Source organism: Sinohyriopsis cumingii, chromosome 19 (genome assembly GCF_028554795.1).
Source record: "Sinohyriopsis cumingii isolate HCF-2022 chromosome 19, ASM2855479v2, whole genome shotgun sequence".
Taxonomy (NCBI): Eukaryota; Metazoa; Mollusca; class Bivalvia; order Unionida; family Unionidae; genus Sinohyriopsis; species Sinohyriopsis cumingii.
The window spans coordinates 34,590,965-34,724,306 of record NC_142979.1 but is presented as its reverse complement, the minus strand read 5'-3'; the positions used below and the strand labels follow the sequence as shown (position 1 = coordinate 34,724,306).

The window sequence follows — 133,342 nt, the reverse complement described above, 5'->3', positions numbered from 1 at the left end:
GTTGCAAACTCAAATTGGCGATGGCTGCCCCGATGACACAATACACCACGAAGATTTGGCAGAAAAAGACGATTTGCGTTTTAGGCACACGTTCTCCACACCACACCCACAAGGGTTGATTATGTAAATCTTGCACAGAAGAACTAGGTGAAGGAGGAGTGGTCGACGTAGCTGCGTCTGCTGTGTGAAAGGGCATAATGGTCACTTCTTTTTATAGTCGATGACTTGCGAAGCGTCGATCCAAGAATCAAAACTGGGTGGATATCCTTTCCAACGTACTTTGACTTCTTTGACACGTCGTTTGCCCACTTTACGGGTTCTGCGTTCGAGAATGCTTTCGATGTCGTACACGTCGTCTTCTTTTTTGGTGACACGTTGTAACTCGGGTAAATAAAACGTTCCTTTGAGCACTTCTCCGTTCATGTCTTCCAATTTATAGACGGCAGGATGACGGCCATGCACTCGTCCAGTGACGCGAAACAATTCGGTCGTCCAGTTAGGTAAGTAACCTTTGTCGAAAGTGCGTTTGGTTTTGCCAATGCGCACCCAATCTCCTACGGCCAACTCTCCACTTTTCTTGGGGACAGCCCTCGTCGGGGACGTACCAAACAGACGCTCAAACACCAGCACTTCGTTGTCGGGAGTCACGTCTTGCGGGGCACGTCCGATGCTTCGATGGTAAGATTGGTTGTACGCTAGCACCAGGTGAGGTAAGATGTCGATGTACTTCAGAGTGTGGTGATGCGTAAAATATTTCCACATGCGTTCTTTCAAAGTGCGTTGAAAACATTCCACGATGCTGGCTTTGGTTTCGGGATTCTCGGTGGTAAAAAAATGAATGTCACGTTTCTTTAATTCTTTTTGGAAAGCTTGGTTCAGAAATTCGGTGCCTTTGTCCGTTTGCCATCGAAGAGGGTGACGACCGCTTTGTTTCAACACCCGTTGCAGGGCTCGCACTAACTCGCTGCTCGATTTGGAAGTCAAGGGCACGACCCAGGCAAATTTGGAAAAGACGTCGATGACACAAAACAAATATTTGTAGCCACGATTGTAGCTGGGCAAATGAGAGACATCGGCTAAATCGGCTTGCCATTGATGATCGATGCCTTCCACTCGGGTGCGACTTCTGGCAAACTTGCGTCGAATGGGTTTGTGTAAAGTGTAGGTAGCTTGTTCTTGTAACCATCGTTGCACTTGAGGTAAACGGAGACTTTTCAGTCGCGTTTTGGCAGCACGATACAATTTTTGAACTCCTGCGTAACCTGCAGGATGGGAGGGATCGTAGTAAATGCTGGCTAAGACTTTTTCCATTTTTTTGTGTGTTAATAAGTCACCCACTCTTCGGTGATGCTACTTTGTGTGGGTCGAAAGGGTGGTTTGGAAACGGATTTACGTGTCCGATGGGCTACGGGAGTAGAAGTCGAATGTAGTGGTGGTGGAGGTGGAGGTGGCAATGGAATGGCTTTGGTTTTCTTTTCTTTTTTCGCTTCTGGTTTCCCTTCTTTCTTTTTCACTTCTGTCGAAGGAGGCGTGGACATCATCTTTCTAACCCAAGCTTTCATTTCTTCTCCTTGGGGTGTGGGGGACGGGGTCAACAAGGATGCTGCAACCTTACTCGAAATGGGAGCTGCTGACGGTGTTTGAAACACTTCTCGCATCTCTTCTTCCTCAGGTCTTTGTGGGGTAGCATCTCTGGTGACCCTTGGGGATGGTAGTCGTGGTGGTGGTGGTAATGATGATGATGGTGCTGGACTTTTCATCAAGGTCTTAAAATCTTTCAGAGTGGGTAGAGCTGTTTCGTCTAAAGCTTTCTGGTGAAAGAGTTGCAGTCGTTGCAAGAGTTGACCGTACTTTTGCGATTTAACTGTTTCGGACAAATCTTGGCGATCCATCAAGGATTGCAATTCGTGTTGTAACTGGGACATCTCGCTCAAATTGGGATTGGGAGGTAAATGCGGGGTGCGTTGTTCTTGCCACCGATGGTATTCCATCCATCGTTTGTAAGGCACTAAAGCTAGTTTTCGTCCTTCCATGGGGTTGTCAGGGGTCGATTCTGAGATCTTGGGACTTCCGAGGGTCTTTTTATCTTGCTCCCACCAGTCCTCCCAACATGGTTCCCAAGACTCCTTTCAGTATGGGGCCTAGCAAGAGAGGTAAAATGCCTCCACGTTGGACCAGCATCTTCTTTTTTTGACGAATGGGAATTTTCTTTCGAACCATTTGGCGAAGAACGTGACGATGTTTGCTTAAGCATTGTTTCTGGTGTTTGGACAAAGGAATCGTGCCTTTCAAAACGTTCAAACAACATTCGCACACGGTATCGATGACCTCTTTGGAGGCCGTTTGAATGAGTTTTTTTCGTAGGGGTGGAGAAGCTTTGGACAGGACAGATAACATGTCCCCATGTTTGGCTAAACGTGGTGGCAGTCCTTTCCTTTTCTTTCCTTGGGGTTTTCTGGAGGGTGACATCTTTGAGTCTTCAGGAGCACCAAAAAAACACTGATACCCTACTCGGTCACAGGTCTTTTTTATACTGAAAAGCGTCGCCACTGATTGTCTTTACGTTTTATCAGTTTGAGGACAGGCATGACACGTCGTGCAGGGGTACGCAACGGACTAAATCGAGCCAGTTCTTGCTTGGACAAATCCAGTAAACTTTGTAACATGCCCGATCTTTCATGGACTTTGATTTTGGGAGAAGGTACTTTGTGAGCAGCAGCCACTGCCACTAAATTGGAAGGTCCTGCCACTGGGGAAGTTCTTTTGGGGGTCATCAACGGAGAAGTTCTTGGTGTGATCAACGTCTCCAAGTACTCTTCAGTTCCTGGTGACATCAACGGAGAAGTGGACAAACGTGAGGCTGCCGGAGACGCAGTCACTGCCGTGGCAGGTCGTGGTTTGCGAGTGTAAGGTTGCGTCCTGGCCGAGGTGCCTCTCTTGCAACTAGTTTTCTTCTGTGGACTTTTCTTTTTCTGGGGACTTTTTCTCTGTTTCTTTTTCTGGGGGCTTCTTTTCTTTTTCCGGGGTGGTGTCTGGTAAGAGGAGGGTCCCGCCACTGGAGAAGTTATTCTTCTTGGGGACCTGGTCTTTTTCTTTTTCTTCTTGGGGCTTCGTTGGACTTTTGTCTTGGGGATAACTTTGGGGGCATTAGGATCCCATCTTAAGAGAGAGCGAATGATGACCCCTCCTAGAGTACCGCTCCCTCCAGGTTTCAAAATGATTTGTTTTTTGGTTTGAGTGACAATGCGGGGATCGGCCAGTTGGGTTAAAGCGACTTTGTTTCGATCGAAAAAGCGTTTGGTTTGATGGGGAATCTGAATGATTCCTTGTAGTAATTGACGTGCCGTCACCGTGAACCATCGTAAGACTTCTTTGAGACTAGCTTCTAAGACACGAGCTCGTGTTTGTGGATCTTTTTCTCGACTGATGCCATACAAGGCACGAATCAATTTGACGAGAAGATGCGACTGAAGGGACGTCATGTTCACACTGTGTGAGACAGACGAAAAAGGGTCTGAGGTTTTTATAGATTTTTTCATGGGGAGTGAAATGAAGTCCAGGACGGAGACGTGTACAGGACAGGCCCTCCGTCTTGGCACCAGTGGTGAAACAAGTGGGTACGAAATCGCAAATCCTCGGGAGTCGTTGGTTTCAAATCGACGAGTAAATAGGCGTGTGGCATTTGAGTGGCATCGTCGTACGCCTGAGTCAGCCAAGGCGTTCCTAACTGTTTGGCTAAGACTTGCACTTGCGATTTATCTCGAGGGCTTTTAAACAAGACCACGTAATGCGCATTGAGACTGATGGTGCGATGGGCTTTACTTTGTTGAAACAAATTTTGGGTGATGTAAATGACACTGGCATTACGGTGATGCCCTTTGCGCGTGAACCACAGTTTAATTTCTTCTTCGTCTTCTCCTAACATGTCGTCGAAAATGACCAAATGGGTTTGACGGGAGTCAGAGACGATGCCGTCGTCTTCTTTAGGAATGCCTTCCACAAACACGATGGAATCGCCTTGACTTTCTCGCAAGAGGCTGTACGCCGATTGCCACTCTTTGTAACACCACACGATCCGTTGAGGTGGCCGATCGATCAAATGATGTTTATGTTCGATCAAACGTTTGACGAATTCGGTTTTGCCTGAACCGCTAGGTCCAGCAATGAGCATGTTAAAGGGATGGCGAAGATACAAAGCCTCCCAACTGGCACGATCTAAGTGTTCGTCGATGACTTTGACAGTAGAGGAAGAGGGAGCAGAGACAGGAGAGGTAGCCATGGTGTGAGAAATGTCACTTGTGACACGAAAAACAAACAAGACAAGAGTTTATATACTTTATCAGAACACGTTTATTGAATGTTTTTTATCAAACATGAATACGAAAGACAAAAATACATAAAAGCCAAAGGCTTAAGTACAAGGATAAAAGGCACATGATAACCATGAACGTGGAATAAACACAAGTGTCTGTACAACATGTTTTGGGTAATGTTCTAACCAGTTCTATAGTAGGGGGTAAGGTCACACAAGTGTCCTCCCGAAAGGGTCTTTCAGGTCTGTCCACGACAGTCCTGTCCTGGGTGACGGGTTCTTCTGGCACCGTCACTAACACGGGTTGAAAAGTAACTTTTTTCCTTGAATAACTCTCGTGCATACTGGGCCACTTCTTGGGTCCAAACCTCAAAATCCCATTCTTTCCAGGCACGGACATCTGTCCAATGGGGATGTAAGTCACAAGCTACACAAACATCGTCATACACGTCTTGGGTAGCTAAAAGTTGACGAATCTTTTTTTCCTGTTGAGGTCGAGAAGTATCCAGATGAAATCGCAAGGCTTTGAGCAAAAGGAGTTTTTCGTGACCATTTAAGGCCATTGAGGTGGTAAGTACTGATCGTAAAGAGTCCACAAAGAATCGGCTGGTAAACGAAATCCCAGAAAACAAGTCACTAAGACACACACCACTTGTCGTCCCAAATTGAATGGATACAGTTCTTGTAATAATCGATGGTAATGATCCACGGTTTGAATATGGTCATTGAGTGCCTTCCACGGAATCTGTTGGATGACATGTGACATAAACCGTGGCATGGCAGCCTGTTTTTATATTCTCTTTTTTTCGGATGCACTACACGTACTTTCTAGCCAGAGATCTTCGTTCTCCAGTAGGGAATCTAAATCTTGCATACTGTAACCGAAACGTCAGAGTTCGTTTAGGTGTTTCCTCTTCCGTTAAGTAGATTCCACGTAAAATATGTTGGTAATCCTTTAACTTGTCTCCCTCAATGCGTTGCACTAGGTGAATCTCGAAGTAACCATAATTATGAACATGTCGATCATTAGCGACCTCAAAGTTTTGAACAATGTCTGACCATTGAAAGAATTTCTGACGAATCAGTTCTCTTATACCATTCAGGTACCAGTGGTTAAAGATCTGGTGACGTATCGGATGCAATTGTTCTTTACGTTTGACTTGTATTTTGACCAGCTCTCGGTAAATCCTTTCTCTCAACTCCACAGGCAAAGCACGAATGTTCTCTTGTAAAGTATCATGAATAGGTCAGTCCGTACAATTCACAAAAGTAATCCACATAGTGAGTAATTTCTGACCACTGCCATTCAGGGTAACGTCCAAGAATGTCACTGAACTCTTTTGATGTAAACGGTCTAAAGCGATACAATAGGAGGAATGCACCCTTGACCCAAAGAAATCTAACACACTGGTTGACTTTTTTCACTTTCCTCTTATGAATTTCTCGACACAAAAGTTCTACAGTGACCCATTGAGATTTCACTCTGGCAAACCCCTGCCAAACTTCCTTGTAAATCTTCTCTTGCAGTTCTTTAGGTAATGATTCAATATCGTTTTTGAAATGAAGTTTAAATACTGGTCTCGGTGATGTCCAACATTTGACTCCTAGCCAATCTGGTTTCTTCTTCGTCAACGACATGGTAAGTTACTTCAATGTCTCGGTCCCACTAAGGGTAAGTAATGACAATTCGGTGACCATCGAGCATGTTCTACGTAGGCCGAATCTTGCGGTTCCCAGTGGTGAAGTGACACACCGCAACTGAAGCACTTGACTTTATCTCCTTCGCCCAAGTAGAAAAATCCGGCTCTGGCTAATTCTTCGGGGGTCGGTCCTCCCAGATACTTAGGCCATTTTCCTTTGAACGATTGAAGGCGATTTTCAAAGTCGCAGTATTCCAACAAACGCACATGAAACGAATATTCGTCTTTCACAGGTTCGTTTCGATGAGGGTTGAGTGACATGGGTAGGAGTTTGCTCAGGGCTGGATGACATCCGTAGGGGGGTAGACGTGAAGGTGAACATTCCCCTTTAAAACGAAACCCAGTAAAATGTCCAAGAGGACGAGCGGCATCGCTTTCGCATCCCACAGGTTTGACACGCACAGCATCCCTTTCCATGATAGGGGTAGGGACACTAAAGTTCCCATGATGCTTTACGGCATCGCTCAGGTCACAAGGTACAGCATCGTACCCATCGCAAGGCTCACAATCGCACTCGTCTGCAAACTCCGTTACGCAATTACAATGGTAACCACATGGACAATCGCAGTTTCCTTCCGGACATTTTCCGTCGCAATGCCTGGGTCTTATCCATCCAGTATTAGTCACACTAGAGGAAGATACAACTTTTTTACAATCCCCAAACTGGAACGATGTCTCTTTCAAAGTATTCATCTTGTTCGCTCGGTCTTGGTAGTCCCAATGAACTATCGATCTTGCCTAGGGTTCCTTTTTTATATACAGACCAATACCGACGTGACCGTACGGTAAGGTGAAATGATTGGGAAGTCGCACTCGCTTTTGGTACACGATTTGATAGACTTTTTCCAAGGGTCGACTGACGATGTGGTGAGTGGGTAAACGTACAATTTTGTTCGGCTGGTAGGTGGTCACTTTAAAGTTTCCATCCTCTCCAGATTGCAAGGCTTCTTTCAATACCCCAAAGTTGACCACACGACTGGTACGATAATTCAGAGTCAATCCTTTCACTTTGCACGTCGTGTGCACTTCTCCTTGTGGGTCCCGGTATTCGTAGCCGTAATTTTTGGGACCACCACTGACAAAACTTAGAATCTTGTCGTCGGGATGCTCGTCTGTCCAGGCTCCTAAACGGTCTCCTTCGATGTCAGGGTGATGTTGAATCGGGTGATGGATGTAAATGCAACTGTCCGTGTCAAAGTACAGGACGCGTTCCCTTAACAGTTCTAAAGCTTCGTACAATTTTAAGCGAGCATGGGCTGTCACGTAAGCCGCAATGATGACATTTCCAAAAGGGTCGTCTTGTACAAAGTCTAGATCTTCTTCGTAATTGACCAAGATTAAATTCTCTCGAACGACGTCCACGTGTTTCATGTATTTGGTTTTGTCGTGAATCATCTGGAAGTAGCGGGAAGGTTCTGTCAAATATTCCGTCTTGGGTAAACACGGTTGTTGTGCCATTTTACCCCACAAGCAATTTAACATCACTTTGGCAAACGATCGCCTGCCTTCGTTTTTCTCGATGTGGTCTAAAGTGATGCCTTCTTGTTCGTAGTATTTCTCTTTGAATTGTATTTGGTCTTCGGGAGTGTGACACCAGGAAGGATAGCCGCTGGCTTCTTGCTTCAGTTTCAAAAAGGCATCCACGTAGTCTGCGAAAATGCCTTTCTGCATGGGGTCACCCTTGTGGTATTGTTGTGTCTTGGGAAAGTGGCAAATTTCGTACACTTCTAACAGTTGGTATCCCATGTCCAGAGCTTTGAACAATTCTACGCTGACCCAGGTTCCCGTCAAGGCCCGTTCTTCCTGGCTGTGATGGCAAGGTTGGTTTTGGTTGCACGTTTCGGCACAAGTACGGCACAAGGGAAACATCAGTTTGCCTTGACAATGGTGAGGTAAGACGGGATGGTATAGGTTCGTGGGAGGCAAAACTTTACACTTGATCAAGCCTTCGTATTGTCGAATGTTTTTCAGGTCGATGTGTTCCGTCAGCAATTGCGGGTGCCCTACAGGAAAGCGACAATATTTGCACACGTAGGGATACAGCGAACACACGTCCAAGTATTTGATTTCTTCTCCTTTCTCTTCGTCGGCTTGGTACAGCAAACAGGTGGCATTGGTCCTTCCTCCGTACAAACTATCCCTCGGGTTCAGCGAGTCCATGAACTGGTAACTTTCCACGAGGCGTTTAAACTCGGGATCGGTTTTCATACGGTGATCGTACTCGTGTTCCCACATTTCCACCACTTGGTATCCTTGCTGTTCTAACTTTAGGCGCCGCTGACAAGTGGCCTGGTACAAGTCTTCCATGGTTCGTTGTAGAAACTGATTTTTAGTTTTACGGTCAGGGTAACAGACGGGACATCCGTGAAATAAGCAGCCGTTAAACTCGTACACGATCTTGGGGTTTTCTAAGTCCCAGCCATCTACCGAATGCGTTCCAATGGTCTTTTCGCCCCCTCCGTTGCGGGCATGCTGAATCCACTTGTCTTCCTTGTCGCACAAGTAATGTAACCAGCGTAGGGCTTTGACCGAATATTGACGTTTGACATAGTGGGTGGTTTGAGGGCTGATGACAGCCACGGTGTTTTCAGGCATGAATCGTTGTCGATACACTAAGGAACACGCTTTGGCAATGGTGCAAGCTTCATTCAAAGGATCGACCCCTCCGTGTTCCATGAACAGTTCTCGAAATTTTCCACAGCAACGCCGTAAAATGTCCACGTTGGAACGACAATACTTTAGCATTTCTTCCTGAAAGTCGAAAGGGTCCGAGGCGTGAGCCTGGTACCAAGCGTAGAAAGCTTCTCGTTGTTCGGTACGCATGTTGTCGGGGTCGTAATAGTGAGCCTCAGGTAAATGGGGTAGAACGGCGTGTTGATTGGCTTCCGTATTGAAAAAGTGTGGAAAGTACCCTTTAGCCATTTCTGTCATTCCAAACGTTTTAGGCATTCGACTCAAAGGCATGGCCAAATAGCTCATCGATTCTTTAAACTGTACTTGTCCCACTTGCATGAAAATGATTTTGGCTCCGTTCAAAGTCACTTTAGGACGTTCGGTGCCTTGTTCCGTATAGTATCTGAGAAGAAACTGTCCATCGTATCCGGAGAAATTGTGAGCCATCACCGTGGCATGACGATGACAATCTCCGTAACGTTCGATGTCCTCTTGGCTCCACGTCTTGTCAACGGGGTCTAAGACCCATTGGGCAAAATCGGCTAGCGTGTTCGGTCCCCGAAAGATTTTTTCACGCCCTCCGGGAATCTTGCTGCAGTGAGGGCAATGACTGAAGATAGGTTCTTGAATGCACTTCTCGCACGCTCGATGAGCCACGCAGAAATTAGGAATGTGAATGCCAGTCTCTTGCATGCATTCGAAATCGAAAAAGATGAAATTGCCTTTCTTCTTGTGACCGTCCTCTTTCTCTGGTGGGGGTTGGTATTTTTGCACGTAACATTGGTGTTCCAAGTCCACGATGTGGTGACAAATGTGACATTTTTTTCTTTCCTGAACATACGTGTGCCTTGGTATTATTGGTACGTATGACTTGTTCACACGTAGAGCACAATCTCAGCAGTTGACAAGTGCATTTCTTCTGTGAACCTTGCGTCTTCAAATGTTGTTGGTAACAGGTAGGGCTGACAAACGTGCGCAGACAAGTTGAACAAGGCACTGGTTCTTCGCTCAGACAGGGTGAAGAGGCCAAACATCCTGTGCATTTCGATCCACAATGCTTGTGTTGCTCTCGATTGTTATAACCATGGTCACATTTCTCACAGTAATAACCGTATCCCAGGAATCCGGTGATACTGGTAATGGTATCGAAATGGTCATCGTGATGATAAACATGAATGTATTTTCCGTCCTTAAAATCTTGCCCTCGAAACAACAGAGGCCCGCGCACTTCTTGAGGGTGCACTTTCAAGGTGTATCGTGGAGCTAGGGCATCTTGCAATTTTTGCATCTCAGGAATGCCACAGGGTGTGTCTTTGGACAGGCCAGCTTGTTGCAACAGGAGTTCTGCTTCGTTTCGTTGTTTGGCTCTGTCCGATTGTCGAATAGTTTTCCAGGTTCTTTTCCATTCTGCCGTGTCGTTCTTGTTGGCATAGGTTCGTCCCACCACGATGGCACGGGCTAAACACATCTGGTCATGAGGATTGTGAATTTGGACAAGGCTACGCTTAATGCTGCGAAGGTCGTTCACCAATAACATCTTTTTGCGTCCGGTCCCTTGAGGAGGAGAGACGTGGGTCATGTCCAGTGTAGCTTTACCATCGGTGATGTCAAACTGGTCATTAGATTGTTGCACGTGTTGAATCTTGTCCATGACTTTGGAAGCGGTCAATTCTGCAGGGGTGCTAAACTCGATCCAAACAGGGGATTTCAAACCGTCGTGTTGTATGGAAAGTCTTAAGCGATCGTCTTCTTTGGGTTGACATTGTCGCTTGAGTGCAGTGAGCAAAGAATCCCACACCCCAGTGATGAACACTTCTGCTTTCTCTAACGGCACTTCAGCCTTGAAATCTTTAAACTTCACCGTGTATTTGTAAGCCGTAGTTCTAAATTTTCTAGAGGAGCGCTTTTCCGTCTCTCGAATGGAATAGTACTTTTCAGGGTTGACTAAGGGTGGTGAACTTGGTTTAGAGGGTTCTGATTCTGGTTCACTCATGTCCTCTTCAAAATCACTGGCATGAATTTGTGCCAAGATTTCAGCCCTGGTACGAGGCGATAGATCACGTTTCTGCCTCTTACTTTCTTCTTCTTCTTTCTTCTCGAATGAATTAGATCGTTTCATCTTGAAAGCAAAAAGTCAAATGACTCAAGTTCAAACACCATGAGCTACTTTATAGTCATAGCAGACCAGCGTATATAAAAGGGTGTGTGTCTTGTCCTTTCACTATTCATTTCACTCTCAAGCCGAGCACAACGATGGAAGAGACTAACCAGATGGAACGTTTCGTCAGAGCTTTGCGAGGGGTCATTAGAAAATTCTCTTCAGACCAGCCTACGGACTACTCTCCTTCCTTTAGAGATAAAAGTCAAGATACTTGCTATATCTGTCAGAAGAAAGGGCATTGGTCTTCAGAGTGTCCAGACCGTCAAAAAAGAACAAAAACAGGGACTAAAAAAGACAAAAGTCAAGATACCTGTTATTATTGTAAAGAAAAAGGACATTGGTCTCCACATTGCCCAAAAAAGAAACAAGAGGAGTCAGAAGAAAAGAGGGATTCTTCAGAAGAAGAGAGGGATTCTTCGGAAGAAGAGAGGGATTCTTCAGAGGAAGAAGAGGAAGAAAGAAGACAATTCTATTTACAAGAGGCAAAGAAACAGGAGAAGAAGAAAAGAAGAAGGGAAGAAAATGAGGAAAAGACGGTGAAGAAATTTAAAAAACAGAGAGACTAAACAAGGAGAAAGAAGAAGTCAATGAACTTTTTATTAAAGTGTTGTGTTGTGAATTGTGAATTGGATTGTAAAAAATGAATAAAAGAATAAATTAATGATATAAGGTAAGTGTCTTTGAGTTATGATTTTAAAATAAGAACGTACACTCACGCACTCATACACAGACACGTACTATAAGGGTAAAATGGGTGGGTTTTTTTTGAGTTATTGGCAAATTGAAATTGTATTTCTTTTCGAGAAATGTGGGTGGCCCTGAAAAGGGCCTTTTTCTTCATGGTGAAGGGGTGAGTTTAAGCAATCAACTTTAACTGCCTTAAGCCTTCGCCACGGCCAAGGCCTACTTCTGGACTGCGTAATGTTGATGATGATGATGATAATGATTGGGTTGAAATCACTAAGGGTGGTAGGGTAGGCTTAGTCACAGGGTTGACGTGTTTAGCTCGGGAAGGTCGTATTCTCTTCGGTCGTAATAAAGAAGTCTGATACATTTGTTTCAGACTTCTTAACTCCGCTAAAATGTCCAACAGTACCGTGACCGTTTGATTTTCACCCTCTTGTTTCTTTGCTGCTACTTCTTCTTGCTGTTGCTGCTGTTGTTTTTTTCTTACCTCTTCTTCTTGCTGTAGGAGAAAAGCTTGTTCCGCTTCCTTTTGTCGTTGTATAAATTTCTCCAATTCTTCTTTCTGTCTCTGTCTAAAATTCTCCACTTGCGGTAATGAAGAAGGTAACGCAGGTTCCGGAACAAATTCTTGCGAGGAGAGAAAATCCACAAAATCCCAATTCACCTCTTCTGAAAGTAAGTCCGGGTTCCCTTGGGCAGTCTCCCCTGTTGGTGCAGCCCAATGGATCGTTTTCTGAGTTTCCGTCATGTTGAATCACTGTCGCATAGATTGACTGCACACAAGCGCTAGCGAATCTATATAGACCAACAGACGTCACAGACTGCTCTCTTCGGATTGGATGCGGGCTGACTGAATTTTGTAACGCGTGTTCGGATTGGTGAATGAACTCAATCCGTTTCAATCTTACCTGTACCTATAAATAAGCGCAGTTCACTGCATTGATTCACCTGTTCTCGTCGCTTCAAGATGTGGACCACAGTTGAGTCATCCACCCTTGTGTCTTCCATGATGTTTCGGACAGACTTGCTCATGTATGTCCGATCCAAGTGGACCGTTGTCCACAGGACAAACACCAGCCTGTGGATACGTAGGATCTACGTTGAAAGACAAGGATGCCTGAAAAGAGTGCTGATTTACGGACCAACAGTGAGACGTAGCCTAAGGACAAGAAGAAGACCAATACGGTGCCCTTTATGTTAATGAATACATTAACACAAACCCAAAGGCCCTTTTCAGGGCCAGCCATATTTCTCGAAAAGAGATAGCCTTTCCATTGCCTACCCCTTTTTTAAAAAAAATTAAAAAAAAAAATCCCATGTTCAATTTCCCTTGACGCTATACAGTCCCACCCTGTTTAAATTCCTTTGACGCTATACAGTTCCCAATTCCCATGTTCAATTCCTCTTGAGGCTATATCGTCCCACGATTTTTCTCTATGTTAAATTCCCATTGAGGCTATATGTTCCCACGAGTTTTCTCCATGTTAAATTTCCATTGAGGCTATATGTTCCCAGGGGTGTTTTTAATGCTAATTCCCATTGAGGCTATACTATCCCCCTTCACTACTCCCCGGGCAGCCGAGTGATATAAAGCGATTGCCTTTACCGAACACTGCCTTCTCACTTCTGCCCGTGTGGGTATAGCCAGTATTGCGCTGAAAAATGACGTTCAACTCCCCCCAAAAACAACATACCAAACGTGTCAGGAAGCCTATCTGTTAATGTCATGATCCTAGTTTTAATATCCGGAGTCACGTTTGTCAGTCTTATTCAGAATATTCGATAATGTCACAACTTTTGAAGTACACTGGGGTTTAATGCAAAGGAGATTTAGTAATGTTATTTCGATAACTTATCTTTGGGTTTTAGGTCAAGACGTTTACGTATGGCCCTTAAATTAGGTCAGTATTACTACATTCCGGTCTACGCAGTATTGGTCTAAAAGGTATACACAGATTGTCAATCAAGCAGGTATGGAGAAGATATGTCAATGTGACTAATTTATATATTCGTGTAATCATATAGTAAGAGAGCAGTGACACTTGACTATGGTTTGTAAAGGAATAAATGTTATCAACTGTTATTGGTATCGGTCTGGTAAAACGTCATGGCAGTGAGAGATCCGAATCACACCAGAGATTAGCGTCAATCGAAATGTGTTAGAGGTAGCTAATACATGTAAGCTATATGGCGTTCCGAATGATGTTCTAGAAAATTACAAACGGACAGATTGAACATAGTCCACCAGCTAGCAATATACCTTTCGGAACGATGGATTGGGAAGAAAGGAATGTGAAATCAGTGAGTAGAGTCTCTCTCTCTCTCTCTCTCTCTCTCTCTCTCTCATTTATAGAAGTTTGACACATGGCTATTAGGATAAGCTTATTTGGCGTCAAATACCAAATTGTGCCAACAAATACTAGATGATATTGTTGGTTAATCTGGTGCTCTAGGATGGAAATGCAGTTGGATAATTGGGTGGAGGAACTCGCTGAAATGTGGCTACTAATCTGGTGCCGTCCATCGAACTAGACTCTACACAAGCACAAAACTAGCACTTCTGTTACTAATAGTGAAGTCACTATAACATGGTCCATTCTCTCTTTCTCTCTCTTACTCACACACACACACACACTTACTTCCAGTGTGATTTAATCTGAGACGGTGTGAATATGAACATTTTCGTATTACAGGTGATTCGGGGAAATCCCCCTTCTTAATATGTTGTTATTTTCCTTGTTCTTAATATGTTTTTCTCACATGACACTTTACACTTTGATTTTCTCACATTGGCATTAGAAACATATAATACTTTACACTTCATACACGTATAACAAAACTTCTAACAGAAACACATAATTTGTGAAATGAAAACAGATAGGATCAAAAGAAGAAAATCAATTAATGAAAATAACTGATGTTGAAACTGAGCTAACAAATATGATTCTGTTTCAGTTTAAACATATTTTTAATGCCAAGAAACTCAGAAGTATGTACACATGGCAACATGACTGCAACACGAACATTAAAACTTAAAAGTTCCTCTCTATTATAAACATAAATTAAGTAATTAACGAGCAAATGAAAAAGAGTTCTGGAGAAAAGAAAGGTCAAAGCAGGTGATGTACACACGTATAATCAGAGTGACGACAGAAAGTTAGGAGTGGAGCGGTGGTGTGGTCCAGTACTTAAAATTGTAACTACAGTCATAATGGAGAAAAACAGTAACCATACACTTGTGAATTCTATTGTGTTAATAATAAATTCCTGTATTTCTTTTTCTTGGCAAAGTGCTTACTATTTTTTTGTTGATGCCAAATAGATGTATATCCTAATCAATGTTAATATTGATAATCTGGGATAAAGTTCAGTTACGTTATCAATAATTTGCATTACAAAGAAAAAGATCGTCATTTTCTATTGGAAATTAAAAAGAACAGGAAGGAGTGTCGATAAGATTATATCTAAATAAATCACAACTCGGTGAACCGTATTTCTGCATTAACCGGCTTAATAACACATAAGATTGCCTAAAACATGAATTAGACGGTCATTAAAATACATTAAATTTAATAGATTTTACAATCGAAAACATTTTTCTTGTTTATTTAGAAGACAAGTCAACCTAATATGTACTATTATATGTTGTTATGGAACTAGAAGTCAGTCCCGGGATGTTTTCAGCTGTTTGTGTCATGAGAAACTATTCGACAACTAGGATTCTGAGCTGATGTGGGTAATTTCTAAATAGTTCGTGATAATTTCATAATTTAGCAATTTAGCTTCTTTAAAATGTTTGTATCAAACCGATTCATATCCCCCTCTCTTGCTCTTGACTAAATGGGACCGCTCCGGTGGCCTAGTGGTTACAGCGTCCGCCTTGGATGCGGGAGGTCGTGGGTTAGATCCTCGGCCGAGTCATACCAAAGACTTAAAAATTGGTGCTAACAGCTGCCTCGCTAGGCGCTCAGCGTTAAGAGGCTAGTGTTAGGACTGGTCGGCCTGGTGTCAGGATGCTATGACTGGGTGGGACATCGTGCTACATGTCTGCGACATGATGCCCCAGTGCTAGGCATCACTATAAATTGCCACACTGCAGACATCGTAGCGATATGACTGATTTTTTTTTAAAGCTACGTTAAAAATCCGAATCACACACACACTTGATTAAATGGAAATTTAGAATGAAATAGGCTGTCACACCAGAGTTGGCAAGAGTTCTTTTTCAGTATGCGGTAACAATAACGAAAGAGAGTTCGCATTTATATAAGATCATGTACAATGTAATGCATGTATGTTAGATTCCAATACAGTCAATAAAGAATCGGTAGAAATAGTAACGGAAAATCCGTCAGTTTGCAATTATTACATTTTAAAAGAAATATTGAAAGAAAAATGGGCATTAAAGGAGACATTCGAAAGGAATGGTAAGCTTAGGAATGTAATTTCCATTATTAAAAGAATACGCATTTATGTAGTATTCGTCCTTATTATATGCTCATTTTTCTCCGTTCAATTTACAGTATCAGAATTGTGCAGTATTTTTCCATACTACACGGCTTCATACTGCACTACAGGCTTGTCTAAAAATAGTATCGTGAGTTAGGAAATAAAATATACATCATGTAGCAGGTGCCGTAGCGTTTTGACTTATTAAATTTACTTGTGGATGAACTAAACAAGCTGTTTGGTCCATTTGAAAGTAGAGATGATACAGCTGACGACGTGGATGAGTTCATTTAGTCACAAATGAAACTTACTGCCAAGCAAATGAATGAATATGGTATTCGCAATATCCATTGCAAATGTGATACAAGCAGTGTTGAAAATACCTTTTTGATAACTTAAGCAGTTATTTAGGAGAAATATGTATGACTATTCGCACATCGAATAGTTCAGACTATGACCCGTTCTCAAGGTTCTATAAAAACAGCATAGAAAACCATACTAATGCCAATGGCTATCATATCTGCCTCAGAGAGGTCCCATTTTACAAGTCAGTCACAATACTAAATTCGATATAAAAGAAAATGCAAGTAAAGAAGGCGCGTTTTGGTAGAAAACTAAGAACCCCAGAGCCAATAAGCCAAGACGAAGAAGAGGTCTTATTTCTGCTCGCGAAATGAACTGTTACACCGCAGCTACTTCGTATTTTCCCCGTTTAACATTTTGGGTACATTGTTTAGATTTAGAGTAGCCATTGAAGTCGTTCATGTCATGTAATTAGCTGGGGTTCTTCCAACAAAGAGATACCGCTCCGGTGGCCTAGTGGTGAGAGCGTCCGACTCGGATGGGGGAGGGTCGTGGGTTCGATCCCCGGCCGAGTCATACCAGACTTACAAAAATGGTACTAACAGCTGCCTCGCTTGGTGCTCAGCATTGAGGTTAGTGTTAGGACTGGTAGGCTTGGTATCAGGATAATGTGACTGGTTGGGGCATCATGCTACATGTCTGCGGCATGATGCCCCAATGATAGACATCACTATAAACTGCCACACTGCAGACATCGTAGCGATATGACTGAAAAATTGTTAAAGCTATGTTAAAAAAGTCCAAATAACAAGCCAAATCCAACAAAGAGCATGGAAGTGACAGGACATAAACATATGTCGTCAGTGGCTGGTAATAAACATACTTTATCTTGAATTGCCTCACAATGTTCTTTCTTAGTTGGTTTACAAAAATCGATCCACACCACAAGATTGTTCTGTAATTTCGACTACATTTCCAACAGAAATCATACTTTCCTTACTGCACTCGAAACTAAATGAATGTGTTATTCTATAGCAAACAATATTTAATTGTGCGTCTTTGTGAGAATTTCAGTTAAGAGAATCACATTTTTTCACACTGATTCCAAGCAATCAATGACAGAACAGAAACACAGGTTGAGTTGCATCAAAGACAATCCCTCCACTGCTCCAATCACATGTACATCGTACGGAAGTGACCCAGCTAAGAAAGCCAGTCCATCACAAATATAAAAGCAGAATTTAGTTCGATCGACAGATAAACAGAATTCATCCATCGAAACCAACCTGAAATGTTGTTTGCATGCGAATTCATTCAAAATATGACGCTAAAATTTTTTAACGAATGAATGAGCGTTTGACCAAGTTCAAAGGTCGCTGGGCGATGCTATGTGCACATTGATAGTGTTATTATGTATTTATAAATCTACGGTTGTGTAATTGCTTTGGAATCCATGATAAATTGAATTACTTTGTTTCTTGTAGTGTTGTCTGTTTATTATTCAGCCTTAAACAAAAAGGTAAAATGTGTATGTAATACAAAGGTTATTCCATTTGTTTTGAAAAACATGAACTCGCTGTTTTCTGAGTAATACTGTATTCATAAAGTCCTGTACTGTTGCTCAGAAATAGTTGCTCATGTTTTTTCCCAAAGATGTGCAGTAATTGTATCAACCAATATGATGGGCGATCCATATGTCAGATAGGGGTAATAAAAAACCCTGATTTGCAGAATCCGTCCCAGTTTGACAGTAGCATTTCACTATCAAGGGTGAGGATGTCGATTGAAGGGTGGGTTAAAGGATTAGTTACACAAGATAAGCTAGGGGGATACCATGAGTATCGTAGGGTGGGGTATTAAAAGGGTTTTGGGGATCTATCACACTGATAGGTTAGTTTGACCAAGCAAAATCATATTGTGTTCATTTCCTTCAAAGAAATCATATTTAATCATTGAACTTCCCTTCATAACTAGTCGTTTTCCTGTTAGCGATGTATAGTCAAACCTGTCTGTAGAGACCATTTAGAAAATCTAGAAAAGGTCTTTAAAAGTAGGTAGTTTTTAAATACATGTATTGATTTACGTATAAACGGGAGCTATGGACATCTGCCCTTGTTGACAGTTGGTCCTTATATACAGTACTCATAGAATGGTTACTATACTGATTCTCTGTTCTATTTTCTTAAATTATATTTACGTTATAACTTATGCAAATTACTGCATCACAAAAAGCGAAATGTCGCATTTCTTTACGGTTAATTACATGCAAGACTATGCTAAGATTAAATTTTACGTTAGACTTTAATTTTCATGCAGCTTGTAATTGTATATTTTGATCAGAACATTGTTAGTGCATGATAAAAGGTCGAAGTTAAATAAAACTCTTTTGCAAAATGTTACATGAGCCCTACTTCTTATGTTTACATGAGCAAAACATATTACATAACGTAGCCGAACAGGGTTCATCACATTAAACACACATTATTGTCTAAACCGTTCACTAGTACAGTTTTCAGTGCCATCGGTCTGCGTGGGCTCTAGTCTCGTGCATTGTGGATATGTGAGAAATCTGCCAGTAGCTTCCCATGGGTCGGTGGTTCTTGCCCGGGTTTTGCCCGGGTTCTTTCTCCATGAGCTGTACTGGCCGCCAGGTATAGCGTATCCTGCATTGACGAATGGCATTAAATACAAAAACAAAAACAACCATACTTGGTAAATATGTCGTCTCAAGTTACAGCCCGCGTAGCAGTTTATGCCTAAACTATTTATGTCGACCTTGAATATGTCCGTAAGAGTTCTGAGACATTTATGAAAGATTCCTGAACACATTTTGAACAAAATTTGCAATATTTAAGTATGAACCTTTGATGTCCAGAAACGTAGCTTCATCCTTATTTTTTAAAATGGTGTTTTATATTGTAAATATGTTTGAGGAGTTTTTTGTACACATTATTTTAAATTCTGGTTAAGTATTTGGGAAATAAAATCACTTGGTTGAGAACTAAAGTGCCATTTGATCATTAGCTTAATAGTTTAAAGCTCTAAAACAGAAATCATGTTTTCAACACGTCTTACAATCAAAAATAATTTGTCAAAGGATACATCTCAGTATCCAAAAATATTCCAAGAATAATCCACGACTAACATTTTATATGTCCTAATAATGAAATGTTCATAATGAATTCAGGTTCGAGTCCAGGCTAAGAATCCATGATGGTAGGCGATGACGTGTGCTGTATCCTGTACAGTACTGTTGTCTACAGTTCCTTGTAGAAACACAAGAAATAACATTCCGGCGTTAGAAATCCGAATAAAAATTTTAAGAAATGTTTTTGTTCAAGAATTATGTATGAGCACTCAAATATTTCCAGAGAAACGAATTAATCTTTTAGAATCCAAATAATCAGAAAAAAAATTAACATATAACTCGAAAACTGGCTGCAGCAGAAGAAAACGACTTGACATCAAGTGGTTTAAGCCCAGACTGACTAAATTCTCTGTAGACATCGGTATAAAACCTGAATAGTGCGCAAAACAGATGCCCGGATGAGGGTCACGTGATCACATTCTAGAAAGCCTTGGAAGGAATCTACCAGTCTAATGGCACGTAATTCATTACAGCCTCGGTTCCACGATTATCATTCACACATTAATAATTAAAAATAAGAAGTTGCTTACTTGACACCCAATCAATGCCAGGTTCTACGTAAAAAATATAAACAGTGTTTCTAATATTAGGTATTGATAACAATATTCAGATCAAACTGAATTTTACTGGAAAAATATATAATTTCTAGCAAACAAAATTACATTACATTGACATGTAATGAATTAAACAAAATAAAAAGGTTTTAAAACTTACAAACAATTACATTAAATCAAATATACATAACACTATAAATAAATCAAGCTAGTCATAACAAAGAATAACAAAATACAGAATAGAAATCCATAAATGCATGTTACTAAATTGTTTTATGTCAAATAAAGCCATTAGCGATAAATTGTAACAGATCGACAGGTTTTGTTTAGTTTTTTTTTTTTAGCGTATTAAACCCGAAGAATGTGAAATAAAGGCAGTAAATTGAAGGAAGGCATTTAAACTATAAATGGACGCTTACGAGTTGGAATTGTATATAATTTAACACTTACCGATATGGCTTTAGTTGGAAGTAAGAGTGTTGACAATCCCTGCCAAGATCCAAGCTCACTGTGCCGCATAGACCAATAAGCTTCCCATAAACACAGGGGGAAAAAATGCACACTACCAGGGTAAAGTACCCGTGCACACAGTGCTATATGACTGTCTCGCCGCGAGCGACCTGCTACGAGAAGTATGTATTGATGATTCACACAAAAATACAAATAAATGAACCACCCTTGGTAACGCTGTATGGGTATACAGAGTCAATTAACCAAAGTGTTCTTACGGCATACCAAATAGCAGCAGGGAAGTTTAACAGACCTTCCGTTCCAGACAAAATAAAGCTTCCTACGCGAACTTTCTTCGTAGAAGCCTCAGAAAGCAGAAATACCGCCTTCTACGGGAGCTAATTTTCATGCATTTCAGACCGAGTGCATTGGTTGGTCGCGCCGGTGTGTTAGTAAATATAGCATCCGAGACAGGAAAAATAAATTACGGGGAAAGATTTTTGTGTTAATTTTTTTGTTGCAACGTGGGGCTGCTTTGGCCAATTTTACGTCGCATTAAAATAATATACTTGAAAATAATATGAGTTCGAAAACTAGTACAGTTGGAGAGCCTCATTCTGCCAGATTAGCGCGAGAACAATTAGCGGCAGTAAAGAAACTTATCCCGGCAAAAGAATTATATAAGAAAAAGGTCCGAGCACACGAAGACACCGAATTTGGAATTACCGAGATATCGTCAAAATGGTTAAAGCCAGTTACTGAAACAACCGAGCGAGTCGTATATGGTGAGAAAAAAGATAAGGATATCATGAAAAGTGGAATTTATCCCATGTTGAAAGGTATCGAGGAACAATCACGAGTATTACCGGAACGATTAGCAATACTAGCACAACAACGCGGGCAACAACCAGGAGGAGAAAAACCTGCAATTGGTTTTAAAATAAGTAAAGGAAAACCTGGAGAAGGAAAACCTGGAGTAAGAAAACCTGGAGTAGGAAAAAAAGCGTTTCATCTCGAGGATTTAAGAGGAAATTTCACCGAGGCGGGATGGGAAATAATATCACAGCCGCTCTCGACGTTGTATAGTAATATAGATCAATTTGGTCAAATTGCGGAAGATTATTTTGATGGTCGAAGAGAATATCTGACTGATGAAGGGAAAAAAAGATACGCAAACCGTAAAAATTGGTATAATATGTTATATAAAGTTTACACGGGAAAATCACAGGCGAGAGAAACGGATCCATATTACAGAAGATTTTTAACAGCCGCAAAGGAAACGCATGATTATAATGTGCAACAAGCGAAAGAAGAAAAGCAACAAACGAAAGAAGAAAAGCAACAAGCGAAAGAAAAAAGACGACAAGAGAAAGAAGAAAAGGCTAAAACTTCACGAATAAGGGAAAAACCAAAAATAGAAAAAGATATTCAACTACAGAAGGAAGATATTCAACCACAAAAAGAAGATATTAAACCACAGGAATTGGAAGAAGAATTAACTGAGGAAGAAATTGAATCTCGTTTAAGAGAGAAGATTGATTATAGTAAACCTGCTAATATTTATTTGAGAGAAGACAATATCGATAAGCTCAAAGATAGCGGTGAAAGATTAGATACCGCTGCGAATTATATTCCAGCGAATATAAGAACATATGTGAAAAAAGAGCACATTGGATCAATCACATCAGGAGATTGGCCGGCAGTAATTTATTTTGGTAGTTTAGGTAGGCCAATAAATATATACGATCATGAATACTTAAAATTTTTAGAGGAGGTTAGTGACTTCAAAAAATTAACAGAGTTAAGAAGATCGTTTCCACAACATCCTAGCGGGATGACACGGGGAGAACCTTATCCCAGACCAGGCACGCCACCACCACAAAATACAAAAATAGGAAGCGGATATACCGTTTGCCCTGACAGTGTCGTCAACGATGTATCTCGCCTCGAAATATTAATCGGAGGAAAACGAGCCGGAAATAATTCTCGTGAAATAATCAACGAGGCCTCAGATATTTGTCAGCGATTATTCCGCGGCGGTGTCATCGACTCTTACATTTACAAGGAACTCGTCGATGAACTCATCGATTAAAACAACACAATTGAAATAACATGATTGTTCACAAACATCAGCGCAGACCTAGACAGGTCCGTATAGTTAACTCTCGATTGCCTGTATACAAATATATCCACGGCAATGGATTAGGCGACATCGTTAAAAGTTTCGTCACGCGAGTAGTCCCTAAAATAGGACCCGCAGCTAAGCAAATCGCATCAAAGGCAATAGGAAAGATAGGCGAGACTGTCATCTCTGGTATTGGTAATTTGGCCACTAAAGGCTTCGATTTTGTCAGAGGTAAAGTATCAAATTTAACGCGTAAAAAACAGCCCGTCAAATTACCTAGCACCAGCGAAATGCCCCCCGAGGTCAGTAAAGCCATAAACGACGCGGCAAATAAAAAAATAAATGAGTTAGCACAGGAAGTTGCTAACACAAATCTAGCACAGGAAGTCGCGAATACAAGTTTCATATCAGGCAGCGGTCTTCGTTTTAGATGAAATTCTTATTAATAAATGTTCGCACAAGTGTCAAACGAAGTGTTCGACATGGACGAGCCTGTAGGTAGAGAAACATCCGTGCGAGATTTCCAGTATTTCTCGTATGACGCAGTGACACCAAATACTGGAAATCGCTTGGAAATTCAAGTTCACGATACAACAAGATATTTTCTTCCATCTGAGGCATATATCGAAGTTACCGGGGAAGTTATTAAAGCAGATAATACCGCCTATGGAGCAGATTTTAAGGTTGGATTTGTCAACAACGGCATCATGGCGTTATTCAAGAGCGCCACTTACATGATCGACGGAAGAGAAATTGAGTCAATTACCAATGATGTTGACTTAGCAACGACTATAATAGGCCTAGCTAGATACTCGGATGATTTTACCAGATCAGCTGGTCCCGGTATGATGTTTACCAAAGATAATTCCGATCATCCCGAAAGTGATCCGTTTACCACCAGGAGACCGAAAAATCACACTGGTAATGCTGACGCTGATATCGAAGATATGATTATTAATAGTAATACTAATTACAACCTTGGATTTGCCACGCGAAAATCTATGTTAATAACAGATCGCAGAAGATTCTCTTGTGCTATTCCGCTATCCCATATATTTGGATTTTGTAGGCATTTCAGGAAAATTATCTACGGAGCAAAACATACCGTTACGTTTGTTAGAAAGGGGAATAGCGACGATGCTATCTGGCGAGGATTTGCTATCGATCCCACTACTAATTTGCGACATGCCAATGATGCCGCGAATAATAACGGTCAGGTGAAGTTACTCAAATTTACCCTGTGGATGCCAGCGATAACCCCATCAATGATCGAAGAAGAAAAATTATTGTCGTTTATGAACCAAGGCGGTAAATCTGTAATGTCATGGCTGACAACAACAACAGATTCCATAAATACCGATATTGATGGTGATTTTACATGGCGTATTGCATCGCAGCAAGGTACCTCTGCACCTAGGCATATCTTTATCGCTTTTTTGAACATGCGAAGATATGATCAAATACGCAGCCACATGATATTTGATAATATCAACGCAACAAATGTGTCTCTAAGAGTAAATGGCCAACAAGAACCATCAGAGGAAATATCGATTGATTTTGTCAACTATTCTACGGCCCGCGCGTATCATCGCTTGCTAAGTTTCATGGGTCGCGATCAAAATATCGATACCGGATTGCAAATATCACAGCTAGATTTTAATAAACTTTATCCTATATATTACTTTTCCCTGGAACATCTCGATTTGGTAAAGCAATCTGTCGTTGATATCCATTTCAAAGCCAGAATTCTCACGGGAACTAATTTATATAAAGCAGTTGCGGTGATTCTCAGCGATAGAACAATGATCCTGGAAGGAATCAGCGGTAGAATGAGAATCATCGACGCTCCTGTTGAGAAAATGTAACAAAAACCTAGATTTTCTAAATTTAGATTAAGCGATTATTAATATGCCATACGAACACGTCAGCGTAACTCTGACCCCCGGTCAGATGAAAAAGCTCCAAACGGCAACAGTAAAGCGATGCGGTTTGAAATTAACCCTGAAAAATGATCAAATTCATGGTGGTCCTAACAAACTATCGTTAACTAGGGGTCAACACGGACATTTCACCAAAGCCAAATCAGCGAATTCCGGTGTTCATGTGAATCTTAGCATAGGCGCCATCAGAGACATGGTCAAAACGGGTGGAATTTTTCCTCTACTAGCCGCTATTCCCGCGTTAATAGCAGGTGCAAAAGCGTTAGGGTTAGGTGCGGTTGGAGCCGTAGGCGCCAAATTAGCGCATAAAGCAATGGGAGGGCGATATGGTAAAAAAAGGGAGGGTTTCTGCCCCTCCCCGGTACAGCCATAAACGCGATTATGCGGAAATATATACAACAACAAAAGGCAGGAAGTGGCCTCTATCTAAGACGACCCCCGTACGGATCGGGTCTGAAATTAGCCTACCAGCCTCAAATTTAGATTTACTCAGTGAAGCAAAGAATAAAAAAATAAAATTTTTCAGAGGCGTATTTATGCGGGATCAACTACCAGAAAAACCAAACCCTACCGAGACGGGAATAAAAAATCTCGATTCAAGTACCGGCCCTGGCACACACTGGGTCGCCTACGCGATTAATCCTCGCGAAGTTGTTTATTTTGACTCGTATGGATTAGCGCCACCAAACGAATTCGTCAGTTACGTTTCAAAGTTAAATATTCCGATTTGGTACTCGACACTCCCCACACAAACATTAACGGATCCACCGATATGTGGCCCAGAGTCAATTAACGTCCTCGACGCAATTTCAAAATCATCCGGTCCGTATCGAAAGATCGTATTTAAATACGCCGTAGATAAATATCATGGTTGATATTTACTGTAGATCTCTCTATAGAAAGGAAAAAACAGAAGTAGGCGACATCGATCTATCAAAATTTGCAACCAAGAGTGATATTAATAATCTTCTATCGTTGTCAGAGGTAGATCCTGATGAAGTTGCTATTTTTCAGAGCCGCGAAGGAAGATTACAAACCAGTAACGTGAAAATAACCGATATAATCAAGCGAGACGAATATAACGATCATATCAGTCAATTTACTCGCCAATCAGAATTGGTATTAAAATCTATCTCTGATATTACCGATCTTTTGGCAACATTGCCCCTAAAGGCCAATATCACGGATGTGGAAAAAAAGACAACGAGCTATCAGCAATGTTGCTCCTAAAGGTTGATAAGACATTACACGATGATCTTCAAGAAAAAGTGACAAAAAGATTTAACAATCTAAATCGCGATCTTAAAAAACTCGACGAAACATCAAATAAACTTAGTAAAAAAATCGAGGAAGATATAAAAAAATTCATCGATACTTCCTCCGCTACACACGACGATCTTAGCGAAAAGTTAGGAAAAATCAGCAGAGATGTTACTGGCATTCTCGCCGATATTACCAAAATAAATACCGCTATGGGTCAGAAAAGCGATAAAACATCACACGATGATCTCAGCGAGAAAACAAAAAAAATCAACGAGGATATTATCAAAATAAACGATGAAATTTCCGCGGTACGCCAAATCACGGGCGAAAAGGTCGATAAGACATTACACGATGATATCAACAAAAAAATAGAAGAAATCAACGAGAAAATTTATAAAATCTATCATGAAAAGCTCGATTCGTTGTTTTTCACCAGAGAAAATTTCGAAGTGAAGGATAAAATTAAGGATATTGACATAAAAATAAACGATATTAACACAAAAATATCACCAGTGAATCTTCCAAAATTGGCGCGTTTTTACGTGCCAGATCAGGTGGTAACAAAAAATCTTCCCTGGAATTTAACATTTGTGTTAAGGTCACAGAATCTTACCTGGACACCCGAGAATAACACATTTGGCTTTACCGCGCCAATGCAGGGCGTATATCGAGTATATCTTATACCGGCGATAAATTTCAACGTGACAACAGGAGGTACCCATAAAATTCACGAATATTATCCCGGATTTTTTATTATTTCCATGGATGAAAATGCCGTGGAAACATTCACGCTATCACCACCGGATAGAACCACCACAGGACCGGTGTATTATTTTGTAATTTTCGAATATTTATCGATATGGTCTGCAGTTGGTCAACAACCCGAACCATTTGCAAATGGTAAATCCGAATCGATTGCAATTGTTAATATAGGTATACATAATAAATGACCGCATCGGACTACCGATACAATCAGGCGCGTTCATGGCAGGATTCGTTAAAAAAACTACTCGACGATTATCAGATAAAAATAAAGAAATACCAGCGCAGATTAGTTACCATCGATGTTGCCGTATACGCGGTAAGTGCAATAGTCGCTGGTGCAGGTATAATCTTATCCGCGGTAACAACAATCGCGCCGATCGTTGCAACGATAATAATCTCATCGACAACAACAATCGCTGGTGTTCTCAATATCATCGCGAAAAAAATATCCTCGTGCACAAACGAGAAATTGTCCCTATACAAGAGTAAATTATCCCAGATCAACGAGGCGTATTCGAAATTATCATCACTGCTTTCTGAGAGTCTCAACGACGGCGTTATATCCGATCTCGAATTTTCCATGATGATAAATATTTACTCCGAGATTGAACACATGAATATAAATAATGTCCGAACTAGCTCAAATCGTGACAAACACGACACCGCTGACAACAACGCTAATATCGGTAAGCTCAACCAAGCCAGAATTTAGTATCGACTTCGCGACGCCAATTAGCGTCAAAGAAATTGCATTATCGCAGTTACGTGTATATAACAGCTGGCCCAATGTTAGATCGAAATCGTTCGGCAAATTATTATCAAACAACTCGCTTATTATCGCCAACAAAAAAAAAACCGATGGAACTCCCGATTGGATTTCTATTGGTATACCAACAGGCAGTTACGAAATTGAGCAAATCGATAAGGAATTTACCAGTAGAATATCGAATATAACCGGCGATGCTACTCCAGGAATAAAAATATCAGCACACGATCCAACAATGTCGTCAATGATCGAAATAAAATCGCCGTATATCGTTGATATTTATCATTCGTCGATTAGGACCGTACTAGGTTGGCCCGAAATTCCACCCCCCGAAAAACCAGCACCTCCAGAACCCAAAAAATCTGATTTTATCAGCGACAAAAAAGATTGTCATAATATCGTTCCGGGTTACAAGAATCGTTTATCCGAGATTGAAAAAGATCCAATTTCTAAATATTTAATATCTGGACCTGAATTAGGTTTTATTATGCTATCGGGACTGATGTTTCAAGAGAAAACACAAATTTTCTTTGTGGGTGAAATTAACAAGTGGTTTAAGGAAATTAATGACGAATACGAAAAACAACTAAAATTATTAAGACAATTTTTTCAGGAATGCATCTTTGATGTGTCGGGTTCATGTAACGAAATTATCGTATGCGTGGAACGATTAAATCAATTAGCATTTGATATGGAAAAAATCAACGAACTAGCGATTAAAATATTAACTTCCGTTAGATTTGGTGATATTTTGGATATTAGTACTAAATTTGTATTTATGGAAAAAAACAAATTAACCAATGAAACGCTACCAAATTATAAATTTCCAGGTTATAAAGTTGATGAGATGAGAAAATCCGTCATTGATACCATCGATGAGTTATTTCCAAAATTACACGAAGCGTGGACTAAGAAAAAATTACAATCGGAATTAATTCTCAGACATAATAATGATCCAGCCGGGCAGGGACGACATATCTCGCCAGGTATCGTCAATATAACGGAGGTTATCGCGATTTATCTTCACGCGGATGTTGTTGAAAACAGCTACAACGTTGATTCGTCTATATCAGAGCAGGCGCAACAGGGGTTTATCTTGTACTCGTTTTCACCTAGCGCATCTCCGGGTTTTTTGATAATAAAAGAGCCAGTAAATCCGTTTTACCTGCGATGTCATAATCGATTATTGTCGAGGATAAATTTCAAACTGACGGATCAAAATGGACATTTGCTTGATATACGCGGAGAAACGCTGGGTATCAATTTGCTGGTAAGATCGTGAAAATCGAAGATTCTTAAGATTCTTAAGATTTAAAATCTTCGAGTTTTAAAATCTGCCCGCCAGAAAAAAAGGGGCCAAAAAAATAAATAAAAACCAGGAAATTTTTCAAAATTAAATAAAATTTTTAATTTTGATGAGGTAAATACCCGTCAAATTGTGCATTTTATATAATTTCGTAAATTTGATGGGGTAAATACCCGTCAAATTGTGCAATTTATATAATTTCGTAAATTTGACGGGGTAAATGGTAGTCAAAATTAAGAAAATTGCACAATTTCAGTAAAATAATAAAAAAAAATAATAATAAAAATTAAAATCGAAGATTCTTAAATTTTTGTTTTTTTTTTGTGGTAGAAATTTTCAAGGATTTTCGATTTTACTTTCATCGACAAGCTTTTTTAGTTGTCTGACGCGCGAGCTGGTAATTTTTCTCGACTCATATTCGTCGGATAAACTCGACCTAACTTTTTCTACCAGCGTCGATAATTTAACGAAATCCTCGATTTGATTATCGCTGACAGTCGCAAGCGATTGGTACATCGCAATCTGGATTTTCTTTATGAATTTATATTCAGATGGCAGCGTGTACCTGTATTCGAGCTTTCCTTGGACGATTGTCTCAAATTCGGACCGGATTTTACCTGTGTCCAAATCTGAGGATAAATTTATATTTTTATTTTTCAGATCCTCGATGGCTTCGATGATGTTGTTTACGTTTTCTTCGTTCATTATATAAATTTTGTAATATTCAATTAATTTTCAAAAATCTTCGATTTCACTTTCTGAATCTGAAATTATCGGAATATAGTAAAATTTGATCCACTCGCCGAATTTATATGAAAATGTCGCGTTTATTATTTTTTCTGCCGCACGTCGTACCGATTGTGAATTAATACTAAAATATTTTGCGGCGGCATTCATCGATGCAAATATAAGTTCATCGTTTGTTTCTCGACTTATCGATTTGACCCCCCTAGCTGATCGTCCGCCGCCGGTATTACCAAATTTAGAATTTTGACCTCTCGGAGATTGGATATCTTGTTGTTAAGTTTATTTCCATCGATGTGGTCGATAACCAGTCCGATTTTTATTGGTCCATGAAAACACTCGTATATGAACCTGTGACTGGGATAACTCGTGCATCTACGTTTTTTGTTTTTCCCAACGGTAAACCTAAGATATCCAAATATATCAACTTTACCAACACGATTCTTTGTTTTGATATGCCTAACGACACCATCGGACGACGCTTCGTATCCCTCGATAGTTGGATGAGATTTGAACTCGTGTGTCATTGTTGTTTCAGGAATAGCTGATTTCAAGTTCATTATATAATAATTATATGTCTAAATCGTTATTTGCTTTGAATCGATTAATATAATCTTCTTCGCAGGTTATCACCGACGAGGATCTTTTTTCATAATACCGACGCAATTCCCGATAATTCTTTCCTCCACAAGCCAAACACAACCGAGTTTTCCCTCGCGTGCCAACTTGACAAACTAAACATCGCTGTGGTCCTTTACTGCCACGCCGAATCGCGTGTGTGTGAGCGCCGCAATAATCGCCTCTACAGGATTTGTCACAGAATTTTGTTGAACCGATTAATATCCACTTGCATTGATTCATTATAATTTAAACATTTGTCTAAAATATAATCAATGGATGCATTTGATCTTGATGAGGCAGAATATATTATACCTGAAGTTGACCGAGCAAAGAGAGAATTTTTCGACGATGGAGCTGTTCACACTTGGTCGACTTGGAAAACAAATTCTATTGATGCTACGATGAATCTGGAGCGAGCTAAGAAAATAATCGAACACATAAAAACCGAACACTCCGAAGAGCGATTTATCTTTGGAATAAAATTTATCGCACAAATGCCTGACGATACTTGGATTATTCGCGATAAACGAGATCCAGTGCGCGGCGGTAAGAAAAACGTTGTTCTCGATAAAATCTCTAAGCCTGGATTGTTACTGGGGATCGATGGTCCCTATTACGCCAGGGCATATCCATCTAGCGCTGTTGTTTATGGAATTTATCGGCTGAATAACAATCCGGATGTGAAAAATCTACCCGCGATGAAAGAATCACCGATGATAAACTGCGTGGCTGAGCGTGTCATCGAACATATGAAAAACGCCCGACGTGGATCTGGTTTGACCCAGTTGAGGTTGGATAAAATTAACGCGTGGGCGAAGACCGTCGCTGATGGTGCATCGGTGGACGATGTAGCTACGTTGAGCAAAAAACTTAAATTTCCTATTACCGTGAAAACGTTATCGGGAGAAATATTATACTCGTCGCCGTATAGATCTCGAGGAGCGCCAATCGAGATTGTCGATCACAATTCCCACGCGTGGTCGCAATCGGTAATGATATTTCCGCGGGATCGTATTATCAAATTTTATCCCGTTGACACCACGAAGGACAATTCCGATGCCATGTTCAGATTTATCAAAAAATTAAGCGCATCTGATCCAATATCGATATGGTTATTCTCGAGCGAGGAAAGATACGATCAGTTTATTCTGCCATGCGGTGATATTTACCGGGATGAGATATTACACGAGTCGATGAGAAAACTTGCGGTAAAATATTCGTCGAATCCCGATCAGATACTAACGAATTGCTTTACAGTTCCGTCTGTGGCCGCTCACGCCGCTAGAGAGAAAAACTCGTGGAAGCCTACAAGGAACGAATATCTCGCTGATGTTCAACTTAGTTGTATCGAATACGGCCATGGCGGATTGTGGAATACCAAGTACTATTTCGAAGATATGATCTCCGTTGACATGAGCGCGTGTTATCCTGGAAGTTTCCTTGGATATGGCGATTGTGCAGATTATTTTGCTAAATTTGGCCATCCTACCAGCGAGATGACAAGAGTAGCGATTAACGGACCGTTGCCTAATTTTGCCATGACCGGATTCGCTTATGTAACGTCGTTCGAGTTTGCTAAAAATTCACATAAAATTTGCTACATTTGGTTTGGCAGACATTTCTCTCAGCGTCGTTGGGTTCCTACGGTGTTGTTGAGATACATGCTAGATTCGTCGATGTTAGTATCGTTGACGGTGAGCGAGGCGATTATATCGTATAGGAAACAAACTAATGTGTGGTTGCCGACGGACTGTGACAACGCGAAAGATATCGGAAGAAAAATAATTGGTAAATTTACCCAGGGTGGATCCGTTGATCATAAACATCGACACGCTAGGTTGTTTATCAACGACGCCGAGATGGATTTTATAATCGCCGATACGGTATCACGAGGAATATTTTGCAACAGAGAGAATATTACCATTGACGGAGCGAAGTTAGGTACCGTGATTAGCTACCTTGACGGAGAATCAGCACAATATACGCATTTACGATCGTCGATGCTCGCTTATGTAAGTATAAATTTACTCTCGATGATAAACAAATTTTCTGATATCGCGGTAAGAGTCGCAACGGATTCATTTTATATCGATAAAAAATACCAGTGTAGGCTGGAAAATTTAATCACCGATGGTAGTTCATGGGGAACCTGGAGGATAAAAAACGAAGATATCCTAGATTATTGTGAAGACGCCGATGTCGAAGATTGCGATGAATTTCATCGAGGTAAATTTGAGGAAATATCGACAGCCGCATCTGCATTTGACCCAATTTCACACAGTAAATTTGTTTACCTAAATGGGCCTGGTGGCAGCGGTAAAACAACGCGAGCAATACATTTATTTGTAAATTCTGACATGATTGTATTGACTCCGACTCACAGATTAGCGCGAGAAATAAAGCAGCGCGGCGTTAATTCTTGCACGTATCACAGTTATTTCAAGTACAGCGGTGGATCATGGAACTCGGCTCGTATGGGAAACAAATACATCAACAAGATTATAATATTTGATGAAATTTGTACAGTGAATTTGGATATCTTAAAATCGATCTTGACTTGGTTGGAAGGGAAAAATACCGCTGTGATAATGTGCGGAGATCACGGCCAACCTGATCCTATCGATGGCGAATCTCCTCATGAATGGCTCAGAAACTTCGTTGACTATTATGAAGAAATCGACGCCGATTATAGATCGACTGATATTGTACTGACCGAATTCAAAAAATTGATTCGATTACAGCCGAATAAGATTCAGTGTGACGTAATGAGAAAAATAATCGACGAGACTCCGATGGGCGATTTTTTAAATTTGTGGCGTCCCGATCATCTGATCGTTGCTAGTAGAAAAATTATTCGTGATATTATTCAGGAAATGTTATTCAAGCTGCATTGCGAGAAATTTCCAACGCTGCAGGTACCGCTATGCTATAGGCCCGCCAATACTAGGAAACAAAATATTAATATTATTTTGCCATGCGGAGAGGAAAAGATTTTGGTCTTAAATGATATTATCTTCGTTGATATTAATCTCGTTAATGACGCGATAAATGCAGAAAAATCACCGTGGAAACTAGGATACGCAACAACGATACACTCGTCGCAGGGATTGACCGTAGATGGCCAGGTTTGGATCGTCGATGATAGAATTTCTTGGTCAAATTTGGTATATTTAGCCGTGTCGAGAGTAAGAAAATTATCTCAACTAGGACGAATTCGAGTAAACTACATAAATGACGCTGGCGGTAGTTGAGTATCTTCTGGTACTATTTGTAATTCTTCTTTGGTAAATCCGCGTTGAGGCGCTAACGAATCTAGGATATAAATCGCTGGTCTTCCTGACGATCTTGTTACGGCGGATATTTTGTGAGTTGTGACGCTCCAGGTTGGGTCGGTTGCTCTTTTTCTTCCTCCTTCAGCCTCGCCTTCCTTATATAAATATCTGACTGTGACACTACCTAGTACAGGCTGAATTGTGGAATCTCGCTTTAGGGGTATATTCGATTTTGTAATTGCAATTGCGGGTTTCATTGCTATTGTTCGAGTTGTCTCGTTATTTAACGCGTTAATTACCTGAGGCAATCTTGATACCCAATCGTGAGATCGATTATTCTGAATAAATTCACGCGCGTATTGGTATCCGAATAATCGTTCTGCAAGCGTTTTATTGAATCTTTCGACGATAGCTTGATTGCGATGAACACCTACAATACCGCGTCGGATTTTCACATTATTTTTTTTCATCAATGAAGTAACCGCGCCAAGAAATTCTCGACCTGGATCAACCTGGAGAAGATTCGGCCATGTCAACGGGGATCGTGAATAAATTTCGTCAAATGCCTTAGCAATTTCTGTTGCTGTTTTATTCGATAACGGCTCCGCTTCTTTATACCTGCTGCGATATCAACGACTGTTAAAACGTATTTGTATGTGACGCCGTCAACGGTATCGTGAGGAAGAAACATAAGATCCGCTTGATGAACCTCATTAGGGACACTGACAGTGAAACTCGCATACGGTATTTTTTTAGGTGGAGGAAGATATATTTGCCAGATTGCCTGTTTCGATAGCCACGTTTCAGCGACGGATTGTTTTACTTTGGCGGCTTTGGCGAGTTTGGCGATTGCTGATTTTCCTCGCCAAAATCCTCGCGGAGAATAATATATCTGCTCCATTATTATTTACCAGCACCGAATACTAATTTACCTTTCATCGCGCCTTTTATCAACCAAGTTGCCAATTTTTCTTTGAAACTTTTGTCAGGAATCGCGTTTAGTGCGTGAATTAGCCTGATATCAGCGAGATGCCTTTGTTGTAGATCTCCGCTGCGATATGCGAGATCGTGGTAGTAACAAGCGCTATCGATGTTGTTTACCGGATCTTCACCCTGAAATGGTTGGTTATTATCATCGAGTCTAATATCGAGTCTCGTTCCAGGTCCACAGTAATTGTACCCTGGTAGATGCTTCTCTCCGGGATATTTCGCCCAGGGCAGCCCAGGTAGATTTTTCATGGAGGCGGCAATGTCTCCTCCGGTTCTAGCTTTTTTTTACAAATCTAAACTTGCGTGTCTTGCAAACTTCGCATTCTCCTGCAATTGCGTTTCTGTTATTGCGTGTAACGATTTCGGTTGGATTTAACGTAGCTGTGTGAGTGCGACACTTAACACAATATAAATCCATGTATTCTAGTAACATGAATGTAATTGATTTTTCAGCCACGAAGCGACGCGAGCAGGTGAAACATAATGCGGTATTACCGAATTCGATAAGAATGATAACCATCGGCCCGTCAGGATCTGGTAAGACGCAGTTGTTATTGAATTTGATCATGCGATGGCTAAAATGGGACAAATTGTATTTGGTTGCACCATCCGTTGACGATCAACGATGTTATCAAGTGCTAAAGGAATTTAGCGACAATACCGATGAGGGCACAATCGAATTTATCACAGATATCAATGAAGCTCCATCCGTGGAAAATTTGGACGGCGATGTTAATAATCTTGTTGTATTCGACGATGTTATGCTGGACAAGCAGACCAACCCGGCCAGGATATTCTCGCGTGGCAGACACAAGAACACCGATGCTATTTACGTGACACAGAGATATACGCAGATTCCAAAGGTGATTAGGGACAATTGTAATATTTTATCGGTGTTCAATGGCGTAGACACACACACGTTGAGAAATATCCACCAGACCTGGTGTAACGGCGACATGGATATAAATAAATTTAAAAATTTGTTTAGCCGCGCTCAGGCGACACCGCATGGTTTTATTACGATAAATCTTCACGATCCACGAAGTCGGTATCGAATTGGTCTTGATCAAATTTATTCATGAAAAAGCAGCCCCACGTTGCAACAAAAAAATTAACACAAAAATCTTTCCCCGTAATTTATTTTTCCTGTCTCGGATGCTATATTTACTAACACACCGGCGCGACCAACCAATGCACTCGGTCTGAAATGCATGAAAATTAGCTCCCGTAGAAGGCGGTATTTCTGCTTTCTGAGGCTTCTACGAAGAAAGTTCGCGTAGGAAGCTTTATTTTGTCTGGAACGGAAGGTCTGTTAAACTTCCCTGCTGCTCCAAATTATTGCCTTGCCTTATTCCGTGACACCGACAAACCTATTAACTAAATGACGGCCCAACAAAAACTGAACATAATGGTTTGCGTGTGTTTGTGGAGGGGGATACAAAATAAACTATATCCATCACAAACATTATGTAACTAGTTCGACTATAATTAGACTAAAACATGACCTTACTGAATTGAAAGCTATCACTCTTTTTTCTGTCCCAAACTACAATTACACATGACTGTGCCTGCTTAACTGATCCAAATCATCTTACTACCTAATACAACTGTCGTGACCAATTTACTGGCTTTGATATTTTCTGACCGGAGTAATGTGTCGCTTTCACTCATTTCTGCTGTTTCTGCGTGTGAGACTGCTATTTACAAATTAATCTAAATGAAGCAAACATGACTTATGCTTTTCCCTCGAGTTATCATTTAGAAAATTTACTAAGAAAATGTAATGAATGTTGTAAAGGTGACTATAAATTCTATCTTTGTCCACTGTGCAGTGCCTGATTAATCTCTGTGGCGGCCCTTAGGCAGTCGAAATCTTGGGGCACCCCTCGCAGATTATCTCCTAATATGTTTTATCAATATTATTTTTACCCGTTCTTGCGGGGCCCATAAAAGGCGTGGGGCCCATAGGTAGGTGCTTACTCTGCCTATTTGGTAATCCAGCACTGCCACTGTGCCCAGCTCATAAAGCCAGCCACATAGGTTAAAGTTAGGATGCATTATATGGTAAGTGTTACATCTTTGTACTTTGAAAAGAGAGAGGATATTTGCTTGAAATGAGTGAATAACGGATATATGTTATCGAGAAGTGGGAAATTACTTAAGTTTTCACCGACGAGATGAAACGTATCAGTTATTCACTCGCAGCAAGCAAAGTTTCGTTTTATTTTATGCTCAAGTGTTTTAGTTCGCAAATATATTAGATATAATATATTGAAGTAGTAAATTTTCTACTGTATCCCACGCGATGCCAGCAACTCACCTTTTAAGTCTTGCTGTATTTTTATGAATATTTGCACAGAAGATCTAAACAATAACATAATCATTCTTTCCAATTCAAAGTAAAATAGCACCTTAAGAAAATAAAATACTTCTTCAATTTGAACTCTCTTCGTCCTCGACTGGAAGCCACGGTATATACTGCTTGACTACGAAAGCATATAAGAGTAACTTCACGGTCTCGCATAAAATAAGTATCGCTTTTCTGGAAGAAAGCAATAAAAAGAAACCAAACAACCCCCCCCCCCCAAATTGTTCAATGTATTAGGAGGAATATAGGAAAAGTTCTTTATATTTGATGTTGTTAAGTAGCTTTCCTCGTGCAAAGGGAGATAAACCTAATCAGCTTTGAAAATAGCATTTCTGTCTATGATGGCCCACGGCCATCATCATCATCATCATCCATAATAATGCCTACATCTAAGGTGGCAGGGTACAGTTTTGTAAATTGGCCCCCGGCAAAGTTCTTAAGGATATGGTGTGACTTTTTCATCTATTATTGTTTACTGATTAAATATATGGATATATTTGTGAACTAGGTGTTTCGGGCTTGTGTTGTTCTTGAAATTGATGTCAGGCATGTACACCTTCCATAGATACTCTCCGGTATGTTGATAGTGAAATACCAATAGTCGTCTAGAAGAAGAGCTAGCCTCCCATAGCAGTAGACACATGGGTTTTGGGGAAGTAGAATATCTCAAAAACGGCTTGGATGACAACTATTTTCAATTGCATCAGCCTGTTTAGTACATACTGTTTTGCAGAATTGTCATCTTGGAAAAGGGCTTGTGTTTGCACTGTGAGCATCACATGCTGTCAAAAATGACCTTCGGACATGAAAATTGTAGTTTTAGTTGTACATATTGCCTCGGCATGCTTTTTCAGTAAATAAAAAAACCACATTTGAAAGAAAAATGTGTTACTTCTAAATTGTATAGCGAGCAATTATAACTTTTGTTTTTAAATGAGCGCAACAAAAAACTATTTTCAGCTTTGTCCTTTAGAACGGATAATTGATTCCAAATCGATGCATCCGGATGGAACAATCATTGCCGAAACTATACATACAAGAACATACTTTCTGTTTTTCATTGCTGTGTATACAAAATTATAACTTCTGTACGAAAGGACAATTATTTCGTCTCAGATAATTGCTTGATTAGTGATACTCTTCCTTTAGTCACTATGATTTTTTGTAGACATGCGCAGTTTCATCAGAGGTTTAATCTGTAATTTCAGGTACATCTCAGTTTAATATATATTTTGCTAACGCCCTAATACATTATATAACACCGCATATCTGTTGACTTGTCGACCCACATTGCTCAAAAACGACGAAGGGGTAACACTGGACAACAAATTTTTACAAAAGTCATGTTACTGAAATAAAATTAGTCAATTCTTATCAATTTTTATGTGCTGAACACGAATATGACAGTCAAATTGCAAAATTGGCTCTAGTTTTTTTGTAATCTGCAAGAAATTAATGTTTACATAACGAAATGCATTCCAATAGTAAAAGGTCAACTGTAATAGCCTACCTATAAAAAATCAAGTCATTGACTACATCTTAGATTTCTTCGCCTGTCTCTTGTACAGCTGTTCGGGAGCATCTCTGAGGAGTGTCCAGCAGTAGTCAGCCAGCATTGTAGTGGACCATTTTCCCTGGTATCTTTGTTCCATTGTTGCGATATCTTGATGAAAACGTTCGCCGTGTTCATCACTAACAATACCACAGTTGCTAGGAAAGAAATCCAAATGGGAATGAAGGAAGTGAATCTTTAGAGACATATTGCAGCCAAGTTTCTTATACTTCATCAACATGTCTTCTACTAGTTCCTGATAGTTTTCTGCCCTAACATTTCCGAGGAAGTTTGTAGAAACTAGGCGAAAAGCATTCCATGCTTGTTTCGCGTCACCTTCCAGCAAGTTGTTGAACCGGTCATCTTTGAAAAGCTCTCGAATCTGAGGACCCACAAAAACTCCCTCTTTAATCTTTGCTTCGCTGAGTCGAGGGAATTTTTCATGCAGGTATCGGAATGCTGGCAAAGTCCGGTCAATGGCTTTCACGAAGTTCTTCATCAAACCTAGTTTGATGTGAAGGGGTGGTAGCAAGATTTTCTGAGCCTCAACCAGAGCTGGGTGTTGGATATTCTTCTCTCCAATGGCTACATTCTGCCTGTGAGTCCATTCCTTCCTCATGTAGTGCATTTCCCTTGCTCGGCTATCCCACTCGCATAAGAAACACATGTATTTTGTATATCCTTGCTGCAGTACCATTAAAAGGGCAACTACCTTCAAATCACCACAGAGGTGCCAGCTGTACTTGTTATACTCAATGGAATTCAGTAGCTGCCTTAAGTTATCGTATGTCTCTTTCATGTGGACAGCATACGCTACTGGAATAGATGGAAGAATGTTTCCATTGTGCAAAAGCACAGCCTTGAGACTCAGTTTCGAAGAGTCCACAAATAGTCTCCATTCTTGTGGGTCATGAGTGATTTTTAAAGCATTCACGAGGCCCTCAATATCGGAACAGAATATCAGATTACTTTCCTTTCTGAAGAAAGGCTCCAATTGCGGTGGCGCTTTCGATATGCAGTAATTATGACATCTTCTTCTAGAAGATTCCATTGTTGGAGTCTTGATCCTAGCAATTCTGCCTTGTTCTTTGATAAGTCCAAATCACGAATCAGGTCATTTAGTTCTTCCTGTGTTATTCTGTGTGGGGTTGATGATGCACCACAGTGAAAATCTGGATCACTGCATGCTGATGGACCAGGAGAAGAACAGGTTGACTCACCTTTGTCTTCGTCAGATGAATCAAGAGAATATTCTGCTGGAGGTTCTGGAATAGGAAGTCCCTCACCATGTGGAACTGGTCTCAATGCAGACGGAATGTTTGGGTAGACTATTCTCGACTTCTTTCGCTTCGTTATTCCGCCGGAAAGAGGAGGAACCAAGCAGAAGTAACAGTCATTTAGGTGGTTGCTTGGCTCTCTCCACACCATTGGGACTGCAAACGGCATTGATGACCTTTTGCAATTCAACCACTGTGAAAGCTGTGTTGTACATGTAGCACAGCATATATGCGGAGCCCAAGGCTTGTCTTGGTCACCAACCTTGCATCCGAAGTAAAGATGATATGCCTTCTTCACTTGAGAATTGATACTTTTCTTCTGGTTGGCAAATGTCACTTCCCCACAAATATAGCAAAAATTGTCCGCGGTATTAACACACTTTCGAGGCATTACTGTTCTTTATTGTACGTAAATGGATAAAATAATAAGTTTTATGTAACAGTAGCTTGAACTGTCTCGCACAACGTCTAAAATATTTTAAATGCTGAACCTATCTGATTGGGCTTTATATAGTACACTGCTTACGTCAGCTTCAGCAGCCGCCTGGCATTAGTATAATAGGCCTACACATGTATAGTACACTGCTGACGTCAACTTACTTCAGCAGCCGCATGGCATTAGTATTGCATTGCATCAGAAAATGATGCAATCAACTGTGGATGATGTGAGCATGATGGTATTATGCAATGTTACATCATTATTCCGGATGTTGCTGCAGTCCTACTGGAGAAATTTACACAGTGAAACATAGAAAATGAGGTATATGAATATCTTCAAAACGAGAACCAATACAAATTTTTCACGGTTATATTCGTGTTCGGCACACCAGAATACTACAGATTAGGGCCTTTTCAAGTCAGTAATGATTTCACTGTTGACCAGTGTAATGCTATCAAAAGGGGGCTTTGGCTGGAAAGATTGTTTATACAAGAGTTTATTCCTGTCAAGTTACTATACTAATTCTCGTAATACAATGTAATAAATAAGTACAAAAACATACACGTGAATAATAGGCTTCGAAGTACCTACAACATTTGCAGTAGTTTAAATAATGTTTGGAAAGATTATGGAAATAAGAATTGATCCCTGTTGAATTACTCTCTCATATATATATATATATATATATATATATATATATATATATATATATATATATATATGAGAGAGAGAGAGAGATTTAATTGTTTTTATGAAAAGGAAAGGGAGCTTGCCGAGTTTCCTTTTAATGAAAAATGTATAATGTATAAATTTTAATATGAAAATGAATGTGAGTATATCAGTATATTATGCATAATCTTCACATTTGAAACGTTGAGGAACAATAGCAGCTTGTACATATTAAGGCCGTTACTCGACTTATTTTATTTACTTGAAAATTTGTTAGATATTTGTGAATTATAGTGTAAAGAAATACATAAAGGGTCTTCATTTAAATACATAAAAATTATAAGTCAGTACACGTCAAATAGATCTTGATGTTTGATTCTGATTGTAAATAGTTGAAAAGGCATTTTATTTCAGTAGGAGAAAAAATATACATGGATTTAAATTAGACTTTTCTTCAATTGAACCCCAACGGAAGATATACCAAGACAATACTACTACTGCTACTACTGATGGTAATGATTGTGGTTTTGATAGTGTGATAATAATATGATCACAAGGAAAGAATTATTTGTGACAATAATTTAGAATAATCCTGTCTTTAAAGTTGTCTTGAAAATTTCAAATTTGTTATTTTTGCAGGTTTTATGTATATTTAATTTATTTTTGTTTAACGTTTATCGATGGATGTAAGTTGTAAATATAATACTTAAATATCTAACTTTTTTATATTATTGTAGGTAATTGACAACATGTTTACTTAGCATTTGATTTGAAATAAAGTCTTGTTTACTACTAGACTATGTTTCTTCATTGTTGTGCTTCATATTCTTTAAGTTGAAGTGAAAATTTGTAGAAATTAGGATTTGATAATCAAATAAATCATGTGTTCATAGATTTCAAAAAGGCCTTTGACAGAGTGTGGCATGAGGCATTGTGTGGCATGAGGCATTGTGGGCAGCAATGAAGAAGTATAACATGGGTCAAAAGTTAACCAATACCACCAAGCAGCTGTACGCCAAGGCTACCAGTGCAGTAATTGCCCAAGGTGCTGTGGGGGACTGGTTCCAGACAACAGTGGGAGTGCGTCAAGGCTGTCTCCTGTCACCCACGCTTTTCAACATCTACTAAGAGCGCATCATGAGCGAAGCCCTGGAAAACCACTGTGGGACAGTCAACATTGGAGGGCGTAACATCACCAACCTCCGCTTTGCAGACGACATTGATGGGCTGGCAGGCAGTGAAGACGAGCTAGCCACCTTAGTGAAGAACCCGGATGAAACATCTTCCAGATTTGACATGGAGATAAGCGCTGAGAAGACAAAACTGATGACAAATAGTGGCAAACAAATCTCAGCCAAGATTAAAGTCAGAGGACATGAGCTGGAAACAGTGAGCCAGTTCAAATATCTTGGTTCCATAATCACTGAAGACGGATCAAGAGCAGAAATTTTGTCAAGAGCAGCACAAACAATGGCAGCTATGTCAAAGCTAAGACCCATCTGGAGAGACAAGAATATCTATCTTGAAACTAAAATCAGACTATTACGAGCTCTAGTCATCTCAGTCTTTTTGTACTCATGTGAGGCATGGACCCTGACAGCAGAATTACAACGAAGAATCCAGTCACTTGAAATGAGATGCTACAGAACCATCCTTGGCATCTCTTACATGGACCACATCACAAATGAAGAAGTGCGTAACACCATCAGGCGCGAAGTAGGCCAATATGAGGGCCTCCTCACCACCGTCAAAAAGAGAAAGCTGAAATGGTATGGCCATGTCACTAGAGCCAACAGTCTATCCACAACAGTCCTGCAGGGCAGCGTCCACGGTGACAGAAGGAGAGGTAGACAGAGAAAAAAGTGGACTGACAACAGGAAAAGTTTGTGGAGACACAGGCATTGGCACATGATAGAGACAAGTGGAGGGAACTGGTCAGATGTTCAGCAGCACAGTGCCTCAACGGCCACACTAGCTCATGAGACTGATTATGATGATGATGATGATGATGATGATGATGATAATGATGTTATGCACCATTCTGGGGGAATCCAGGATCAGAGTTTGCAGCTGTGTTTGTAGACATCATATATACTTCGAGAGTAATTATTTTAAAAAACTATTCATCGGAATACCAAAGTGCTCATTGACTTTTGGACTAATGTATTACTTTGGATTTTTGTAAACTCACACAAAGACATATTGGATTGCATCATTCTGTTATATCAGGACATTTAAGACTGTGGGAATTCATTCGCAACATTGTATACTTTTGGACTTGTGATAGGATATTTGGGATTATTGGAGTTTAATTCACAATATTTTAAGTATCTATTGAATTCTCATTTGTATTGTAGGAAAAGAAGTTCCTTGTTGATTTTACTTAAGTTTTTGGTTCACTTTCTTTCTGTTACTTTTTTACGATTTAGAGTCGTAGCACGGAGAATTAAAGCAAATTATTGTATATATCATGTGCAACTCAAACGTCAATAAAGTGATAGAATACAAAAATTTGTCATTTCAACGTGTAATAATACAGATTTATATTATTGTTGATTTTTTTTAAAAAAGTAATAAAGTAGTCTACGAATGCAAAAAAAGCACCTTTATAAAAAAAACCAACTCATATTCATCAATTGTAAGAAGAAAACTGCTTTTAAATCTCATTTCTTTGTTCTCTTATTTTACCGGGAATTGTTGGTTCTAGGCACGGATGTTATAATGGAACATGCAGTAAAGAATAGACTTTGGTCGATTGTTACACTATATACCCTCGTGGTACGATTTGTGTCTAAAATAAGGAATAGTTCATTAATTTACTGGTGGTTAGTATCAGATGGTTATTATAAAAAATAGTTATACTGATTTTTAATTAGGCATCAACTTGTGCTGTGACAGGTAGTGGTTAGTACATCGTGGTTATGAGCGCAAATATGCATCGCTTCAAAGAAACGAGTGTAGGTACCTTGCATAGGAAAACTTCTTGTGGTCAATAATTTAAGAATAAAGCTGCTAAATTATAATATCTAAAGACAATGAGATGTTAAATGATATACATGAAGGTAATGTGACGTGTACAGATGTGTAAGGAACGAAATATATATGACTCAGACTTTTACAAAGAGAAATATAAATATTAGTTCTGAGCACCGATGCAAAAAATTGATACGGTACTTTATAGGTCAGATGCATGATTCTTTGATGTAAGTGAAAGAACATGAAAAGCAGGAACATTGTGATGTGAAGTTTGTTGATTTATACAGGACACAGAGTTTCAAAAATGCTATTAAATATGTTACCTAGAGCATGTTATTTCATATATAAAGTTGTTTTGGTTCCCAGCGGGGATGTTATTATTGATGAAGTAATTGTCCTTATTCTATATGTTATCGGCACAAGATTGGGTAAAGGACGTGAAGTTATATGCGGCAGTAAAGATCTTTTCATTTTGTCATTTGTTCTGAAAGATGTATGAGTATCGGAACTCTACTTTTTTGTAATTTTCTTTTACCAGGAAATCTTGGTTATAGGCACGGATGTTATAAGTGAACTTGCAGTAATGATCAGACTTTGGTCGATTGTTATACTATATATCCTCGTGATACGGTTTTTGTCGGGGCCCCGAGTGGCCGAGTGGTCTAAAGCGCTCTTCGTTACGGATCACTGCCATCTCACCTCTGTCTGCGGCGGTTCGAGTCTAAGATTCAGCCAATGTGGGTATGTGAGAAAGCTTGCCAGTAGCTTCCCGAGGGTCGGTGGTTCTTTTCGGGGTTTTCCCGGGTTCTTCCTCCACCATTAATACTGGCTGCCATGTATAGCCTATCGTGTGCTGAAAAATGGCGTTAAACCCCACAACAACAACGGTGTTTGTCTTTAAATAAAATGGAATAGTCCATTAATTTACTGGTGGTTAGTATCAGATGGTGATTGTTAAAAAAAAGTAATACTGACTTTTATTTTGGCATCAACTTGTGCTGTGAAAGGCAGTGGTAAGAAGGTCGTGGTTTTGAGCGCAGATGCATCGCTTGAAAGAAACTATTTTAGATACCTTGGATACGAAATTGGTCTTGTGACCAACGATTTAAGAATATAGCTGCTAAATTGCAATACCTAATGATGAAGAAATGCGAAATGATATACATGGATATTATGTGACGTGTATAGATGTGTAAGAAACTAAATATATATGACTCAGGCTTTTACAAAGAGAAATATATAAACTGGTTCTGAACACGGATGCACAAATTGATATGTCACTTCTTAGCTCAGGTGCATGAATCTTTGATGTAAGTGAAACAACATGAAAAGCACGAACAATTTGAAATTTGTTGATTTATACAGCACACAGAATTTCAAAAATCCTAACTACTGTATGATAAAACATACGTTAAACTGTTTTGGTTCCCAGCAGGGATTTTATAATTCATGATGAGAATGTCCTTATTCTACATGGAGATAAATTGACGTCTACAAAGGAGAAGGAAACCCATTATATATATATATTAGTCAGGCATTTACAAAGAGAAATATACAAGTTGGTTCTGAGCAAGTATGCTAAAATTGAAATGGTAGATTGATGTGAAGGAACCCCAATACATTTTACTTAGGCACATACAAACAAAGATGTATAAGTTGGTTGTTCATACGGGTGCTAGAATTCATACGGTACTTCATAGCACATGTCCATATATCTTCTAATGAACACGAAACAATAGAATTCCATCATATTCGTTGATTTCTGTACATTTACAGACTAGACTATATTTATCAATGTGCAGTAGAGAAACACGAATTTAGAGGCTGGTTTACAGTATGGATGCAAATATTCGAGTGGTATTACATACCCCATTTTAGTAGGCGCTACATGACAGAGTAAAAGCGCTTCGTGAAGTTCCTAGATTGATCATGAACACAGAATTTGAAATAACGTAGAAATGATTTTGACTATTGTTAGAAAATGCCTTTAATTGTTTTGGTTCCTGGTGAGAATGTTATGATCGATGATGTAAATGCTCGTAAGTAGTAAAGGGGGCCACTATAGCCTGAATGGAAATTAGCATTACAAGACCCCCCCCCCCCGGGCCACTATAGCCTCAATGGAAATTTAACATGGAGAAAAACCCTGGGCCACTATAGCCTCAAGGGAAATTAAAAATGGAGAAAAGTCTTGGGCCACTCTAGCCTCAAGGGGATTGAACATGGGGAAAAAAGCATGGGCAACTCTAGCGACAAGGGAAATTGAACATGGGGAATTGTAACAGGGTCCAGACCTGATGGGTCTATGGAAAGGGAACAGGGGGAGAGGGACATAACACACACACACACACACACACACACACACACACACATAAAATAATAATTCGGGGGTAGGCAATTGAAAGTCATTTTTTTTTCTAGAAATAGGAGTGGCCCTGAAAAGGGCCTTTGTGTTTCTTCTTCTTCTTCTATTTCCTCCACTTCTTCCACCAAGATCTCACTTTTTCCATTATTCCTTTCTTCTTCTTCTTCTTCTTCTTCTTCTTCTTCTTCTTCTTCTTCTTCTCTGTTATCCAGTCAGGATGACCCATGGCTCTGAACTTTTCCTGGACTTTGATCCAATTGTTGTTTAGCCGCTCAAACTCTGCCTCTTTCTTTTTGTTTTCCTGATCGTTTCTTACTTTATTCCATCTCTCTTTAATCTTCTTGACCTCTACCTCCATCACTTTTCTCATCAACTCCTCTCCTTTCTTCAGTCTGTCCAGACCTCTCTCCACAAAAGAGCACTCTGTCCCATGTGACATATTTTCAAGAAAGCACCTGACTTTGCTTGCATTGTCAAGTGCTTCCTTAAGGCTTCCCACTCTGACATAGGTGGGATTTATCATACCTCTCAATCTCTTTTCCTCCTCTTCTATCATTCCTGCTATCACTTCTTTTGCTACGTTTAGGCATTTAGCGTAGTACAGGTACTCTGCTATCTTCCATTCTTTTTCTAGTCTCTCCACTACATAGATACCATCCATTATCCAATAGTATATATGTACCAAGTTGTTAAACAACTCACTTGCAACCACCATCTTCGTTTTTATTATTCCGTAGAATGGTTCGAACATCAAACTCTGTGGGTTCTTATACTGAAAGCGCGGACGTGATGGAAAACATTCCCCTAAGACTTAAAATTGATATTACCTAGATCATCACTTAAAACGCGCGGCCGTGAAGGAAAACATCCCCCACTTTTCTCATTTCATATAATATACTATCCACATAAGTTAAATCAGCAATAAACTAACCCCAAATCTACTATCTACACACACACGCAAAGCAATAAAATTAAACCCAAATTTACTATCCCCACAAACGTACTTGAGCTCTTACAAACAAACACACACACACACACACACACACACAAAGAGTCAGTGTTTATATACACACTACTCTACCTACACACATTGGCAAATCGATGGTTATTTCTTTTCTAGAGTATTGTGTAGCCCTGAAAAGGGCTGTTTGTTTTAGAACTTCAGATGCACCTATCTAATGCTGGCACCTTCGTGGTCTGGCACCACACACACATCTTCGACTCCAGTCTCTTTTTACTTGTTGTCTTGAGAGTGCAGAGGCGGGATGATTCGCTTCAGAACCCCAATCCTCTGTCTCTGGTATCTTGTAAGTCATCCTCTCTCCTATTTTCTTTGCCTCCTCTTCCCTCTCTCTTCTCTCCCCCTCTTCCTTCTTTATTCTTGCTTCTTCTACGATAGCCTCCGCGGACAGTTCATTTACTATGCGCCTGGCATATTCCATGTGCATCTGGAGTTCTAGCAGTTTCACAATCCTTGTATTCATTGTCTTGCTGTTAACAGGTCGACGATGGGTAGCCCAACTGACGATTAGTTTTTAAGTTATACTAAAAGCGCGGACGTGAAGGAAAACATCCCCCAAGACACAATATTGATATTACCTAGATCATAACCCAACAACGCGCGGACCTAAAAGAAACACTCACTCACTTTTTTATACTACCCACCACTATTCTAAAAATGTTCATTAAAGGAGACCAGAAACCAATGGAAATATTGGATAATAATAAAGGTACTATAGCAGTAAACCTTATTCTGAAGTATCATCTGCGACCGAAATGCCAATATTAAAATATTGGCCTCTCTTCTAGGAGCTGAATTTCCGTGACCTCGTATGCAAAATTTCCGCGCCTATTCGGTTACTTTCGGGATGTGACGTCATAGTAGCGACTCCAGCAGCCCAAGTGGGAGTTGCCAGAGTAAAAGACAATACCGTTTTGCGTTGCTTACGGGTGTAATAAAACATTAAGAAAAGCCAGTGGACAACATTTTTTTTTCTTTTCCGAAAGATAAAGGCATACTGAAAGAATGGATACATTATTACAGACGAGTCGATTTCAAAGCAACACCATACAGCCCTATGTGCTCGTTACATTTCTCAAAGAACTGTTACGACAGGGATTCTGAAAAAATGGCAGCTCAAGGATACGCAAACGCTAGGCTTAGACAAAAAGTTGGCTCTGTTCCAGACATAACGTTGAATATTTTAAATCCTGGGAAAAGTGTTGAACGTGCGAGTTACGAAAATAGGCAGAAGGCCGAGTAAGTGACCACAAAATGCAACAATCAGTTCACAGATCTTTTATATACACCAGCAGTGCTAAAAATAAATCGGATAGCCCGACACCCTGGGTCCCTCTGGTTTTAGTTCCGGCCCATCCTGTATTCAAAATGAGGTGCCCGTCAGGCTTGTCGAAACAAAAATTGTTTGCCTGAGGAAACTTTGATCGCGCTGGTGAAATTAGTAAATGTATTTTCAAGATGTTGACATGCATGCCTTAACATGGCACAATCTAAATCAAATCAATACTGTCCAAGGTGAAATTTAGATTTGATTTTAATCAAATGGAGGCTTTGCCAAAAATAATATTCTAAACCTGTCGTGTTTCGAGAAAACACAATTTTCAGTAATCTTATAAAAATTACAAATTTTTTAAAAAAATCATTGTATACATGTAGTATGCATAAACGGTAATCTGTAATGATTGGAACTGATATAAAATTATTCCTTGGGCAGTTTAAATAACAGCGATTAAAAGAAAAGAGGTCAAAGTTTCACATTAAATGGCTGACAATAGAAACTGGGGGGGGGGGACTATTGACCCAACCCCTTGCCCCAATGTGCGAGCGCCCATGGGACGTACCTTTTCTCCATGTGATACGCCTTATTATTCACCCAGGACAAGCCCATTTTGCATATTCTGGTCAGCTCTGGCTAAATTGCAAAATAGCTAAAGTTTTGATTTAAGTACGCAAACAATAAAGCCGATGTGACCGTTCCGGTGGCCTAATGGTTAGAGCGTCCGCCTCGGATGCGGGAGGTCGTGGGTTCGATCCCCGGCCGAGTCATACGAAAGACTTTTAAAATGGTACTAACAGCTGCCTCGCTTGGCGTTCAGCATTAAGAGGTTAGTGTTAGGACTGGTCGGCCTGGTGTCAGGATAATGTGACTGGGTGGGACATCATGCTACATGTCTGCGGCATGATGCCCCAGTGCTAGACATCACTATAAACTACCACATTGCAGACATCGTAGCGATATGACTGAAAAATTGTTAAAGCTACGTTAAAAATCAAAATCACATCACATCACAATAAAGCCGATGTGACTGATGAACATATTCCATCCTTGCATTGATCTTGTGAAAAGGACTGCCCTTCGGACATACTTCAAAGAAACCCTGTTCGACAGTGTGTGTGTGTGTAAGCACCAGCAATTGATTGCCAAAATAAACGATGCCTATTTTGTTGTTACTTACGATGCCATGGACTTCAGGTTTAAGTCTTAATGCATGTAACACTGTTTGCTGAACAAAATATTTATTCAGAATTAGTTCTTTAGGGCCACATATACTGCATGGTATATTTTGTTTTATTCCTTTTAATTTAATTATGGTAATTAAACTTTACATATACGGTCGAGGAATGTCATGTGTTAACTGGCCGAGTTTCTTTGGCGGAAATGGAGATGCGATTTTTGTTTGCAGAGAAAATTTCACAGTGATCATTCATTTTAGCTAATTGGTGACAATTGTATTCTTTTAATTTTGTTATACTATAGTACTGTTGTAGTTGTTTAAAAACATCTGAAATTTACTTGAATAATGTTTAATTTTCACGTTCTATTTACTGAAGAAGAAAAAAAAAGAAAAAAAATGTTGTGTGATATTAATTATTTCGTCCAGTGCCGGATTTAGACGTGTGTGCGTGTGATTTGAATTTTTAACGTAGCTTTAACAATTTTTCAGTCATATCACAACGATGTCTGCAGTGTGGCAGCTTAGACTGTGGATTGCATACGTTATATCTATTTATAAACGGTTTGGGGTTGGTTTTTTCTTCTTCTGACAAATGAAAATTGACAGACATAATGTAATTATCGGGACTTCGCTGCGAAAAATTTAGAGATATTACGAGATCGAGATGTAGATGAGGAAATACCCCCAAAATCAGGAGGTTTTTCTCCCGGCTTGAGAGTTGACAGGTATGAACTGTCCGGGCTTGTGGAATTTCAGTCAGGGCTTGAGTTTATTTAAGTCACCTGCCCGGGGCCTGTGCCTAAACAAATTCTTTTAACACTGACCAGTACAGTACATAAACTATTATATCAGACTGCAGATTCAAGTTTTGAATGTGCAACCCAAATGTGGTCTCCTTCCGTCTGCCTCGCTCGCCAATGTTTATGTTTGTATTCGAGGACTGGCTAGTATTGCGTCACGGTACCACGTGATCTGTAGTCTCATTAAAACTCGGAAAAACTCGGCAATTTACGGAATCGTGGTATCTTCCATGCAATAAAATCACTACCCGCTTAATATATTTAATTTATAAACATGTCAGTCGAATTAAAATCTGTAGAGAATTACATACGTAGAAGGAAAATTTTGATTTCTAGTCTCCTTTAATCACTTCAATATACTATCCACATACTCAAAGAAATCTAACCCTAAATCTACTCTCCCCACACGTCAAGCAGCAAAAAAAAAAACAAAAAAAAAAAAAACTTGATCTTAATATACTATCCACACCAACGTACTTGAGCACTTACAAGCACACAATCATATACACAAACACAAACACTCACACTATAAAAGAGTCAGTGTTTATATACACACTACTCTACCTACACATATTGGCAATTGGATTGTTATTTCTTTTCTAGAGTATTGGGTAGCCCTGAAAAGGGCTGTTTTTTTGTTTGCTATGGCAATCTTTTAGTTTCTAAGAATGCTACGTCCTCTCAGGATGGACTTTCTGGCGATAGGTCTGCTTCTTCGGAAAGAGAAGAAGAACTCTTTGGTGTCGATACGACAATCGACAAAGCCTTTGTCAGGTTCAAGTTGCTGCTGCTGCTGTTGCTGCTGTCTCTGAAGTCTGTACTTCTCTGTCCATTCTTCTTTCTCCCTGTTCACTTCTTCTCTGAAGAGCTCTTCGATCAGGTCTTCAGTGACTTTTAGCATTCTCACGTTCTCTATTTCTTCTGGCTTCGGTATCAGACTGTGTCTGACCCTATGCAAATTCACGTAGGCTTCGTTTAGCTTAGCTAGTTTGGAGCACATCTTCGTAGGAGGATGAGTCAACAATGGATGGTTAGACTGGAGTCTATCCCGGTTCTTAAAGTCAAAGCGCGGACGTGAAGGAAAACATCCCTCCACGGTTTTCGATCCGCAACGTTTAATGAGTGTCATGAGAAAGATAGAGAGAAGTCAAAGTGCATGAATCGACATTCCTATAGTCAAACAAAAGACAAAGGCATTTTTTTTTCAAAGCACAACATTTTTTATTCAAAATCACTTAACACTAACCAACAACTCTAACATTTTTTTAACAATAATCCAACAATATAACATCAAACATTTTTTTCAAATGACAAACATTTCTTTCAATTTACACTCTACTTTAAACAGGGTTGGCAACGTTGTGAATGAAATTGTGATTTCCACTGTTGCAAGTCATTGAGTCATGGATGGACACTACGTTTCCTAGCTGAAGACAACAAAATAAGCATACTAGTCACAAAATCAACGATTTACTTTCTCATCGTTTCTAGAAAAACCATGATCAAAATAAGTCACTAAATGTTCTTTTGCTGATAATAAGTGATCAATTTCGATCTCAACTTTCTCTTTGAATTTGTCAAAGAGGGCTTTGATGTAATGGATTTCTTGAGTCGTTAATGGAGGACAGAAATGTTCACGCAAGTCTTTATACCACCAACGTAACACGTCTTTTTTAAACAGACTCCAAGCTTCGTCCAGATATTCTTTGAATTTTTCTTCTTGACTGATGTTTTGACATTCATAGTAATCATGCTTCATCCATATCGTAACTGTGTCTGCCAGGTATGTAGCACAGTAGGAGACCAATTGCTGTTCTTGTTCTGGACATCTGGACTTGATCATGATGTCCTTTTCGTCTTTGTCTTGGGATTCTCCTTCCACGGTCTCCTCACATTTCATGTCTAAAGTTTCTCCACTAGGCAAAGAGGGATAACAGTCTTCCATGGCTTCTAATAGTCTAGAATGACTTCTCTCAAACTGTTGATTTCTATGGTATTGTCGAATTCTGCATACAGGAGGACGTTCACTGTGTGATCTGGAGGTGGATTTGCAAACTGAAGTTCCACACGAATCTGGCCCGATTTTATAGGGTAGAAATGTTCCTCGTCGCTGCCTTGGTCTGGAGTGAAATCAAAACCCCACAAAGCATAGCCTCCTGCATGATCGTCGTACGAAATACCGTGACTGGTGTTGGTTCCTAACTGTCCCGCGGCTTTGTACAGGGACAAGTACGATCTCAAATAATTCATTGCGACACCAAAGTTGGGCTCAAAGGGTCGGGTACACAAGGTCTTGCCGTCGCGACTGACTTCGATCTTGGACACATTGTAATGTTGAAACTCAAAAGGATTTTGATCGTGGGTTCCGTTGAAGGCTGAATTCCTGACGATACCAACAATCAAACGCTTGGGTAACTGTCCTTGGAACAGATGATCTTCGATCATAGATCGCTGTCCAGCGGGAATGGTGAACGTTTTCACTTCTACGCGTCGTATACTTGGCGGTCGTTCTGCTCAACGTCTGACTGACGTCGTTTCCCAAATTAGGTAACACTTCCACACGACGCACGTAAAGTCGGGCTTCTTGAATGATAGTTTTGTATTCGTTGGCATGGGCCATCAAATGGAAAGCGGCACTGCTACGATTCAGTCTCAGACGGATATCCACCCCGTTCAGCAAACACTTTTCTTGTAACCACATGTCCAAATGCAAACGATCCATCAGTTCTAAACTTCGCCCTTGCAGAATTTTCTTACGACGGTCGTTAAACCCCACATTGTGAGGATTGTCATCTTCTGTCAGGACTGTGTCGCTAAACGTGCCTACACCTGCCGTGTCAGGTTTCCATACCACGCAAGCATCCAGATGAGTATTCTTGGCTTCTTTTCCGTATGTCAAGAGATTTTCCAAGTAGGCACGATATGGGTAAGTATCCATGCTGCTGCTGACCAGTTTGTTATTCAAGTACAAGTCCACTTCGCTGAACAAGGAATGCATGAAATTGTTGACAGGAGCTACTCTAGCATCGCCTCCTGGATTGGTGTTGTCCGTTTTGATCACTTTCACTTTCAAATACAGGTAACTGCTATTCAGGTCGATGTAATCTTCGGGTTGTCCTTTGATTTCAAACTCGATGGGAGCGGAATCCGTCAAAGAGGAGACGGGATGAAATTCCACCCATTGGGATTCTTGCATCGTCATCATGGTAGGGGGCATGGCAAAGAAATCCAGTTCCGACTTGGAACAAGCGCAAGACTCTCGGTGCATCATTTTTTTGTCTGTTTCTCAATAATCGAAAACGTCTAAGTCTCGAACGGTTCTTCTTTTCTTTGCCTTTCTAGCTTGAAGTCTGGTGAAAGGGTGTTTTCTTCGTCGTCTCTTTCTGCCTTGTCCTTGCTGAATGCCTGACTCGGTAGCGTGCAGGGCATTTATAGGTGTGTCTCGTCGGTTCAAAAGGTCTTTGCCCGTTTGCAGCAAGACATTTTTGCCTGCCCTCAAGAAAGCTTCTTTAGGGTTTTGTTTGTCGATGATGACATTTTGGAGAAATTCTTTGCCTTGTGTCAGTGCCGCATCTTTCAAGGCGTGCAAACCGCGTGTCACCATCGGTTTCAACACCGGGGCCACCGAACGAAAGGCTGATTTCAACATATCTCCTAAACCGTGTCCTCGCTGTCGAGCAACCCCTCGGTACACTGGATACATGACTTACGAATCGTGAGAGAACCGTTTTCGAAAATGGAGTTTCACCGTGACTTTTCCTTTGGTGAATGAAATATTTTGTCCCAAATCTCCTTTTATAGCAATGTTGACCGTGTCCAAATACGACTTACTGACAGGCAAATAGTGAGGATGGACAAATTCGCGGTGAACGTGGTAAGTGTTTCCACCTTCTTCGTCAGTGGCCGTGGCATAATCCACTTTGAAAGGAATGACACGTAGTAACGGTGCGGAGGTTTGTCCCACCACGTTGTACTCCACCACATCGGAGTACACAAACATCAAATTCAGTCCTTGGTTCAGTTCTACCGGGGCACGAAATAACTTGCTAAAAGACTCGCTGTCGTAAACGACTGGCAATTCGTTTTTCTTCATCATGGCCATTCTCATGTCCATGTCTCCGCCCAACATGTCAAACAATTCAGGACAAAATAAAATGGACATGATTTTACTCCGTTCAAATTTCATCGAGAAGCGACGAGCTGCTTTGTGGTACTCCATGGTGACACTTTTGTTGACATGCTCCAAAGCTTTCAGAAACACGACATTAAACCTGGAGGCTATGGTGCTGACCAAATGTTGACCACTAAAATAATAGCCTGGGGGAATAAACAAGTGATAGGTGGTGTACTTTTGTGTACGGGTTTTCTTGTCATATTTGACATTGCTATCCATCCACTGTTGCATTTGCTCGTCATGAATTTCCACATCAAAAAATTTTGATTGGGAAGGATATTGAGGACTTGGGTCGGGTGAATGATTTCTACTAAAGCCACTTCCCAATGGGCTTCGTGATCTAAGGGGATGGTCTGAGGTAATTTGGCCGTGTAACAGCACAACGTGTTCTTGGGAAACACATCCATGGAACTGTCACTGGGTAAGGTTAAGTAAAATTGGTTTTGGTGACTCATAATTCCAGAGTTCTGTGGCTGTCCGAGGGGTTGCTGGACGTCAGAGGCGTGTCTCCGCTCAAAATGGGGTTGTTGTTGGAGTAGTGGCTGGCACTGGCACTGGACGCAAGGTTTCCGTGGTTCCCGTTCGAGGTCAATTTCAGGGAGGGATTAGGAAGCAGGTAACCGGTGCAACTGCTCAATAAAATGGTCCACAATTGTTTGTCTCCTTGTTGCAAACTCAAATTGGCAATGGCTGCCCCGATGACACAATACACCACGAAGATTTGGCAGAAAAAGACGATTTGCGTTTTAGGCACTCGTTCTCCGCACCACACCCACAAGGGTTGTTTTTGTAAATCTTGCAGAGAAGAACTGGGTGAAGGAGTGGTCTGTGTGAAAGGGCATGATGGTCACTTCTTTTTATAGTCGATGACTTGGGAAGCGTCGATCCAAGAATCGAAACTGGGTGGATATCCTTTCCAACGTACTTTGACTTCTTTGACACGTCGTTTGCCTACTTTAAGGGTTCTGCGTTCGAGAATGCTTTCGATGTCGTACACGTCGTCTTCTTTTTTGGTGACACGTTGTAACTCGGGCAAATAAAACGTTCCTTTGAGCACTTCTCCGTTCATGTCTTCCAATTTATAGACGGCAGGATGACGGCCATGCACTCGTCCAGTGACACGAAACAATTCGGTCGTCCAGTTAGGTAAGTAACCTTTGACAAAAGTGCGTTTGGTTTTGCCAATGCGCACCCAATCTCCTACGGTCAACTCTCCACTTTTCTTGGGGACAGCCCTCGTCGGGGACGTACCAAACAGGCGCTCAAACATCAACACTTCGTTGTCGGGAGTCACTTCGTGCGGGGCACGTCCGATGCTTCGATGGTAAGATTGGTTGTACGCTTGCACCAGATGCGGTAAGATGTCGATGTACTTCAGAGTGTGGTGATGCGTAAAATATTTCCACATGCGTTCTTTCAAAGTGCGTTGAAAACGTTCCACGATGCTGGCTTTGGTTTCGGGATTCTCGGTGGTAAAAAAATGAATGTCATGTTTCTTTAATTCTTTTTGGAAAGCTTGGTTCAGAAATTCGGTACCTTTGTCCGTTTGCCATCGAAGAGGGTGACGACCACTTTGTTTCAGCACTCGTTGCAGGGCTCGCACTAACTCGCTGCTCGATTTGGAAGTCAAGGGCACGACCCATGCAAATTTGGAAAAGACGTCGATGACACAAAACAAATATTTGTAGCCACGATTGTAGCTGGCCAAATGAGAGACATCGGCTAAATCGGCTTGCCATTGATGATCGATGCCTTCCACTCGGGTGCGACTTCTGGTAAACTTGCGTCGAATGGGTTTGTGTAAAGTATAGGTAGCTTGTTCTTGTAACCATCGTTGCACTTGAGGTAAACGGAGACTTTTCAATCGAGTTTTGGCAGCACGATACAATTTTTGAACTCCTGCGTAACCTGCAGGATGAGAGGGATCGTAGTAAATGCTGGCTAAGACTTTTTTCCATTTTTTTGTGTTTGTGTGTTAATAAGACACCCACTCTTGGAGGATGCTACTCTTTTTCTCTTGGGGTACTTTCTTGGATTGCAATGCTTTGCGTGTGCGACCGGCAATAGGTGTTGAAGAGGAGGATGTCTGAGCGGGGGATATCGGTTCTTGTTTCACTTCTGTCTTCACTTCTGTCTTCACTTTCTTTTTCTCTTGTGAGGAAGAAGGGGTGGCCATCATCTTTTTAATGCATCCAATTCTGGAGGTAGGTGGTGTTGTTAACTTGCGTACTTTTTCTGGTGGAGTTTGAAACCCTTCTTCTTCTTCTCCTTTTTCTGTCTTGGTCACTGGTAGTGGTGGTACTGGTACTGGTACTGGTGATGGTGCTGGACTTTTCATCAAGGTCTTAAAATCTTTCAGAGTGGGTAGAGCTGTTTCGTCTAAAACTTTCTGGTGAAAGAGTTGCAGTCGTTGCAAGAGTTGACCGTACTTTTGCGATTTTTCTGTTTCGGACAAAGCTTGGCGATCCATCAAGGACTGCAATTCCTGTTGCAACTGGGACATCTCGCTCAAATGGGGATTGGGAGGTAAATGCGGAGTGCGTTGTTCTTGCCAACGATGGTATTCCATCCATCGTTTGTAAGGCACTAAAGCTAGTTTTCGTCCTTCCATGGGGTTGTCAGGGGTCAATTCTGAGATCTTGGCACTTCCGAGGGCCTTTTTATCTTGCTCCCACCAGTCCTCCCAATATGGTTCCCAAGACTCCTTTCAGTAAGGGACCTAACAAGAGGCGTAAAATGCCTCCACGTTAGACCAACATCTTCTTCTTTTGACGAATGGGAATTTTCTTTTGAACCATTTGGCGAAGAACGTGACGATGTTTACCTAAGCATTGTTTCTGGTGTTTGGACAAAGGGATCGTGCCTTTCAAGACGTTCAAACAACATTCGCACACGGTATCTATGACCTCTTTGGAGGCTGTTTGAATGAGTTTTTTTCGTAGGGGTGGAGAAGCTTTGGACAGGACAGATAACATGTCCCCATGTTTGACTAAATGAGGAGGCAGTCCTTTCCTTTTCTTTCCTTGGGGTTTAGAAGAGGGATGTTTTCTGGAGGGTGACATCTTTGAGTCTTCAGCACCAAAAACACTGATACCCCTACTTAGTCACAGACCTTTTTTATACTGGAACGCGTCGCCACTGATTGTCTTGATGTCGTATCAACTTGAGGACAGGCATGACACGTCGTGGAGGGGTACGCAACGGACTAAATCGAGCCAGTTCTTGCTTGGACAAATCCAGTAAACTTTGTAACATGCCCGATCTTTCTTGGACTTTGACTTTGGGAGCAGGTACTTTGTGAGCCGCAGCCACTGTTGCGAAACTGGAGTATCCTGCCACTGGGGAAGTTCTTGGGGTCATCAACGGAGAAGTTCTTGGTGTGATCAACGTCTCCAAGTACTGTTCGGTTCTTGGTGACATCAACGGAGAAGTGATGGAACCTGAGGTTACCGGAGACGCAGTCACTGCCGTGGCAGGTCGTGGTTTGCGAGTGTAAGGTTGCGTCCTGGCCGAAGTGCCTCTCTTGCGACTAGTTTTCTTCTGTGGGCTTTTCTTTTTCTGGGGACTTTTCTCTGTTTCTTTTTCTGAGGGCTTCTTTTCTTTTTCCGGGGTGGTGTCTGGTCAGAGGAGGGTCCCGCCACTGGAGAAGTTCTTGAGGACACGGGTCTTTTTGAGGACCTGGTCTTTTTCTTTTTCTTCTTGGAGCTTCGTTTGACTGCTTTTTTTGTCTTGGGGAAAACTTTGGGAGCATTAGGATCCCATCTTAAGAGAGAGCGAATGATGACCCCTCCTAGAGTACCGCTCCCTCCAGGTTTCAAAATGATTTGTTGTTTGGTTTGAGTGTCAATGCGGGAATCGGCCAGTTGGGTTAAAGCGACTTTGTTTCGATCGAAAAAGCGTTTGGTTTGATGAGGAATCTGAATGATTCCTTGGAGTAATTGACGTGACGTCACCGTGAACCATCGTAAGACTTCTTTGAGACTAGCTTCTAAGACACGAGCTCGTATTTGTGGATTTTTTTCTCGACTGATGCCGTACAAGGCACGAATCAATTTGACGGGAAGATGCGACTGAAGGGACGTCATGTTCACACTGTGTGTGAGACAGACGAAAAGGGTCTGAGGTTTTTATAGATTTTTTTGTGGAATGAAGTTAAGTCGAGGATGGAGACGTGTACAGGACAGGCCCTCCATCTTGGCACCAGTGGTGAAACAAGTGGGTACTATGAGTTGTTTGTTCTTTGTCCGAGTTTACCCATATTAATCGAGGATTCCAAAAGGTCCCCTAATTTCACCTGAATTTTGTGCAGGCACAATACTCTCCCTATGGTGCGGTAGCTCGTGCGCTTATTTGATTCCTATCGCGGGTGTATCTAAATGAGAGAGAGAGAGAGAGAGAGAGAGAGAGAGAGAGAGAGGTTTGTGAGATTCACTGTTGCTCTGTGTGCGTTGTGTGACATGTGTGTCTGTGTGTGTGTGTGTGTGTGTGTGTGTGTGTGTGTGTGTGTGAGAGAGAGAGAGAGAGAGAGAGAGAGAGAGAGAGAGAGAGAGAGTTACTGTAGATGACATATTTAGTAGTAGAAATACGTTTTTACTTACTAATGGAACATTTAACATGAACAATGATAGCTCCAAATTGAGGTTTAATATTTTGCAAACAAATTTTGTCTGTAAACGTAAGAAACATATGTGATGATTTTGTCATGTTGCATTGAAATATCAAATATGGGGGGGGAGAGAGAATGTTTTCATATGCCTTCGCTTTAGCTGTGAGAAAAAAGAAGAAAAATCACTTTATATTACAGTACTCCGTGCACGAATAAATATTGTTATTTCACTTTACTTGAAGAGACAGAGGTAACATATTTGTAGTTCTTCTTCTTCCTACAATTGTTAAAAAAGGGAAATTACTCTTGAATTGGTTCCCAGCGTGGATGTTTAGCAGTGGTTCTAGCTGTGGACTTCCGGTTCTTCTTGCGGATGTGCACTGCAAGACAATGTTGTTTACGGGTGTGCAAGACTGTTGACAACGTTGGAATCACAATAAGGGGTCTACGTGAAGAATTTGATGATTTTGATTTCTGATATTTCATACGGTATAAATTAAACTTTATGATATTTTTCAAAACGATAAATGATAATGAAGATGCAGTGAATTTCAGATCCAGTGTGTCAATCATAGATTCATACCGCAGATAACTAAAGGGTCTCGTATCGTTGCTTACAATTTAACTATCAGTCACACATATAATATAAATAATACATTATATGTATGACTGTTAAATTGTAAGTAAGCAACTATATGAACCCCCGTGTAGAGAACTAACTAGTACTAATATTAGTACCCTTACTCGTACCTCGTGGACATGGTACTAACATGAGCATATACGTGTTAATGCACAGGGGCTTGTTACAAATAAAATCAAGGGATGGGGGTTCTAACCTGTAATAACCCCATCCCTTGATTTTCTTTGTAACGAGCCCCTGTGTGTTAATGGAGCAAGCCGGGTGTGATTCACACCCGGCGCACTTTTAGCCTAATAATAACACTTAAACATATTCCTTGCATATAATCCAATAAATTGAGTAGTTCTCTTATTTAATACCGGAGGTATCGAAAATCATTGTAGAAATAGTTGTAAAATCTCGTTTACCTTTTTTTAGCCGATATTTTCGTTTAGATCATCCGCCATATTATTTCAAATAATGATTACTTCCGTTCTCAGCCTCATTTGTTTGTGTGCCATATGAGGACATTTACGCCTTATTTGGAAATGTAAAAACAAGTCGTAAAAATTTGGCGCCGTTTGGGTCAGAAATTCTGCACATTAAAACTTTGAAATTCCACCAAAAAGATATTATTTGCACTTGATTGATAATAATATATCGTAGACTATCCAAAATATGGTCTGGCAAGCCTTACGTAGAAAAGGGGTCACGATGAGAGTCTTGTGTTATCTGTCATGATGGACAGGATAAGGTTAGAGTAACCATGCCAATTTATTTTATCGTGTAAGGTCTTAATAAATTCAAAATAAGCCAAACTTCTTTCACAACATGATTATACTTATGTAGTTGATTTCTACACTGTTTGTTTTTCTGACTTTAGTGATGATTTTTTTTGCTCCATTACATGATATGGGATCAGTTCATAGCCTCAACCACAACAAATCAAGTTGAGGCTACGACATCGTAGCTAAGAACTAACTAACTAACTAACTGTATCATTGATATTATGATCACTGTAAATAGATTCCAAGAAAAGTGTAAACATACCATTACAATGATTCTTATTACTGTATGTTACTTGGTACAGGTTCAGTTTTAAGGTTTTCCTCCAGCCAATTATTATTGATTTACAGAATTGGTTTACATGTTAAATAAAATGCACATGGCTCTCAGTTATAGAGGAACTACCCATTTTAGTTAAATCGCATAAGGGTACAGATTTGTTTGATTTGTCTGTTAATAACTTGAAGTGTGTATCATTATTACACCAAGTGTGGAATCACAAGGAAAAAGCTAAAGTTAACGAAAATCATTTCTAGTGGAATGATTTATGGATGCACAGAAACATCATAACACTAAAATGCACTTGTACGATTGTGCCGATATAAGTTAAATAATAGAGTAGTTAGTGTCTGCTGATAAGATATTTTATATACACTTTTTCTGGCTCTGATATGGGTTTTTCATTACTTTCATGAGCATTCACAAAGGAATTTACAGGAATTCCAACCTTCCTCAGCTTCTTTTTACAAGACTTGATCAATTGACTGAACAAAGTCTTTAACCCTGTGTCTGTTTGTATAATTAGCAACAGCTTATAGCTGTTCTTCTCCTGAAGTGCACACAGCATTTCCATATAAAAACTGGTTTTTCATCTTTGGTTGGGGATAGGATAGAGAACCCTTGTCTTGTTTGTTTTTTGTTTTTTTTATTTTGTTCTCATTTAGTTTCAAAATGGCTTTTTCAAATGGCGTGTTAGCAACTTAAACCAAAGGTATAATCTGCACATGCTGGCTAGTAGCACAGACATCAGAGCTTACAGAATTTGTTTTAGACACAGGCCCAGGGCTGTTGACTTTAAAAGAATCACAAGTTTGACTGAAATTCCACAAGCCGGGGACTCCAGTTTCCATATGCCCAAAACTTTTCCCTTTTTTTAAAATATTATTTGCCACACAATGCTGCAATTACTTCAAGCCAAATATATGCTTAGTAAGGTGTTGGAAGGTAATGCAAATGTCATTAGTCTTCGTCACTATACTCACTAGGTACTAGATGGTCCTGGTGTTCAAACTTCTCTGCTGGATTCTCTGAGTGAATCCTGGTCAGAAATGAGTCGACATATGTCAGTAGGTTCGCACTATGTGCATATAGTTAATTGCTCCCCCTCCTCATTTTTGCTGGCGTGCTTCACAAAGTAAAATTCCATTGACAAGGAGTTCTGAAACTTATTTGGTTGGGCTTTGCTGATAGTTAATTGCTTTCTAAATTGGTTTAAAAAATGATTCACACTGAACACTATTCTGACAATTTAATTGATCGTGCTTTGCGTTTTATATATGCAGGAAAATCCAACTTCTAATTCATCCTCGGGAACCAGGTAAAATTGTCAGCATAAGTGGATTTTTAGATAAGTAGTGGTGGTGGTGGTCTGAAAATAAATGTGAAATTTTGCATACAAGTGAAATTTTAAGAGATGTCCTGTCATTGGTGACGGATTTACGCAGGGAAAAAAAATCGGAAATTTTGATTAAATGAAGAATGTTAGTCTGAAATACACTGACAACTTACAACCACAATGTCTTGAATAATATACATGCACATGGAAAAATCCATGAATTTGAATGTTAGAAAATTCATGTGTCTGTCAAATCCCATTAGAAAACAACTAAAACATATATTAAATAAAACAGTTGTCCTTGTTTGATCTTCATCCCATTGTTAACACATTTCCCAAAACAATTCCCTCTGATATTTATTATCCAAGTAGCACATGGCTGTATAGTTTTTTATATGCTACATGTACACGTACTTAAACTGGCCTCGATTTTGGTCCGTCAGAGACAACTACAATGATGCAGAGGCTACCAGGGGGATGACACTGTTCATAGGGAAATGAAAACGTGAACAAATTAAAAAGTTTTAACATTCTTGCGAGATGTCCTACCTTCATTTAACTCGATGGTCAGATATCTATTGTTCAAAATATTGGAACTTTAATTTGGGTTTTACATTGACATTGGTAGCAGTTGTAATCATGAACTTTTTTGTTACAAACAGGAAACTTTCACGGTACAATAAATATGTTTCAATCACTATGAAAAGTTAAACAATGCTTATATTTAAGTTTGTTGCTGACTTTCTTTGATCAACGATCTTCAGCTTGCTTTGATGAAGGTTCATGTGTTATTCAAGGTGCCGGTAAAGGCGGTCTCTGAAGGACCAAACAAATGCCCATTTGTTATTGCTGCGGCAACATCAAATAATTGTAAAACATTGATAAAGACATAATATTTTTCTTCTCATTTACTTAGTATATATACAGAACGATCGATGCTTCAGATGTAATCAGTTTTCTTTGAAGTTTCAGCAAAACTATCGTTTCTGGTACATTTTACAAAAAGGTAAAAAACTGCCATCATCTGATAGATTGTAACCATTCCCATTCCTGCCTTTAGAGTTAGTCAAATATAGCTTGTCAGGTACCATGACTATTTGGGTTATATTACAGCACCAAGTACTAAGGCCATACATCAGCATAAGTGGATTATGATATAACGATGCAGTGTTAGGGTTCTTTGTCAACAAGAACAAATGATTTGTTTATGTTACAATAGATTCCGGAGTAATTTATATCCAAGTGTGCAGCTTCCTGTCATGGTGCCTTTGAAATTCTCAACTACAAGACAGTGTGACAGTTTATAGTGATGTCTAGCACTGGGGCATCATGCCGCAGACTGTATCATGCTATCCCACCCAGTCACATTGTCCTGACACTAGGCCGACCAGTCCTAACACTAACCTCCTAATGCTGAGCACCTAGCGAGGCAGCTGTTAGTGCCATTTTTATAAGTCTTTGGTATGAGTGAGCCGGGGATCGAACCCATGACCTCCCGCATCCGAGGCAGACGTTCTAACCATTAGGCCACCGGAGTGGTGAGAAATGAAATGGTATGAATCTGTTTTCATTATGGCTGCCATAATGGCCATCTTGAAAATCTTGTTATGGCTACTGCTCTTAAATAAAAAGTAATATTGACATGGGATTTTCACTAGAAGTCTCCTTATGATGTATAGTTGGTCATAAATGAAAATGGTAGCGATATGATGTCCATCTTGTAAATAGTGTTATTACTGCTTCTGATGAATGAATGATTGTATCAGACATGGGGCTTTTACTGAACAACTTGATGTTCGGCCAGCCCTAATGGTTCCATTCAAATATTCAATACGCTTGCCACAATAGCCACCTTGAAAATCTTTTTGTTATCACTACTTCTTCTGATTGGAAAGTCATACTGACAGAGGGTTTTCACTAAATGACTTCTTATGCTGTCTAGTTGGTCCTAAATGAATATGGTGCCAAGTTGACATTCAGTATGTCCACCACTGCAGTTAATTTGAAAATGTTGTTATCACTAAAGAATATCAAAGATGATTTCAACACTGCAGTTAAAAGGAAGAGATTGTCTGATTTTGAGTTCTTAGAAATTCATTTCAGCCAGAAGAGCAGCAGTCTCTTCATGGGACTCTTTGAAGCTGTTCCTGTTCATCAAAAATACAGTACACTGTGAACCCTGCATTTGATGAGCTGCTTCCTATTGAGCAGATTAAAAAAACCTGCCAATCATTTCATTGGTGACTTGTAAGATCAAACCCCTGGTATAATCCACTTTTTAATATTATGTCAATATTTTCTGTGTGTGTGTGTGTGTTTGTGTGTTGTAAAAGATAGAGAGAGAGAGAGAAGAAAGTTATACAAGTATTTGTTGTGTTCTTGTAGTGTCTTTATTGTGACAAAACATTTCACTTGTACATGTTCAATGTACTTTTTAATTTGCTGAGGAACCTTCATATTTAAAAAGTTTTCATCAGTTTGTATGTTTTATTTGCAGACATCTTAATTTCAACTGATAAAGTCAAGGTTAATTTGTAAAAACTCTTTGGGTGTCAAAAGCTGTGACTTAACTTTATAACAAGACATACGTTTCCTCAAAATACGAACACATATCAGCTCACATCTCCTAGTTATGTTATTGTTGGTCCTTGAAAATCTGCCTGACCAGGTCATAACTATCCCATTGATTGAGAGATATTTATTAAACTTTGCTCTACTGTATCTCATTATTAAATAGTTTGTTATGTTTGAAGGTCATGACCAGCCTCAAGGTCATCAGAATGAAAAATGCAATTCCATACCCTTATCCAGTGTATAACTTTTGAACCACTGAAGATATCTTGATGAAACTGTGCCCAAAATTGTATCTTGACTAGATTGTGTCACATACCATCATGAGTGCCCCAACATCAAGGTCAAGGTCATAGTGAGGGGAATGTAACTCTTTGGGTTGCATACTATCCAGAGTATAACTTTTGAACCACTAAGATATTTTAATGAACTCTAAAAATATATATCTTGACCAGATGGTGTACCATTGCCATGCTGCTTGCATTAAGGTCAATGTCATCAGCGAGGAAATAGACAATTTTGTAACGTGTGTCTTTATCAAAGTATAACAGTTAAGCCACTAAAGATGGTGTGATGAAACTTTGTCCAAGTGTATATCCTGACTAGAAGATGTGTAACACAACATAGCCAGCCCCAGCCCCTGCTGCAAAGAAGTATTTGTTATTGATGTTGGTTTTGATAACATTATTGGCCATGTCATGCCAACAAAATGGAAGCTACATGTCTTTCCCCATGGACAAACCAAGGCAGCTGACCAAGAATAACCTGTGTGGGTATAATTGACATGGCACTTGGATTCATGGGTGTCTGCACATACGGTAAGGGGAGGAGACACTAGCCCCCTCTCCACCCCTAAACATGTTTTGGCCTACATCTGATTCAGTAAAACTTAATAGTTGACCACTACATGTTTGCCTACAACCCTGAAATAATTTAGTGGGTGCCCCTGCTTGGATTTCCTGTCCGATGCTCTACCAGCTGAACAACCATGGCTCCTTGTTGGTCACAACAATTTAAAACATAAATCTGACTTAGATCTTTGTCCAGAAATTTACTGTACATCCAGTTTAGATTTATAATTACTAAACCTTGCTTTTAATGCTAAATATACTCGCTTATAACTTGAGCCAAGCTGCAACAAAGATCCTGATCTGCCATAGCATAATGCATTTGCTGTTCAGGGTCTGTTTGTTGTACTGATTACTACTAACCAACTGCACAGACCCAGATCTACCAGCACATTATTCTGTGCAGTTTGCAGATAGACTCAACTTATTATGCTAGTATATATGGTATATGATGACTAGACAGTTTGTCACATACCATGGCCATGCCACCCATCACAAGGTCAAGGTTGTAGCAAAGGAAAATATAAATTGGTGACATCAGCCTACATAGGGAAACAAATTTTGAACCAGTGATTATATTCAAACAAATCTTTTGCCTGTTGTATATCTTTTCAACGGATTCACAACAGCGACCTCTGCCAAACAGTTGAGGTCATAACAAGGGATAATATAGGTCAGCGAAATAATTCCTTATCCAGGCTGTTTTGTAACCACTAATCATGGTTCTTTCAACTTTGTAGTCCTTGAAATTAAGGGGTTTTCTTGAAAACTCCCTGATTTTGAAATGGTTGGATTTCATATTCCATCATTTTTTCCTTACAATGCTTTTGATATTGCCAGACCAGATCACAAAATGTTAAAACTAATAAAAGTAGATTACCTTTAAAGTTCAAAATGTTTGTAACATACCTATCTTCGAGAAGTAAACAATAAATAAATGGAATAAAGATGGATAGAGTGGCATGATCTGGGCATCGCATTGCTTTTGTGGGTTGCTGATTAATTGTATACCTATTTATGCTCTGATAAACAAAGTAACAATAGGGAGAAAGTTTGAAAATTTCTCTAAAGAAATTACTCTTGAAAATGTTAGAAAATTTCTTTAGAAGTCTTTGAAAATAGCTATGTGGGTCTAGATGAACCATGCTTACAGATATTTTTTTTAAGATTCAGTCAAATTGAAGATCATCAAGTCCCATAGCTCGTATGTCAAGGTCTTTAGTATGGAAAAAGGTCATGTGATAGGCACATCATGTGCCATTTCCACTGTTGTTTGCTGATGGTGAAAAATTTACTGAAATTGGTTCAGAGTTTAGTGAAATATGATTTTGAATTTGTACAATATGTATGTATGTATGTATGTATGTATGTATGTATGTATAAGGGGTCAAGGTGACAGATTATTTATAGCCACATCTAGCTTATTGTCCTAGATGTTCTTCTATAATAAATGGAGCACAGGTTGATCCAATAAATTGTTTAATAAACTAATACTTCACGGAGAGCAGGTGGTACATGTAGATAGATGGAGCATGGAGATTCATAAATTCAGTTTTGTGGAAAAATAATATATTTAATATTATCTTTGTTTGTTTTTTCAGGTCCTACAAAAGAGTGCATTTTCCATCAAAAGCACTGGATGCTGGAAACAAGGCTTTAGGATGAAGACAAAGAAGTTAATTATATTACTTCTGACTGTAGCAGCATTTACCTTTCTCTATGTCATTATTTTTAAGACAGACAATGATACAAGTCTTTCAGTAGTATCTCAACTTCGATTTAAGGAGTTGATAAATAAAACATCTCCTGAGTACATAGATAATGACATTGTCCATGTAGCCTTGAAAATAAACAAGCAGTACAAGCCAGTTTTGTTTACAATGATAAATGATGTCTACTTACCTTTTACTTATAGCTGGCTTTGCAATACAAAAGATATGAATATTCATAGATCTGTATTGATAATAACAACTGATAAAGGATCTAAAGAGAACTTAAATAAATTTTGGCCAGAAGTAAATGTAGTTGCTTTAAATTTGGAAGAAATGAAAGGCAATCAGGTTTACAGTAGAGCGGGATATGTTAGGCTGATGATTAGACGAACTGAAATTTTGCTGACTCTGCTAAACGCTGGAGTAGAAATGTTTCTTTTTGAGGTTGACTGTCTCTGGTTGACAAATGTAATTCCAACATTACAAGCTCATTCTGGATATGATCTTCTGGTCAATCCTGTTGCAGAAAGAAAGGGTACTTATGCTGGTGGTTTCCTTTACATGTGGCCAACCAACAAAACCATTGAACTCTGGAAAGAACTAACAAAAAGGATGCTCAGTCTTGGTGAGAAAATCAAGAAATTTCCAGGAAATAAGCATGTTGTGGAGTCTGAAAATGATCAGATGTATTTTTCTGCCCTTGTTACAGAAAAGTAAGTTTTCTTTGTTATTTCAACAATTTTGATTTTATTGTATGATTAGCCAAAACGAAAAATCTGACTTGCGCATAATAGTGGCCAAGGCAAAGCATTCTGGTTTGCTTCTAGGCTCCAGACACGAGTTTTTACATACCCAGAAATAGGTTTCAGCAATCTTTGGGTAGAGAAGGCCTGCAAAACTTTTTCTACATTCATAGCATTGAAATTTTTGTTCTCTTAAAAATTCAGAATACAATGTATTTGAATCATATGTGATATTCCTTTGAAGAAAAAATAATTCAATATGCCTGCCAGCCTCATTCAGATTGCTAACGTATCTGGGGTAAGTTATTTTCTAGCCCTAGTATTTCAAATTTTTTTTTTCTTTCATGCATTATAGTCCCAGCATTATCTACAGACGACTTGACGGCATTTAAGCACATGAAATATCTCACAGGACATTTTTTTAATTTAAGATAATACTTGCACTGCATGTGAAAAATGGTGGTCGTGATGACCTGTTGATGCCAAAATTCACATGTTGAATGGCACCATATACCTGATATACCATATGTTAAACATTTAGAGATTTAAGACAGGGCAGGTCCCAAGAAGGGCTGAGTGCCACCTATGGAGGGTAGGGTACATTGCCATCTGAAAACAGGCAATGGGCAGCTCATGCATAATGCAAATTATGGTGAAACATGTTCTCTTTATTTTCACTTGGACATGTTTTTTAAGGCTGTCTGCTCTTGCAAAATAATTGCTGTCAACACAGCTTGAAAAGACGTGATTGGTGCGTCATCATGTCATCGATTTGATATCACATGGAGCATTGTAGCACTATTAACACTGAGAAATTGAATGGAAGATGGCATGGTTGCAAGATCCATCTTTTCTTAACTCATATATTTTATGAGAGAGAGAGAGAGAGAGAGAGAGAGAGAGAGAACATTATTAAGAACAGACAATATTTTTAAAATGCTTTGGAATAGGTTCATCTCATTTTATGTATTATGCACAGTGTGTAGTAGAAAAATGAATAGAAAAAGGGAAAAAGTAAGCATTAATTTCACTGGGCAATTTAAATATACAGTATTTACTTAAAACAAATGGGTATATTTTTATTCCTGTTCAAGTTAGTTTTGGGATTTTGCATGGATGAGTTACTTATAATTTCCGTTTTTGTAAATTAAAAGGCAGGAATTAATTCTGATAGGAGATAGTTTTTAAGAAAGGGAGCCAAGTGATTGAGTGCTTTAAATGTCATTGGTAATTTAAAACAAGGTCCACTGTCACCTTTGCAAGTAGTTCAGAGAAAGACCACTGTCCAATATAAACAACTTATCTGACTGACACAAAGAAAACGAAATAACATGCCAGAATATTTTATACTAGCTGTATTGGTTGGTTCACAAGTTTATCTTTGTATCACTGATTTATATTTTACGAGAATGAGACAGTGGAATAGGCTATGGTTATAGTCAGGTATGAATGCAATTTTGTTAATAATTTGTTCAGCAATAATCATTCTTTTCATTGAAGGGAGTATAATATCATGAAGGGAGTATAATATCATGAAGGGAGTATAATATCATAAAGGGAGTATAATATCATGAAGGGAGTATAATATCATGAAGGGAGTATAATATCATGAAGGGAGTATAATATGGAGGGAGTATAATATCATGAAGGGAGTATAATATCATAAAGGGAGTATAATATCATGAAGGGAGTATAATATCATGAAGGGAGTATAATATCATGAAGAGAGTATAATTTTATCAGCGACTTTCTTGTGATAATTAGAAGAGTATATTGTATGAACTGCAGAAGCAGCAGGGAGGGTGAATCCTACAACGTTTCTGCAGCGGTCATTTTTGAAAAATACAGATTCCTACAAAAAATGAAAATACAAGGTCAGTAACATCGAACCAAAGCATCTAACTGACTGAGACTTCTCTAATTGGGTTAGCTCATTTTTGTTATTTTATCTTTGATGTTTCTGTTTTCGCTTTTTTGTGTGTTTGTTTATCTGCCCAGACACTCATTGTTTGTTGTCGCCTTCCCTGCTGTTCCAGTGTGGTGTAATTAATTCCTTATTATATCAATAATAACACTAATCATGGAATCTCACAGATCTAAACTAAAACAGCGACTAGAGGCAATTAAGAAATATCTCTGCATCTTTGTCAAGCAACAGCTATAATTGTGTCACGAGTCTCAGGTCAGCCACCATCCTTTTTTTGATCATCTCTGCATGAATGGTTGATAAAATTTGTAGATTATTATGAGGGAATAAATGATAATCATAGAGCTATTGATGAACCTTTGAAGGAGCTTAAGAGATGAATAGACTGCAGCCAGATAGGATTCAATGTGAGATAATGCATTAAGTAATAATTCCAGAGACTGGAGTGAGTGATTTTTGGAATTTGTGGAAACTTGCTGATTTGATCGTTGCAAGGCAGAAGATAGTTTGTGATACACTTCAGCAACAATTATTTTTGCTGCACAAAGAAAAGTTTTCAGATTTACCTGTTCAATGTGTTATCGCCCAGCAGACACATGCAAACAAAATATTGAAGATGAATTAATGAGAAACAAAAACTCGTTTTTAATGATATTGTTGTTGCTCCTGTGAGTGCTGTTGAGGGCTCGTTGTTAATGGACAAAACTCTGTGGACTCTAGGATATGCTATAATGATTCATTTATCACAAAGGATTAACTATTTCTGATACAAATATCTGGATTGTTGATGATCTGATAGAATGGTCAAATTTAGTTTATCTAGCAGTGTCAAGAGTTAGAAGAATGTCTCAGCTACAGAGGGTTATAATAGACTGTGAAATGACTCAGGAAACCACTGCTAGCAATTGCAATAATATAGTAAGGAAAAAGTTAACTCGAGTTCAGTCTTGATGTTAAGTTTATCATGATGTTGAAACAACAACAATATAATCATTATGCAAGCTGTAACACAGTAATGTTGTGGTATTATTCAAATAATATTCTAAGACAGTTTACCATGTATAGAATTAATAGTAATCTCAGTCACACATGCGAACATGTGATGTTGACTTTTCTTGAGTGTAATCAACGTAGAGGCATCGGGGTCCTGCTTTCATAGAAGTAAAGGTGGTTGTAATTGTGTATCCTCAGGAATTATTTGTAATTATTTGCATACAGATCCACATTGAGGAAATTGTATGTGTCATCACACTCCAAATAGGATCAGTTGCTTTTTTTTTTACCACCTTCAAGTTCACCAGGTTCATATAAATAACTTAAGTCACGTTACCTAGTTAACTAGTACTGGTTGTTTTGAAAAAGAGTCACGTCGTTGTACTGGCACATGTTTTTATGTGATCGCATTAATGGGTTTCATAGAAATTGCACTTGTAATTTCATTATTTAACACAGCTGTTACACTTGGTAGTCTTGCAACCCATTCACAAGACCTCTTGTCATTTTGAACTTTGTTCAGGGATATTTCCTGCACATATATTGATATCCAAACAATCGCTCAGCAAGTGTTCAATTAAATCACTCAACAATTGCCTGATTGTAATGAATTGTGTTGTGTCCTCGTCTGATTTTGACGTTTTGTTGTTTCATCATCAACATTACTGCACCAAGTCATTCTTTTCCAGGATCAACCTGTAGTAGCTGTAGCCATTGTAGACCGCCATGTTGATAAATACATTCAAACACAGATGCAACTTCAGTTGCTATTTTTGTTGATAATGGTTCTGCTTATTTATATCTACTTGCAACGTTGATGACTGTTAATGCGTATTTGTATATGCGTCTACCAGTTTTAATAGTATCATGTGGTAAAAACAAAATATCTGCTTGATGAACTTCATTGGGAGCACTGACATCAATATGTTCATACTGATATTGTTTAGGTGGTGGTAGATAAATTTGCCATATTGCCTGTTGTGCTAACCAATTTGCAGCAACAGAACATGTGACATTTGCTGCATCAGCAAGTTTACTAATCACTACTCTACCCCTCCAATATCCTCTTGGGCTATAATAAATTGATTCCATTATAATAGTTATTTATGATTAATTACCAGACCCTAGCAGTCTAGTTTGCTTTTCATCGCAGATCTTACCAACCAATTAGCTAATGATTCTCTGAGAGATTTATTTTTTACAGACAATAACGTGTGTATCAACTTCACGTCTGCAATATGTCGTTGCAAATTTGGATTTTTATATGCGACATCATGAATATGGCATGCATGATCAATCGCATTTATTGGATACTCTCCAGGTCTTTGTTCTAGGACCACAATAATTATATCCACGAAGATGCTTCTCACCAGGATACTTAGCCCATGGAGTCCCTGGTCATTTTCCAGTGAAGCAGCAATATCACCGGCTGTCTTCATAGGAGACGAAATAAATCTGTATTTGTTTGTACTATATTTCTCACACTTGCCTGTAAGCGCATGCTTTTTATTTTTTGTTATTATTGTTGTTAATCCACTGGTGGGGGAGGTAGCTCTGCATCAAACACAATATAATATTTATAATATTTCTACAACATGGATATTGTTGACTTCTCAGCGACACAAAAGTAAGAGCCAATCGAGCATCATGCAACACTACCAAATTCTGTCAGAGCAATTATCATAGGTCCATCAGGGTCTGGTAAGATGATACTGTTGCTTAATTTGATAATGAGATGGCTTAGGTGGAATTAGTTGTTTTTAGTGGCACCATCTATAGATGGTCAGTGATGCTTAAAGACTTTAATGAAGAAGCGAAGTTGTCAGATGAAGATGACAATGATATTATTGATTTTATAATTAATATTGATGAAGCTTCATCTGTAAATGACCAGGATGGATGTATTAATAATCTCATAGTATACGATGATGTGATGGTGAACAAACAATCAAATCCAGCTGGGATATTTTCCAGAGGCAGACATAAAAACACCTATGTTATATGTGTTACTAAGCGATTTAAACAAATAACTGAAGTATTGAGAGATAACTGCAATATTTTAGCTGTGTTTAATGGAGTCGATGCACATACTCTGTGAAAAACGGATTTATCACAATAAATTTACATGATCCTCGGTCGCGATATCATATAGGTCACGATAAAAGCAGGGAGGGCGACAACAAATATTGAGTGTCCAGGTAGGTAAACGAAGATGCACAAAAAAATGGAAACAGAAACGTCAAAGATAAAATAACAAAAATGAGCTAACCCAATTAGAGAAGTCTCGGTCAGATAGAGGCTTCAGTTTGATGTTATTGCCTTGTATTTTCATTTTTCTTAGGAAGCTTTATTTTTCAAAAATGGTCCTTGCAAAAAGTTGTAGGATTTGCCCTCCCGGCTGCTGCAGAAGAAATAAGTACATGAAAATGCCTTGTAAATTCTGATGACAGTATTGAAAACAAATTAATTAAATTCATTGTGCAAAATGCAGTAGTAATACAGTTTTCAAGGCACTGTAATTATGTTTGTACATGTACATGTATTTCCTAAAATTTGATTTTTGGCATTATATTTTGTACATTATCTACACTGGGGGTCCCGAGTGTCCAAGTGGTCTAAAGCGCTCACTGTTATGGATCACTGCTGTCTCACCTCTGTCTGCATGGATTCACATCTTGGGCTCGGCCAATGTGGTTATGTGAGAAAGCTTACCAGTAGCTTCTCGTGGGTCAGTGGTTCTTTCTTGTGTTTTCCCTGGTTCTGTCTCCACCATTTATACTGGCCACCATGTATAATCCCATCATGTGCTGAAAATGACATTAAACCCTACAACAACAACATTATCTTCATTAGAACAAGGAAATGCTGATAGTAAACCAAATGATTACATTTTTTCAGTCTCTTAAAGGAAGCAAATTGCTCTCGTTAGTGATAATGATGTAGATAAATCTGTCTGTCTGTCTGTCCCTCTTTAGGGTATGCTTGAAGGGGTCATAAACAGTAAACAACACCCATATATTTGAGACCATCTCAACTCTGCGGTCATATGAGAAAGCATTGTGTGCAAAGCTTTTCTCTGTGAGATGCCATGGCAACTCGATAAGGACATGTGAGATGCTGGAGGGTTTTTTGTCTTTAGTTAATCCTCTCTGCTCTCTCTCCACCCCCACCACAAAGTAAGGGATTTAGAAAATCATGTGAGCCTGTGCTATACCCCCATATCCACAAAGTAAGGGATTTAGAAAATCATGTGAGCCTGTGCTATACCCCCATATAAATAACACCACTCCCAAAAACATCAGCATTATTATTCCATTTGGAATTTTTAACACACATTCTTTCATATTTTACATTGTAACTATCAGTAGTCTCACCTGCATAAGCATAATGACATAGCAGTAACTTTTCCAACCAATATTCAGCGTACAGACGGTCAGCAATGTCAACACTGTTATTGTGTTTTGTTAACGTTTCATTCAGTCAGAAACATTGTTTATATTGGCAGGAATGAGACACCTTGCCCAGGCATTGTAAAACTTAACATTTTGAGCAAAAGAAAATGTTGTACCATTCTTGTAAATCTTTCTCAAAATATACAGAAATTCAGTTTTTTTGTTCTTCAGATTGGTCAGAATTTTTTGTATAAGATATTGATTCAAGTAAATTTTTATGACAACTGGGCCAGGTTCCACTGAACTTGTTGTTCTTACGAACATTGCTTTATTATATACAGTGACCCTGTCTATTGGAAATGCCTCATACAATGTATACATGATCAGTAGCTTAAGTATACTTGTATATGAAAACTCTGTCCATTGAAAATACCTCACACAATTGTGTACAAGATCAATAGCATACAATGACCAGATACATTGTAAACTATCTCGAACACTTGTGTATCAGACCATTAGCTTGATTATATATGAAGACTGTGTCAATTGGAAATACCTTGGACAGTTGTATACTGGATTGGTAGCTTTATTACAAACAGCCTGTATATTAAAAATACCTTGAACAAGTGTGTACCAGACTGTTAGCTTTATTATATATGAAGACCTTGTTCATTGGAAATACCTTGAACAATTGAGTTCACAAACCAGTAACTTTTCAACATCATTGGATGCGCTGGCCTATTTTGCACACTGAGTGTAATTCATGTACATACAATGATAAATGCTATGTTTTTTTTAATATGGTCTTTTATTAATTAATTGTGGACCCTTCTCTCAATGATTGTAAAGTAATTTGTATTATAAGTATGCAGGATTCCCAAATTTTGCAAGTTAGCTACAAATGTTTTTATCTACCCCAAAAGACATGTACTATGTGAAATTTTGTTTCCAGATTTCAAGAGTTGGGCATTTTGTTACCTTCTTAAATATTCTAGCAAAATACATCGAATAAATAGCATTACTGGTTATTTTTAGTTATTATTTTACATTAATTACTTCCAGGTATGGTGGTATCAAGATTAATGTGCTCCCATTGCAAGACTATGCAGATGGGAAGTGGTACTCTTTACCAGATAAGGAAAGAATGGCCTCAAGACCGCAAGTTATTAACAACAACTGGGTCGAGGGAAATGCAAAAAAGATTGCTCGAGCCAAGAAATGGGGTCACTGGTTTATCAAGGAAGACAACTCATGTGATATGAAACAAGTGGAAAAAGTATTAATAGAATCTAGTCCAAAGATTTTAGCATAGATCTATGATGTTAATGTATCATCATGTCATTTGGACATCGGGTGAGGTAATATTTACAGTATTCATGATCAATTTGTCTTCTGCCAAAATAATAAAAAAAAATCAGGAAAAGGTAAAATATTCAACAAAAATGAATATTAATATGCAGTAGAACCTGTCTTGAAAAACCACCTCTTTGCCAAAAAAGTATGGTCTTTCAAGAAGGGTGGTCTGTCATAGCAGGTAACAATGCTATATAATCAGTTAATTTGTGCATTGAGAGGGTGGTCTCCCAAGACAGGTGGTTTCACATAGCAGTGGTCTTTCAAGACAGGTTTTAGGGGGCCCTGAGTGGCCGAGTGGTCTAAAACGCTTTCTGTTACGGATCACTGCCATCTTACCTCTGTCTGCATGGGTTCGAGTCTAGGATTCGGCCAATGTGGGTATGTGAGAAAGCTTGCCAGTAGCTTCTCGTGGGTTGGTGGTTCTTCCCAGGGTTTTCCCGGATTCTTCCCCCACCATTAATACTGGCCGCCATGCATAGCCTATCGTGTGCTGAAAAATGGTGTTAAACCCAACAACAACATCAAGGCAGGTTTTACTGTGTAATGAATAGCAACATGAAATTATAACACTGCAACATTATTGTAAGACTGGGGGTTTTGATGCTTGGCTATGTAGAAACAGCCTCCAGTACAGTAATTTAATACCTGAAGGAAAAATAACATCAGTCATTGCTATGGTTTTAATGAAACATAGTCATGATATTAATGCGAGATATGTCATTGTGCCTCAGCATGTTAAATTTAGATCAGGTTAGTTAAAATCATAATTATTATCTCAACAAACTTATCAGATCATGAAGTTAATAATAATTTTGCTGACTGTTTTACTCAGAGAACATGTGTGATTTTTTAAATTCAATGTTTTACATCTTTTAATATGCATTTTAAAGACTCCCAGCTATGAGCACTTTTTTGTCAAAGATGGTAAATAAAATAGAAATTGACATTTCTACTGTATATCAAAACAGGACTGTTTACAGTAATTAGATTAATATATATTTTTTAAATTTGAATTTTTTAAAAAACCTATCATAGGTATCTTATTATACAAATTTCAACTTTGCCATTCACCAATATTTTGGTGGAAATGGAAAAACTATCAAATGTTTTAGTAGCTTTTGACTAAATACTGATTTGGAGTTTTCAGATGTTTACAAAATGACATGCCAAAAGAATTTAAAAAAATTTATTTCCAAAAATGTTTGATTTTGTGGTGCAGTTTTGAAATTTATAGCAATATTTGTCATCATGTGTTAGCCTTTTGTATGCAGTTTTTCAAGATCAGATTAATGAAGAGTTGAATGCAAATGATTTCCATAAGGTACCCAGCCAATTTCCAGACCATCATGTTGATTATGGTCTGTGTTACAGTCTCATGCAAATGACACACTCAATCCTGATAATCTGTTTATTGAAATAAAATGGACTAGATATTTTGTTTTAAATTTCAACTGTTTAAATTACTTGTATCTAAGTACATTTGGTTTTGGGGATTATTTAAATTCTGGAGGGGATGTAAACTGCTGTCATGTTTACCATATTTATTCGCTTGTAAAATCAAGTCAAACTGCAAACAGCAAAGATCTAAATGTTTTTTTACAAATCGTTTTAATTGCAATCTTTTCGAAAATTGATTAAAAGCAGGTAGCAGATATGCTTTTAAATTGGAAATTTTTCATCGTTGACCTGTGTTATCTCCTGCATATCTACATGAAAAAATAAAGTGCCCTTTTATCAGAGTATTGCCTGCTTTGTGCCCTTTATGATGATTGGAACCCTTCTCTTCTAGATTCTAGCTGGAACGCTGTTATCATACACATGTTTAGGTTTGTCTTTTTTCTCTAGGATGAAAGACTCATAAGTTAGGTGAGTGCGAAGGTGCATTACACCTTGCTTTGTCAAAATAAGGTTAATATTTAGGACACATTTTAAATCAATTTCTTGTTTATTAATGATTATTTTTGGATAAATAAGTTTTAACATCATTGAGAAAGAGTTGAAGCAAGTTGTTTTAATCAATTTTTAAAAACTGCACTCATACTTTTTTCAGTATGAATGAAATGTTATTTAAATTTTTGTAATTTTAAATGTCCCTTTCTTTGAGGAGTTGCATAGTGGTATATGAATGACATCATGATGTGCATGATATTTATTCCATGTTAATTCATGAGAACAACAAAAAACAACAATATCTTTGTGTATTTATGTTTTGATAATACATATGCACATGGGGTGCAACATTATGCTGCAAACCATTTTGCAATATACAAAACCCATATTGCAGTATGTATTGCAATACAGTAACACTTAAAGAAAACAACCAAATAATCACTATATAACATTTACTGCATGAAAAATACAACATTTCTAAGTGATATTGCCATGTAAGACTTCAAACAGTAGTCAAACATATAAAATTAACAAAAATGAAACAGGTCTAGAGACACCTGAAAGGAGTCAAATTATCAGCAAATTAAAATCTTACTGTTATTTCTTGTGTATCTGTGTTTTAAAATTCCCACACTGCACTTTTTGCATTTGTGTTGGTAATAATTTAAAAATCCAGTTATTGAAAAATGAAAATTCAAGTCTACATGCCTGTCAATTAGCTTGAAAAATGAGTCAGTGTTAATTAATATTTGGAGACAAGAAAAGGAAGTTAACATGATGTAAGTACTTTGATCTGACTGACCATGTAGTTCACATGGAAAACATCAGATGCTGCTGCTGTTTGTTTCTCAAAGCTAAAATATCAATCTTCACAGCAAATGTTGCATGCTTTGTTGTAATTCCAGGCATTGGATACAAAATAAATTATTGTAGAGGAACTGATATATTTACAAGCACATACTCTTGAGTACTGTTCATTTAGTGTTCTTATGACATAAATATGTAAGGCAAAGTGAAGTGATGTTTATAAGTTATTATTTATAACTGGAAAAATATCTGTTGCTTTTGACTTGCCAGCCCCAATTAAAGCTTGGACTGAATAATGGTACTGTGCATTTCGTTTGACATTCTCTTGCAATCTCCTGCTAAGCGTGCATCTAAGAAGAAAAAAATTTGGTTCTTGAATTAAATTGGAAAGATTGAGCAGTATACAGAAAATTATTGGATGAAAGTATATTGTTGCGCCCTTACCATACACAGGCACTAATGCAAATATAGCAAATGATCTTTCAAAATGTACTTGATCTGTGGGAGATTTGTTTTGTTATGAACATTTTTTGTTTTGTTATTGTAAAAACAAGTCACACAATCTAAAACTGAAATAGCAAGAAAAGCAATAAGTGGTACACTTTAAACTGAAAACTGTACATTTTGAACTGAAAACTGTACATTTTGAACTATTTACAATATAATTTGATGAATCATTATTCTAATGTGGCAAGAAGACAGTTTTTGTTACAACAATGAATCATGTAAGGCTGTACCATCTAACTGGCTTATAAGTTAAGTCAGACTGAAAACAACATAGACCCTGATCTGGTGTTGCAAAATGTGCCAGCAGATCAGGTTCTATGTTGCTAGTTCCTAGTGATTACTTCTGACAAACTACGTAGACCCAGATCTGCTGGCACATTATGCAATAGCAGATCTGGTATTGTGCAGTTTGCAGTTGTACTTGACTTATAAAAGAGTATAAATGGCATCCATGTAAAATATGAACTGTGTAAAACTGTATTTTTACTAACCTGAACCTTTTTGACTTTAATGAAGGAAGTTACAAAATAGATATTGCACATTATAGGTTTGAATTCTAATGATAATAGTCATCATCTTTTAATGCCTAATTTTCAGTTTAATAATTCAGTAGCTCATTGTTTAAATGCCAATAATTATCTCTGTTTATGTAGTTCTTATGGGTATATTTTATTGTTGTTAACATTATTATTGTTATTAGAAATATAATGACTTATAAAGGATATAATCTATGCGTTGTACATTTGGAAATAGATGTTGCTTGTTTTCCTCGTTTTGTAATAAATGCCTACTAGATTGCCAATTTATTATCAGAGTTTAAGCTATTAAGGTATGATTTGTACATTTTTCAAACAATATTCTGTTAGTATTTTTTACTTGAATTGTCTGTTTCTGTATATAAGTTAGATAATTCTGCTTGAATGACCACTTTTATTTACCAGCATGCACTGCCACCAACCAGCTTGTCTGATGCCAGATAACTTAGCAATGGACTGGGGCATACAATAAGATAAATAATACAATTTTGTGATATTAAAATAAAGTAATAGAACTAAAGTAACAAGTAAATAATGTGAATTTTTTCAGATGACCACTCCTGCATATGGGGCGAAAGAAAGATAAATAAACTGGTGTGTAGTCTGCATTCAGTAGACACTTGTAACTACAGTTAAAGACTCTTCATCTGTGTTGTCTGATGACACATGTTAAATTTGATTTCCAGCAGAGGCTAAACACCAGAAACAGTCATGAAAAAAAATGGAACCATTAAAAGAAGTATGATGCTATCAAATGAAAGAAATATTTAAAAAGTAGTTGGGATTTCAGAAGTTTCTTAGAATAAGCAAACAGAATGCAAGCTAAAATCTAGACAATGTTACTCACTATTCAGCTGCAAGCTGCTGATGTGGATGCATTTGATTCAGCTCCAGCAGTCCACTGCTGAAACGCTGAAACTCCTCTTTCCATAGAACTGTTTTCAGGGACAGCTGTCTCATCTGTGGTGGTTGGGGTTCTGATTGATCCTGAATGGGGATCCTGATTCTTATTCTGACCATGATTCACACTGGTCATCAATGGTAACAACATATTCTAATGTCCAGCCTCTAAATCAGTTAATGTATGGATCTGGATCAGACAGGCAGTAATCATCATTGTTCTGGTCAGTAAAAAGTGGCCTTGATAAGCAGAATTTAATAAATTTGACTATGTGATGTAAATATCTTCATGTGTGTTTTATTTTAATTTTCCATCTTTCATTAGCCAAATGCTAGTCTTGCTAAGGGCTGATATTTGTGTCTACCTGCATTTACCTTTAAGTCATTGATTACATTCTGTCATTCTGTGTGATGAAATGTAGAACCAGGTTGTTACGGATAGGACCAGCCTGTAATATTTCCAGGCTATAAATACGAAAGAATATGTTCATTGTTCAGACTGAACTATTTTTTACAGGTATTTTCTTGAATCTATAAACATCATAATGTGCAATATTGAAAATATTTGTCCTCACAGTCCATAGAGGTTGTCATGATCCTGTTCACAGTTGGAAACTCCTTTCACACTTTCTTGAGGGCCTGTGTTTGAAAATATGATTGCAGGATTCATGTTAAATCTAAAAACGTGCTGAAAAATCAGCCATGTGCATGAAAATTGTCACATCATGTTTCTGATTCCAAACATTTATGTCTTCATCAAATCTGTCCTATGTATAACCCCCTATTTTTTCAAAAATGGAGAGGTGGGGTGGGATTTCCACAATCAAACCTCTCTCCTGCATGTATCATATCTGGAGATGACCAAACAGTTATTAGACTGAGACTCAAGTCAGAATTCAGATTGATCAGTGATGTTAATACTTAAGCTCATCAGATTCGGGATTTTGAGTTTGAAACTTTTGTGTAATATCAAGAACAGATCTCTCAGTGATAGGTGAATAGTTGAAATGTTCAGATGATTATAAAATAATTCTTCGAGAGAATAGTTTACATAAACTTCTTGTTTGGTAAAAGCAGTTGGTATAATTGTCTGAATATCCATTTTCATGTCACCAAGTTTAATGCTTTATTCACTTTATTTTGTTTTTGCATTTGACATCTTTGGCATTTAATTATGAAACCTTTCAAGACTCATGAATATTTTGAGTTCAGAAGTGTAGCAAACAATTTTTAGCTGCATTCTTTGTACATATTGTCTGTGTAAACAAGTTGTATTTTCTAAAAATGTCTTGGCACATATTTCTAGTTGGACGTTCCATTCATGTTTGCTTTATAATGGTGTTAAAACATCTGCAAAAGCTAAAGTACGATGAAAAGAGCTTTAAGTTTTGCAAAGGCTTCATTTTTTTGTTGTTATGTACCATGTAACCAAAGTTACATGGGCTTGTGGTGTGTTAGCGAATATTAGTAATATTAGCAGTGTATGAACATGCATGAAATATGTAAAAAAAATTTTTTTACTTAAATTATATTTGCCATTATCAGCAGTAAGTGGTAATAGTAACCCACCATCTTCTTATAGACTGTACCCTTTCTAGGGAGGTCACTGCCTGAATCAAAGCCACATTCTGCTGAATCAAAGTTGTATGCTGCTAACCATTTTGTCCATTATATGAAAGGCTATCCAATTTTTAAAGTGGCCTTTTAATTGCTTTTATAAGAGGTGGAACACTTTAGTAAGTCTGTCACATTTACACTTATAAATTATATTGTTTTATGTTTGTCATGTAAATGTGTATCAAATCAACACCTTTTAAATGTACAAAACATCAACTAATAATTTTAATAAGTTTGCTGGTAAAATCAAAATGGTTGACTAAACCATGCAATATGATGCATATTCAAGTGTGCTGTAATGACACAGTGCCAGATGTTTCAATGCACAAACATAAATCCATTCACTGAACTGGTTCAAAAAAGATTTCACTAAACAGTCAGTTACAGATTTCAAAACTCCCATCCGTAAGTGTTCAAAGTAAAACTGAAGAAATGCAAATAATTCCAGGATAGGTGTGCATGGCCTGAACAATCTTGTCACAGTTAAGTGGGAAGTCTTCAAAAGTTTTTGCACAGAGCTAAGGCCCTCCCATAGTTTACTTTTCTCTCTAAATTCATATTTTGAATGTTGATGCTTAGTTAGCAAGTAAGCAAAGTAAGGAAGGAAGAAGGTAAGTAAGGTACAGAAATTTTTATAAAGTGAATATCATCGTTTTATCTCCAATCATTACTACATGCATTCGTTTGCCATTTTTTAGCTCTGCTAGTCATAGACCAGAAAAGCTTCACTCATTCGGCCCTGAAGTTTTGTTTTTGTTTTTGGGGGCTATTTCTGAATACATCATAGTAGATCGACTTTCAACAGATTTTCCATGAGACTAATGCCTAGTTGTATTAGAAACATCATTTTCCATTGGTTATTTTGCTTGTGCATGAGCAGAAGGGTAAAAGTTGGAGTTCTTTTCTTTTTTGTTGTTGCTTAATGGACCCATCATTTTCGTATGGAGACCACTCTTTATTCCAAATACCCACCTTATCTTAGTTTTTGCAAAGGTTCACTTGTCTGTGTGCAGTTCAGACTGGTCTGTCTTAGATCTGAGGCCAAAAGGTAAAAAAATCCAGACGCAAAATCGGATTCGACCACGAGCGAATTTTAGGTGAGAACAAAAACGGGTCCAGATTATTTGGTATCATTGTAGAGCTATATCTGTCTGCCTACAGGTGGGATTGGGGCTGAATGAGTTAAGAGATGGCCTGTTGTCGATGGTCCATCTGTCACCTGTCTGTTAATCTGGTAGCACTACTCCAAAACTACTTGGAGGATCACCTGATCAGAAAAACCAGATATTATTTGTGCATAACATCGGAAAAAAACTACTTGTGTGATATTGTGCCCTTTATATGTGCTTTGCAAATATTCAAAAACAAAGTTAAAATATATTTGTTTTTAATTTCTTTCGAGAACTGGTTGTAATTATAAAAGCTGAACTTCATATTTTACAGGACTGAGAAAGTCATAAAGCTTAAAAATCAATTACACGCTATGCAGTAATGTCCCTTGTTCTTTTGCTGTTTATGCAGTGTGTAATAAATTGTCATGTTTTAAGACTGGATGAATCCTCAAAAATAAGATGTTTGTCTTTTTCACAGTTTCCACAGTATTTTAAAATTTTTAAATTGTTGGACTTCTTTTAATAACATTTTGTTTCATTTTGCATTTCTGTGTTTTTTTCATAAACAGTATTCTTTTGGCTGTCATCTTGGTGCTATATTTGTTTTCAGCTGCTTGCATTGTTTGAATGATGGATGTGTGAATTTATTTGAATCCAGTTTGACACTTGCACCCAAACTTTGGGAAAAGCAGATATGATGTGATGATCATAAGAACACAGCAAAATGTTAAGTTTTCATTGTAAGATGATGTTTTAGTTGAATAATGTATTTTGCATTTTTTTAAAAATTATTTCTTTTCATGTTCCTAAGTGTACTTGCTATTTTTAATTTTCTTATTAATTATTTTTGTACCAGCTAATAATTTCGTACAAGTAATTTTGTGATTTAGCAATTGATATATAAAATGTAATAATTAATTTTTTGTCAAAGGATGTACCTGTAATTGGATTAAAAGCAATACAAATTCTAAAAGTCAATCACAATTTTCATTATATCGTTGGCTATGATCCTTCTGTCTTTTTTTGAGTGTGTGTGTGTGATTTGGCTTTTAACATGGCTTTAACAATTTTTCAGTCATATCACTATAATGTCTGCAGTATGGCAGTTTATAGTGATGTCTAGCACTGGGGCATCATACCACAGACATGTAGCATGACGTCATACATCGTCACATTTTTATCCTGACACCAGGATGACCAGTCCTAACACCAACCTCTTGATGCTGAGCACTTAGCGAGGCAGCTGTTAGTACCATTTATAGAAGTTTTTGTCATGTAACAGTTTTGGGAAGTTAGTCATCTGAATTTGGGATAGTTATGTTCATTCTGATTCCCAATAATAATCCTCCATATGGATGCATGGAACCATCTGAAAATGAATAATGCAAAAATTATTCTTAAATTCTGAATTCATTTTTGCGTGGACAAAGAGTAAATTTGAGTCCAATATTTACCAGCTCATATGGTAAGTGTTACATATTTTTATCCAGTGTTTATCTGGATTTTGATCCCCTGTGTTAGATTGGTTCACATATTTTACAAAGCCAGAATACATTTTTTAGAAAGAATACAGAGCTATGAGGCAGACAGCCATAAGCGACCTGTGCATGCTTCATGAACTAATGGAGACATTACTTGTATGCTAAATTTTATGTTTTACTCAATGTAGGAGCTGTCAAAGTTCAACTAGATTCAAGATCTTTATAGATTTTCATGTTTATTGTTGCTAGAGGATTGTTTTGACAATGTGTAAGTAAAAACAAAGAAAAACCATTACACTGTTTGTATTATTGATCATCTTTGTATGGTGATGAAAATGGGCTGATATGACCTCTGTAATTTCTCAAAGTACTGCATGAAAAACCCTGAATAGCAAGGGTTAAGGTCTCTGGATATATAATGTGTGAAGAAACCTAAGAACATCATGGACCCATATCTCCAGTTACACAAGCATGAATAAAACCAAGGACAGCATGGACTCATATCTCCAGGTACATAATGCATGAAGAAAACCAAAAACAGCATGGACCCATATCTCCAGATACATAAGCATGAAGAAAACCAAGAACAGCATGAATCCATATCTCCAGTTACATAATGCATGAAGAAAACCAAAAACAGCATGGACCCATATCTCCAGTTACATAATGCATGAAGAAAACCAAGAACAGCATGGACCCATATCTCCAGTTACATAATGCATGAAGAAAACCAAGAACAGCATGGACCCATATCTCCATTGACATAATGCATGAAGAAAACCAAGAACAGCATGGACCCATATCTCCAGATACATAAGCATGAAGAAAACCAAGAACAGCATGGACTTATATCGCCAGTTACATAATGTGTGAAGAAAACCAAGAACAGCATGACCATATCTCCCGATACATAAGCATGAAGAAAACCAAGAACAGCATGGACCCATATCTCCAGATACATAAGCATGAAGAAAACCAAGAACAGCATGGACCCATATCTCCAGTTACATAATGCATGAAGAAAACCAAAAACAGCATGGACCCATATCTCCAGTTACATAATGTATGAAGAAAACCAAGAACAGCATGGACCCATATCTCCAGTTACATAATGCATGAAGAAAACCAAGAACAGCATGGACCCATATCTCCAGTTACACAATGCATGAAGAAAACCAAGAATGGCATGGACCCATATCTCCAGTTGCATAATGCACGAAGAAAACCAAGAACAGCATGGACCCATATCTCCAGATACACAATGCATGAAGAAAACCAAGAACAGCATGGACCCATATCTCCAGTTACATAATGTATGAAGAAAATCAAGAACAGCATGGACCCATATCTCCAGTTACATAATGCATGAAGAAAAGCAAGAACAACATGGACCCATATCTCCAGTTACATAATGTATGAAGAAAAGCAAGAACAGCATGGACCCATATCTCCAGTTACACAATGCATGAAGAAAACCAAGAACAGCATGGACCCATATCTCCAGTTACACAATGCATGAAGAAAACCAAGAACAGCATGGACCCCTATCTCCAGTTACATAATGCTTGAAGAAAACCAAGAACAGCATGGACCCATATCTCCAGTTACATAATGCATGAAGAAAACCAAAAACAGCATGGACCCATATCTCCAGATACATAAGCATGAAGAAAACCAAGAACAGCATGGACCCATATCTCCAGTTACATAATGCATGAAGAAAACCAAAAACAGCATGGACCCATATCTCCAGTTACATAATGTATGAAGAAAACCAAGAACAGCATGGACCCATATCTCCAGTTACATAATGCATGAAGAAAACCAAGAACAGCATGGACCCATATCTCCAGTTACACAATGCATGAAGAAAACCAAGAACGGCATGGACCCATATCTCCAGTTGCATAATGCACGAAGAAAACCAAGAACAGCATGGACCCATATCTCCAGATACACAATGCATGAAGAAAACCAAGAACAGCATGGACCCATATCTCCAGTTACATAATGTATGAAGAAAATCAAGAACAGCATGGACCCATATCTCCAGTTACATAATGCATGAAGAAAAGCAAGAACAACATGGACCCATATCTCCAGTTACATAATGTATGAAGAAAAGCAAGAACAGCATGGACCCATATCTCCAGTTACACAATGCATGAAGAAAACCAAGAACAGCATGGACCCATATCTCCAGTTACACAATGCATGAAGAAAACCAAGAACAGCATGGACCCCTATCTCCAGTTACATAATGCTTGAAGAAAACCAAGAACAGCATGGACCCATATATCCAGTTACATAAGTATGAAGAAAACCAAGAACAGCATGGACCCATATCTCCAGTGTTACATAATGTGCCTGATGGTCTGAATCTTTGCCATGCAGTTTACTTTTAATTTAAGAAAATGGCAGTGACTCTAATATACCAGCATATTATGCAGTGGCAGATTTAGGTCTGTGCTGTTTTGTAGTTGAATAGCTTATAGATATAAATACAGATAGCATTTGCCTTTTGTATGTATTGTCATGCATATACAGTACTAACCCTCATTATCAGCCAGCATTGGGATGGGAAAACTTTGGTTGGGTGTTGGAGATGGTGATTTGGGAGTGCTTAAGAGAGGTTAATTATGTAAGAAATGAATAAAAGGGAACTTCATACTGGATATGAGAGGTTTTTGCTAAGGGGAGGTGACTTAAAATAAGTTCTGTATAAAGCATTGTTAATTTTGTCCGGAGGAAGGGTCATTTAACAGTTTGTTACTGAGATGTAGGAACTGAATGCTGAAATTGTTTTCGTAAATGTTTGATCATATCAGGTAAATCTTTCTTTTTTTCTTTTTAAAGACAAATTGCTTTGAGGACTGCTGTTTCATTTTTATTTGAAATTTGATCTAGTTAGGCTTGGTAGACCTCATATTACAAGTCTTGTATTCGATTGGATATTTGCTTTAATATTCACTTCCATGTCCAAAGGTATTTGCTTTAAAATTTACTCCCATGTCCAATTGAAGATGTCAGTATCTTTAAATTACAATTGCATTATATGTGATAATAATGAAATGCTGAATAATTGAATAATTGTGATTTGGTTGAATTTGGGTTTGTCAACATTATATTTCAGTTTTCATATTTGATCAGAATTTTTGCATCATATGTGTCAACTTCAAGACATTTTTTAACCAAGTAATATTAATTTTTTGGGTTGTATTCTCAAGCTTCTTAACTCACTTAAGAGCAATTCAATAATTTTTCTATATTCTTTGCCATAAGGCAGAGCATTGTCCATCCATATATTTGGCCTTCTGACTATTATATATTTTGTTTCTGCACAATAAGGCAAGTTCTGCACTCTGAACTGTTAGCAACAGTGTGGATGGCTTACGCTAAGGGTAGTGAAGAAGCTTATCAATATTATGGTAAGTCAAGAGTGCCTCTGTACAAGGTAGACTGCATGTATATTTGTGTTCAAACCCAATTTGCAAATACTTAAGGGATAGATTTCATATATTATTGTTCAGATCCAATTTTCAAGTAGTTTGCTTTTCTTTTAGTGAAATCTCGATCCATGCATATACGTTATAAGTCATTATATTTTTGTGTGTGAGCCATTTATCATAATTTAAGACAAAATGATACTGAGTATGAAGATATTATGTGACGTGTTTTGTTGATGTTACAGTAGCTATTTACCCTTCATCTGTTTTCCTGATTCAATCATAAAACTGTATTTCACTCAGAAACCATTTTAAAACTGAATTTGTGTTTCATGCAGATCTTTAACTATTTATTCATGGTAATCACACTTCTTGCATTAAAATACATTTTTTTAAAAGTTATTTAGTGTAGGGTTATCAATTGCCATACTTTCATTAAAAAGATAGGATGATGTAAAAACCATTTGTCAGCAAGCAAGTGCATGGATTTGTGAATGTAGGCAGTTGTAATGTCATTCAGTTCATCATTTCATGATTCAGCATAAATGCTTTACACCTTTAAATGTGATCTGTACCATGGTTTTACAATTTGTAATCAAACTTTGGGGTTGGGGATGGCTTTGCATACATTTTGAGAACTCCTAAATTTCAAGACTAACATATCTGAAAATTAATGTGTGATCACCATCCCATGTGTCAAGACATACAAGACAGCTGATTCAAATGAGGCCTCCAGGTCATACATGTGTAGTTCAAACGAGGCCTCCAGGTCATATATGTGTATATCGTTGGTTCAAATGAGGACTCCAGGTCATACATGTGTATATCGTTGGTTCAAATGAGGCCTCCAGGTCATACATGTGTCTATCGTTGGTTCAAATGATGCCTCCAGGTCATACATGTGTATATCGTTGGTTCAGATGAGGCCTCCAGGTCATACATGTGTAGACCTTGGATCTAGAGCCCCATCCTGTAACTTCATACTATACAGTTAAAAGGCATGGAAAGATGAATTAATATAATCAACTACCTATGGCCCCTGGGTTTTGTTCTTACCCCCAGTGACTTAGCCTCCGGGTTATACCAGATTTTCAGATCCCCACCAAGTAATCATATATATATATATATATATATATATATATATATATATATATATATATATATACACATGTGTGTGTATATATATAAGCTTTAAAGTTTCTCACTTGTTCAACAAACTGCACAACATTTGTAAAAGTGGAATTAAAATGTAATGACAGCATTTAAGCATGAGCAAGTATGGAATCTTTGCAATAACTCCAGTCAATGTTATTATGCAACTGTTGGATATTATAAGTTGATCAGTTTTATGCATTCGTCATTTTTTTATGCCATTGTCACATTTTATATCATTGAAAAGCAACTAAATATTTCCGTCAGCCTGCAGAAAGTAATTTGAAATGTAATGGCAGTATGCAGGTAAAACTTTACCATAAATGTTTTTAAAAAAATAAAATTAAATGAGCTTTATTACTGCCTCTTCTCTCTCAAATATTTGAATTGTTCTGATTCGTGTACATCTTCATTCATTCGTCGAGTTTGATTTTAATTTGATTTAAGAAATAAATACAAACTATTGAATTTTCTGGTTTTATTATTAGTTTTTCTGGTCATTGATCAAAAAAGTTTATGGGATGGTCTTTCGTCGGTAGTCCATTCATCTATTAACACAAGCTAGTTATCCGGCTTCCCCTAAATTACTTGGAGGATTGCCGTGAAACTTTACATATGCATTCTTACCATTGTCAACTTGATTCTATATGGAAATTGTGCTGATCCATCATCCAGTATGGCCCTTACAGCAGCCATCTTTAAGATCGTATTACTACTTCTGATGAATAGAAAGCCATACTGACATGTGATTTTCACTAAAAGACTTTTTATATTGTTTAGATTGTCCGAAATGAAAATGGTGCTGATCTGATGTCGAGTATGGCTTCCGCAGTGGCTATCTTGAAAATCTTACATTACTTCTGAATGGATGGTCAAATTAACATGACGTTTTCAATGAAAGACGTCTTATGATGTCAAGATTGTACTAACTGAAAATCAGGCAGATTTGATTTTCAGTATTACCCTCAACTGTAGCCATCTTGAAAATTGTGTTATCGCTACTTCTCCTGAATGGAAAATGTCTAGTTGGTTCTGAATAACAATTGTACCAATATGACGTCAAATATAGCCATCATAGAGTCCATCTTGGAAATCTTGTTACTGCTTCCCCTTGTGAATGGATGGTCATACCAACATAAGGTGTTTGCTACAAGACTTCTTATGATGTCTACTTGGTCTTATATGGTGCCACTCAGACACTCGGTATCTGGAAACATTTTTATGGTTACTTCTCAATAATAATAAAAATTTAGCATAAGGTTTTCACTGAAAGACGACTTAATGGTGTCTAGTTGGTCATAAATGAATATGTTGCCAGTCTCGACCTCCTTAATGGCAAGTCATATCGACATCAAGCTTTCACCAAAACAGTTCTTATGTCTGTTTGATCCTAACAGGAAATCGTGTGCATCTGATACACCCCCACCCCACCCCAAATAAATATTGTGATTGTTACGCGTCGAAAATGGAATGTCATATCAACAAAGTTTTCACCAGAAAACTATATGATATCTTCTTGGTCCTAAAGTAAAATCGTGCTGATCTGATGTATTAGTTCTCCATTTAAATCGAAAGTCATTTTAATGTGTCGTTTTCATCAGAAGAATTGCGGTGTCCAGTTTGTCCGAATCGAAAATGATGCGAATGGACCATCAATATTATCACCACGGTAGCCGTCTTGAAAATATTGTTATCTCTGGACCTCCAAAACGAATGGTCTATATCAAAGTGGGGTTTTCACCAATAGACCTCTTGTGATACCTGGTTGGTCCTAAATGAAGATGGTGCCAGTCGTACATCCATTATGGCTGCCAAGGCGGATGTCCAAAAAATCCTGCTGTCACTGGTTCCATTGAATGGATCATCATATTGCATGTGTTTTCACGAAACGTTTTCTAATGATGTCTACTTTATTCTAAATAATTATTTTACTAATCCGATATCCATTATGTCCATTAAAGCAGCCATTTGCACAGATAAAAGGAGGAAATGGTCTTAGCGTGAATCCCTGGAAATTCTTTAATCCACTAGACTATCAGTCAATTCATGGGACTCGTTACTTTTGAACCATTTTGAACGGCAAAATGATGCGTACACTTTTAAAGATATGGTCAAAAAAAAACAATTTTGTAAATCAGTTTTATTTCTTTTTTAAAAAGGAACGAACGGTTTCATAATATTTTTAAAACATGGATTTAATTACTTCTGTAAGACATTAATTTACCGTCATCTGTTTTTTCACCCGGTAAACAGGAGCAGAACACTTCATTATAATACGATTGCTGGTCAGTACTCATCATCGGTAGCAAAGATTCCAATAGGCCAACCCTACCTACACCTTGGCGGGTCGATCATATATGTCAGTGCTTCGGGTCTGTGCATTGCATTGGATACGACGGCAAGCAACCACATCCAAGTAAAATCAAGTTTTTCAGATTTGAACACTGATCATACATGATCAAGAGAAGGGGAATACACAACTGAAATGAGTTCATAAATAAGCAATTTTCCACTACCTGTTTGTTTTTGTAAAACTCGTTCACTTCCCTCAAATATACCTGCAATGGCTACTCTCTGGCACGTATTCATACTTCCCATGTTATATTTACATATTATCCATAGGAAGTCAGCTGCCGCTACCATTTACAGCCGATGTACGAAGTACTGCTATTACACGCTATTTGTTACTAAAGGAATCAACTATGAAATCCAATAGATGTCGCTAGGACAAAACACTGAAATATCTGATCGATCTGCCAAGGTGTAGATAGGGTTAACATATCGGAACCTTTGCTGATGGAGTTGGTCAGTACTACGCTCGGAGAGTTTAACACATTCATCACGAAGCTTTTTTTGTTCGTACACATGACATGAAATTTATGAATCATCCTTCTCAGTCCGATAATAATTAAATATTTGATTTACATGTGTTGCAACATTTCACAATGTATCCTCAAAACCTCGATAAACTGCTTTTCATTATTGTCAAAATGTCTTTGTCATGAACTTGCGACTTGTAAAATGTCATGGCTATCAAAATTATCGCTGTTAAAACAACCAGATGAAGTGTCATCACCAGTTTACAAAAGTACGTACAATCATTGGATATTTACATCCCTGACTTATTAGTCATGCGCAATCATACGCAGGCACATGTCTCGTCTGCTCTCTCATTCGCATACGAAAGGCTGCCATGCGATAGTGCAATACCAGTCTGGGTGTTGCCAATCGGTGTTATATATGTTTCTACTTGGCATAGAACTATGAATTCGGAAATTCAGTTAAAATTGGCCCTTGTGTTAGCTCAATAGGACTTGGTCCTAGCAGCAGAGATTTTATGGATTGGTGGAACATTGCCATTGCCCTTATTCACGTTTATATGAGTGAAAGGGTACTACACATACTGTTTGTGAATAGTTCTTCAAAATAACAACAGATGTTCTTGTTGTGTATCCGATGCAATTTGTTTCAGTTCTCTAGGTACGTTCATTGTGTTGGCAACAATTACTTAACAAAGTAAATCGAAAGATTCTAAACGTAAAATATACCCAGGAAAAGCCGAATGTAAAGAATCATAAACTTTACTGTGCATGAATTCTGATTTTGTTCAACCACGTTTTCTTGATATTTTCTTAAAACAAATTCATTTTGCCATGGTATTAATGTGTGTAACGCCATTTTTAATATATTATAGGCTATACATGGCGGCCAATTTATTTTGTGGTGGAAGAACCTGGTTAAATCCCGGGAAGAACCACCAACCCACGGGAAAATTCTGGCAAGCTTTCTGACGTACCCACGTCAGCCGTGCCGAGACTCATACCCATGCGATGAAAGGGAAGATATCAGTGATCTGCGAAGACAAGCACTGTAGACTAATCTGCTACCAGTGGCAATGTCATGATATACAAGATAATAAAAAGTAATTTCTCATCACTGTAATGTAAGTCATTGTAAAATGTTGACACTTTTGAATTTTATATTTATTAACAGTAAGCACAGAGAAACATTTGCAAAATTAATGTGAAAGAAATTTAATTACTGGAAGTGCTTGTACTGCGACAAATTTAGTGAACGAGAAATGTACTGTATAGTTTAGGATAATAAATATGACGGTGCAGATTTATCACTAATAAATGAACTCGCTTCACGTTATTGATGGTAGTTATGTCAGTATCCGTTGATGTTATCGTAAGGCAGCATCGAATAAAACAACACTGTCTTCATGTAGCATCAGGTTGCATATTATACAATTTAGAATGGTGATGACAAAAATGATAGGAATGTGGTTCGATAAGCGACTTTACTCCATAACATTTTTATTTGCATGGATAATTTGTTCTCTTTTTAGAGTCATTTGTATTCTTTAAAAAGACACTTTCCTATATTTGGTAATATTTGCCATTTCGATTTGAAAAAGTGAGTAGAGGTTTGTAAGGGAACATATCCCTAATTTTAATTGCAGCTAAAAATGATTTGAGTAAGAGCGATTGCATCCCTTTATACAGTCCCACGCCATTTGAACACTGAATCATTTCAGTACATAATATTTACAAAATGTAATAGTTTAAACATTTTCTCTCAAAATGTTATATGATTTTCTCTATCAGTTAATTGTTTAGAGATAGACAGAAAAAGAGGACAACATTTAAAAATCAGATATAATGTGTGTGTGTTGTGTGTTGTGTGTGTGTGTTTGTTATTTGGATTTTTAACTTAGCTTCAATACATTTTTAGTCATATCGCTACGATTTCTGCAGTGTGGCAGTTTATAGTGATATCTAGCACTGGGGCATAATGATGCAGACATGTAGCATGATGTCCCGCCCAGACACCAGGTTGACCAGTCCTAACACTAACCTCTTAATGCTGAGCGCCTAGCGGCAGCATTTAGTACCATTTTTAGAGGTCTTTGGTATGACTCGGCCGGGGTTTTAACCCGCGACCTCCCGCATCGGGGGCGGACGCTCTAACCACTAGGCCACCGGAGCAGTCCAGATATAATGTTTTTAGAAGGATATTTGTATTGGATACAAGATATTCAAAAACGTTTGTTCCTCATTAATGTACATTACCATATTACTCTAACCTTTAGAGACACGAGTATTTTCAGTACTTTGATATTTAAGCATATGATAATTGTAGAATGTGGGTAGGGGGAGTCGAGTGCCCCTATGTAACAGCAGTTGTTATCGGTGCTGTTGTTGTTACTGTTGTATGTTTTTATATGGTTTAGCTCATATGGACCTTTAAGGTCACATGAACCTACAGTCTGATATATCATATGTCATACATGATCTTGTCACGATTGCTATTAACAGCTTCTAAAAGCTTGGTTGACCATTGTTCGCTTCTAAATTTCAATGGAGCATTTTGCATCAGTGATGCTAATGCTCATTCATTTATATCTATAAAAAAAATTAAAAACCAAAAGACAAAAACTAATCAACAGTTTTATCAAATTTTCGGAAAAACATCCTGCCATGAAGGTCTTTCAGATTTGTTCAAATGATATTGAACCACCATCAAATATTGCTGTCATTGCTAAAATTAGAAAAATATGTAAAGAACTCATCAAAAACCCTCAAATGAATTTGACTAAATTTGAAAGAAAGGATTCTAGCATAGATATATTTCAAATGTGTACAAATAACGTCAGTGTTCTATCACATTAAGACTAAATATAAATATTGCTGAAATAAAAGAAATAAATAAAAAACATTTAAAACAGACTTCTTTTCAAACACCGCTCTTCAGAAGTTCAATGTTGTTACTAAAAATAAAAAATCATTTACACAGCCTCATAAAATATAGAGTTTGAAAAGAACATTTAAGAATATTTTACCAACTTTGAAAGTGTCATGGCACGAAGGCGTTTCAATATTTTACAAATAATATTAACGTGGCATCAGATATGGATGAAGGCATAAACACTAGAGAATCCTTGAGGCAGTTGTTTTTATAAAATAACTGTGCATTCAGTAGCGCTGTAATTATTTTACAGAAAGCATCCCACTTACCCATATTTTATTTTCAAGATCTTTTCATGCTAGAATCATCGAACTAGGTAATATGCATCTCTCTTAGTACCACAAACGTACAAGAAAAGAAAGGTCACTGCTACCTTCATTTCATATTATACTGGCTTAGTTTAAGTTTTTGCAATTAGCTCATGACCATGTTTTATCGTTAATATATATTTTTCATACTGTATAAAGACCCTTAAATCTGGAATTATGACACGGTGAATGGACGCATTTCTATGTGTACTACACTAATATTATAGAGGTAGGTCACTGTGACCCATATTTCTTGCTTTACTGACTATGGTTTGTGTTTAGTGTTCATTTTTGATGCCCTGTGGATGCATAAATATCAACTGAGATGATTGTATGCATAGCTGTAGTTACGAAACCCTTACAACATTAAATAATCACTTTGATCTACATGTTAAAGTTTACATGACCAAGTTTTTTTTGCATGTAGCTTATAAAGAAATAATAATAATAATAATAATATATATATATATATATATAATTATTAAGCTTTTATTGGACTGTGCATCTTTATGATTCATATTTCATGCTTCCGTCTTCGACTTAGTCTCAGTTACGACCCCTTCCAGAATCTAATATTTGATGATTGTGTGAATCACATTTGGTACCACACCTTTACAAAAAAGGTAACTGTGATATACATGCCACAGTTTACTAGTTAACATTGAAGTGTTTGTATTTAGCTGATGCCCTCGTGGAATACTTACCTCCATATAATAATGTTTGTATCGAAAATCGGGAAACTTGGTCAGGTCATGCATCTTGATGAATGCAAAAATTCCATTGCTAAATGAGGTCATTGTGTCCGATATGTCATGCATAATGGGACGGGGGAATCAGCGTACTTTTTATTGTATTTTCCATTTATGAAAACAATCAAAATCAAAGACTTTTCTCATCTTTCACGCTTTTAATTTGGAATTCAAATTAAAAAATACGTGCTTTGAATGAGCCAATATGAAATTCTGTTGAATGATGTATCCCCTGCTTCACATACACTGTATAAAATCCCCAAACTTGGCATAGCACGTTCAGCAAGAAATGTAGGTCATTATAACCACAGAATTTACATGCATACTTGCAATAAATACAGAGGAAGCCAGCCTAGAAGCAATACCGCGTGTCTGGGGCACTTAGTCACGATGAGAGAGAGAGAGAGAGAGAGAGAGAGAGAGACAGACAGACAGACAGACAGAGACTCCACTGCCCAGTTACAAAATAAATTATTTGCTTTATCAAATTGCTATAATATAGGAGATTACTCCTATTAGAATGCGTTATTGCGAATTAAAACTATTCCATTCCATCGGCTACAGCAGTAAGTAGTCACTTATAACCACAGAAATTAACGATTTCCGCCTCAGACTATATTTATAAGGTGTCGCGTGTCTATATAATTCGTAGTCGAGCTATATTTTTAGACCGGTAAAATCCATATATACGTCTAACCTTGACATTTCTACAATTTTCTCGTTTCATACATTTAACCGAATCATAGTTGAACGATTTTATGACATTCTGAGCCTAAGAGAAACACCATCAATACCAGTAGAAACAACAAGCAAACCAATGCAAATTTATATTTGTTTTCTTTTAAAAGAGCCATAGTGTCGCCTTTTGTTTTAGCTGCAAATATTAATATTGACGAAAATTTGCACAAATCTTTATTTTTTCTTTTAGAGCATGCATTTTGTTTTAAAATTTTCTGCTTTCTACTTTTACGTTGATGCCCACGCCCTCCCAACTATGCATGAACATGAAACTGGAAGGAGACATTATCTTGGCCATCGTGTAGTGTGTAATATTACCGTGATTTACTTCGTGAAAGCCGCGCACACAATTCTTCTATTACAGAATTATTTCGTTTTCTATGATGGTCAGAAAGACGGTCTAATATTGCTGGGCAAACCTTTATTTTTTTGTGTTAGATACTGCTGAAAAAGACAGTCCAGTAAGAAAGTAAAACGGCCCTAAAATGCCCTTATCACTGTAGAACCTGAGAAGAAACATTAATCTCTGGTTTTCATCAAGTCATTTTAATACATCTACTGTTGATGTCATAGGAAGAATGTTCCTTTTATTGGGTTTTCTCTTATGTCCTGTCACAGAAGGTAGGTATAGATTGGTTAGTATAATGTTCTGACGGCACAATACTGGCTACGTAGCGCTGATTGAATATTTAAGTTCAAATATAAAAAAAAACTAAAAGAATACCTTAGTCTCAACGTATATTCTGCATGATAAGTAACATAGACATCGGCTACAGGAGACCATGATAAGATTCATAATGATGAACTTTCGTTTTCATTGCATACTCCCAAATACATAAATATGATCCATGATCTATTATTTACAGTACTTTCGACTAAGTAAAGTATTTGTTAGTCTATGTTTCAAAGTGAGACGTCAAGAGGCTTGTGAGACAAACTAATTAAAAGGCTACATAAAATCAATTAAAAAGTTAAATAAAAAAAAATAAAATAAAATAAATTTAATTGTGTTCACTGAGCGTTAGGAAAATAACAATTTTCAATGAACATAATGCATTAGCATAAACTTAGATTTTATAAATCAAACTTTTCTATGCCATTTGTAATTCTTGTCACTCAGTCATCGACGCCTGGCATCAAATATATAGACAATAATGTAATCTACAAATGTAATAGGATTTAGCTTGCAATTTTTTATTGGAAGTACCAAGTAACCACTTGATGTAGTCATGCTGTCACGCACTGAGTTGGCTACATTTATTCCTGGTTGGTATAGTTCTTATTTAAATTGAAACACAATAACCACCAGTCGAAAATTGAATGTAACATATTGAATGGGCGTTACATCGGATGTGTCTAACTCCAAGCTCGACCCAGGGAGACAAAGTACAAAGTAACAGAAACTTCGCGTAGAAATAGATGTTGAATGATTAGCCAGTTACTTAAATCGTATATCGAGAAAAGTTTGGAATGTATCCTTGACGCTGATTTAAGTTTGGAGTATTTGAAAGCCTCAACGGTAAAAGTGAATTAGCACGGAATGGACGAACTACCAGATTTTAAACCGCGCGAGTTAGTGTTGTTAATCTTTTTCCTTCTTTACAGATAGAAAAAAGCCCCCCCCCCCCGCGTGACATAACAATGCCCAGTACTGACCCCTAGAAGATTATCAAACATGGAAACGCGTTCAAAAGACTGCTTTCAATTTCCACTCAATTACCGTTATATATGATAAAATCTCATTGTTTATTGGAATTATTATTAATTTTAATGATAAAAACGTGACAAATAAGAAATATGTTTAGTGAAAGTTAGTCAAAGTCGACATTTACATGAAAATACAAAGAAATTGCCAATAAAAGGTATAAATCTTTGGCATTCTTGTCTTAATTTTGATTGTAGTGTGACCCTTTGTTTTCTTCTTATTACGTTAGACTTGAGGACATTTAGACTTTGTTAAAGGGGCCCCGAGTGGCCGAGTGGTCTAAAGCGCTCACCGTTACGGATCACTGCCATCTCATTTCTGTCTGCGTGTGTTCGAGTCTCAGTTTCGGCCAATGTGGGTATTTTAGAAAGCTTGCCAGTGTCTTAGTGTGGGACGGTGGTTCTTTTCGGGGTTTTCCCAGGTTCTTTCTCCACATTTGATACTGGTCGCCATGTATTGTCTATCTTGTGCTGACAAATGGCGTTAAACCCTACAACGACAACAACAGCAACAGGACCTTGTATACTTTTACTTGAATACGTGTGCCAAGGCATGCTACGAAGGTTGTGAATGTGACATTTTAAAGTCTTTGTTGCTGTAATTATACTTTCGTTGATAAACATACTTCTTCCTGCTTAGGGTGGGGGTGTTTCTTTCCGTAGGAATAGTTTGGGGTGCTTGTAGAAAATAAAATCTAACCTCCATATACAGGTTAACACGCTTAGACGGTATAACCATGTCACGTAAAGTCGAATCAATTTACTAAAATTTCATGATGGAAAAATTGTGTGATATGTCCTACGTAATGAAATTTAGCGTGTGATCATGCCCATGAATTTATCCCATATAATTTTAAAACGCGATCGTAGTCGTCATCACGATCACCACTAGTCACAAGTACGTTAGCAGTCACAGCACACCAACACAAATATGCTTAATCTACAACCCTTGTAAGGTATATGATGTATGTCGACTGAGCAATTGGAATGGTATTCCATTCCAGAATATGAAAACTATACACCAGGTATGATATTCAGGTACATTAAAAACAATAATACTAGAAACAAATAACTCGCAACACATACTCTGATGATTTTTGTCACAGTCACAAAATATCTTGTGTACACGTACCAAAACTGCATGGGTGATGTGCTGACCACACATGATTTTAGGCCAGGGATTTACAAAACAACTTGCCGACTCCCGGGACATGCTCAATTTCGGTTCGCGCAAGCTCATATTTGTAAGGGGCTAGCCCATGGGCAAGTCCACAAAATTGAGAGACGGATATAAGATACAAGACATTTTATTGAATTTCGTTGTCTGGGTAAACTGCAGCAACTTTTGCGAACTAATTTACCGACAAGTTGTATAGCTTGCGATCTCGCCACAATACACATTTTAACATCTTTATTTAAGCAGCGGGGGGGGGGGGGGGGGGGGCGAATCGGACATTTTGTCCAATCGTCATTTGGTTTAATTAATACTTTCTGCACCCAGCGGATCCGGTGTCGTCAGCGCCCGGTAAAAAAAAGACGACGTCGTCGTCGGGGGGTCGTCCAATCGTCATTTGGTTTAATTAATACTTTCTGCGCGCCGATCCCAGCGTCGTCAGCGTCCGGTAAAAAAGCGCGACGACCGCGTTGATGTCATCGCCCCCCCCCCCCCCCCGCTGCTAAGGGGCTATTTACAATTTAACCGAATATTTGGTCAAGTCCGATACGATATCGTGTCCGAGGATCATGTAAATTTATCGTTACAAATCCATGTGGGGTCGACTGAGCATGACTAAAAAAGTTTCGAAAACCATTAAAGTCCATGTCACCGCCACACCAAGTTTGCCAGATATTTCGTAGCGTGTGTGTATCAACGCCGTTGAATACAGCAAAAATATTACAGTTGTCTCTGATTACTTTTGGAATCTGAGTGTATCGTTGAGTGACATATATCACGTCGGTGATTTTATGCCTGCCTCTGGAAAATATCCTAGCTGGGTTTTTTTGATTGTCTAACATAACATCATCGTACACGACTAGATTGTTAACGTCGCCATCAATATCATCAATACCTGGTGCATCATTGATATCTGTAATAAACTCAATAACATTTTTTCAGCGATCGCTGATGCATTCTCGTTAAAATCTTTCAACACCTCGTAGCATCGTTGATCATCCACGCTAGGGGCGATTAAATACAACTTATCCCACTTCATCCATCTCATTATTAAATTGAGTAACAATTGCGTCTTGCCGGATCCAGATGGTCCGATGATAATCATCCGGATCGAGTTTGGTAACGCTGCAACATGCTTAACTGGTTCTCTTGTTTTAGTCGCCGAAAAATCAATTATATTCATATCTCTATACATAAATCATGGATTTATATTGTGTGAAGTGTAGAGTGCGTACTGGCACAAATGATATGACAACCGTTACAACAAGAAATAACAGATCGGCACTTACTGGTAAGTGTGCACGATGCGGTACAAAGAAATTTAGATTTATTTCTATTAGACCCGGGGATGCTTTAAAAAAAAGCGAGGAGGTGATATTGCAGCCAAGTTATCAAAACTCCCCGGAACCCCGTGGGCAAAGTATCCAGGAGAAAAGCACCTCCCAGGATATAGCTACTGTGGCCCCGGAACACGATTAGATATCAGAGTCGATGATCAAAATCAGCCCAAACCCGGTGAGTATCCAATAAACGCTATCGATAAGGCGTGTCATGCTCATGATGTTGCTTACTACAAAAGTAGCGATCTGCAACAGCGTCATATCGCGGATGTAAAATTAATTCACGCGTTAAATGCTATTCCTGATAAATCATTCAAAGAAAAATTGGCTTCATGGTTGGTAAAATCGGCTATGAAAGGTAAATTAATGATTGGAAGCGGAGCTTCTCGCGCTGGTAATTGAAAACGCTAGCGTTTATAATAACAACATGGAATCCATCTATTATTCTCCGAGAGGATACTGGAAGGGGAAGGCCGCAATTGGTAAACTCGCAAGCGCTGCAAAGGTAACAAAGGCCACTGCGGCTAATTGGTTATCCAAACAGGCTATATGGCAAATTTATCTACCACCACCTAAACAAATCAACTTTTCGCGCTTTGATGTCAGCGTACCTAATGAAGTTCATCAGGCTGATATACTATTTCTGCCGCATGACAACGGTTACAAATACGCGTTAACCGTAGTTGATGTTGCGAGTCGATACAAACAAGCGGAGCCGTTAAAAACAAAGTCAGCAACTGAAGTAGCCGATGCGTTTGAGCGGATTTACCGAAGGGGTCCTCTGCGCTGGCCAAATCTATTACAAGTTGATCCTGGTAGTGAATTTCGCGGCGCTGTTTTATCAACGCTGAAACATCATAGCGTCGCGATACGACGAGGTCATACTGCGCTACATCGTGATCAGGCAATTGTTGAACGATTCAATCGGACTCTTGCTGAACGGTTATTTGGGTATCAATACGCGAAGGAATTCATCCAAGAAAAACGATCTCGTGAATGGGTCAAAAGGTTGCCAGGCGTAATTGCAGCGTTAAATAACGAGATTACCCGAGCAATCAACATGAAGCCCAGCGACGCGATTAAAAAAAAGTATATACCCGGAAGATCAAAAATAGATAGCGTTTCCAAGCCGATTCTCGGCGATGTCACTGTTAGATATCTGTATGAACCAGGAGAGCTTGAAGGCGGTAAAAAAAGAGCTACTGATCCTATTTGGAGTGTTACCACACATAACATATCAACGATAACACGATCAACTGGTAGACCACCGATCTATAGACTGGATTCAACTGCCCCACAGCGGGGGTTTACACGAGAGCAACTACAAGTGATACCTGACGATACTCAATTGCCCCCGCGTGGTCTTAACTAGCGCCGTTGCGTCTATTGCACTCAAGACAGGTCAACCTTACATTGTTTTTGACATGACCGAGACTGTTATCGATCCTGTCCACGGTAAATTGGCGAGCGTCTTTATCCGAATAACGCCAGCGCATTACACAATTGCAACTCGCGCAGTGATTATTCTGTTGTTGTCGTAACGCAATTATTAATTCGGCATCAATATCAAAACGCCGCTGTTTTTTTTTATCCTGTTGGCGGTAACCCGAGAGTTTTCTATCAATGACGCTAGCATCAATAATGTCATCGTTGTCACTGGCTTCGTCAATAACAATTCTTCGAAGCTGATTCATTCTCCGTACTCTGGACACTGCAAGATAGACTAGATTTGACCATTCGATGCGATTATCAACCATCCAAACAATTGTGTCCGTGATGGTTAATCCCTGCGAGGAATGTATTGTCGTTGCGTATCCTAGCGTCCACGGGGATTTATCAGCACGTAGCGCGTCCTCGACGACGCTGATATCAACGAGCACAATATCATTCAGCACAAGAATTTGTTTTTTTGTCCCTGACGCTGTCGGGCCCGGGATTTCAACTTCAATGTTCTGCCGCCGTGTGTCCGCGGGTCTATAACATAACGGCACTGGACGCGTTGGAAACTTTTCCTTATGCAACGCAAACAACTTCCGCTGAAGTGTGTCTCTGACTATCTTTCTACTCGCTACAATCAAATCGTTTGGTCTCCATGTTTCCCAGAATTCATTTAACGGCGTTTCCGGAATCACCTCGCGGATTATTTCACATTGAACTCTATCCGGCTGTAATCTGATTAATTTTTTAACCTCGCGCAGTTGTTCATCAAGTGCTCGGTAATCAGTATCGGTTTCTTCATAATAGTCCACAAAACCCTTTAACCAATCATGTGGACCCTCGCCGACAAATGGTGGTGGTTGGCCATGATCTCCGCACATTATCACCGCTGTATTCGCGCGCAGCAACCACTCAAGAAACATTTGTAAAACATCTAACGAAACAGTACATATCTCATCCCAGATGATAACCTCAGGAATAAATTTTTCCTCCATTCGATCAGGAGTCCACTCACCGCCGCTGTATCGAAAAAAGCTGTGATAAGTAACGGCGTCAACATTTCGTTGTTTTATCTCTCGCGCTAGTCTATGGGTCGGTGTAAGCACGATTATACTTGCCCGCGTTCGAAATAATTCAATTGCCCGAGTCGTCTTTCCTGACCCGCCACAGCCGCTTAAATAAACTGTTTTATATCTACAAATTGGATCAGAACACGGTGGTGCATTAGACCATTCTGATAGATTATCACCGCGTAAGTAATTATTTTCAACGGTGACATCTGCTGACGGGGAATAATCGCGTCGTATTTCATTTTTAATTCTCCATATACCCCAACTCTCGTCCGGACTAGTAAACTCGGCTATGTTTCCCTTATACTTTACGTCTATGTAAAATGAATCAATCGCAACTCTAACGGCGGTGTCGGGAAATCTATTTATCATCGAGAATAAATTGATAGCGGCGTAACCCAGCATAGATGCCCTCAAATGTGGATATGCCGGGCTGTCTCCATCGCTGTAGGTAACAACTGTACCCAACCTTGTTCCATTGGACAAGAAAGCTGTTTTGCAGTTCACGTATCTATTTTTTGCCACTGCGTCCTTGATTACGAAATCATATTCTGCGTCATCTATAATCAGCCGTGAGCAATATCGTTTGTAGTCGCAGTTTTTTCCACCTTGTGTGAACTTACCAATTATTCTTCTACCGAGATCTTTTGCCTCGCGGTTTCGTTAGTTGAATATCTTTTTGGACCATTCGATGATATATTCCTCGTCGGCATCAATGTGTTTTCTGGATTCGTCAATTATGCTATCTAGACGCTCTGGTTCTGGTAACCAGACTTCAGTCTGCGCCCGGTATGATATAATCGCGTCACTGACAATCAACGATACAAGCATGCTACAATCAATCATAAACCGTAGCAGCGCTATTGGAAGCCATCTCTTTTCAGCCATGTGTCTACCGATCCAAATATAACAACAGCGATGAAGTCCTGCTGCGAATTCAAATGATACTATGCGAGCGAATCCGGTTAAATCAAAATCAGGCAGTGGTCCATTAATAGCAACACGAGTCATTTCATGTCTGGGGTGTCCAAATCGTTTAAAGTACTCAGCGGCGGATCCATACCCGAGAAAACTCGCTGGATAACATGCAACCATATCAACGGAAATCATAGCGTCGCGGTTGTATTCAGTGTTCCCTAGTCCACCGTGATAGTATTCCAAACAACTGGATTGTACATCCGGTAGAAATTCCTTGCGCGTTGGTCTCCACGCATTTTTCCTTGCTGCAACATGAGCCGCAACCGATGGAATCGTAAAACAATTTGTTAGCAGTTGTTCATCATGCTCTTCAAATTCCATGGCGGTTTTTTTCATCTTGTTGTGAAACGCTTCAGTGCGATATAATTCACCGTTTGGTCTTACAAACTGATCAAAGGTATCCACATCGTTTTCAGCGCTGCGTAGTAACCACACTGACACAGGGTCGTTTTTACACAAGCAAGCAATAGCATCAAATAGTTTCCTCTCCGCGAGAAAACCATCCTCTCCCAGGAATTCCCCCGGGATATAATTTACTGTTCTATCCCGTGGAAATATTGTGACCGCGGGCGTCCACGCGTGTTCGTTATGATCAATAATTTTGATTGGGGCTCCCTTTGATTTATACTTTGATTCGTATATTACTTCACCGGTTATTGTTGTAACGGTTATTGGAAATCTCAACGACGTTTCTAATCTCGCTATGTCGCTGATGGTTGCTCCTCGCTCGCGCACTGTCTCCTCCCATTGGTTTATTTTGCTACGTCGTAAATCGGTCAGTTTATTTCCTCGACACGCATTTGTAAAATGCTCTATTACTCGTTCTGCTACACAATTTATCCCCGTTGACTGTTTCATCGGCGCTAGTTTTCCGATATCAGGTTTCTTATTTAACGGGTATATTCCATAGACAACTGCTGTTTCAGGATACGCACGTTCATAGTATGGTCTGTCAATTCCGGTTAACAGCCCTGGCTTGGAGTCGCGGCTAACAATAACTGTTTTCTTGTCGCTGAGAACTGGTTCAAATTTATCACGTATGATCCAATTACCTGATTCCACCCGGACAATGAATTTTACTCTGAAGAAATACTTTTTACCGTCAAGTTGTGATATTATCGTTGCTGCGCGGTTGTCGTTCATGGTAGCATCAACAACACCATCAATTCGAAATGTTGACCAACTATGAGATGCACCATCACGCTTGAATTCATTGATACAATCGCGTATTTTATTCAACAGGGTTCTATCGTTTATTAACGCTTTTGGTGCGTCCTTGAGGGCTCTATCGAGATTAAACCTAATATTTTTCCAGGGCTTAATTGCTGCTAATCTCTCGAACTCCTCCATATAATTAAAACAAGTATTTAAATGAAAGAATATAGTATAATGAATCACTGCAAATGGTTGATGATTGGGTCGACAACCCCGTGCAATAAATCATGTAGAGGTGAATTCTGCGGGTATCATTTACAAAGCGTTCGTAATGGTTCTCTTGGCCCCCTACCGTGCTTGGTTTGCCGCGTTGGGGTGCGTGGTAAATCACAATTATGTATCAATTGTGGTGGCAAACGATACAGGGCACTAAAACGCTATTATGACAAGCGAATAAAAAACGCCGTCATTGACTCCGTCCTTGACTTCGTCATTGACTCCGTCCTTGACTTCGTCCTTGACTCCGTCAAGGACAAAATCATCAAAACTCCTCAGGACTACATTGAAAGGTTTATAATTAAACCAAATAATGAATTAGACAAGTAGTATTATTATACAAATGAACCAAGAATTTCAGCCGCATCCTGTGCTCGTTAATTACGAGGCATCTCGCGACGGCGTTGTTAGACATCGTAGACTAGAAAAACCAGTTGGTACCGTAAATAATCACGGATATTTGATATTTGGTGCTGGGAAAAAAATCTATCTTGTTCACAGGGTGGTATATGAAGCGTTTAAGGGGCTAATCGAGGATGGCTTCGTTATTGATCACGTTGATGGATGTCCTCAAAATAATTCTCTTATAAACCTGCAAGCTATCTCTCAGAGTGAAAATAGTAAAAAAGGCCAAACTGGTAAATGCTCAAAGCAAGCAAGGGGTGTCAAATCGTTTGATACATCAACGCACGAAGAAAAAATATTTCGGTCAATGAATGAGGCAGGAAAATATTTCGACATTTGTAGGGCCTCAGTACGATTTGTTGCAGAACGAGTATATCAAACAGCTTTATCAGGTAAAAATGGACACAGAATTCGATTTTCGTATATAAATAAATCCTCCGATTATATCAGCGAGTGACAAGGTCGCCATGACGAATTGTCTGTTTCAACTTCATACTAGATAACACAACTCGGGATTGATACGCAGGGTTCATTTTGTAAAATAATTTTATTTTTATTTAAAAATAAGATGTTTTATAAGAGTATGAATATCGAAGACATCAATAATATATTAACCGAGATTTCAAAATTAAAAAATCAAGGAATTGTATTATCTGATAAGCTTGATAACCAAAAAGTATTGTCCGATTATGAAATTATTAACGAGCAATCAAAGAAAGGTCGATATACCTTGCCACGTGAGTATTCTTTTATAAAGCGATTACAATATACGATCAATGAAAACCTGTATGGCAATGACGTAAATGCATTTATTGGATTGTTTACTACCGTTGAAAAAATACGACAAAAACTCGGACAGGCTTTTGAACGACGGCGGGAGATTTCTAGTAAGATCAAAAACATTAGAAGGATTATAGACGAAAACTCCGTGGAGCCTGGCACGTAGCGTACGGAAGTGAATTTTTACGTTGTATACATTTTTTTTTCCCCCGATAGGTCGTGGTAACGTGCGTCTGACGCTGCCACAGGGAAATTAGAAATTACGGAGCAATTTGCAATAATGGTAGGCGAATCACTTACTACTCGGCTAGCCAGAGAGCGGCTAGCAGCGCTTAAAAAGTTCATACCGTTACGAGACAGGGTCCGAAAACAACTTCAAACGCGGCAACAACTACAAACTGATTTTGCTGTTGGAAGTGAACAACTCTTTGCTCCGATAACGAGTGCAACTGTGCCCGTCCTCGGTGCGCTTGAAAAGATAGTGGCTCAGACCGAGCAAACAAAAGAGTCTCTGGAAACACTTCCTGCGAAAATAGCGGTTGCTACAACACACCAACGGAGGGAGAGGCCACCACCACTCGCTATAACGGACCCACAAGAACCTTATGTTACAATGGCCGATGAAGAAGAACTAGGCGCCACCGCAAGAGAACCAGAAGAAGAAATACCGGAAGAAATACCGGAAGAAATAGAGAAAGAGGGGAATATACCCCGTAATGTACTTAAAAAGAGCACAATAGACACAATCAGAAATCTTGACGATGAAGAATTAGTTAATTTTACTGTTACAAATTTTGCTAAGGGCACACGAGATGAGCATATCAATAGCGGCTACGAGAAAAATGTAAATTCGGTGGAAAAATGGACAAGAATAGTGTATTTAGCAAGTAGATATAAAGACGAATTATCACGTCGTGGTGATCCCATTTACGACGCATTCCTCGAGAATGTTAAAAGTAGGAAACCAAAAAAAGGAAAAGGATACTCTGTTGGTAAAGACGTTACTTGTCCTGGTAATGTTCTCAGTGATATATCACGGCTGGAAGTACTAATCGGAGGAAAACGAGCCGGAAATAACTCTCCGGAAATAATCAATGAGGCCGCTGATATTTGCAGGCGGTTATTTGCCGGTGGTATCATGGACATTAATGTATATCGAACGCTCATAGACGAACTCGTGGACGGTTTTGATGACCACGGTCATTACAGCGATTGACCAATCACTAATTGGAAAACACTGGTGTTTTTATAATAAAGATGATTATACACTACAACCATGATAAACCAGTCAGCGTCTACGTGGTAAACTCACGATTGCCTGTATACCGCGCGTGGTACGGAGACAGTCTCGGTAGCACCATTGCGGGGTTATTTACAAGAATGGCTCCAAAAGTGGCGCCGTTAGCCAAACAATTAGGAATGAAGGCTATTGATGTTATTCGTGATAGGGGTATTAGTGCTATTGGAGATGTTGCCGGAAGGGCGTTTTCTGCCGCACGAGATAAACTAGCATCGTTGGTGAGAAAAAGAAAACAGAAACCACCGGTGATGCCATCAACGACAGTGATGCCTGCAAATGTCAGTAAAGTAATAAATAACGCCGTGGAAGAAAAACTAGAGTCGTTGGCGGCTATGTCATTGATGGCAAAGCCATCCACCGATGCAACAACCAACGCGCTCATGAACGCGATAGCGGGAAGTGGCCTTAAACAAAATTTAAAGAATTTACGACGAAAACGACGTTGATGAAAATCGTAGATTTTCCACTCAAAGAGTTTCGCAATTGAAAACATCAACATGATAAATAATAAAATGTTTGCGCGAACCGCTGATCCCGCGTTTGATATGGACGCCCCAGTGCGCAGGGATGATTCTGTCCGTGATTATCAATTTTATTCCTATCAACCACAAGCCGACCTACGATCGCGAATTGAACTTCAAGTCCAAGATACCAGTAAATACTTTTTGCCGTGTGAAGCGTTTATCGAAATTGAGGGAGAACTCGTGACAAATGTTGCCGCTAATACACCATACGCAGATGACCCTCGTGTTCGAGTTGGCTTCGTCAACAACGGTATCATGGCGTTATTTGAGAGTGCCAGATATCTTATTGACGGGCGAGAAATTGAATCAATAGAACGCGAGGTTGATGTTGCAACGACGATAATTGGGCTAGCAAGATACTCAGATGATTATACAAGATCGGCGGGCCCATCTATGATGTTCGCAAAGGATACCACTAATAACGCTGATCATATTCAGTAGATTAACGTGCTGATGAAAGAAAATACCGCAGTTGACCCACAGGCTGAAGCAGCCAATCCAGACCGCAGAGCAAAACCAGGCGCTGATTTCACTGTTATAAAAAGTACTAACGATAATTTTAATCTAGGGTTTGCAACACGAGTAGCAACATTACAAGGACAACGCCGACAGTTTTCATGCGCGATTCCACTCCATCACATATTCGGATTTTGTAGAAATGTCAGAAAAGTTATCTATGGGGCTAAGCATACAATCGCTCTAACGCGAAGGGGCGATGATAACAATGCAATATGGCGTGCTGCTGGCGTCACTAACGGTAAAGTCGTTTTAACTAAAATAGCATTGTGGATGCCGGTGTTGACTCCATCAGTTACCACGGAAGCACGATTGTTATCATTTATGGAACAGGGGGGAAAATCGTTGTTGAGTTGGCTAGCGGTAACAACTGATGCTAAAGAGGATAATGTCGCTGATACATTTACATGGCACCTGGCATCAAAACAAGGCGTTTCAGCCCCGCGTCATATATTTATAGCGCTACAGAATAGGGATCGATTGGGTAATCAAGAACGCAGCCATATGATATTTGATCGATTAGGAGTCAGGGAGGTTTCGCTGAGAATAAACGGACAACAGGAACCATCCGAGGATATACAGCTTAATTACGACAACAACCATGTCGCACGTGTGTACCATCGATTGCTGTCATATATGGGTCGTGATCAAAACGTCGACACCGGTTTGCAAATATCACAACTTGATTTTAAAAACCTGTATCCGATTTATTACTTTTCGCTGGAACATCTTGATTTAACGAGACAGTCCGTCGTTGATATACACTTCCGAGCTCGTATAGCCCCGGGTGGTGTTGATTATAGAGCGGTTGCTGTCATTCTCAGCGATAAATCAATGCTGTTGGAAGGTGTTGGTGGACGAATGAGAATCGTTGATGCACCAGTGGAAAACATGTAATTGAAAACATAAACGCGTTTACAATAAAAATGTCGTATAGTGTTGTCGGTGTAGAGTTGACCGATGGTCAAGTCAAGAAATTACGATCAAAGTCGGCTAAACAATGTGGAACCACAGTAACACTGAAGCCGTCACAGATGGCAGGTGGTAATCATAAGATATCGTTAACGGCGCGTCAAATAAAACATTTCAATGATGCGATGAGGAATAAAAAGGGTGTTCAAATAGATTTTTCGGCCGCAGCGATTAAAAACATGGAAAGGACCGGTGGGATATTTCCGCTGTTAGCTGCGATTCCAGCGTTGATTGCCGCGGCGGCCCCAGCAGTGGCGAAGGCGGCGGCGTTAGGAGCCGTTGGTACCGCGGCGGGAATGGCATTGAAGAAGGCAACCGGGAAAGGCTATAAAAAAAAGAAACGAGGACGACCCGTAGCCGGAAAGGGTCTAAGACTACCGGGAACCCCGTATTCATGGTACTCGGGGAAGGGTCTAAGACTACCGGGAACCGTTTATTAACGCAAGAGTCAATGACTCCTATGTCTAATTTTGATTTAATAGATGCCGCAAACGCGTTAGCGATAAAAAAACTTCAGAGGTGTTTTTATGAGGGATCAATTACCGACAAAACCAAGGAATATTGAAACCGGTATAATTAACCTCGATAAATCCTCCGGAGCGGGAACTCATTGGGTTGCATACGCGATTGATCCGCGTGCGATCGTCTATTTTGATTCATACGGGTTAGCCCCGCCAAACGAGTTCATGCGGTATATCCGGGCGTGTTCAGCCCCGGTTTTTTATTCCACGCTGCCAACACAGCAATTAAGTGACCCACCGATATGCGGCCGTGAGGTATTGAACGTACTCGCGGCGATTTCATCATCGCGGAAACCACCTCATGTGGTTGTAAACGAATACACTAGTGGGGTCGTAGAGGCCCGGCGGGTTAATTAAAAACACTGTTTTTTTTACAATAATAATGATTGATATCTGGGGACGACCGGTTTCGGCGCTGAAAGAATCCAAGGAAACGCTCGCCACCGATGACATAAAAAAACTAATCGAGGATGAAATCGCTGACACGTTAAATCTAACCAGTGTTGACCCGGGCGAAATAGTTGTATTTCAAGATCGTCAGGGTAAATTAAAATCCAGTAATGTGTCGCTGGATGACGTTTTAACACGACAGCGTAATGCCGCCGAGAACACTATCGCGCTATATACCGGCGACGGACGACTTAAATCAGGTGAATCCATCTTGACGATAAATGGAAAAATAAATACACTGGGCGACAGTTATATATCCATGTCGAATTCGTTACAAAATTTCTATGATAAATTTAACGCGCAAGCAAATCAGTTCGAGGGGATACAAAAGTCTGTCACCGGTATACAACTCACTACTGCTAGTTTTTTTGGGACCCCGACGGTGACCGAACCGAATCTTGTAGGGATAAAAAATAGTATTTTGGAGTTTACAACGCTGTCGGGCCAATTTACCTCGTTACGAAAAAATATTAACAGGGTTGATGACGCCGTTGATAAATTCTTTGGTAGAAAAAATGTCAAACCGGATGAAATTACAATAACTATAAATGATATCACTGGGTATGGACAGGAAATAGAAACAATCAAAACTGATTTTGCAACGAACAAAAGGAGTGTAGACGTGCATGAACGGGAAATAGAAATAATCGGCGCTAATGTTGCAACGATCATAAATAATGTAGACGCGCATGGACGAAGAATAGAAACAATCAAAACTGATGTTGCAACGATCATAAATAATGTAGACGCGCATACACAGGACATAGAAATAATCAAAACTGATATTGAAGCAAACAAAAGGAGTGTAGACGCGCATACACAGGAAATAGGAACAATCAAAACTGATATTGAAGCGAACAAAAAAAATGTAGACGCGTATTGGCGGGGAATAGGAATAATCAAAACTGATGTTGCAGCGAACAAAAAAGGTATAGACGTGCATACATATGAAATAGGAACAATCAAACTTGATGTTGCAGCGAACAAAAAATGTATGACCGAGAATACACAGGAAATAGAAACAATCAAAACTAATGTTGCAGCGATTAAGGGGAATATAGACGCGCATACACAGGAAATAGGAACAATCAGAGCTGATGTTACAGATATCAAAGACAGACTACCGGAAATGACAAAAATAAAAATCCCTCATGAGAACACCATCAACACAGTATACACGATTCGGCATGGATCATTCACTTGGACTCCTACACAGAATATAGTACATATTACCGCAACTGTTAAGGACATTTATCGATTGACACTGGTTTCAATGATGCAGTTTAATATATTATCGTCGAGTTCATTCGGGTTTAACAATACAATATCAACAATTATAGACAAGGACGCAACTGAACCGTTTACAATTAGAGCCGTTGATGGAAATTTAACCAGGGCAAACATTACATGGTATGTGGAATTTGTAGCGGATCTAAGTAATTAAAAACACTAGCTCTTTTAAAATAAAAATGACCACCAAGGTAATTGAATCAGAGGTATCACCGACGTCACATCAATATCGATTCAATACCGTAAAAGAATTCTCCGCGAATTTGAAAACGCTTTCCGAACAATACCGTGTAAAAATAAAAAAATACCGTCGAAAAATAACCGCCATCGACGCGGTCGTGTACTCGGTGTCAGGTATAGTAGCCGGTACCGGTGTTATTTTATCCACGGTGACCATGATGGCCCCGATCGCTGTTCCAATCGCTATCTCCGCGGCGACAACAATTGCTGGAGTCGCCAACGCAATCACTAGAAAGATATCATCGTGTTCTCAGAAAAAACTCAACGAGTATACAGTAAAACATCAAATAGTATCCGACGCGTACTCGAAATTATCCGGGTTGATCTCGTTGGCGATAGATAATTCGTTTATATCCGATGTTGAATTCTCCACGATGGTCCAGTTGTATGACTCCGCGATGTCAAAAATCGAGGATTTTTAACTGGAAGCTGGAAACCACGTCGCTGAAACCACTTCAATGGGCTCAAAACATTCTCCTGAAAACAAGCAGGTTGTTAATATTCGGTGTTGAAATTAAACACTAGAAACAGCGAATAATAATAATGTCGCTGAACCCCGAAGGGTTTCAATTACTTCAACGGATCGCGGAGAACACCACTCCGGTACAAACAAGTATGATATCGATAACATCAACGAAGTCAGAATTCAGTGTAAACTTCCCTTCTCCGATTCCAGTGAAGGAAATAGCGCTGGCAAAATTGCGAGTATATCACAGTTGGCCTAATATCCGAGCGGAAGCATTTAACGGACAACAACCTAATAACTCGCTGGTTTTTGCATGGACAAATAAACCCAATGGGACCCCAGACTGGAAGGAGGTTACAATACCAACTGGGTCATACCAAGTAGAACAAATCAATAAAGAATTTCAACGCAGGATAAAATCGATCACAGGAAAAGAATCAAAAATCGCTATTACGGTTCATGAACCGACGTTATCGTCGACGATTGAAATAAGTACACCGGGGTATATGGTTGATATTTATAACAGTTCAATAAGAACCATACTAGGTTGGCCCAAGAATCCACCTCATGAAAGTCCGCGGGAATTTCACACGAATGCGCAATCGTATCATGAAATTAATCCCAGTTATCGAGATGATTTGTCTATTATGAAAAACACGTTATTACCCGGCAGGTTTATATTTCAAGACAGGAATACCATTGAATGGTATTTTATGTATGAAAAAACTCCTGAATCGCTCGTCATGGTCACAGTTAATTTAAATGATATCGATAGTTTTTTTATCGTGATTAATCGTAATTACCTATTGCAACTAGAACAACTACGGAAAACAAAAGCACAAAAACACGTTGAGGTGTTAAATCAACTTATATCAGACATGGAATATATCAATGAACGAATCGTTAAAATAATATCCGATAGCAGCGATGATAATAAACAAAAATTCCTAACCGAGTATAATATCACAGAAGCCGATTTACCCGATTTCAAGTTTCCAGGATACAACGCGCCAGAACTAAGAAAGTCTCTTAATGATTTTTTCGGTCCATCAACTATCCTCAGACACGATAACGGAGAGGGTGGTAGGCATATTGCCCCATACAACGTAAATATCGCATCGGTGATAGCAATCAATCTAGTGTGCGATGTTATCGAAGGGAGTTACCAGATAGATACCAAGCAATCAAATCAAGCTCAACAGGGGTATATCCTTTATTCATTTTCACCAACAGCCCCTCCCGGATTCTTAATCGTTGAAAGCCCGATTAATCCGGTCTATATGCGATGCCATAATCGGTTTTTAACAAGAATTAATTTCAGACTTACCGATCAGTCAAATAACCTAATTGATCTACAAGAGGAGGAGTTAGTGATCACTCTGTTTGTAAGATCATTGTAAATAACCCCTTAGCAGCAGGGGGGCAATGACATCGACGCGGTCGTCGCGCTTTTTTACCGGACGCTGACGACGCTGGGATCGGCGCGCAGAAAGTATTAATTAAACCAAATGACGATTGGACGACCCCCCGACGACGACGTCGTTTTTTTTTTTACCGGGCGCTGACGACACCGGATCCGCTGAGTGCAGAAAGTATTAATTAAACCAAATGACGATTGGATAAAATGTCCGATTCGCCCCCCCTGCTGCTATTTAGCGTTTATATGCAATGCACTCTTCTTATGCATACCTGACATACAGTTTCTGTCATCTGTTGTATGTATCATTTCCATCTTGTAATCAAAATCAAGGTCAGTTTCGTATTTTTCCACACAGACGACGTGATAATAAGAATATTTAATCTTTAAACAAGTCTTGAAAAATAAGGAATTAATATTTATATCTTAACTTATCAAGTACATTGAAATCGTAATATTTGTGCGCATCGGGAATTAAACCATTTTCAAGTTCAAAGTTGGCCTCAGGCAGTTTGTCGGACGACTCGTGAGATTTCGTTGACAGCTGTTCATTTGGAAAGTACGACTCGTGAGATTTCGTTGACAGATGTGTTTTTGGAAATAAATATATATGCATTTGAACTCTTTCTAATCGATAAATCTATCTAAGTGTATTATTTACGTTTAAATGTTTAGATAACAGTAACTATCGGTTTAAGTTTGTAAAGACCCAACAGGGATACAAAGGAATATGTTTGGATATTATGCTTGGGACAAGTTCAAATTTTCCAAAGGCAAGTTTAACTTTCCAGTCAGCATGCCCAGGGAAAGTTGACTTTTGTACAATTTGTAAATCAGTGTTTTATGTTATCTAAATTCTGTAAATATTAAAAATACACTTGTCAATTTTTTCTGCAGTGTCTTTTTTCCTACTGTAGAATGGACAAACGGGAAATATAGTTCATCGTCTATTATAGAAACGCAAAAGAATGAAACATCTGCCTGGCCTTTCAAAATATTTATATTGTCGAGTCTCTCTCTCTCTAACATATGCTCTCATTAGGACCGCACTCTCGTTTGAACCATGTAGTGACTATACTCATTAGTCAACAAATAGGTTCCCACATGGTAACCTTTCTGGCATTATAATAATGAAACCTTGGACAAAGTGGACTTTAGCATGCTGTATCAGCACGTAGACTGCTCCGGTGGCCTAGTGGTTAGAGCGTCCGCCTCGGATGCGGGAGGTCGGTCTTGAGTTCGATCCCCGGCCGAGTCATACCACAGACTTACAAAAATGGTACTAACAGCTGCCTCGCTTGGCGCTCAGCATTAAGAAGTTAGTGTTAGGACTGGTCGGCCTGGTTTCAGGATAATGTGACTGGGTGTGACATCACGCTACATGTCTGCGGCATGATGCCCTAGTGCTAGACATCACTATAAACTGCCACATTGCATAAATCGTAGCGATATAACTGAAAAATTGTTAAAGTCACGTTAAAAATGCAAATCACATCACATCACATCAGCACACAGAGGAATTATGGGCCTTTAATATCCATTTAGATAAATTTGTTTTTAGCAAGAATTTGATGGATTTTTAAACCAAATCAAATCAGGTATTCAGCTTTATAATGACACATTGTAAGCTTGGTTTAAAGCATCTCATGTCACCATTTACAAAATTTGTTGCTCCCGGTTACCCACTTTCCGAATTTAGGTTTTCAATGTGTAACATTAATCAAGTTCGTTAGGTTTCAGTAGAATTACCCTTTGATCTTATGTTGATAAAAAATTTAAATGAGTTAATTGGCAATATTCCCTCATTTTCATGCGATGTTAATCTTAATTGCTCATTGCTGGGAGAATCAGATTGCGTATATGATGATATTAATTTTCTTCTAACGAATACATGCTCAGCTTATAATCTAATAGTATTTTCTGCTTGATGTTTTTTTTAATACATCAGCTTTGGTGTAGATAGTTTCAAGTCTGAAACAGTTGAAATGGCGCAGAACTACAATTCACCACAATTAAAAATATAAATTGTCATCGTTAAATTGGTCACTTTGTGGAAAGAGACCGTTGCATGAAAACCACGTCTTTGGAATAACATTAGTTGAATTTCAACTAGATTTAGTATGCAGCTGTATTTTTGATGAGACGTTCAAATAGTTTGATTTCCAGACTTCTTCAGCTTCGTTTAGCGGAGCTATGTCCCCTAGTTGCACTTTCTATTGTAAAACTCTGCGACTGTATCAGGCGATATAGGATTTCAACTTACTTGAGAGTGCAGCTTTTATTGTGACCGTGGAGACCTTTGATGACTTTGATTTCCAGAGTTCAGCTGTATCGTGTGGAGTTGTTATGATATTAATTGTCTATCTTCTTTACGCTTTGTGTCCGTAGCATAACTTGATCTCAGATGTTTTTATGTATTCGACTAAAATTGTTATACATTTATAATAACGAGACCTAATATGAGTCGTATTTCCGTCTGTTTGCAGATATAGAGAAGTTATGGTCCATGACTTCACATCACTATAAACGAAATCAATATCTGGATTAATAGAAAACGCAGTGAAGATCATAATAAAAGTCAAGAAACGCATGTAAATATAAATAGTTGTGTTAAATCGAGCAGTATTGTAATAACATGTTTTGTCGTTGTATCGTTTTGGTGAAATGAATTTTATTGTTAGTTTGAAAAATTCCGAATATCATTTCGTTTATATATTGTATAATTGTATACTAGCAAAATCTGGGTTTGAGTGTACTCGTGTTGAGAAGTATGGTTGAAAACGGGCCTGTTCTCGATAAGACTTTAACAAAACAATATACACAAGAATGTATTATTTATCGTGCTTTCACATAATTCCCATGTTTTGTAAAGGGTGGGGGAGGAACAGTGATTACAATCATGACCTGCCAGAATAATTTTCATATAAATCATGAATCAAGAGGAAATGTTTGGCCGCCATATTGAATTTGCTCGAGTCCAAAACAGGTTTGAGTCCCATAAACGTTAAAGAGCATGTGTTCTGCAAAATACATATTTGATTGGATCCATATTTCGATGTAAATTATAATTAAGTATTTTATTGTTACTCTAGTGAAGGTTTAATTGATTTTATATTTGACTTTAGTGCATTATTTAAAACAATTTTTTTTACAGTACTGAATATTATCCTTCGTCCATAGTTCAGCTAGTCGAGCGCCGTACTCGTAATTTAGTGTTCACTGGTTTGATAGTCATCCATTCCATCCATCACTAATAGTGTCCTTGGGAACTTCACTTAGTTTCTACTTCCTCGACTTGAGGAAAATGTATTAAAGGAGCCTCTTATAAGGTGTTGGTAGTGGTGATAGTGGTGGTGATTGTGATCAATGTCTAGAGGTTGATTGACCGCGATGTAATAAACCGGATCAATTGAATAATATAAAAAATATGAAATTCATTGATGGAATAAATGGTGATCTAAGCAGAGATATAGATGTTCCTTTTAATGGTTCCTGATGACTTGATGACTCTTACGATCATAATATGACTGATAGAGATACTGATTGAGAAATATTAGCTAATAAACCTAACAAACCATAACATACTCCAGCTTCTGTTAGTGTTCTTTATGAGAAAAAATCAGATATGCAACACGATTTAGACAACTCATTATGTATGATTTCGAGGGGGGGTCCCCTTTGAACTATGCTGCGGGCGCCCATTGGTCGTCAATAATCTAGTACAACCGAAACAACGTATAAAACTGTAAAATAAGATCCCATACCGATTTCTAAAAACTATAAGTCAAGTACAACAGAAACAACGTATAAAACTGTAAAATAAGATCCCATACCGATTTCTAAAAACTATAAGTCAAGTACAACCGAAACAACGTATAAAACTGTAAAATAAGATCCCATACCGATTTCTAATAACAGTAAGTCACGCTTCGCAACAGCGTGAAAGTGACATTTTCATATCTACAAGTGGACAAAATAGGACGTAAATGGAAATTTCCAATTGTTAAACGTACAGATTTACAACAACATTCAAAACGTACTATTCAACATGCGCAGCCAATGCAAATTTCAGAGGAGATATAATTATTATTAGAACAGAATTGTTTAGTAAAAGTATTAAGATTGACATTTTCTCTAAATTGTATTAAAAGTAATTTTTGTATAAAATTATATTGAAAGTAATTTTCCACTAAAATATATTGAGATTAATTTTATATATTTGTGTAATACAACTGTATGCTGTTTTATAAAGATCGTGTTTTACGAGCAGGTGCAGAAATCCAGAAAATACATTTCTCTTGTATCTAAAGGTCCGAAATTTGGTGGGAAAGTGCTGTACCGGCAAATTATTAAATCAATAATGGATGAGTTAAGCGAGATGATTCACACGGTTTCTGTGGGAAAGGTCGATAGCCTTGTTATGATCCGAAATTAGCGAAAACAAAAAAAACTACTTATAAATAAAGAAGCAGACTTACGCAGAATCAGTTCGTTTCTCGAGTCAGAACAGCTTTGTCTTTTCCTTATAGGTAAGAATCACCTGTGTTCGCAAATTTCTTTATAAAATGGGCAGTTTTTTTATTTGAGATTTTAACGGTAAAGTTAATATTTTCCCAAACTTTTCTGTGAGTTCTTTTTATTTTCTATTATAATATAATTGAATATTTAATTTTATTTGTGGTACGTATTATTGTAAAAGATGAATTCGTTAACAACTTCATGTTTAGATTTAATTTGGAAATGAAAGATTTTTTAAGTAATAATGAGTAATATTTAGTAACCTATTCCAAATTAGTATTCTATTTTAAATTTAGTATAACACATTTCTTCAAAACGATTGTTGTATTAATCGCAACTATTGAATTTTATACTCATTAGAAATCATGAAGTTAATCGAGATTTAACTATCTGTATTACATTCTAAAAGGCAGAAATTATACAAATGTATGAAGTTGTTAAGCTCGAATGAAAAGTGTAATCTTGTATGTATTTCGTATATATTAAATATAAAGGCTTTATTGATGTATTTCAAGAATGTAGTAATATATATATATATATATATATATATATATATATATATATATATATATCAATTATTTAAATAAAAAGTTCGTTACTCGAGTCAGAACAGCTCTGTCTTTTCCTTACAGCGCTTCTAAGAGACAGGTGTAACGATTGCAATTATTTTTTTTACAAGTGTAGACACTCTCGGAATACCCGTAGCAAGTTTGTAAAAGGTTTGACAGGAATAGACGAAGAAACAAGATGCTGTGGCGATGGCAGTGACAAAGGTATTACCGATACATTCGTTGACAACAGTAAAAAAGAAAACTATCGCCAACTATTTGTTAGAGTAAGATAAAAAAAACAGCATCAACATTGCTTGGTATCATTGGCAATACAGTAGGCTGGGTTTGAAATAAATTGTTTCTGTATTCGCTCATTATTGCAGCATTAGTCGGTCATTATTTGTTGTTTGATGGAAGTCGTATATTTAACACACACAAAAACGAATAAAAGTGATTCATAGAATAGTCTAATGTACACCAGCTCCTGTTACCATGGTGATACTAGTAAATGTCTCATTACCTATTTCCGTTATAACAAATACAGGTTCGCTTTCGTGGATAAGAACAGTTACGTCATTTTTGTTTACATTATGCTTATTCGCGTTCACTAATTTTTTATCAATTACTTCGTAATCTTGACTTTACGAATTGCTACGGACTGGTTACAAGGTCATTTTTTATAACAGTATCTGTTCCCGTAAGAAATGTATATGATGACTTTTGTTAATTGTTATCGTGACCTACTATTTACCTATTTTCATCATCATATCACTAGGTGACAAAATATACCATCACCACCAATAGCATCTTTTTGTCTAACTTTCGAATCTGAAATATATTGCTGAAATCATTTTAATTTTTTCAATCACCTTTATACATGGTCTTTCAAACTGTGTCAGACTGCCTGATAATTTCCTTGTTGGCTTGATCAAAGGGGCAAATGTTTACTCGAATCACGTGGAGAGATCATCCCTCTTTAACTGACACGATTGTAATAACCTGCGTACAGTGTCACACACTAGTGAATATCATAGCTGCGTTGCCAGGCGCTCCTGTGTTAATCGTTGTGTTCTATTAATTATATTTACCAAGTATATCTTTAAGCCGATCTGAATATTCACACACATATATTTTATCAATGCCTATCCGTTAAAGCATTGGCATTGCTATCGAAATTGCAACAAATCCGTGTTCGGTCGCTTATGCTTGTGAAAAGTAACTTTGAAACGGTTTGTGAAATCCATGTCTCTGGAACACAATGTATAATTAATACTTCCGAGTGTGTGTGAGTCTAGTTGAACGAAAATAACATAATGGATGACTTTGGGAATCTGCGTGTATCGATGTGTGAGATACATAACGTCGGCTTTTTTTTAATTATGTCTGTGGCTGGAAAACATCACTGCTGGATTATATTGTTCTCAATCATCACGTCGTCATACACAACTAACTTGTGTATACCATCATCTATGTCGTCGATGGTAGTAGCAGTTGCTGACAAATTCAACAACATCGTCGCCTTCAATGTTCTTTGCTTCCTAGTTGTAGTGTCGCATGACGTTTTAATACGCCTGGTCATCTGAGGCTGGCACAACCAGGTTTAACTTGATCCGTCGTACCATAGCGACGTTTAACAACAACAGTCTTACCACAACCAGACGGCACAATGATTACCACAGGCACACTATTGGGTACGCCTTATTGTGTTTTACCAGTTGGGATTACTTGTCGCTGCAAAGTGAACTATGTGGAACCCGTCGTCGGATAATAAACGTTCTTTGTCCTTGGTCAATGGATTGACTGCTGCCATAGTGATATAAAATATCCATACCTTTAAATTGTTTGCTATGCAAGGGTTACACCGACACAGTAGACACACGCGTAGTCTCCACGAAAAATAAACTGCGCGCAACCATAGGCGTGTGTGCGAAATTGAATCGTTGTTGGGATTTTAGGTGGTTTTGTTACAGCTGTGGGAGAAAATCCCAGGAGAGAAATATTTACCAGTGTGTAATTACTGTGGCCCTGGGACTCGACTGGATAACTGATTAGATCCATATGACGTTCTACTCGATGGTATAAGAATCCAGACAATGAGATAGACTGTGCATGTTAACTCATTGACACATAACTGATCGTGAGGAAATTAACGCGTTAAATAACATTACCTACCAACATCTCGACAACGTCTTGCACGATGGTCAATATCAACCGCAATGCTAACAAAGTTAGCGATGGAAGGTAGTTAATTAGGGTGTACATAGGTAACACCAGAACACTATAATCTGGAGTTCATGGACTCTAGTAATGGATTCGATTTATTTAAGTCCAGTGGTTATTGGAAAGGCACCGCAGCGATCAGCAAATCAGAGAATGTCACTTGCGTTGATAAATAGGTTGCCGCTGATTGGTTGGCGAGACAAGCATTATGACAGATTTATCTGACGTCAGAATACCCAACGAAGTTCACCAGGTAGATATTTTGTTTCTTCCACAAGACAGCAACTGTAAATACGCGTTAGCCGTCGTCGATATAGCCTGTCTCTACAAGGAAGCTGAACCGTTGACATCGAAAACAACTAGCGAGGTCACAGGCGCACTTGGGCGCATATACGCGTGTGGATCATTAAGTTGGCCAAGTCGGCTGCAGGCTGATCCAGGCCGAGAATTTCTCAGATAACTAACTGCGTTCTTTAAACGTAACGGGATTAAAATTCGCAAAGAACAGGTTGACGTTCAACGTGATCAAACCGCTGATGAACGATTTAACCTTACACTTGTGGAACGATTAATTAGAAATCAATATGTGCAGGAAATGTTGATGTAATAAAAAGCACGATCACGAGAATGGACAGCAAGAATTCCTTCCTTGGTTGCATTGCTGGACAATGTAGTTTCGCGCGTGATGGTAATGAAAACCACCATGGGAATTCCCCCCGAACCCCCCCCAAAAAAACAAATAACAAAACAACACACACAATAGGAACATCAGTATGGCGCGTAAACGTGTCTAGCACTGCCGGTCTCCTTGAATCGACATAGGGAGGCATCAGGCGCTCTGTAGGGAGATACCTATACACACCTGAAGAACTAGAAAGTGGAACTAGAAGAACTACTGATCCCATCTCCAGTTTGAAAATGCATGCAATTTCACATATATCCCGTTGCAGCAACGCGCTGGCGATTTATTGCCTTAAAGCGCCAGCACCAGGGGCGCGAGCACCCACGTGTGGATATGTGTGAAGAGTTGCAAGTGATACCAGCGGATTCAGCAGAAAGGTCGCTAGCATCCAAAACACTAGCGCAGGGTGCCAGCGCACAAGGCTTTAGTGCCTCGAGGACGGTTACACTCAAGGCACGTTAGGATGACTCTACCGTACAGGTGACCTCGCTGATTATCAATACGATCCTCGGTAATTTGGCTGGAATCACCAGCGGGGTAATCCCATAACATTTGACGTCGTTTAATTGCAATGATTGTTTTGTTGCGCCAAGTCGATATTTTAATCCACGGTGAAATCAATGCATTTTAAAAAACCTCGCTGCGTTTCACAACGTCGATAAGATACTATTTGTTTGCTATCATAGGGGAAAAATAAACTTGACGTAACTTATGTATCGCTGCACCTTAATGGCTATCAGGAACCACCCAAAGAGAACACGTGTATATCGCGCACTCGATTACTTTATGCAGGACCGTAGAGAGCGATCGCGGTCCCTGGGATAAAAAAACACCCGGGTCTCTCCTAGTTCTTGTTCAAACAAGTTTCATTTAAAATATTAAAAAGTGTTGTTTGGCCCAGGACCCTTACGGGCCCTGGCCCCAGGAATATATCCCCGTTTGCGCTCACCCATCCTTGTCGGCCCTGCCTTATGTTGCGCGATTGGAACGTTGACACAGGACTCAAGACACCTTAGAAGGAGTTCACAGCGTCGTATACCGTATACTACTTTTCGTTGGATCAGCTGGATTTATTACGACAATGCATATTTGATATGCATTCAGGGCCCATATGGATATAATAGGCATGGGTGTTGATGACTATAGACTTATCGCAGTGGTGCTGTCAGATACTACACTACTTGTTGAAAAATGAGGGTCATATATGCCCCTGAGGAAAACAGTTAGTGGTAAAAATCAACGTCGCCGAGACGCAACTGAGAATGGAAAAGACAAACACCAACAAATACTACAGCGATATAAACGCCTCAGCGGAATCATTGACGTCGCAGTGGTATAGCATCTTAGCCTTCGATGCGGCTTGGTTAACTGGAATAGCCAACATAATGGCGGCTGGGGTGGGGGTGGAGTGGGTTCCCTGTTGGAATAAGCGCAGGCAATGTATCTGTTATCGTTGGAGCACTTAGTTTTGGTGGAAAAATATTACCAACGAGTCTTCATACGAAAATGGGACCTCGTTACCATGTCAGTGATTTATGATGGATTTAAAAGTTGTATTAAAAAGCCATTATCGACTCCATGCAAACCACAGATGAACGCGTCGCTGCGGTGGCCGAGCTGGACAGCTTCAGATCACAAAAACATACAATAAAGACATAAGAGGAATAATAAATAACCATTTTGTTTTAATTAAGCAAGAAAAATAATAATGTTAATTACTGTTATTATCACGTATTTTCTTTATGCTGTTAAAATGTCACAGTATAGTCAAAAAACATTCTCAGCCACAAGTTAATTTTTCAGCGATTTAAAACGTCGTCTAATTATAACTCGTTTCTCATACTGTTGTTCCACTTCAGCTAGAATATCGTCAACAATATAAGCAAATATAATTAATTCCTCCAAGCCTATGTCGGTATCAGACTTAGATGAGTTAATTTCTTTGATAAGATTACGTTCATGAGGTAGGGTACAACAAACGCTGTTTTTAGCTGCTGTATCTTTCAAACGTTTTTACTACGTAACTAGAAGTTAGATTTGAACGAAGAATGGCGTGCCTTTTCCTGAGTTGTGATATGTCATCTAGTATCAAACCTATTCTCTCAACGTTAATGTTTATATAATATTTATTTTTTAAAATGATTGTAAAAAAGGATGAGAAATCATTTTTTTTTAATAAAAAAAAATATGCGCTGACATACACGTATCACAGCAGTAGGAGACCCTGGTGAGCGTCCGATATAAAAATGATTTCAAGGCCCGCCAATACTTGTGTTGCCTTCCCACCCCAGGCCTAAGGACATGGTGCCCCCTCCCCGTTGCTAACAGCGGGCATATTGTTTTTATACCCTTTATTAGTTTTTTTGCCCCCCACTGAATAGTCATTAACGACATAAGAAAATAACGCTGAAAAATATAAATAATTCCCTAGTTCTAAATGAGTTCAACATGGTACACAATTTCATCGAAGACCCTTATGGTTTCGCTTCTCTCTCTTTCTCATGCATAACGGACAAAATACTTGGAAATATGTGCAGAGAGAGAGAGAGAGAGAGAGAGAGAGAGAGAGAGAGAGAGAGAGAGAGAGAGGGGGTGGGTGGGTGCGGGGAGCGAGACAGAGAGAGAGAGAGAGAGAGAGAGGAATTTGAAGATGATGAAACCCTTGAGCTTGGACTTATACCAAGCAACCTTCAAGAACATGGGTCGTCGTAATGGTATGTTTACACTTTCGATGGGATTTATGTTCAGTGATCACAATTCCAATGATAAATAGTTGCAAAACTCTGTCGAGACTGCACGGTAAATTTCTTGGTTATGAGGCACATACATTCTGTAATCCATTTAATGCTTTAAAAATATTTTATAGTAAGGTTCGCCCTCTCTCTCTCTCTCTCTCTCTCTCTTTATTGGTTTGTTCGGCAGCAGACTAATCGGCAAAGGGAGAAACACAGGGATGAAAACAAAAATAACCTCATGCTTATGGTAAGTGTCCCACCTCTCTTTTCTTTTTCCTGGATCATCGTGGCAAAATACGAGTGAAAATCCGTGGAAAAATGATCGTAACTGAGTTTCGCCTCTGTCATACGATGATGTTTTTGGACATATAAATGATGGCAGAGAGAGAGAGAGAGAGAGAGAGAGAGAGAGAATAGTTGCTTGAAACGATAGTAGTGCACGGATGTACTTGACTGAGTGGGTGAAAACCTCAATATTTTCATGAGTGTACTTGAGCTTAATCACTTGGAGCAAGCTGATTTTCAGTTTGTTTTTTGCTCAGATGTACTGGCCAGCAATCTGTATAACATATAGAAGTAACAGACCTCTTGCAGTCAATGTCAGCAGTTTACAGTTTATGTTCTGCTGTGTCTTAACACAGAAAATATATTAAGTAGTAACACAATTCTCCCTAATTCAAACAAAATAGCAGATTACAAAAATATAACTTGAGAAAAAATAGTTGCATCTTGTTGGATTAGAACTCAGTTCATTTAGAATTTGTTGTGGCGAAAAGTACCACTAATAATAGCTTAAAATATCTTGGTCATACTGTTATCAATGTCTACAGAAAGGCGGTGACAAATTATTTATCGTGTTTCACCCGAGTGAATTATTGAAATGTATTAATATACAAGCACATTATTTTACCCCATTTATATTTATACATCACAAAAAACATAATTATAAATCTTGTGTGTATTAATTTGTGATTTCTAGTGTTTTTTCATTAGTGTGTGTTGAATGTGTACGCTATTTTTTTTTAGTCGTGTCTTATTTACACACCAGATACAGATACAGGCGTGCTGTATTTACACAAGCGAACAGATTCAGGTGTATTGTATTTACACACACGATGCAGATATATTCGTGATATATGAATTGTTATGTATATTTAATTTGCATTGTTTGTTTGTTAGTTTTTTAAAAAAATATTTTGTTTTATGATATGCTATTTTAACGTAACAATGTATGTTGAACCTTGCCCAAAATCAAGTTCATTTTCTACTTGATCTGAATTAGTGATTGTTTTATTCTGCAAACAACTAATACATAGCTACTATTCTCTATGTGCATATGAGTAATAAGAGAATCGTCATAACAGACGTAAACATTTATTTGTTTCTGCGTTTAGGTTATATTGAATTACTCTAGAAATATTCCTTGTCTACCTGACATAACGTATATTCTAATTTTAGTAACAGAACTTCTAATTAAATTTAGATGACATCTTGAACTTTCTAGATAAATATTTTCATTGGATAATATTTTTTTATTTATAGAAAATGCTAATTGTGACCTAAGGTCATATAGAGGACTATATAATTTTGTAACTGGAAAAAACTATTCATTCGTGTTTTAAGATCTTAGCAGAATCAGTTGTATTATTGCTGTGTCCAGAAATTCATTTAGTCTGGAATTTTACTTATATTATTTAATTCAAGTGATTCTTCTCTGGACATACAAAGTGCCCTTCAAAAATACCATTCTTGGAAATATAGACTTGCAATTATACTGAAATTTCAAATGAGGATTTAATTCTTTGATGGTATTGTTGTGATGCAATAAAATACTGTTCGTACATCACCGCGACACGGGCTGCCACATGCACATCAACACGTTCAGCGTTGAATTTAGTTTTGGAATTCCGCTAACGGTTATTCAGAACATTAATTATTAGGACTGTAGTTGAGTTAGTTTATTACCTGTGGCCACTCTTGAAAGACGTATCATACTTTCTGCCAAAAGTGTGCTATTGATACTATGAGTACATCAAATGCAAATGAGAAACTTCTGTGTAGAAAAATGACCAGAAGTTCATTAGGTATATTTTTAAAACTGTGGAGAAGATATACTGATCAAACGTTTAACTTCTGTGATATATTTCAGACATACATTTTGCAAATAAAAGGCTTGATAGACAAGTGCAGTATTTAATAACAACAAACCAAGAACACGATCTTGTAAAAATGGACTTATTCCACAAAGAGGATAAAAAATATTAAAATAATAAGTGTTAAATAGTGTTTGTATTCCTTTTTAGTGTAATGAATCATTTCATTCATACGAGGCTTACTGAAAATATTTTTAATGTTCGTGAACAGTACAGTATGATTAATATCAGACCTACACTATCCTACGAGAAGGACTGACAGCAACCGCTTAGGAATTCTGTTCTGATGACCTTTGCTATTATCATAATCGCTAATTTTATCGGCCAATCAGATGAAGTCTTATACTTATGCGTTTGGGAGAGTGAACACTGTGGCCGAACGATTTGATTCACATCTAGATTTGGGAAAGCTACGTTTTCATTGGCTAATTCACTGGTGACCAGGAAATGATCAGAAATCTGATTGTAATCCGATTGGTGAAACGTGCACCTCTACACGCTTTCTCGGTCAGATTATCCAATTATAAAATGCAATTTTGTATTCACGGTTTTGGTATGTCGTTCATGCATTAGAATACCGTACTTTCAAACACATGGCTGATATCAATAGCACGCTCTTCAACGAATATTTGGCAACGGATTTCATTAAAAGATTCACTTGGAGTTAAAACAGGTATGCATACTGAATATGAGAAAGTTTGCATTCTTTGGTCCTTCAGAACGTCTATTACAATGCCGGATTTATAGATCAGTGCGTTGTCATGGAGTAGATGGATACTTCATGTTCCAGTGCGCGATGTGTTGCTTGTTAGTGTTGTTCAAGTTTGGAACCATAAAAAATGTCCAGTGATGGTTCACAGCGCTGTTGTACCGAAAATTAAAAATAGGTTCGATTGTTTCAATGATCACATGATCGGTACAGTTCTTCTGTATCATGTGCAGCTTCATAGTTTTGATATAACAACGTGTTACATATCACTTTATGTGATTCTGATTGGTTCAAATAAACACAATAACTTATTGTGCAATATTCTCTTTACTGCTTGGCTGCGATCGTGGGAAAACCTTCATAAACCCACCTTCTGTAATGTTTTGATTTCAATGAACATTTCTGCGGCCATTTTTCAACTCGTCTTGTGAAAGGAAATTTGAAGAAAAACCATCTAGGCTGTCTGAATACGGACAATTTACCCCCCACATGGGTTCTTTATGTCATACATAATATCATCAAAAGACAAATGCCGTAAAGCTCGAAGTCAACAAGAAGAAAAAGAGGCAAAAACTAACGGTATTGTTCATTTGATAGCTGGTGATGGGTGGTGGGTGTGGTATATCTGTAAACTAGAATCCACCGTATATACAAGTGTGGTTTAAATGTTAACTTACAAAAGTAAAGAAACTCACCTCCGTTCACAGAATTATAATGACATTAATCTGTGTTTTGCAGCAATTTGAATTTTGAATTGTTATGTTGACTAGAGCATATTATGCATGTTTTCTCCATGTTTCATCATATTTCAAATTGTTATCTTTCAGAGTCCTAAGTTTTCAGTATCAACACATTGTTGTACTCGGGTGGTTATTGAAGTTTATCTAGTTGATTATTTATTGATTGTGTGTTGCAAACGTTTCCTACAGATTTAAAACAAATATTTCTCGGACATCAAAATAATATAGTAACCAAATATTTCTTTAATTCTGATATGTTTTACTGTTGTTTTCGATTTGAGAGACTCTACTTATTTCTGAGAGTGACTATGTGTTTGGTTATGTACAATGTGTCATTATTGCTCAGAGTGATTTGGTTATGTAGAATGTGTCATTATTGCGCATAGTGACAATGTGTTTAGATATGAACACTGTGTAATTATTGCTCACAGTGATTTGGTTATGTAGGCTTTGTAATTATTGCTCAGAGTGCCTATGTGTTTGGTTATGTAGATTGTGTACGCTGTAATTATTACTCAGAGTGATTAGGTTATTTAGACTGTGTAATAATTGATCAAAGTGCGTATGTGTTTGGTTATGTACGCTGTATAATTATTGCTCAACGTGATTTAGCTGTGTAGACAGTATAATTATTGCTCAGAGTGATTTGGTTATGCAGACTGTGTAATTATTGTACAGAGTGCTCATTTATTTGGTTATATAAGCTGTGCAATTATTGCCCAGTGTGCCTATTGTGTTTGGTTATGTAAAATGTGTAGTTATTGCCCGTAATTATTGCCCAGAGTGTCAAGAACATTTAAATTATGCTTTAAACAGTCAATGTTAATTTTGTCTTCACTATCTTTATTTACTGCTATTCCCTCTCTGACTCAGATGCGTAAGAAGGTTGGAGAAAGCACATTGAATTAGAAGAGAATATGTTGTTTGTCAAATCCTTGGATATATGTTATTAACCCCCCAAAAAGTTTGCTTTCTGCATTGAAGCGATTAAAGAGTGCATTTTCTCTTGTTTAAAGGAATGTCCATGCGTTCGGTGATTGTAATATAGCCACCTGAAGGAACAAATTATATAACCTTCAGTTAAAGTTTATCTTCATAATTTGCATATTTTATGTGCTTAGCATTTACTTCGTTAACACCGTTATTATGACAATTATAGGTTTCATGTCTTCTGTAAACTTCTTGAAGTTGTCGTTCTATCAATATAATTAAGTTTGCTTTTAGCCTTTCATATTATTGACATTCGGTTTTGATTTTGTTATTTCTGAGTGCACGTTTTACTTCTTTGTTTTTGTGTACTTATTTCCTGATGGTCTACTGCTCTATTCACAATGACATCAACTCTTTTGAACTAACCATTGTTACATGCCCTAAATGCAAATGTTATAGCTGCCAAAAGGGGGTACATGAGGGCATGTAAAAATCAAAGCAGAGAACACTATAACAAATACATGAATTAGTGCACACATTCAATATACGTTAATGATGAACAATTTAGGATGATTCACATGATAGGAATTAAATTGCACACGCATTAAATTACAGCGAAAATTAATTAGATATTAAGTTGAAACTGCTGTCTCCCATCAATTGACCCCAAATTTAGATTCTTAAATTTCACGAAGACTGAGGGTGTTGTTGAAAGACTTTTCAATATAGATAAGGTTATTTACTGGGCTTGACTTAACCAACCCAGAACAACACACGCATACTTGGATTGTTGAAATATTGGATAGTCCATAGCCGGAAATAACAGGCCTATACATGATAAAATGACACCCAATAGACAATTGCCTGAACACAGTAGGAAACAACCTACAAGACTTTTAACGCTGCCACCTTTGTTCAATTATAATAGTTTATATCTCATACTATACTCTCTTCTTTTGCTTTCTCGATGGATTTAACATAATATATAAGGACGTTAGTAACAGTAATACCAAGTATGGTCCAAGGAGAAGCCCTCAGCACACACACACACACACACACACACACACACACACACACACACACATATCAACCTCGTTTGACGTTTTCAAATTAGTGTGCTTAAATCTCTTATACTAGCACACAACATACATAGATGCAATATCAACTTCTATGATAAATACCCAGTAAAGTATCTAATTTCATCTTATGTTAACTTGTCGTCTTTTAATTCTTTATCCTCATCAAACGGTAGCAATGTTCATCTAAGAAACGTAACTGTTTCAATGTCAATATGTGACTGTGTGTTCAATATTTTAATTGATGTTTCATTGACAAATATTATTTAAAAAATTTAAAATTCGATATATGTACTTGATGCCCATCTCTTTTTAATTTAAACGTTTTCAGGTATTCTTTGCAAGTCCCAATTACAAGGTTAATTCTCAGAACTAACATGTATTTGGCTTCTTAAATATTAATTGTATTATTATCTTCTGTGAGTCCTAATTCGTTTTCAAGCTACTATTTCTTAATTTAAAAATATAAACATACAGAAAGTGGTGAAGAATTTGATGAGCTTGATGTGATGGAAAATCATACGGAAGATGACTATTATGCAAATATGAAGGCTGTAACAGTTAAAGATGACATCATTGGTACTAACATGGACCGTGCGAGATTTGCAACCAGTCAACAGTCTAGACTCAGATAACTGATGGTCGACTAATGAAAAAGTTAACAATGACAATTATATTATGAGTAACGAAATCATGCCCAAACGCACTAAACTTACATATACAGCTAGTGATAATGAAAGTTTTATTAAGTCCAAAGGAAGGACTGGACAACAAGAGAAGTATCTTCATCTACAATAGGGTGGATTTTTTAAAACGAAATTTACTCCATGGTATCGAAACATGGAGGTTTTAAGTTTGCAATGTAAGTAAGTAAAGATTATGCTTTGATGACCATGATGACGATGATGATGATGATGATGATGATGATGATGATGATGATGATGATGATGATGATTGGATGGTTCCTATACATATCATAACCAGTAATATGCGTAATGAATTCATTAACAAATATACTGAAACTAATGAACGCTATGTTTCATCCAGGATATATTACACTGGAAGATACAGAGATAAATTTGCCGTTCCAACCCACTTTTGAACAACGGTAAGCTATATAAAATCTGAGGAATATGAATGGAAAATATGACGCAAAATACCAATTTAATCAGCAAATAATTCAAGAATATCAAAAGAACGTGGCGATTATGTGATTACCATAGATGCGGTCAATTCATGAATAGAACGTATGAAATAAAACGTTGAAACGCATGACAAGCAATATTGAGGACATAAGAAAAGGCATCAGCCAAGAAACACAACAACTAAATCCATTCAACGTAGAAAAGCAGATTCAGTTAGGTATTTAACGATGCAGTAAGACATATTTAACGGTAAGCAATAAACGGTTGAAAAGACTGTATAAAATCATCTTTACAGCAGTAGGCAAACTATCATTAACTCCTCCTTTATCCATGGTACATTTCTACAAGGTGTAACATGAGTTGGAGGAGAAACGAATGTTTTTTTTTTTTCAAGTGGTGACTGGATAGGTAACAGGAGAGCGTCACACAACGAATGACGAATATTGCAAAGTGTTTCTTCTAATTATCCAAAACGTCAGCAGCAGCAATGCCAAGCATCACTGACAATGATAAAAGTGGTCTATTAAAACAGCTGGACATGTTGTTTCATTCTTGGCTGATCATATTAATTTGTTTCAAGCATTAGTTGTTTGTTGCTTGCTCTCGTAATCGATATGTCCACATGGTAATACAAAGGGTAAGGAATCCACTCATAGCGGTACTTAAATGAATAAATTAAGCCAGCTCCTGCAACTGTCGATATAGTTATAAATTAATTTTTCATTGTTTCTTGGCCTAGCCAATGAGCCAAATATATTTTAAATTATGAAACTTTAGTTGGCTTTTAAAAACAAAATGGCGGATGCTGATCTAATACAAAAAAATGTCCCGACTTACTACAGGATGCTTAAACCGATACTAACGCTCATCCTATATATTTTTCACTTCGTCATTTCCGCCACTGTATTGCACTGGCCACCCTCTGTGCAGTCGACTGTATTACCCGTGCAGTACGGTGGAAGAAATAACGAAGTGAAAAATATGCAAGATCAGTGTAAGCATTAGTATCATTTATTTTTTGCATTGTTCAATGCTAGGTTAAAGCTGTCTGATTACTTTTCAAGTTTTTATTGTAAGGAATTATCACCCTGAATGACTTTATACCTTCGTAACTAACAAAACAGATTAGTCTAAATTATTGGAGCTGCTGAAGACGTACTGTGACTATATCAGTCACATCCTTTTGAGTCCAAACTTAATTTTTGAAACATTTGTAACCTTGTCTTCACAGTGGATATAGGATATGTTATAGAGGTAATTTGAGTACCAAATAATGCCATATAAGACGTTTTTTTTTTCCATTCATTCCTGCTATTCCTGAAATAAGTCCATCACACGAGGTCACTAATTTAAGTATAACAGCCATGTTGGTCTGCTTGT

At 38.4% G+C, this 133,342-nt stretch overlaps 1 protein-coding gene across 2 annotated transcripts; it reads left to right on the top strand.

Moving 5' to 3' along the window:
* Positions 1-13,360: 13,360 nt before the first annotated feature.
* On the top strand, positions 13,361-89,410 carry LOC149775422 (uncharacterized). Of its 2 annotated transcripts, none has more exons than XM_089943914.1 (3): positions 13,361-13,834; positions 66,973-67,796; positions 75,201-89,410. In XM_089943914.1, the coding sequence occupies exons 1-3, from the start codon at positions 13,805-13,807 to the stop codon at positions 75,448-75,450; spliced, it is 1,104 nt and encodes a 367-aa protein (XP_089800040.1). In that variant the 5' UTR covers positions 13,361-13,804; the 3' UTR covers positions 75,451-89,410. The 2 variants fall into 2 exon arrangements, with proteins under 2 accessions (XP_089800040.1, XP_089800042.1); XM_089943916.1 differs by lacking the exon at positions 13,361-13,834 and adding an exon at positions 59,293-59,421.
* Positions 89,411-133,342: the final 43,932 nt, after the last annotated feature.

Bases quoted from the DNA above. Each gene is read 5' to 3' on its own strand.
- LOC149775422 (XM_089943914.1), top strand. From the start codon at position 13,805: ATGGATTGGGAAGAAAGGAATGTGAAATCA. The intron at 13,835-66,972 runs GTGAGTAGAGTC...TTGTTTTTTCAG, and splicing joins AAGAAAGGAATGTGAAATCA to GTCCTACAAAAGAGTGCATT. The intron at 67,797-75,200 runs GTAAGTTTTCTT...AATTACTTCCAG, and splicing joins TCTGCCCTTGTTACAGAAAA to GTATGGTGGTATCAAGATTA.